This window comes from Eschscholzia californica, unplaced genomic scaffold (assembly GCF_041429995.1).
Source record: "Eschscholzia californica isolate CP2 unplaced genomic scaffold, dmEscCali1.0.p SCAF_1, whole genome shotgun sequence".
NCBI lineage: Eukaryota > Viridiplantae > Streptophyta > Magnoliopsida > Ranunculales > Papaveraceae > Eschscholzia > Eschscholzia californica.
The window spans coordinates 69,932,276-70,054,171 of record NW_028238198.1 but is presented as its reverse complement, the minus strand read 5'-3'; the positions used below and the strand labels follow the sequence as shown (position 1 = coordinate 70,054,171).

The following is a 121,896-nucleotide window of genomic DNA, read 5'->3' as shown; positions in this document are numbered from 1 at the left end:
TAAGGATAAAATCCAATGGAAGCAACACAGAAACATTAGTTGATCATATTAACAAAAAAAACATGAATTCAGATGTTAGAACTACTTATTCTATGTCTAACTTACATAAGGAGGAGTACGGTCGGCACAAAATTCTGATGTTAATCATATGTTCAAGTCATTCTGAAATAGGCCTCAAATGGTTTTGACAACACGAATTTTAATGGCTAATTGCAGTTTATGTGACATGGTAGTAAATGGATTGGGCCTTCCTAGTCTTTTTTTTTTTTATGAAGATGGCCTTCCTAGTCTTTGCTAGCCTTTTGTGAGGTTGGAAGTTGTCATTGATATGAAGCTCATCCATGGTGAATTTGAACATACTTCCAATAGCATAGTAAGTTTGGTTTCAGGTTTTCACTAGCAAGCGTGGAAATAGACCCAATAAGTGCAGTGATTGCACGAAAAGCTGGAGTGCAAGAAGATAGCTCACCCATCGACTTGAGGCAAACTCGTCTAACTTAAGACGGAGGCAAGCCTAACTTGCTTGAACTCCAATTTTTTTTTTCTGAACCAAAATCACAAAACAACACAATGTATTAGTACGGGATACTAACAAAATTTAAAGACTTCATTGCCTAAATAAATAATTACTCTTTCTGACTATAAGCCATATCTGTACTCGGAACAAGCTCAGACTCCGCCGAATATGTCGGATGAAGAAAACTTTTTCTGCTTGTTTCAATCCGACTGTCATTTGCACGATTCAATCAGGTAACCTAAATGTGATTTTCTTGTTTGTATTGTAGGAATCACTGTATAGTACTGGACCCAAATTGACAACAAAACAACGCTGAAAAGAGTTCAAGATCTAGTCGAAAAGTTCAACAATACAGTAGCAGTAAAAATGCCATTACTTCCGAATCAAAGAAGAGCACGATATTGTTAGCCAAAATCTTGATCTGTGAAAGTCGTACACCTTTATAAGAACAAGTTCGTCTTCTACAACAGGATGCTGGCAACGACCCCGTGCTGCAGCCAGAGACAGTTCTGTTATATTTTCAAAGAAGTAGGGTTAACTTCGTAATTGCAGCCGGGGGATTTTTTTGTTTAAGTCCCATTACCTTCTTCAGTTCTTGTCACATCGTGAGTCTCTGACCTAGAGGAATCCCAGGGAGAGCTTTAAATCCTTAGAGCATCTCCAATGCAAAACTCAAAAAAACTCTAATTAGCTTATGTGTTGAGTTTCAATAGAGATTCTCTTTCTTATGTGGCTAACTTGAGTGTCTTTAATTCAAGTCCTTCTCCAATGCAACACTCTAAAAAAACTCTAATAGATACACATGTCACACATACATTTAATAGGAAAAAGTGATTGAGAAAGAAAAGTTTCTATTGGTTAAAAAACTAAATTTGATGACTAGGACACGTAAAACTCTCAAAAGAGATCTCACAAATAGAGTTTTTAGTTGAGACATCTTAAAACTTAATGCTTCCACATCATCTTAAGATATCAATTGAGTTTTGCATTGGAGAGGTTTTTTCTCAAAAAAACTCTAAAGTCCTAGGTGGCACTTAAGATTTTAAGATTGAGTCTTGCATTGGAGATGCTCTTAATCGAGAGGTTTGGGTCATCATCTCTCTCTAATCTATATCATCAAATTGAAATATTTCTCTAACATTAAAGTGAAATCTTCTTATCTAGGGTTCTTCTTCAACTTCTATAGATTGATCATTGAAGATTCAAAGTTAATAGGTAAATAATGTTTCTTACCTCTTCTTCTTTGTTAGATCTCCATTTATGAGATCTTCCTGTTGAAAGATGTTAAAAGATATAACCACAAACAATATATAAGACCCAATACTATCAATCAATAAATCTCATCAAACTTAGTTTCAAAATATGAGCTCAAATCTCTTTCAATAACAAAATTAAATCTCATAAATAACTACTAACCTTTAGATTTAAGCAACACAAAACACCATTAAACTTATCTCTTCAAAACAGCATATACCCTTGTAAAGAATCACCATGAACACACCTTCCACTTTCTCCCACTATCACGTTTTTACACTTGCTCTTCTTTTTCTACTAACACCCTTCTATTTGATAGCCACACATTACTCAAGCCCACACTCATACTTAGTATTAAGCCCAAATTCAAATTTGGTTTAAAGCCCATTTTCGAACACTTTCCCACACGAGAAATCCTCTTTGAAATTCCATTAGATCTTGAAACAGTCCCACACTTATGAGTTGAATTATCAAATTTTCCAACCCCATTCCTTGATTATAATGAAATTATGGAATAAGAGAGTAGATTGTATAATGTAATAAGCCTCAAACTTCACAAATCTTCAATTGCTAGATCTCCATTTATAAACTAGTTCTTCAATTTTGGTGATTGATTTTGATTGTGTGGATACCTAATTTCGAATTTTGATTGTAACTTTAGGTCTTTAGTTGGTATATGATTCTTACCTAATACTTTACCAAATAAGATACATGGTTTTTTTGTAACTTTAGAAAAACAGAGAGTAGAAATCTGTCTAAATTTGTTGTGCTTTGATGTTGATTCAACTTTAGTCTAAAATGTCCCGAAGATCCTGAAGTTACCCATGCCAAAGAAAAAAAACTATATGTTCGAGAACCACTAACTATGACTTATCAAGAAAGTAAATGTTTTTGGAGAAATGTGAAATTTAGGGTTTCGACCGTGGTTTCAATTATTGTTGAACTCTTTCATGATTTCCAGTAATTTGATGAAAGTATTAACAATTTTTTTATTAGATTGATAACTATACTTTAGCCACCTTCGGGAGAGAGAAGAGAGAGAGAGAGAGAATGGGAACAGTGACGACTGTTGTTATCGCCATAGCAAGATTGGCTCTAGGATGGATAACGATCGAGATCGCGTGCGAGCCGTGTCTGGAGAAAGGAAGGGAAGCCATTGATCGCTCCCTGGATCCTAATTATGATCCTGGCGATGATGACGATATTTCTTCCACCATCAGGGATCCCCTCAATCCACCTGCTTCATCACAACCGACAATGCTGCTGTTTCATCCTCCACAAGAAAGAAGTCTGATCACTAACAATTTTGGGGTTCACTCCGACAACTACTTTCTTCCTTTGTTTACTTCTTCTTTTGTTGTGATCTTTTCTGATGATCGTATAGATTTGATTCTTGGCTAGATAAATAAATAATTCAAGTAGTCTTTATGTGTAACTTGTAATTGGATTTGAAAAGAGATATCTCAATTTCATTGTATTCTGAGATCTCGTCTAAAAAGCTATCTTCGGTTTCTTCCTTACAGTCAGTCATGAATCAAATTTTACCATTTAAAACAATAAAAACTGAATTAGGTCAAAATAAGTAAATTTTTCTTCAAGTAAACATTTTTTTTATTTTTTATTTCTTTTCCCCAAGCTGCTGTCAAGCACAACATAAGATAAATCTTTATTAAAATGAAGATAAGTAACTAAAATGCCTCCTTCATAGGTAGTGGCCATAAGGTTACTTCTTTGTGCTTTATTCTTCTTTTAACTTCTTATTGTAATCTATATTGGCTTTGCCTAATCAATGAAGTTATCAAATTCCAAAAAAAAAAAAAAAAAAAAAAAGCAAAGGTTGAAAATTTTCTAATGTTCACTCGGATCTGAAGCCCAATCGGCCCAATCCGCCTTTAAGTGAGCCTGATTCCGAACGGGTCACCCGGTTACCAAATGAAATTCCAATTTCAAGAAGAAATCCTAGAAAGAAAGAAAACGCCGAACGCCTGTGCGAGAAATCATGGAGGGAGAGACCTCGAGAAAAAGAAAGGCTAACTGGGAAGAAGGAGAACAAGAATAAGAAAACAAAGAAAAGCAAGAAAATATTACGCAGGAAGAAATTGACAAATTAACCACAAGTTTACTCCAGAATTTAAAGGACGACAGGTATGGATCTTATCTCTCCAGTGATTTAAGGCTTCAGTTTGATGATCTATAAGCCGTTTGCATTGGATAGATGCTTTGTGTATTTTGATTCATAAATTTGAATTTGTGATTTATGTTGTTCATAGATCTCTCTGCAATATTTTTTTTTTTTTTTTTTTTTTTTTTTTTTTTTTTAACTAATTACTGCGTACCCTAGGATAAGTCAAGGAAGTCACAAAATTTACGATTTTTTTTCATAGGGAAAAAGTCACTGATTATATGTCCCAATGGATGAAGAAGACCTATGAAGATCAGAAGAAGGAACGGATTGATACCTCTTTGGTAGATTTTCTACAGCTACATGTACAACTCAATACATATTTTGACGCCTTGGAGGATGGTTTTACACAATTGGATCAAAGTCGTGGTTCTCTGCCATTGGACCAATCTACTAAAGAAGAAATAGCAAATGAGGGTAAGCTCTGGGAGGTAATCATATCTATGTTCAATGTTTTCTCCTCTCAAGGCATATATTAATTTACGTTCAATGTTTTCTCTTCTCAAGGTATATATTACCATCTGATTTAGTTCCTGCATTATAATATTTCTTGTTTGTTCAGTACTTACGGCTTTATATTGTTAGCAAGGTGAAAGTGTCTGTATTATGTTATCTTTCTATACTAATGTATTAATGTGGTATCTTTTTTTTTTCATATACTCAGTGTTCGTCTTTGTTATTATGGCAGGGCAGTGCTTTGCTTATTTAAAGCAAATTTGAAACCTTGTTAACATCATTGTTATTATGGCTTATTTTATTATTTTTCACAGTAAATTTGATGTCGTAATATGGTGTCCTGTTTTTTAGGGATTGGGTGATCTATGCATAGCTGTAATAGAAAACTACGCGGTCACCTTGAACTCAGGTGTCACTCCTAAAACTGAAGCATATTATTGTAAATTAATTAAGGTATTGTAAAACCACAACTCGAACTTGATTCCATCTACGTCTTATTGTATTGGTCTTTTCTTCTTGTTGAATTTCTGTTTTATGAACAGATTGAAGGTGTTATTGATAAGCTATGTAATGATATCACGCTTGATCACCTGGTTCTAGTTTGTATCCTGCAAAATCTGGACATCATTAGAGAGCGGTACAACGAGGACGACGCAAGTGCTTCAACTGCAGATTGCACTGAAGAGATGTACGAGGTAATATCTATTTTTGTTTTTGAGTTTCGTTTAAGAAATAGTGACTTTTAGTGCTACTGGTGTCGGAGATCGATAGACACCACTAGTGTTCCCCGTTACCTTTCAAAGTAGGTCCATAGGTTTCCTGTGTATGAAGTTAGGTCCGAATATTTTTTTTTTTTTACAAGGAAAAACTGACATGAGTTTTTGCAACCGTTGTATAAAAGGTAGTTTGAAACGTTTAACGTTTTATTAATCTAAATTTGGAAAAAAAGAACAGAGTTTGTAAGAGACTCGAGACAAGAAGTATATCCCTTGATCAAGAGAAGGACGAATGAAGAGCCTTTTTTGCTTGTCCACTGAAATCTGATAAAAGAATAATGAGAAATGATTCGGTGTTCATGTACGATCTTCGATCAGTTACAGAGTTGTACACAAAATGTTTGGTTGTAATATATTTTTTTATATGGAGAAATTCATATGAGGTTTTTGCAACTGTAGGATCTGAAAAAAGAGTTGGTGGATTTGTTGAAGGACAATTTTTGGTTTGATATTGCTGATGACTTGAAAATTTTATCGGACTCTGCATATTCAATAGCATCACGGTTGATAAATCTCTTGGTTTGGAATTAGTCACTAGGAAGTCTCGGTGATGATGATGAAGCAGGGCAACATTAGAGATGATGGATGATATTTTGTGCAACCCAATAAGAAGGATGGAACTGTATGAGCCTAAAATTGATTATTTTATTTCAATAAATAAAATACATCTGTATGTACTCTACGAGCACGAATGTACTGGTACACAAAGTATAAAGTATAAACATATTAAACAACCAATATTACGAAAAGGCCCATTTATATAGGTAAGAAAACAACACCAACAAGATTTAGTAATTCAAAAATATAATGTAAATACAACAATCAAGACGTATATTATTGGAATCGGTAATGATATATTGTCCAACAGAGGTCCCCGAGCATGGCCGCCGAGAATTATAAACCTTTACAGGGAACGATCCAGAAGCAGATCCACTATTGGCGGCCGGGCCATGGTCGGGCACCTTCGTCGGGCCATATAGAATTTTCCTATTGGAATGCTAGAGTACCAATCCTGCCGTAAATTTGATTCCAGTATAAGGTAACCATGTGTTGCCATCAATGAATTGTGCCACAGTGAAAGTTTCAGCCTGGGTTGAGTCATTAATAGCATGAAAGCCCGGCCACTGGACTCGACTACCCAACCCAGCCCCCGGCCCATAGTTCATATACTCTCCATAGTAAAGGGTATCTAATGCAAAATTGCCCTGCCACTCCAACCAACCCTCTGGCCTGATCACGCTTCCTATGTAAGATTGCATAATCACAGTTCTCGAATACTCCTTCCACGGTCGCCCTAGGAACGTCTGTGTCGTGGATGAGTTAGGAAATGCTACTGAATCAGCTGCGAGATCCAAATCGGCTGTTATGTTGGAGAACTGAATAGAAAAACCAGTGTTCTGATTGGGATCTTTCCGGCCTTGAGCAGTGATTGTGTTCTTCTGGTCTTGAAGGGGCTTTCTGGCTAGTATATTGCAGTTTTGAAAGACGGCAGCGCCATTCCCAAATATGAAGTCGACAGTACCAGTGATTCGACACTCTCGGTAGAATTGTCGGAGGGAGTGTGCATAAAGGGTGTCTTGATATCCATTGATTCCACATCTGAAGAAGACCGACAAGTCCGAGTCAGATCTCAGAGCAACCGCTTGGTGCTTGGTTGGCCCAGCCGTGTTCTCAATGCTCAAGTCTCTCGCTATAAATCCTCTTCCAGAAACAGCTGCATATGCACACACATGTATATATATAATTTAGGAGGAAGGAAAATTTGTAAGAGTTAGGTAGCTATCTAGCGGGGATCGAAAAATACAGACCGAAAGTAGCGGACCTAAAAGTAGTCCATCCATCAATGAAGCTCCGATTGCCCGAAATAACTGTGGCGTCCATGCCATCTCCTATCATCATGAGATTCCACTTTTTCTTCTTAATCTCCACATTCTCTTTGTAGATACCTCTTTTAATGTAAATGATATACCTACTGGTACTGTTGTTAGGAGCTGCTAATACTGCATCCATTATCCTAGTGAAGTTCCCTGACCCATCAGCAGCCACCACCACATCTGCCACTATGCTACTATTATTTGTTGTACTACTTCCATTGTTGAATGGGGGAGGAGGAGGGGGAGGAGGAGAAGGAGAAGGAGGAGGAGGAGGAGTAAAAGGAAGAGAAGGAGGAGGAGGAGGAGGAGGAGGAAGAAGAGAAGGAGCAGCAGGAGGAGGAGGAGGAGGAAGAGAAGGAGGAGCTTGATCTAATAGTTTCCTATCTCTAATATGCATCCATGATGGGACACTATCACGACTAGTCCTCGAATCAAAACCAGAACCAGAACCAGAACCAGAACTAGCACCTTTTTGTTGAGGGGATTGGTGATAACGATTAGTTTGATTTTCGTGACGCACCAAGGAAAGAAGGTGACAGACGAGCGAGGTAACATGTTTGAGTGCCTCTGATATTAGTCGTCGCTCATAAACAAAACCAGTGGTATTCTCGAAACCCTGGATGCACGTGTCTTGGTTATCAAGTGCCGCACTCAACCACGACCTTAGATCATCCGATAATAATCTTCCCGCTTTTCCTCGCTTCTGAGTAGGCCGCCCTTCTGCAGTTTCTACAAGCACTCACATGATAGTACCTACTGTTAGGACTCAGGAAAGTGTCCTACATAGTCAACATTGTATTACAAAGAAAAGTGTTCAACCCTCAATCATTATTTTCTACACGTAAATACGTAATAGGTCCACGGACTATACATATTCGATATCATCCAACATAAAAGGCATGTTAGCTCACAAGATCTGATGTTTACAAACTATATATAATGAAGATCAACTCGATAACCATTCCAACCAAGGTAGTTGACAGAGTTTCAGATGATTAATTATAAACAAATGGGCGTTGGTCGGTTATACAATATGTAGGTAATCAACTTACTGTGGTTCTTGTGGTGAGATGCGGATGCTGATGATAAAGATGCGAGGGTCCAACGCAATTCTTCGGCTGAAAGATCGAGCAGATCAAGACAGTCGTTGATAGCATTTGACAAGCGAAAACTGTGAGCAAAGACATTACTGAACTTGGAAACAAGGAGTGTCACCTTGTTTACTTGTTCAATTGTCAACTCAACTGAGCTCAAGAAAATCGAAGTAGGAGTATTCAAGCATTCTGTCCCTAGAAAATCGTCGTCTTCAATACTATCTTCCAGTGGTGATGATGAATCCGCAACACCAACAGCAGTACAACCACGGAAAACAAACAATATCATTAATAGGAAAATGCGAATTCGGGAGCTAAAGCTGAAGCTAGAGTTGAAACTGTTATGCCGCCTTCGTCGGCAGAAAATAGATATTTTCATCTTCATCATCATCAACTGCACTTGTGTGATATTTCTTACTCGATCTCTCATTTATGTTTAGGTGAGTGTGTCTGAAACCTAGTTAGAGGAGTCCTAAGGAGGTCAGTGGGAAGGTAAAAGCATTAAATAGAAAGTGTCGGTGTAGAGTAACCACCTGATTCCATTCATTTCTTTTTTCTTTCTGTGCTTTAAGATTTTCTCTCTTTTTCCATCTTTTACATAGATTATGATCACTGTGACATGTTCATGTGGTCGGCCCCATAACATAGTGTTACATGTATTTATGACGAGTCGGGCCACCTCTCACAGAAATTATAAATACGTTCTCCTACTCCCATGCCCTATCTGCAAACAATCCACCGTCAATAAGCACTGTAAGAAACTTTAATGTGTTCTTTGAATCGATTCTTTACTTCTAAGCTATAATTGTTTTCTTGTTCTTTGACGCAATTGGAAAAATCGATTCTTTAGCTATCTGTCGTTTACAAAATGTTTAAATGACACCATGTTGCTTTATCATTAAGAGTTTCTGTTAGTTATATTACCCCAAAATATTCCTCGTCAATTCTTTTTTTTTCATGTTGTGCCCGCTGTGGTTTTGATGTATTTAGCATCTGTACTGCACCGATACTTTTAACTATTTGTATTAAACAGAAGGATAAACTTAGTAAGAATAAAGAAAATGAAATACCAAAAAGAAGGAAAAGGAGAAGCACGCGGTTTTGACTTAACTATGCTTTTCGTTTTTTCCTTTATTTTTGTGCCCTATGATATGGCATGCAACTTTTTTTTTTTGGTTGAAAGGCATGCAACTTCTATGATCATCTCATCTATAAGGAAACAGTTTGGGAAAATAACCGGACATATATAAAGTGGCGGATTCAGGATTAATGTTTAGGGGAGGCTGAAGTAAAAAAAAAAAATAGAGTATTTTTAACATTAACTCGGGATTTTCTATACTATATATTGCATTTTAACTTAGAAACAGGTTTTTATAATAGTTATTTTTACTTCTTTTTTTTCTGTTGAGTATTAACTATTTTCGTTTAGAAGAACATATTTTTGCCATTCGTAATTTGTAATTTATTTAAACAATGAGTTTTGCTAAATGGGACGTTTTTATAGTTTTACATCAATGTCAAATGAAACGATGAGTTTTTCAAGTGAGATAAGAATTTGGTGATAATATGAATTATTAGTTCCGTCCAAATCAATGAATCATTCAATATAATATTGACACATAAAAACAAATACTTTGAACGCAAAACTTTGAAATAAATTTCAACAACATTATGAGATCGATATTTAAAATTTTATAGCACACTTGAACTTTTAGTTTTTTTAGACCGTTTTAAATTTCAAATTTACGATACAAGCATTTTAGTATGATGTAGTTAAATTCTTGAAAGTAAAATTTGATCTTGCTTTCAAAAACACAAAAAAAAAAAGAAAAAAACCAACTTCAACACAATAGCTCTCACCAAGTAGGTTATGCCATATTTCAACAAAAAAAAAAAAGTAGGCTATGCCCAATAATGTGATTAGGTAAGGATTGTTAGAATATTATTCGTTTTCTGAGGGGCTAGCTCTGGCTTTTATACACCTTTTGTAGGAGTGAGGGGAGGCTATAACCTACCCTCGCCCCCCACATAGATCCGTCACTGCATATATATTATAGGGTCAGGTACATGTTTGAAGGATGCAGTAAGTATCTTTGGCGGTTGGATCGAACCTTTCAAAACCCAAAATTTTGCCAGAGAGCAAGAGCCTACCGCTCCTAATACTGATTTGCAAGTGATATCTTGACCGTCTAAATTATTTAGCAAATTAAAATATAGTTTAGCTGATAAACACTAGGGTCAACAAGCATGAATTCACACGTTAAATTGTCATTCTGTTTAGCTTTTTGTTTATTTTCAAATTTATTGGCCCGAAATATTAAAATTAATGACAAGTATTAGTTATGGATAATCAATTAGACTTACTTTAGTTTATACGGTTTGAGACTAGTAATTGTAAGATTAGAAGTTCAACACCTATTTGTCTCAAGGGGTTTTAACAAGATAGGTCAGAATAATATAGAAAATAAATAAAAAAGACACAAACCATTTGAAAATTATTATTCAGGTAAAAAAGTTCGCAGATACTAAAATATATTTTTTTGTCATTTTGTGTAACTAAATTCTTTTATTTTTGTTTAAACTTTAAATCGATATAACTTTTATTTAAGATGCCAGATTTCTATAAAAATTATATATTTAGAAATGATTTTTCATTAGCTTTCTAACAAAATCTACTTTTAATACTTTTTTTTCAAAAAAAAAAAATCCACAAAAAAGACGTTTTTTCTCTTACGTTTTTCTGCAAACATGTGTTTGCACCAAACTGTTCTGCAAACATGTGTTTGCATAATGTAAACTGCAAACTGTGTTTGCAAAATATAGATTGCAAACATGATTTCACTCATATGTGATCTCGGGTTGGACATCTTGCAAACAAGGGCGGAGCCAGGGGTGTCTACCTTGGCTTCAATCAGGGACAAAATACTAAGAATAAAGGGAAAACACAACATAGCAAAGGAGATAGCCTGGTTGGTTGTTTGCTTTGCCAGTCACCTAGCCCACCTAGTTCGAATCCTCCCTTCCCAATTACCCTCTTTTAATTTCGTTTTCTTAAATTAAATCCATCTGGCCCTTGTATCATATATATTTGCACTTTTAGTCCCAAGTTTTGCCCTTATTTCTGTAATTAATTCTCTTTTGACCTTTTTTTTGTGCTAAGTCAAAATTTACTTCATTTGTTAGGTTCCATCCAGATTACGTTTTGGTTATTTCTTTGTCTCCAAATTAGCAATGATCATATACGTTATAAAGTGTTGAGGTTAATTTTTCGTAAGTTCTTTGTGTTTTAACTATTAATGAAATTTTACATATTCGGCAAAAAATTACTTCTCATACTACTACTTGTTAGTACATATATTTTAGAAATGAAATTTTGGTTCTTTAAGCATTTTTAGGCTAGTCCTGGGTAACTTTAAATCCTGGCTCCGCCCTTGCTTGCAAACTCGATTTCGTGAAGAAAATTAAAACTCCAAACTATCAAATTTTTCATTTGTATGTCATCAAACACATAACAAACATCTAAAGTTAAATTCATACAGCAACAACCATACATCTCTCCCCCTCTCTAGTTGATGACACAAATCAACATCTCTCTCTCTGGAGTTTGCTGCTTCGAAATTAATAACTTTAGGATTTGCTGCTTCTTATTCTAAATTGAAATGCACCACCAAATCGACATGTAGTTGCTGCTTCTTAACAACTAGGTTTCCAGCCAAAATCAACAACAACAATCACCATCGCGTTTTATGTCGACTATGACTTCTTCGAATGGAGCTTGATGAGACAAATCGAAGAAGAAGAGATTCGAAGAAGAAGAAGAAGAAGATCGAAGAAAAAGAGATTCGAAGAAGAAGAAGATTCGAAGAAGAAGAGGATTTGAAGAAGAAGAAAGAAGAGAAACCCTAAAAAGAAATATGGGTTTCTTAAGAGAGAAAGTGATTTCTAATAGGTAAGGGTTATTTAAGAACCAAACAATTCGAAAATGACCTAAATAGTATTTATCAAAATTATTTCAAACTTAACCTATTATTACCCATAATATTTTGGCAACTTCTTTTAATAGGAAAAGATCTAGGTGTTTTTAGTTATTATAATAATTTTGTAAACCCAAATATCCATTTTCCCTTGTCTCAATTCTTGTTATTATGAAATAATAAATCTAAACGAGTTGTTTCTTTTAAAATTTTATGTCAGAGTGTGTTCGATTTTTGCACTTTTAAGTGATTTTCGTTTATTATGTGCGGACCGACAGACATACTGACATGATCTTTTGTTTTTTCACCTGATAAGTGAAAATCACTTTTAAGTGGTGAAATTTAAGTGTAAAAAAGTAAGTTCTAACTTTAAGCTAATTTTTTGCACTTGTTTTGTAAGTGTTAAAAATGATATTTTTATCCCTATCCTAATATAATAATGACCAATATCATGATAGCTAAAAATGAAACTTAAATAATTGATAAGTACAAATTTCTTATGACTTTGGCGAAGACTCTTCTTCTTCATCACTCGTCCCTCACATAAGCTTTTCTCCTAGATTCTTTTCATCACTCCTTCACCAATCACAAAACCAACAAAATCCATGATACAACGTGATGTCATTCTCTCTCATAATTCTTAATTGTTTGCAGTTTATGTTGTCAACACAAAGTATTCATAACTTTTATTTTATCTAAAATCTTTTTTTTAGAATTCAACTATGATTTACGTTAGTCGTTACAAGGCGTTGATACATAATGAAGATGTGATAAGCACGATAACTGCCTGATTTAAACCATCAACGAAAGAGGCTTAAAGCCCAACAACATGAAAGAGGCCTAAAGGTTAATAACATAAAATAGGCCTAAAGCCTGACAAATTCATTCCATTATTTACTTTATATATAGCCTAAATTACATGGGACAAATCTTAATGACAAACTGCTTCCACCGAGACTTGATCCCACGACCTCATGAGCTTAGGAGGGGGTGTCAAACCACTGCACCAGAGGCTGGTGGACATGAACTTAATGAATTAGTACGAAATGCTAACATTTAAATATTTTAAGGTCAAAATAGACAATTATTCATTTTTATAACACTTGCAAGTATTATAAAAACAAAAACTATGCACTTAGAAGTGAATAAAAAACAAACGACATAGCACTTACAATTGTATCATTTATACGTGGTAAAAAATCAAACACCGTCTAATTTAGATCATCTGTGACTTTTACTAACTACATTATGTATCAGAAAGGAAACAATTCAAAACTGATCTCAAATAAGATTTTGCACCCAACTACAAAATTCTCAACCACACAGTTGATATAGGAAAGACGCAATTATAGATTTCATTCATGTATAAATCTTCTAATGGAAATGTATAAAGTACTAAAAAAAGACCACCTAGTTTCAAGCTACAAAAAGAAAAATGGAGTTTTCATTATTTCTTTATTTCTGAGATATCAATTTCAATTTTCGAGCAATGCCTAGAAGAGGCTACAAGTTAAAGTCCGCGCTAGGCTCACACAAAATCAACGATCTCTATTTTTGAGTCAACTCTCCCTCTCTCTCTCTCTTGATGAATTTTTTCACTCTCGATGAATGGTTGATTCTTATTTTAGGTTTGTGTAGGTCCATTTTTGTTGTCATTTCATCATTTTTCTCTAACTTTATTTTTCATTTTTGGAGTCTTGTTTCATCTTATTTAGTAAGAAATGTGTTTTTAGTCCAAAAACTATACCCGAAATAAAGGTTTAGTCCAGCTATAAAAGAATACGAGGCTTTCATCTAAAGGTGTTTTTATTTATAGAAACTTTCAACCGGAAAAACACACTTCTAATATGGTTTTAGCCGAAAAATTACGTTGATACATGAATTTTTCTCGTGTTAGTCATTGTGGCCTTATGTATATAAACATAAATAATTTTATATTTCGTTTTTTTCAATGATGGCGGAGGAAGCGGTGGGGGCAGGAGTTGGGGAGAATGGAGAATGGAGAAGGAGAAGAAAAAAAAAAAAAGAATTCTTTTTAAATGATGGTCGTCGGCCGGTTAACAATTGACAATTTACAAAAAGAAAGTGACAAAAGATAGGGAGGGTAAGAGTTTTGAAGAGAGGGGTAAAGAGGGAAAACTAAGTCAGCAATTAGAGTTGACTTACGGTAAAAATAAAAAAGGGGCAAAAATAGAAGCTGGTTATCTATAGGCACCATTTTAGTGAGTTGATCATCTGTAGGGGTGAAATGGAGTTATTCCTAAAAACAGACATCAAGTATTCAACTAGTGACTATAGGGCCCTTAACATCATTCGACGTGGCTTATAAGGGTATAGTAATAAAATGGGAGCGGCTAATAACACCCCGCTAAAACTGTTGTTAGCCCCGTGCCTCTGGTCTCGGACCACCATTACAAATAGTCCCGAAAACCCTAATCACGTACTAGTCGCGGAACAGTCCGAGTGGTTTCGAAGAGGACAATCCGAATGGTTTCAGACAGGAAAGTCAGTCTGTCCTCTCCGAAACCATTAGGATTGGTCCGAGACCGAAACCATTCAAATTGGTCCGAGACCTGTCCTTGATTAGGTCTTCGGACGGACATCCAGACTGTCTTCTCTGAAACCATTCAGACTCTCTTCTCCGAAACCATTCGGATCGATCGGAGTCGGGACCTTTACTTAGGTCTTCGGACTGGTCGATCTGTGTATAGCAGTTTCAGCGGGTGCCAACAGATGTTTGTGGTCAAAATAGATCGACCTGGTCAATCTCCTCCACCAGGGGCTAACAACACTTTTAACGGGTGTTTTTTAGCAGCTTCCTAACATCAATATTTCTGTTACCCCAAAAATCACACACAAGGTTTAGACCAAAATCAATATGGAAAAAGGATGTAAGTACATTTTCATTAACTTGGGGTTTTTGAGGAGAGAGAAGAAGCCGAGTGACGTCAGCCAGGCGATTTTTTCACTCTCCTTTTTCCCCAAACCGAAACCCTATTTCACCATTACTGCAAGCCAAATCGAGAAGGATCGAGTTCATCATACCCAAATCCCAACCAGATATTATGCTAACCAATCACAGAAGCAACATTAAAGTTCTACTTAAGTGATTTAGCTTCCCAACAATCACTAGAACCACTTACTTCAACCGTCAATCTTGCTTTCATAACAAGTGTAACTAAGGAAGAAGACGAAGAGATCCACTTGGAGCAAGTCGCAGAAGGGACGAAATCTAAGAACAAAGAAGGCACGCGCATACAGGTTTGTCTTAAATTGCATTAACCCCTTTATTTAGTTTTCCAACATGTGTAACAACTAGATAGGTTGAAATTAGGCTGTTCATCTCCTTAATCCCTCTGCATGCACGAACCTGTGTCGTCTCTTACGTTTGGCTGACTCCTAGAGGCTGGTGAGTCTCGAGCCTCCAAGTGGTTACGGTTTTGGTCATTCCCGAGGTGAATCAGTAGGTTTGAAATTTGCTAGTTGGTGGTTTCCGATGAATATCCGTTCGTTGTGTTCTTGGGGTTGTCATTATTCTTTGAAGCAGAGTAGTCATTTCCAATCCCTTCTTAAAGAGCCTCAACACGCAAACCTTTTCACCTTCTTCTTCTTAACTATCATATTAATGTCGACCTCTACTTCTAGTATCAACATAGACAATCTTTCTGAGAGCATGGCTCTGCAACTAAACCTCTCGGACTATGGCAATCTGACTATTACCTACCCCAAGCCAGCCGAAAACAAGGACTTGCAAGAGATTTCTTCAGGGTTTATAGCTCGTCTTGTGTGTCACTATGAGTATGGAATAGGTTTCATCCGGAAACATCTTTCGGCACAATCGAAGTTTTTTGGGGAATGTAAGATCACTCCTCTGAACCAAGGGCATAATCACTTTATCATTAGACCTAGGAATTCCATAGTGATGAATGAAATTCATCAAGGTCGCCCGTGGATTATCAGAGGCCTTTTAATCGTTATGCAAGAGATAGAGTTCCCTATTACAGGTGAGATTCCTCCGTTGATGCAAGAGCCGATGTGGTGTAGCTTTACTGGTCTTCCATCGTCCATCCAGAATCAACATGATCTGGAAATTATCTTCTCGTGCATGGGGCATATTCTGCAGATTCAGCCCAAGAATTTCAGTATGGTTACCAATCCTTATATAAGGATTCAGTTCATGTATGATATTCGTCAACCACTTCTGGCCACTCTCAACTCTATTTTCACTGACGGAGGTAAACCAATCAATTTTAGTTATCTTCGTTTTCCCAAAGCTATCTGTCATGTCTGTAGGATTATAGAGCACCCCATTACCCCTTGTATCCGTCATCACAGTAAACCCCAATTCTCGCATATGGATGTAACTCCTTATCTGTCTATCCCTGGGAATACTCTATCTTTAGTTGCTCCTTCCTCACCTATCAACTCTTCTGCACCAATACCCCCTCACGAATTGTTTCAAATTAGGGGCAAAAGAAAAGAGTCTAATGAGCTTATAGAAGTTAAAATCGAGGAAGGAGAATGGAGGAAGGAAATTCATAAGAAACAGAGAGAGATGCAGTTTGGTGGAAGCTCGTCAAGCAGATTCAAAGGTCGTGGAGGGGCCTCTAGTAATTCTTCTGATTCGATGGGTCATTCTCCTATCATTCCAGACAAATGGTATTTCCCTCCTCCGGAGTCGATCGACAGTCAAGAGGAGACGAGGAGGCACAAGTTCGCGGACTCACTGTTGGTGTCACCTAGTCACTTATCTGCAGAGAGGGAGGATGGAAGTCATGAACAGTCTAATTTCAACTAATAAGTCTGTTGTTCTAGCTAGTGTCAGTGTGTTTTCTTTGGTTTCAGTTTATGCTTTTAGTTGTTTAGTTTGTGTTTAGTCCCATGTTCTTTCTAGTATAAGATAGTTAGAACAGTATTTTGTTTTGGCCGTATACTAATTTGGATCTTCTGTGTAAGTGGGACTGTTTGAGTAGTTTCTTGTTTGGTTAGACAATCGTCTAGTGATTATTGTTATGTCTTTATGGTTAATATAAGTCCTTTTTAGTTTCTGTTAAGTTTGCTTCTGTTTTTAGTTGCTTTTGTTTTTAGTTGCTTCTTATTCTGTTTTTAGTTGCTTCTTAAGTGGTTGTTTCTCTTTAGTCTCTTTGGTTTCTGGTTGTTTTGTGGGGTCGAACTAGATCGGTTTTCTCTTCTCCCGCTTCTTGATGCAGACCAACATTCATGTGAGAGAGTGCCCTTCCATACTCAGTTGGAATGTGAGAGGGGCCTCGGCGTTTCTCACGAAGAAACACATCATCAAACTTATTACTAAATACCAACCTGACATCATATTCTTATCTGAGACCAAAAACAAAGAACATAACATGAAGAAAATCATCCCAATTCATAAGCAGTATGCTTCTTACTTTGTTGATCCTATTCAAAAAGCAGGTGGGTTGGCAATCTATTGGAAGCATCATCTTAACTGCACGATTAGGCACTCTGATCATAATATCATCCATACGGAGCTGATTACGGATAAGTCGAGTAACAAGATTATCATCACGGGTTTTTATGGATCTCCATACAACAATAATAAGATGAAGCCATGGAACACACTTAATCTTCTTTGCCAATCGAACAATGATCCCTGGATGGTGATAGGTGATTTAAACTGTATTTTGGATCCCCAAGAGAAAAGTGGCGGTTCACAGACCACTAACTCTCAGATGCCGAAAATTATTAATGTCATCAACCGATTAGGCCTAGTGGATATTGGGTACCAAGGCACCCCTTATACATGGAGCAATAAACAACGAGGGGAAAATCTGATACAGGAGAGATTAGACAGGGGACTAGCTAACATCCAATGGCTGCAGCAATTCCAGTACTCCATAGTTAGTCACCTAGATGTTGTGGGGTCGGATCATGCACCCATTCTCCTGAATAACAGAGACCCCAGCGAGCTCAGACCTAAACCGTTCAAGTTCATCCGCACATGGATGACTCACCCGGAGTGCCACAGCTTTATTGAGACTAATTGGAACGACATCAAAGCTAATCAAAATAATACGAACATTCAAGGTAACCTCAAAAAGCTAAGCAGGAAGCTAACCCATTGGAACAAGAAGACTTTCCAGAACATAGAGAATAATATTAAGCAGACTATCACGCAGCTACAGATCAGTAATTCCCAGGAGGAATACACACACCTTAACAACAAACTCGAAGACCTGTATAGTCAACAAGAGAGCCTTTGGAAAGAAAAGTCGAGAAATAACTTTCTCACTTTAGGAGATAAGAATACTAAATTTTTTCACTCTCAAGCCATACAACGTAATAGAACCAACAAGATTACGGCGATCAAAGATAGTAACGGAGACTGGAAGGAAGACAGTAAAGATATCCAGGACATTCTCTCATCCCACCTTCTCAACATTAGTTCCACTATTAATCCGATGGAAGACCCTACTAACAACACTCTCTTCAATAAAGTCATCAGTCAAGAGCAGAACATGCAGCTTATTGCCATGCCTTGTAATGAAGAGATTGATCAGGCTATTCAGAGTATTAAAAGAGAAGCCGCCCCTGGTCCGGATGGGTACCCTCCTTTCTTCTTCCATTCCAATTGGGACACGATCAGCCCAGATATATACACTCTAGTCCATAACTTCTTCGAAACAGCCTACCTTCCGCCAGAAATCAACCATACGCACATCTGCCTCATTCCCAAAACCTCGACTCCCCAAATTCCAGCGGATTACAGACCCATCAGTCTCCTGAACACTACATACAAAATCATCACGAAGATTCTGGCTGACAGGTTTAAGCAGACTCTCATTAATATCATCAATCCGCTTCAGGCAGCATATGTCCCAGGTCGACAGATTACGGATAATATCATTATAGGCCAGGAGATAATCCACTCATATAAGAGAATGAAAGGAGCAGCAGGCTATTTCGGTCTCAAACTAGATATGTCGAAAGCTTTTGATAGAATTGAATGGAAATTCCTCATAGATATAATGAGAAACTTGGGCTACGATGAACACTGGATCAATATGATCAGTACGTGCATATCGACTTCTTCCATGGCGGTTTTGGTGAATGGTAGGCCAGGTGACATTTTTTATCCCTCTAGAGGTATTAGGCAAGGGGATCCTCTTTCTCCGTTCCTGTTCACGCTTGCTATGGAAGGTCTTAGTCGAAAGTTGATCAATAACACCAATAACAAATTTCAGGGCTTCCCCATTAGTAGAGAAGATATGGAGATTTCTCATTTGCTTTTCGCGGATGATTGTATTATCTTTGGGCGTAATTCTATCGATAACATCCACACCCTCAAGACTATTCTTCAAGATTTCTGTGCCGCGTCGGGTCAATTAATTAATTATGCGAAGTCTAATATCTTCTACTCCAAGAACTCTCATCCTAAGTTCAAGAGGCTCATCATGCGTACTCTGAAAGTTAAGTATGCATCAACCTCAGAGAAATACCTTGGTGCTCAGTTATTTATTGGAGCCCAGAAGACTAAGGTGTTCAGTGATATTCTCGACCACATCACGAGTAAGCTCAACAAATGGAATCACTCTTTCCTGTCGCAAGCTGGTCGAACAGTGGTCATCTCGGCTATCGCGTCGGTCGTACCCCGATATCAGATGCAGTGCTTTGCAATCCCGAAAGGGATTTGCAAAAGCATCAAGTCCGCTCAAAGGAACTTCTGGTGGGGTAAGACGAAGGGTATTTGCACTAAAGCATGGACTGATATTTGCAAACCCAAACACCAAGGGGGGCTGGGTATTCACCTGCCAGAAATAGATAACACTGCTCTCTTATCTAAGATGGCATGGAGACTCAAGACAGAACCAGGTAAACCATGGGCGAAACTTCTCAAGGCCAAATATTATCCGACGAAAGAAAAACCGGGACCGGCGAAGCAACATCACTCATGGATTTGGAAGACCATCAGGAAGCATTACTCCATTATTGAGGGAATGGCAACCTGGGAAGTGCAATCGGGTAGGGATGTTAACATTTGGGAAGATCACTGGATCCCAGGAATCACAGAAGTAGTCCAAAACAACAATCAATCTAATCTGACGAAGGTTTCTCAGCTCATTACGAATAATAGTTGGAATGACGAAGAGCTCCAAGCCAACTTTGACAATGTCACTCAGAATCTAATCAAGGCGATCCCAGTGAATAGTGAAGGAAATGATCAGATCAAATGGAAACTCACGGAATCGGGCCAATTCACAGTGAAATCTATGTACCAACACCTCAGCACCAATAATAGCACCCAAGATACTAATTCTCATAATTGGAAGTTCATCTGGGCTCTCCCCACTGTTCCGCGCATTAAGATGTTCATTTGGAAAATCTGCACTCAGTCGCTCCCGGTTAGAGACCGAATTGGTAAATATATCGATAATAACATTAATTGTCCTAATTGCACTACAGTTGAAACTATAGAGCACGCTCTTCTCCACTGTGCCCTAGCTAAAAACATCTGGTTCCACTTTAATATTATTTCGGAGAATATTACTTCCATCAGAGAATGGATCTTCTCCTGGGAGAAAGATTCAAATCTCGGTTTCTCGAATGAAGATATACATTTTGCGAACATTCTTTGGATTATATGGAAAATTAGATGCGATCATTGTTTCCAACATGAGATTACTGATCTGACTAAAATGATTAAAATGATCAAATCCTACCCGAGAAGCAAAAAACACATAGTGAAAACGACACAAAAACCAGTAGAAAAATGGAAACCCCCACCCCGACAATTCATAAAAATTAATGTCGATGCATCATTTGTGAACGTAATATCCAATGTGGGAATCAGTTTGATAGCTCATAATACTGAATCCAAATTCCTCGAAGCTCAAGTAAAATCTACCAGGGCTAGAAACAGTGAAGAAAGTGAAGCGAAAGCTATTCTCCATGGCCTTGAATGGGCTAAGGAACAGAACCTCAAGTCAATCATCATAGAAAGCGACAATATCAACATTATCAATCACTTAAATAATCAGAAACACTCAATTCAATGGCAATCGATGTCTCATATCCAGAAAATTCGGGCGATCAAACGAGGGTTCGAGAAAGTTCATTTCAAGTATATTAATAGAAATTGCAACGTGCTTGCAGACAAGATAGCTAAATGGGCGAGAAAGAAGAATAGAAACAAGAAGTGGTCGAATATTCCTTGTATTTTAATTGACAAATATTGTAATAACTGTTTGATTCATTAAGGGTTAATTCCGTTTTGGCCCCCGATTTGTGACCAACTGGCCGTTTTAGCCCCCATAAGTGTCCGGCAGTTCGTTTTGGCCCCAAAAAATTCCTAAATGGCCCCAAATATTTTCCAACCTCCCAATTATACCCCCATGGCATTTCTGTAATTTATTTTTTTTCTTTTTCTTTGTCCACCTCATCTAACAATTGACACATCACTCTGTCCACCTCACCCTTCTTCTCCGGCGAAAGGTTGCCGGCCGGAATAAAAAATTCCGGCCGGCCACCTTTACCAAAATAAATTTTTTTTTTTTTTATCTCTCTCTCTTCTTCATCTCCTTCTTTCTTTCTTCTTCTTTCTTTCTTCTTCTTTCTTTACCTCTCTCTCTCTCTAACCCTTCTATTTCTCTCTCTCTAACCCCTCTCTCTCTCTCCCTATAACTCCGGCGAAGGGGCGGAGCCCCTTCGCCGGAGAACCAGACCTTCAAGGTCTGGTTGGAAACCAGACCTTCAAGGTCTGGTTTGAAACCAGATTCGGTCTGGTTTCAAACCAGACCGAGATCTGGTTTCTACAACCAGATCCCGGTCTGGTTTGAAACCAGATCGGAATCTGGTTTCTTAGTTGAAACCAGATTCCGATCTGGTTTCAAACCAGACCGGGATCTGGTTGTAGAAACCAGATCTCGGTCTGGTTTGAAACCAGACCGAATCTGGTTTCAAACCAGACCTTGAAGGTCTGGTTTCCAACCAGACCTTGAAGGTCTGGTTTCCAACCAGACCTTCAAGGTCTGGTTCTCCGGCGAAGGGGCTCCGCCCCTTCGCCGGAGTTATAGGGAGAGAGAGAGAGGGGTTAGAGAGAGAGAAATAGAAGGGTTAGAGAGAGAGAGAGGTAAAGAAAGAAGAAGAAAGAAAGAAGAAGAAAGAAAGAAGGAGATGAAGAAGAGAGAGAAAGAAGGAGATGAAGAAGAGAGAGAAAGAAGGAGATGAAGAAGAGAGAGAAATAAAAAAAAAAAAAAAATTATTTTGGTAAAGGTGGCCGGCCGGAATTTTTTATTCCGGCCGGCAACCTTTCGCCGGAGAAGAAGGGTGAGGTGGACAGAGTGATGTGTCAATTGTTAGATGAGGTGGACAAAGAAAAAGAAAAAAAATAAATTACAGAAATGCCATGGGGGTATAATTGGGAGGTTGGAAAACATTTGGGGCCATTTAGGAATTTTTTGGGGCCAAAACGAACTGCCGGACACTTATGGGGGCTAAAACGGCCAGTTGGTCACAAATCGGGGGCCAAAACGGAATTAACCCATTCATTAATGAAAGTTCCTATTTCAACAAAAAAAAAAAAAAAATCAATATGGAAAAAAAACTTGTTCTTTTTTCTTCTGATTTAATGTCTTATGAAACAGAAATCAATAACAGATAATGATCAGAAAATGGAGTTTGCAACAATGGCGGAAAATGGGTTTTGAACTACCTGACATTTGGAATCCTAATTCTTCACCTTGTCTACCTCCTCCGACGAACAACACCCGTCTTCCTCGCCCTTCTTTAACATTTAATCAACAAGGTAGTGTAATTTCTCTCTCTGTGTACTTCCAATTGTCTTCTCTTAAGTGGTAATAATATCAAATTCCTAGGGTTTGATAATTCATGGATGATCCACAGTTCTAAATTCCCCATTTCATGCATGAAGATGAAAAAAGGGCAAAAAAAACATCTAATGTTATCAAGGTTGTTTTTCTTATGTAGTTGGGTTTGTCAAAATAGTTCAATATGGGTAAAGGAAGTATCATGACCAAACATATAATATAATGTCTCTCCTCTTATTGCCAATTAGTTTCGAGTTCGATCCGTGCAAACTTAATAGGGTTGAAATTACTTAGAATTGGTTTCTCATTGAGGGGTGTATTTGATCGTTTATGAAATTGTAACTTTGTATAATTGAGAGAAACAGCAATAGACATGATTGATTTGTCACTTAGATATCATTTACTAAGAATGAGGAAACCAATTCGTTAGTCCTATGAATCAACCCATGTCTCTGTAGCTACAATTGGCCATTTTACCACATATTTACCTCCAACTTCTAGCCAACTAAGTGAACCATGAACTACTTCCTGTTTTTTCAACTTAACTGCCTTTATAGTAACTTTGAAGCTTTGTTTCTCATACTTGTCCTTGAAAACTAACATGTCTGGAAGCACGGTTACCTGAAATCCTTCCATGGGTGTCAACACAACTTTAGAATTTGACATTCCTTCTCCCACATTAATCACCGTGCGATGAAATTCTCGAATACATAAGTTTGAGAAGATGACACATTTAGATTGAAGAACACGATAAAAGATGGGTAGTTCAGATCTGAAAACGGGTTTGAACCATTGCAACCATAAAAGCTCCTTGTAATGGTCTGAACTTGTTTAGAAGTATACTTTGGGGAACAAAGGAAGTTCACATAATCTTCAGTGTTTACATCGTAAATGAGCCTAGGATCGACAACTTTGTTTGGATTAACATGACCCGACCCCATAACGAGAGGGCTAGCGGGTCAATAATTATCTCCAATATCTTCAATTTGGTTGAGAGAGCTATCTAATGTGTCTGCTGTCAGCAGCTATTAGATCGGCTATAATGACGACAGCAGACACATTAGATAACTCTGTCGACCAAATCGAAGATATTGGAGATAATTATCGACCCACTAGCCCCCCCGCTATGGGGTCGGGTCATGTTAATCCAAACAAGGTTGTCGATCCTGGACTCATTTACGATGTAAATACTGAAGATTATGTGAATTTTCTTTGTTCCTCAAGTATACTTCTCAACAAGTTCAGACCATTACAAGGACCTTTTATGGTTCAAACCCGTTTCCAGATCTGACTACCCATCTTTCATCACGTTATTCAATCTAAATGCGTCATCTTCTCAAACTTATCTTGTCCAGAATTTCATCGCATGGGGACTAATGTGGGAGAAGGAATGTTAAATTATAAAGCTGTGTTGAAACCCATGGAAGGATTTCAGGTAACCGTGCTTCCAGACATGTTAGTTTTCAAGGACAAGTATGAGAAACAAAGCTTCAAAGTTACTATAAAGGCAATTTTATTGAAAAAACAGGAAGTAGTTCATGGTTCACTTAGTTGGCTAGAAGTTGGAGCTGCTAATACTGCATCCTTTATCCTAGTGACGTTTCCTGACCATCAGCAGCCACCACCACATCTGCTACTATTACTTGTTGTACTACTTCCATTGTTGAATGGGGAAGGAGGAGGAGGAGCTTGACCTAATAGTTTCCTATCTCTAATATGCATCCATGATGGGACACTACAACGATTAGTCCTCGAACCAAAACCAGAACTAGGACCTATTTTGTTGAGGGGATTGGTGATAATGATTAGTTTGATTATCGCGACGCACCATGGCAAGGTGACAGACAAGTGAGGTGACATGTTTGAGTGCCTCTGACATTAGTTGTCGCTCATAAACAAAACCAGTGGTTTTCTCGAAACCCTGGATGCATGTGTCTTGGTTATCAAGTGCCGCAGTCAACCACGACCTTAGATCATCCGATAATAATCTTCCTGCTTTGCTTTGTTTCCGAGTAGGCCGCTCCTCTGCAGTTTCTACAAGCACTCACATGATAGTATCTGCTGTTAGGACTCAGGAAAGTGTCCTACATAGTCGACATTGTATTATAAAGCATAGTGTTCAACCCTCAAGCATTATTTTTTACACGTAAATACGTAATAGGTCCACAGACTATACATATTCGATATCATCCAACATAAAGACATGTTAGCTCATAAGATCTGATGTTTACAAACTATAGATATAATGAAGATCTACAGCCCTGGCCTACTGAATATATTTGACAATATAGGTAATATAGTTTTATCTGTGTCTGAAACCCGAGACCTAGAGAATGGATACCAACTCGATAACCACTCCAACAGTCCAAGGGTAGTTGACAGAGTTTCAGATGACTAATTATAAACAAATGGGCATTGGTCAATTATACAGTATATAAGTAATTTAACAACTTACTGTGGTTCTTGTGGTGAGATGCAGATGCTGATGATAAAGATGTGAGGGTCCAGCGCAATTCTTCGGCTGAAAGACCGAGCAGATCAAGACAGTCGTTGATAGCATTTGACAAGCGAAAACTGTGAGCAAAGACATTTTTGAAGTTGGAAACAAAGATTGTCACATTCTTTACTTGTTCAATTGTCAACTCAACTGAACTAAAGCAAATCAAAGTAGGAGTATTTAAGCATTCCGTTCCTAGAATTCCCTCGTCTTCAATACTATCTTCCAGTAGTGATGGCGAACCGACGATACCAGCAGCAGTGCATGAACCACGGAAAACAAACAATATCATTAATAGGAAAATGCGATTTCGGGAGCTAAAGCTGAAGCTAGAGTTGAAAGGTGAAACTGTGTCGCCTTTGTCGGCAGAATATAGATATTTTCATCTTCACCATCAGCTCCACTGTGTGATATTTCTTACTGGATCTCTCATTTATGTTTAGGAGAGTATCTGAAACCTAGTTAGAGGAGGCCTAAGGAGGTCAGTGGGAACTGGGAAGGTAAAAGAATTTAATGGAGTGTTGGTGTACAGTGAGAATCTGATTCCTTTCATCTTTCTTTATTTTCTTTCTTCTTTAAGATTTTCTCCTTTTTTCCCATCCTTAGCAAAAATGGTAATCAATGTGACATGTTCATTCAGACCCATATCATAGTGTTGCATATATTTATGAAGAGTCGGGCCACCTTTCAGAGAAATTATAAATACCCTTTCCTACTCCCATGCCCTATCTGTAAACAATCCACCGTCAAAGGCACTGTATAAAATTTGGTGTGTACTTTGAATCGATTCTTTACTTCTAATTATAATTGTGTTCTTCTTCTTTCGGGTAGTCAAACGGATCGAGTTCACTACAGTCTAAAACAACATTTGGATTGTTATGAGATGATGTCTACGTATTACTGTCCGCTTTGACATTTCTTATGTAACTCTCTTATCTATCATCTGTTTCTTTATATCTATGAGTCACAAATGTTTAAATGACCCCATGTTTGTTTTATCATCAAAAGTTGGATCAGTTAAAATTTGAGTTATTTCTCTTTTGGCCCCCTACTTTGTGACTAGCTTCTTTTTTGACATTTTTTTTCATAAATTCAAATTTGACCTACTTTTTAATGTAAATGTCATAACTACCCTTCCTATAAATATATTTTCAAACAAAAATTAATTAGAAAACATCTCTCTCCACCTCACTTCTCTCTTCTCCGACGTAGGTCGCCGGCCGGAAAATTTTCCGGCTGGCGACCTTCAAACATAAAAAAACAGACGAAACCAGAGGCTCTGGCGAAGGGACTCCTCCCCTTCGCCGGAGCTAGAGAGAGAGAGAGAGAGAGAGAGAGAGTAGGGAGAGAAGAAAGGAAAGAGAGAAGAAAGGAAAGAGAGAAGAAAGAAGAGAGAAAGAATATATATTCTTTTTTATGTTTGAAGGTCGCCGATCCGATCGGCGACCTTCGTCAGAGAAGAGAGAGGTGAGGTGAAGAGAGAGAGATGAGGTGGAGAGAGATGTGAGGTGGAGAGAGAGGTGAGGTGGAGAGAGAGGTGGAGAGCGATATTTTCTAATTAATTTTATTTTGAAAATATATTTATAAGAAGGATAGTTATGACATTTACATTAAAAAAAGGATCAAATTTGAATTTATGAAAAATAAGGGATCGAAAAAAAGTTCGTCACAAAATAGGGGGCCAAAAAGCAAATAACTCTTAAAATTTTCACTTTTCAAAAACACCATCCATCAATTTATTTTTATTTTAGGTTGCCGTCTTTGTTTTTTTTGTTGTATTTACGTTTGGTACTGGATTGCTACTTTTATTTATTTGTATTATGTTTGAAATAAAAAGAGGAATAAACTTATAAATAAAAAATAAAACGATATATCAAGAAGAGGGAAAAAGGAGGAGCACACGGTTTTGAGTCTTTTGACCTAACTACACAATGTGTTTTTCTTTTTTGTTGAGAAACTACACAATGTGTTACTGGATGGTCCATATCAAGCATCTTTGCTTTTTCTTCTTTCTCTTTTTTCTTTTATTTTTGTGCCCTATGATTTGGCATGCCACTTCTTTGATCTAATCAGTTTGGAAAAATAACCTGACATATATATTATAGGGCCAAATGAATTTTGAAGGATGCAATCAGTGTGGTCCAACCTTTTTTTTTCCCATGTGGTCCAACCTTGCAAACCCCAAAATTTTGCCAAAGAGCCTCCAAAGGCTGATTTGAAAATAATGGCATGACAGTCTAAATTATTTAACAAACATGAAGTCACAAGTTTAATTGCGTTCTTGCTACCTTTTTGTTTATTTTTCGGATTCATTATTATCCCAAAATATTAGTATCAATGACAAAGTATTAGTTATGGATAATCGACTAGACTAGTTAATATGGTTTGAGACTAGTTGGTAATTCTTGTAACATTAGATGTTCAACACCTATTGTCTCAATTCTTGTTCTTTATGAATAATAAATAAAAGTGAATAGTTATTATTATTATTATTTTCATGAAAAAAATTTATGGTGCATTTGGTTGCAAGATTCCTAAGTAGGATTTTCATTAAAAATGAGATTTGGTAAGATTCAAAATTCTTTGGTCTGTTTGGCAACCAAAAATCTCAGGACACTTAAATCCTAAGGATTCCTAAATCCAAAACTTGCATTGGAACAAAATCTCACCCTATCCCCTAAGATTTTGTATTAAAAAAACCTAAATTTCAAATTTAAAATCGACAAAAGAAAAATTTTTTTCCAGGAAAACTGATTTTCGAAAACTTTTTTTTTTTCCGAAAAACTCTTATTTCTCGAAAATTATTTTTTTTCAAAACTAGATTTTCCGACAACCGTTTTTTTCCATGACAACCCATTTTTTTCCAAATAACTTTTTTTCCCATGAACATTTTTTTGTCCCAAACTGGGAAAATCGATTTTTTTCTCTAAGTTATTTTTTTTTTCCAGAAACCATTTTTTCCCTAAAAATTGTTTTTCCCGATTATTTTTTTCTCACAAACCTTTTTTCCCCCGAAAACCGTTTTTTGATAACCGAAATTAGTCGATTTTTTCCCCACGGAAATTGATTTTTTTCCCGAAAACTGATTTTTGCCTGAAACCTTTTTTTCCCCAAAAATATTTTTTCCTCGAAAACCATGTTTTTTACCGAAAATAATTTTTTTTCACTCCGAAAACCGTTATTTCTCGCTGACCTTTTTTCCCCGATTTTTTTTTTGTAATCGTTTTTGTTTTTCGATAACCGAATTTTCCTAAAAATATTTTGTTTCATGTAGACTGTTTTTCCGAAATCCTTTTTGTAAGGGAAAAATGGTTTCGAAAAAAAAAATCGTGAAAAAAACAGTTTGCAGGAGATTTCGGTTTTTGGGGAAAAAATGTTTTTTTTTTGGGAAAAAGGGCTTTCGAGAAAATAAATGGTTTTTGGGGAATGTTTTATTGAGAAAATGTTAACTAAAAAAAAGTTGGAAAAACGAGTTCGAATTGGTTTTTTTTATGATGAATTCAAAAAGAAAGTTTTCCAATATAATAATACTTGTAAAAAAACAATTTTGAGAAAACGAATTTCGATAAAAAGATTTCTTCAAAAAAATTAAAAAAGCATTTAAAAAACTCAAATAATAATAAATCTTGGGATTCTTATTAGTTACCAAACAAACCAAAAAAAAACTTGGACTCATAAATCCGTGGTAGTGGTGGCCAACGGGCCGTGCCGACACGGAAACGGACCGGCACGGCCCGTATATTTGAGGACACGGAACGGCACGGAACGGCACGGAACGGTCCGTTCCGTGCCGTGCCGACCCGTCACGGGTCTGACGTGCCGTGTCGGGGCTGGGATTTTAGAGTCCCAGACCCGTTAAACACGGCCCATTAGACACGCAGGAACGACACGGAACGGATCGTACACGGCACGACCCATGGGCACGGAACGGAAACGGCAACAACGACACGCTAGCAACGGCCCAATTTAGTTATTTGAATTTTTAAGCATTACCTAGGGTGTACTAACATCCTCATTCCTCAAAACACTTTTTTTTTTACTTAGATTTTTTTTTGTTGAAACAAACTAAAACTTTTTTTCAAAAAAATAAACAAATAAAGTGGTAAAGATAGTCCCACACCTAAACCACAAAATATAAAGTAAATGTGGAGAGTCTTTATACAACTCTTCTCCAATAAAATAAACAAAGATAGACATAGACTCTAAAGTTTTTGTACATCACAATTTTTTACTTGAAAAAAAATGTAATATTTCTTTTATTACTTTTTTTTGACAAGTAAAAAAATATTTATGAATGGGTCTGAGCCACGGAAGCGACTACGGGAATGCCACGGAACGGCCACGGGAACGACTACGAGAACGCCACGGAACGGCCACGGAAACGGTCAGAAACGCCACGGGAACGGCTGGGCCTTTTCTGTGCCCAGACCTTTGTGGTCTGGGCACGGCTCAAGCCGTGCCTGGCGTGGCCGTGGCTTGTCTGACACGCCACGGCTGCCAAACGGGTCGTGCCGGCACGACACGGCCCGTTGGCCACCACTAATCCGTGGAACCATAAACCCGAAAGACTCGTGAATCCACAAATTCATGATTCCGTCATCCAAACACACCATTAGTGTAATTTATATGGTTATTGCTTATAAGTAGTTGGGAGCGAAGAATACACAACTAAAATGGTCATGAAATTAAAATTGTATCACAGAAGGTGTTTGATTTTCGCACTTTTAAGTGATTTTTATTTATTACGTGCGGGACAACAATTCTAGATTGTTTGTTTTTCATCTAATAAGTGTAAATCACTTCTACTTAATAAAAAAGTAAGTGTAAAAAAATAAATTTCAACTTTATAAGTGAAAAGAAATTGTCTCTTCCCAGGGGCGGTGCGGACACAAGACAACCAAAAAGTCACTTTTCACCTAATGAAATTAAAGGCCTCAAATTTTGAATTTTATATGTCATTTTTAAAATAATTATTATAGTTTAAGCAAATTTATAAAATAATTTTTGAGCTTATAGTCCAAACAACGGGGCCTAATATGACATTTAGTCCACTCTAATCCCATTAAGGATCTTGAAAACCAAAATAATATTGTAAATGGATATCTAGTCCATTGGTATACTTCTAGAGAGAAAACACAAATCCCTAGAATATATATTAATTCATAATACCTAATATAACCTTCCTCATATATTATAACTGATTTACCAACAAAATCCTTGAATATCTTTTTCTATTTTTATCTCCCACATTCTCTCTCCAATCACGTTTCTATTCAAAGTAATGTTAGCTTCATTATCTTCAGTAACGGAAATAATTTATTTTCTCTCACTAAAACCGATTCACTTAATAAATCTCCATTAAATTCAGAAATCTTGTTTCATCTTCATTAGATTGTTGTGCAAACATTCATCCTTTATCAGGTTTGACACTGTGAAATTCATTATAATCACCATTGTTAAGATCTAATATTGTTTCTCATGTTAAATTATCAGATTATATTGCTCTATTATGGATCATATCAGATTTATGATCTAATTCTATAAGATCTGTTTACTAATTCATTAACTTCTAATGTATGATGTTTATTTTCTCTCTCTAAAATTTTCATAACTATTTTAGATCTTGATGTTTATTCCTTATTGAACGATTCCTTCAAATTTGATATTTTATGTTTGCATTCAATAATAATATCATATTTCTTTAGATTTATGTTTAATCTTCTGTGGTTTATGATATTTCTTCAGATCAGATTTATCCATCCGTACAACTTTGGAACCTTGTGATTATCCGTACGGTTTCTTATAACAGAATATACAATATAGGTAATGTACGATACATTCCTATACTTTACAGTACATTACGCAAAATTTCCAGTAAGTTGTTATTATTACTGAATGATATATATGTGTATTTATCATACAAATTATACGTACTTTATCAATGATATCAAAAACATTTTACCAAAAGTTCATACAGTATGAAAAATTTATCCAACATTTTTCTCATTTTTTTGCCAGAACAGTTACCAAAAGTGCACATAAATTATGTATTATATATTTACCATTACGCGTACTTTTCATACAAAACAATAGCCTTGTTAAGCTTACGAAACTATTCAAAACCTTCAAATATTGTCAAAATTTGACAAGCATTATACATAATTTACGGATTTTTACATGTAGTTTATAATACAATATATGATTTTTTTAATGTATGTGTATTTATGTGTGTAGATTTGATATAACAGATGGAATTTCAAATAGAATCATCAAATCAAAGTAAGTCAACGAAACTAAAACCTGATGGCTCGGATAAAATATTTACTGAAGTTGGTCAGTTGTTTCTTGGTGGTGCAAAAGCATTTGGATATGCTCTTCGACAATATAGTGTAACTGTTGTTTGTCCTGCTCAAGACTACAAATGGAGAGTACATGGATGAGCACCATTTTTGAACCAGAGAAGATTTTGTACGTTTTTTTGTAACAGAATGTAACCGATGTGTAATGTAAAAGAAATTATGTGTAATTTATTGAAAAAGACCCACATACATTTGATAAATTACGTTGTATACATCACAAATGATGGTTTCCTCGTCTTAAATAATACATAATTTATGTATTTGTTTCATAATTTGTATTCGATGTGTATTTATGTATGAGTAAAAATGAAAACAAATGCTGCTTTAATGTTCCCAGAAAAATATAATATTTCCAAATCTGAAAGTTAAGTGAGAGAAAGTGATATATATGTTTTGTATACTAACCCCCAAATCACGCTAAATTGATCCCAAAAAATATACTCTTTCCAAATCTGAAAGTTAAGTGAGAGAAAATTGATTTGAATCGAAAAAAAATTTACATAGTAAGATAGAGAAAATTGATTTGGTTTCCAGATCTGTAAAGAAGAGGGAGAAAATTGATTTGGAAATATCCGTGGTGATGACGTTTTATTTTGGTTAGGATTTTGGTTTCTGATTGATTCGGATAATAGAAAAGAGAAAATTTGATTTCTAAATTTGTTTAGAGGAGAGAGAAATTATGATTTGTTTCAATCCATTTTTTGCTAATAAATCCCCCAAATCACGCCCAAATCTATCTTTCCAAAACGCGCGAAATTTGAGCGTGGGACATTGACGGTACTGTGTTTAGAAAGTGAGGGATTTTTATGTCCATAATGTAAAAGGACTAAATATCCATATTTTAGGAAGATTGAATCATAAACCTTTTTTGAACATTATTTTGGTCTATATACCTATGGACTCTTTATAAAATCATTTAAGTTGTAGATTAGTGGTTAAGTGTTTATATCTTGTGAAGAGGTTAAGGTTCAAATTCCCCTCTAAGTGGGGGCGGAACCAGGATTTAATGTTAGAACGGGCAAGCCTAAAGTCTCTATAATGTGTATAGATTTACAAGATACAGCGCAAGACAATTTTTACGTTAATAAGATATTCTTTCGTATCATGATTTCACATTATCTTAATATTCTAACTAAACATTCAAAGTGGCGGTCTTTTGATTTAGATTTACAAATTAACGTAACATTGGATAACTCAATTGAGTACCAAAGTATCGGTAGATTTTTATCATTTATTATACATCTTAAAGAAAAAAAATTACGTTATTTTATTAATAACTAATCTTCGATCTTCATATTCAATGACACTTGAGTAGAAAAAATTAGATAGTTAAAGTGTATCCAACCAAGAGAAATATGATGTTCTCTAGTATTATATCTCTTTTTTTTTTTTTGTTGAAGGAGTGTTATTTCTCTTGGGAAAGGGAAATGAAAACTAAAAAGAATTTAGACAACATGGGCAAAGAGAGACTCGAACTATTGTCTTTGCTTTGGAATCACATAGACACTACCACTGGAACTAGGTTAATGCATGTTAAAAATTAATAGCTGGTTATAAACATGTGAAGATCAGGCTGGGCAGTTGCCAGACCTGGTCTCCACATGGGTCCGCCCCTGCCTTTAAGCACCATTAGAAATTTCATTTATTTTTTCTAGCAAACAGGACCCCAATTTTAAACTATACTCCGGGCTTCCCAAATGTTTAGTCTGACTCTGCTTTTTTGTAATACAGTATAATAATGACCAATGAAATCATAACTAAAAGTAAATCTTAAATAATTGATAAGTACAAAACTTCCTTATGACTTTAGTCAAGACTCTTCTTCTTCAACACTCATATCTCACATAAGCCTTTCTCCTAGATTCTTTTCATTTCTCCTTCACTAATTACAAAACCACCCAAAATCCATGATGTAACGCGATCTCTTTCTCCCTCGTAATTCTTAATTGTTTGCAATTTATGTTTTCGACACAAACTATTCATAATTGTTATTTTAACTAAAATCACGAGCTTAATGAATCAGTATGAAACGCTAACACTTAAATACGCTAAGGTCAAAATAGACAATTATTCATTTTTATAACACTTAAAATTAACATAAAAACAAGAACTATGCAATTAGAATGATGGAAAACAAACGACATAACACTTACAATTATCACTTTAAGTGCTAAAAGAATCGAACATCCTCTAAGTTAGACCATTTGAGACTTTTACTAACTACATTATGTATCAGAAAAGCAGTTTAGACTTTACATTATCGATAAATTATCCCAGATAAGATTTCACACCAACGCGCCGTTAATATTGGTGCGCACACACTCATAGATTTCATTCATGTATGAATCTTCTCATGGAAATGTATAAGTTACTATAACAAATCCATCTAGTTTCAAGCCATAAAAAGAAACCGGTGTTTTCATGATTTCTTTATTTCTAGGATATCTATTTCAACTTTCAATGCTAGAAGAGGCTACAAGTCAAGTCTACTCCAAACATGCACGAAATCAACGATCTCTATTTTCTAGTCATCTTTCCTTCTCTCCTGATAAACTTCACTCTCGATGAACGGTTGATTTCTATTTAGGATTGTGTAGGTCAATTTTAGTAGTATCTTCAATCATTTTCGTCAACTTTATTCTTCATTTTTGTAGTCTTTTGTTTCATCTTATATATTGAAAGAAATGTTTTTTAGTCCAAAAACTATACCAGAAATAGAAGTCCAGCTATAAAAGAATATGAGACTTTAGTCTAAATGAGTTTTTATATGTAGAAAGGTTCCGCCGAAAACGTACAATTTTAAAACGTTTAGCTCAAAAACTACGTTGCCGCATAGATTTTTCTCGTGTTACTCATTGTAAGCTTGTGTATATAAACACAAACGATTTTATGTTTCAAATGTTTATTTTCAATGATGGTCGGAGGAAGTGGTGGTGGTGGTGGGAGTTGGAGAGAAAGGATAAGAAGAAGAATTTTTTTTTAAATGATGGTAGTCGACCGGTGACCGTCCAACCTCCGTCCAACAAGAAGAGAGTGACAATAGATAGGGAGGATACGAGTTTTGAAGAGAGGGGTTAGAAGGAAAAAAAAAAGTCATCAATTAGAGTTGACTAACAGCAAAAACAAAAAAGTAGGGGTGTGCAAAAATAGACCGAACCAATCAAACCAAACCGGTCCAGTCGGTTTTCAAACCAAACCAAACAACGAGTGGTTTGGTATGGTTGTAGATTTTCAAAAACCAACTGGTTTGGTTCGGTAAGTGGATGTAATTTTTAGAAACCATTAAAACCAAACCGAACCAGTTTAGTTCAATTAATATATATAATTATATATTTACATATTTTTTTTCTAAAATATATCTATCATATCTCCATAATTTCGTACAAATACAACAACACCACTACAATATAATGTTACTAGCTAGTATTATATTAAAAAAATTCATGTATCGATAATGTTACTAGCTACTACAAAATATTTCGGTCGGTGGCATGCACATGTCTTTAATGTTTCAAATGTTTTTCGACGTATTATATTAGTTTGATTGTTTCTCCAGATTTTTAAAGTGTTGTCTTAATTTTATACGTCAATGTATGAAGAAAGTAACTCGATTCGCCAATTTTTATAGAGAACAAATTATTTTTACTGATGGTTTGGTATCCAGTAGTATCTAAACTGCTTATGATGGTTTGGTTAGTAACTGAACCAAACCATGAGCGGTTTGGTAACGGTTTGAAAACTCATTAACCAAACCATGAGCGGTTTGGTAACGGATGATACCAAATTACCCGATACCGAACCAACGAACACCCCTATAAAAAAAAGGGACCAAAACATAAGCTCGTTATCTTAAGGGGGACATTTTAACGAATCGGTCATAAGTAGGGCACTTGACAATGTTCGACGTGGCGGTATAAGGGCACAGTAATAGCATCTCTTTCTGTTACCCTAAAAAATCAAATCACACCCTCAAAGGTTCAAACCAAAATGAATATGGAAAAAAGACTTGTTTTTTTTTCTCCTTTTTCTTCTTCTGAAAATTGCCATCTTCTGATTTAATGTCCTCCAAAGCAGAAATCAATAGCTGATAATGATTATGAAGATGATCAGAAAAGGGAGTTTACAACAATGGCGGAAAATGGGTTTGAAAGTATTTTACTATTCAAATTCTTCTTCTTCTTCAGCGCATCCACCTTCTCTCCCTTCTCCTCCATCACCGCCTCTTCTTAATCCTACTTTACGAATTCTGGGTCCCGAACTACCTGAAATTTGGAATCCTAATTCATCACCTTGTCTACCTCCGACGACGAACAACACCCGCCTTCCTCCTCCTTTAACATTTAATCAACAAGGTACTGTAATTTCTATCTCTTCTACTTCAAATTGTCTTCTCTTAAGTGGTAATAATATCAAATACCTAGGGTTTTGATAATTCATGGATGACCCACAGTTCTAAATTTCCAATTTCATAAATGATTATGAAAAAGGTTTCCTTTTTTCATTTATATAAGGATTTGGTGAAGCAAACAAAAAAAAAAAAAATCTAATGTTATCAAGGTTGTTATTACTTAGAATTGGTTTCTCATTGAGGTTTTTCTTATGTAGTTGGGTTTGCCAGAATAGTTCAATATGGGTAAAGGAAGTATCATGACCAAGCATATAATATAATGTCTCTCCTCTTATTGCCAATTAGTTTTGAGTTCGATTCGTGCAAACTTAAAAGGGTTTAAATTACTTAGAATTGGTTTCTCATTGAGGGGTGTATTTGATCGTTTATGAAATTGTAACTTTGTATAATTGAGAGAAACAGCAATAGACATGATTGATTTGTCGCTTAGATATCATTTTTAAGAATTCGGAAAAAAATGTAATAAAGGTTCGATGTGATGTTGTATATGACCATTTCGAATAAGTCTTACTACACAAGATTTAACCAAACCTAAAATTTCACAGGAACTTACTTGTCTTTGTCAAGTATTAGCTGACTTTGAATCTTCCAATTTAGTTTATGTAGTTGTTCGTGGTTCCAGCATTTGCTGTGTTGTGTATGTGTTTGTGAGTACTAGTTGGGTTTCACTTGTTGAGGCCCTTGACGGAATTTTACGACTGCCTAAGCTACCTTCACTTAATTCATGGAATATATATATTAGCTCCTTGGTTCTTTTACAGTGGTCTTCTTTTTCGTAGATTATATTTCTTGTTTGAGTTTAATACATGGTCGTCATTGTTTTGACGTATTCAGCACCCAATGAACAGACTGCTGCGGTAATTGATGGGAAGTTGATGGCAGATGAAATAAGATCCGAAATAGCGGAGGAAGTAAGTAGAATGAAGAATGCTATTGGAAAAGTTCCTGGATTGGCTGTTATTTTGGTTGGAGAGAGAAAAGATTCTCAAACTTATGTGCGCAGAAAAATAACCGCTTGCCAAGAAGCTGGAATCTTGTCCCTAATAACGGAGCTATCAGAGGATTGTGCAGAAGTGGAAGTGCTTAATGCCATCTCGAGTTATAATGAGAATCCAGAAGTTCATGGTATTCTCGTGCAACTTCCCCTACCCCAAGTAATTTCAAGAACTATACTACAACTTCTTTAGATCTTGCTTGATTTTCTTCAATTTCTTACTGTCTTGAAGGATGCTGGTATAGTAATATCATGATTATTGTAAATTTTCTGGTGAACTCAATCACCATTAAGTTATCTTTATCACATCATAAATTAGAAACCGAAAAATTGGATTGGAGTACTTAGCTCTGCAGCTTGAATCCTGACCTACCTGTACGATACATGCGGCATGCTGTGTAAGAAGTCCTGCCCTTTGGAAGGTTCTTTGAATATACCTTGCATCAAAATAGACCTGGAGGCGACTCATCAGATTCACGACTACCCATTTTATTAGATTAATAACAAAGAAAGATCAAAATGACCAACTAAAGAGGGTGCTTCTGGCCTCTTGTATGAAGGTTGACTACTGACGTTTGCTTACCTCTTTTAGTTATGAGCGACTAACCAAAATGTTTATTAACAGCATGTTAACGAGGAGAAAGTTTTGAACTTCGTGAAGCTAGAAAAGGATGTGGATGGCTTTCATCCAATAAACATTGGGAATCTTGCCATGACAGGAAGAGAGCCATTATTCATCCCATGCACCCCGAAGGCTTGCATTGAGATGTTGCTTCGGTCTAAAGTAGAAATCATGGGAAAGACAGCAGTTGTGATTGGGAGGAGCAACATTGCAGGACTTCCTACTTCCTTGCTTTTGCAGGTAATGATAGTAATAATCTAGCATAAGTGGGACCTTTCTGTTAATCAAACTGAAAGAGTTTTCTCTCTGGCAGAGGCACCGAGCGACAGTCAGTGTAGTACACGCCTTCACTAAGAACCCTGAAGAAATCACACGACAAGCCGATATATTGGTCTCTGCTGCAGGTGTTGCTCACCTAGTTCGAAGCAATTGGATAAAACCAGGTGCAATAGTGGTCGATATTGGGACAAATCCAGTTGAGGTATACACTTTGCTGATCCTCTTTCTCTCTCCCTACATTTCAGCATGAAAATGTTCTGTCTTCTGGTTGTTTTTCTTTCTCTTCTAAGTTCAGGCTGTTGAGCACTTAGGTGGTCTTAAGATTGAAGTGCATTTTATTTTTGATCTTATATCTGAAAAGGATCATGATAATTTAATGGAAATGACTTATAGCTGATGCACAATTCGGGAATAGAAGCCTTTATGTTGACATGTTCATCCCATAAACTTGAATAATTCTAGTAAATAATTTAATTCTTAATGATCACCCGCCTAAGCTGAGTTCAAATTTAACTCTAGTGTAATTGCATTTGTTCCATAAAATTGCTCAAGCAACCCAAAGACATGGGATCCATCTAAACTCCTCTAAGACCATGTTTGACGTCCGGGATAGGAATGTGATTACTAGGAACAGTAACCCCGTAATGTGATTCCTCGTTATCCCAATGCTTTATTCTGTTGTTTGGTTTGGTTTGGTGAAGAATGGAATGGTAGAGATTAAGTTTGTCCATATATTATCTGATTGACGATTCCAATGGGAAGCCCATACCCTCTCTCTCATGGGTTTAGGATTTCCCCTTCAGGAGGAGTCGCATTCCCCATCCCTAATGTGATTCCTGATTCATTCTCGCACACCTAACATCATTCCGGAATGCGATTCCTAGTAATTGCACTCCATTCCCGAATGCTAAGATGACCTAAAATCAGTTGAAGCGGCTTGCAGCATGATGAACATTTTGTAGAAGAAAAACATTTGAATATGCAATATGTCTAAGTTTTAGATAAGTTAAGATTGATAACTCCAATAAGACATCCCTCTAATGTAAAACACAGGTTAAATTTAGTAAAAGGAAACGCGTGTTTCAAGATGGTGCTATCCTCTCAATATTCAAATTGAAGGACTCAAATGTACACACACACATATATCTATACCTATATATATCTATACCTATATATATATATATATATATATATCGTCTAACTTACCAATCTAAGCTTAAAATTCCACACGGTCATTAGATAATAAACCTCTACAAAGGAGTAGTATCCTAAGGAGACTAGTGTTTACTGAGTTGGTGAACAACAACAGAGGGGAGAGAGATGATTCAAGAAAAATCAGGGAGACATAGAAATGGTGTTGGAGGACATAGTCCTTGGGCGGATGCAGCTAGTGACATACACACAGGCGCCTTAAGTTACACGAGAGTGCTTCTTATGAAACTGCTTTTTTGGTTTTCTTGGTATATGGATATGTTCATTCAGTTCTTTCAAATATAGCAGTCTTAAAATGAACAGTTTAATTGCTATTCTATTTCTTCTGAACAACTGGTGAAATCATCAGTGGGTGGTAACGAAAATGATGTGTGCAGGACCCAGATAACGAATTTGGTTACTCTCTTAGAGGAGATGTTTGTTATGAAGAAGCAGTGAAGGTAGCATCAGCCATAACCCCAGTTCCAGGAGGAGTAGGACCTATGACTATCGCCATGCTTCTTTCTAACACCCTGGACTCCGCGAAACGCGCATACAGATTCACATGACCAAGTTGTACCACGAGCAACTTTAGATCGCCTCCTTTTTGAGTTCATCGGTTCCTATAGGCATTACAGGGGGTGGTACGCTGCTGCAATTTTGAGAATTTCATCGATGGTGAAAGTGAGAGAGGCTGAGTTGAGTGGTTCTCTTAGCTGATGTAGTTAATATCATAAAGCGATAAGGATTGTCCACTTGTTTTATGTTAAAGAAAAGATCTTCAAGAAAAAATACAATTTCTTGTTGTTTACTAGCGGATATTTTAGTAACTTCGTATCATTACATACCACTATATGACATTATAACAGCTTTTTTTGTCAGGAGTGCTATCGAATAGCACCCAGGGGTACAGAAAATAACAGTGAAACTTATCATCAGGAGAAACTGGAACAGTTACACAAACGCGTTTAGTTTTTTTTTTTCAAAAAACTGGTTGTGAACAAGACCAAAGTCACACACCCTGGTTTGTCCTAAATTTTTTATTGGTAATGAAAAATTAAGATGCAGAGGTTTCTGGCTTTACAATCATGAAAAATGGAACTATCTGAGAATACAAACCAAGATACAGATTTCTTCATAAACCATACTGGTTCTCAGAATTTATTGATCTATAAGTAATATAAGTAATCCTTCGTTAATGCACAGACGGCCAAGAACTTTAAGTAATACATTTGAACTTGACATGAATTGACATATAGGTTAGATGCGATGTGTCTATGACCACTTGGAAGAAAAGATTCTCAAACTTATCTGCGCAGAAAAATAACCTCTTGCCAAGAAGCTGGAGTCTTGTCCCTAATAACAGAGCTGCCAGAGGACTGTGCGGAAGTTGAAGTGCTTAATGCCATTTCGAGTTATAATGAGAATCCAAAAGTTCATGGTATTCTCGTGCAACTTCCGCTACCCCAAGTAATTTCAAGAACTATACTACAACATCTTTAGATGATATTCCTTCAATTTCTTACTGACTCGAAGGATGCTGGTATAGTAATATCATGATTAGAAAGCCAAAAGTTAGATTGGTGTACTTAGCTCTGCAGCTTGAATCCTGGCCTACCTTTACGATCATGTGGTATGCAATCAAATGTTCGGAAGTCTCGCCCTTTCAAAGGTTCTGTGAGATACCATGTGTCAAAATAGACTTGGAAACGACTAGCCAGATTCACAACTGCCCGTTTTATTAGATTAGATAAAAAGAAAGATAAAGATCAAAACAACCAACTAACGGGGCGCTTCTGGCCTCTTGTGCAAACTTCCACAAGTAAAGCACAGGTGGGTTGGTATGAAGGTTGAATACTAACGTTTACTTACCTCTTTTAGTTATGAACGACTAACTGCAATGTTAATAAACAGCATGTAAACAAGGAGAATGTTTTGAACTTCGTGAAGCTAGTAAAGGACATGGATGGATTTCATCCCATGCACCTTTGAAGGCTTGCATTGAGTTGTTGCTTGGGTCTAAACTAGAAATCATGGGAAAGACAGCAGTAGTGATTGGGAGGAGCAACATTGCTGGATTTCCTACTTCTATGTTTTTGCAGATAATGACAGTAATAATCCAGGATACGGGGAAGCTTTCTGTTAATCAAATTGTAAGAGTTTTCTCTTTGGCAGAGGCACCGAGCGACAGTGTAGTACATGCCTTCACTAAAAACCCTGAAGAAATTACACGACAAGCCGATATATTGGTCTCTGCTGCAGGCGTTGCTCACCTAGTTCGAAGCAATTGGATAACAGCAGGTGCAATAGTGGTCGATGTTGGGACAAATCCAGTTGAGGCACACACTTAAGTTCAACTTCAAGTTTTGCGTCCGGAAAAGAATGTGATTACTAGGAACAATAACCCCGGAATGTGATTCCTCGTTATCGCAATGCCTTATTCTGTTATTTGGTTTGGTTTGGTCTAGAATGGAATGGTACAAATTAAGATTGTACATAGATTATTTGATTGATGATTCCAATGGGAAGCCCAGACCCTCTCTCTTGGGTTAACATTTCCCCTTCAGGAGGAGTCACTTCCCCCTCTAAATGCATTCCTAATTCATTCTTGCGCACCTAACATCATCCCAGAATGCAATTTCTAGGTATTGCAGTCCATTCCGGAATGCTAACATGACCAAAAATCAGTTGAAGCAGCTTGCAGCATGATGAACATTTTGTAGAAGAAAAACAGATGAATTTGCAACATGTCTAACTTTTAGATACGTTAAGATTGATAACTCCAATTATAAATCCCTCTTATGTAAAATGCAGGTTAAAATTAGTAAACAGAAAGAAGTGTGTCAAGTACTCAAGTATGACGCAAAGTTTAGATATCATTTCGCGTCATCGTGGGCGATAAGTGCGTGAGCTGCTACTATATATATGAACATTTTAGTTGCTATACTTTTTCTTCTAGCACAACCGGTGGAATCATCAGTGGTTGGTATTAACAGTCGAAAATGATGCCCAGATAATGAATTTGGTTACTCTCTCCGGGGAGACGTGTGTTACGGAGAAGCAGTAAATGTAGCATCAGCCATAACCCCAGAATTCCTGGAGGAGTAGGACCTATGACTATAGCCATGCTTCTCTGAAACACCCTGGACTCCGCCAAACGCACATACAGATTCACATGACCGAGTTGTACCACGGGCAACTTGAGATCCAAGTCTTTTTTTAGTTCATCATTCCTTTAGGCATTAAAGGGAGAGTCTGGGTTGAGTGGTTCTCTCAGCTGATGTCATGTATATTACAAAACGTTAAGATTTGTCCACTTGTTTTATGTTAAAGAGAACAATTTCTTTTCAAGAATCCAAATAGCATGATTGTGCGGATCAGTCTTCTGGGTCGCAACAAGAGTTGTGCTTCCTTAGTTATAGCCAGATTTTGTTTCAGTTACATTATATGAATTACAACTGCAAGTGTAAAATGCTTTGATCTTGTGAGCAAATCTGATTGTGCATAATGCATTTTGTAAAGAAGATACACAGAGGAGCTAGAGTAGCAGCCATGAATGACACACATAGAAGTAGAAGAAAGTTTCAGTATCAGTTCATGACAATGGAATTGATAAAACTGCATTCTTTGTTATATGAATTCAGATCCTTTTACCAAGGCTACATTTTAAATTACTAATTAACCAAAAAGGAAAAAAAATGAGCTAGTTAGATTACAAACAAGTGCATGAACCAATCTACTAACCCCTAGTTTGTCCTAAAAACTCAACCAGAGGTCCCTTTGCCAAAGGCGACCCACCACTCGAGCGGAGTCTTTTACGGTTTTACCTACAATTGGAGAACTTACCACATATTTACCTCCAACATCTACCCAACTAAGTGAACCATGAACTACTTCCTGTTTCGTGGAACTTTGGTCCCTGTATAGTAAGTAATTTGGAAGCTTTGTTTCTCATACTTATCCTGGAAAACTAACGTGTCTGGAAGCACGGTTACCTGAAATCCTTCCCTGGGTGTCAATGTAGCTTTATAAGTTGACATTCCTTCTCCCACATTAGTCACCGTGAGCTGAAATTCTTGAACAACATAAGTTTGAGAAGATGACTCATTCAGATTGAAGAAGACGATGAAAGATGGGTAGTTCAGATCTAAAGAGGGGTTTGAACCATCGCAACCATAAAAATTCCTTGTAATGGTCTGGACTTGTTGAGAAGTATACATCGAGGAACAAAGAACATTCACATTATCTTCAGTATTTACATCGTAAATGAGCCCAGGATAGACAGTCTTGTTTGGATTAACATGACCCGGCCCCATAGCGAGAGGGCTAGCGGGTTGATAATTATCACCAATATCTTCAATTTGGTCGAGGGAGTTATCTAATGTGTCTGTTGTCGTCATTATAGCCGATCTAATAGCTGTTGAGCTATGCCTTTCAAAAGTGCAGCTATGCCTGCCATGTGAGGACAAGACATAGCTGAGTCCAATCCGTCTTCACTCTCCCACCTCGAGTCGCCCAATCATCGGCATTCCAAATTGAACTATAAACACCCATTGCTTGATCTTTTGGGAATGCCAATCTTTCTTTCTCCTTGGTCACAAAAACTCTTAATATGCACCATAACTCTGAAATACCCATAAAGTAAAGAGAATTAGTTAATAGTTACGAATCAGAAAAAGAATTAGAGGGAGAATGACTTACACAACTTGTTTTTGATTCCAGAGTAAGAGTGGAATTCTTTAGACGGATCGAACCAAAGACTGAGTCTTTCTTCTCTGCTACCAACTTCCATGTCTTGGCCTCACATGGCAGGCATAGTTGCACTATTGAAAGGATTACATCCAAAATGGAGCTCAGCAGCTATTAGATCTTTTATAATGACGACAACAGACACATTAGCCAAATTGAAGATATTGGAGATAATTATCGACCTGCGAGCCCTCTCGCTATGGGGTTGGGTCATGTTAATCCAAACAAGGTTGTCGATCCTGGGCTCATTTACGATGTAAATACTGAAGATAATGTTCCTCAATATATACTTCTCAACAAGTTCAGACCATTACAAGGAATTTTTATGGTTGCGATGGTTCAAACCCATTTTTAGATCTGAACTACCCATCTTTCATCGTCTTCTTAAATCTGAATGAGTCATCTTCTCAAACTTATGTTGTCCAAGAATTTCAGCGCACCGTGACTAATGTGAGAGAAGGAATGTCAACTTATAAAGCTACATTGACACCTATGGAAGGATTTCAGGTAACCGTGCTTCCAGACACGTTAGTTTTCAAGGACAAGTATGAGAAACAAAGCTTCCGAGTTACTATACAGGGACCAAAGTTCATGAAACAGGAAGTAGTTCATGGTTCACTTAGTTGGGTAGAAGTTGGAGGTAAAACAGTTGGGTTTCTCCTTCCTGGTTCATTAGTAATTGAAAATGTAGCAGTTAATATATAACATAGAATGGAGTTTTATGCTGAAACTTTCTTCTACTTCTATGAACTTCATCCATTACTTAGTACCCAAGGTATTCCATGGATGATGGATAAAGAAGAAACATAGGCAGTGGGAGAAGGAAAGAGTTGGAGTAAATGGGGTTGGTTAGAATGAGTTGAAACTCAGAATCAGAGGTATAAGTAATGGGTATTTCATTCTGTTTTTGTATATTGCTTCATTGGTGAGAAAACTTGCCTAGAGTCTATCTGTGTGAGTTTTTGGTAATCAAGAAAGAAACTCACACATGGCTATGTCACCACTAAAGTTTTCTTAAGATTGAAGTCTCTCTAATTTTGGTTTTATAACAACACTTTGTAGTTTGGAGAATGAAAAAAAGTAGCTTCAAATTGGGTTGTTTACTTGTTTAGTTGGAATCTTATAGCATACACAAATAAAAGTGTTAATTATCATATCATTTCAAAAAAATTCTGACTAATGGTTGTTGTCAAAGTGGTGGGAAAGAACAGTTACAGTTAAATTTTCACCAAAAACTGTAACAGAGAAGACCCATTACACATCCCAACGAGTGACGGAGGTATTTTCTAAACACTAATCCTGACCAAGACTAGAGGCACAAACTCTGGTTTGAACCTACAAAGTTTATAGAAGAAAATGGAAACCAAGAGGCATTTATCGAAGAAAATAGAACTTGTGTACAGCCAAAAATATTATGTTTCCGGAAATCAGAAAGACTCGGCTAAGCGGTGGACATATGTTAGCCATGTCATTCTGAATTCCTGTTTGTATAGCCATGTCGGGTTTAGTTACTGTTTTTTCTCCTCATGGGCTAATATACTCGACGCTAGAACCAATATGTAAGTTCTTATGTAGTTGGCTAATATTCTCTCCACTTTTGATTTTGAATTTGATTCTAGCAAACTTAATAGGGTTTTGAGTTTGATTCTACTAAAAGTGTAGTTGGGTGATTGAGAACAGTCCAATATGTGTAAAGGAAGTCTCGTGACCAAGCATACTATATAAAGTCTCTCCACTTTTGATTTTGAATTTGATTCTAGCAAACTTAATAGGGTTTTGAGTTTGATTCTACTAAAAGTGTCGTTGGGTGATTGAGAACAGTCCAATATGTGTAAAGGAAGTTTCATGCCCAAGCATCCTATACTACTAGTAGTTCTATTATCTTTTGGTTTTAGGTTCTACATGCTGTCTTTCCATATTAGGGAGTCCTATCCTTGGAGCTAGTCAAGAAGGAACGCTTGGATGTAATGCAGCAACGGTTGCATTGATACTCCACCCGTTTCATAAAGTATTCGATCCGATTTAACGACCGATACCCAATAGTAGGGAGATCCTTTCCCCGAAACAATACGCGTTCCCGTAGGTCTTATTGTAACAAGCTTGTCTGGAAATAGACGTACCCATAGGTTTAAAAGCTTTTTAGAATTATTTTTATTTTCTCGTTGAGGGGTGTATTTGATCATTTACGAATTTGAAACTTTGTATAATTGAGATAAACAACATCGGTATTTGTCACTTTTTTTTTTTGATGAAAGTCGGTATTTGTCACTTAGATACAATTTTTAAGAATTGGGGAAAAATGACATATAGGTTATATGCGCGATGTTGTCTATGACCACTTGGAATAATCAAAAAACCAATTAAAGGGGGTGCTTCTGGCTTCTTTTGCAAACTTCCACAAGTGAAGCACAGATGGGTTGGTATTGGGAATCTTGTCATGATACGAAAAGAGCCAATATTCATCGGATGCACCTTGAAACCTTGCACTGAGATGTTGCTTTGGTCTAAAATAGAGATAATGGGAAAGACAGAAGCAACCTACTTCTTTGCTTTTGCAGTAATGACAGTAATAATCCAGCATAAGGGGAACCTTTCTCTTAATCAAACTGTAAGAGTTTTCTCTTTGGCAGAGGCACCGAGCGACAGTCAGTGTAGTACATGCCTTCACTAAGAACCCTGAAAAAATTACACGACACGCCGATATATTGGTCTCTACTGCTTGCTCACCTAGTTTGAAGCAAAAGAAAAATTCAAATTCAAGAAAATCCAGGGAGACATAGAAATGTATTTGGAGTACCTAGTCCTTGCAGGGCTGAGGCTGACAATTTAGGAGTACGGTGCGAAACTTAATCGGTGCCCTCTATATAGATGTGAGGTAAACAAAATTTACACGCGAAGTGATAACACAAATTTACCTGTGTATTGTTTCATTAAAACTATGATGAATCTAAACTCAATGAGTAACCACTTTATATGATTCGTCTATCATTTTTTCACATTAAGTTGTCCTTCATTATATAGGTTTTTAATCGAAATTAGGAACGCAAGAGAGAGGGAGAAAGAGACAAATGAGAGAGATTGTATATAGGGTTAGAGAGAAAAAAATAAAAATAAACAAGATTGCAAGATAGAGATTTGTGTGAAAGATATGAAGAGAGCGTAAAAAGGCACAAGTGTATTTCATATTACGCAAATATTACAAAAAATTATTTGACTATTAAAATTATAGTCGAATTAAACCAATAACATTTAGTGAAATGGACATTTAAAACATTTCCCAACACGTATGGAGAGTTGGCCTTTATAAAAAAAAGAGTAAGAAATTGCTTTGTGTGGTATTCAAACACATGACCATATGAGTTAAATTCGCCAATTGAACGAATGGAGCTATGCACCTCTGTTGATTAATGATTTTGTGTTTATAAAGTAAGGGATGTTATCCTTTGTAACTCCCACCACCATAAGTTCTCCACCACTATTTGTATTCAAGCACCATTCATTATATGTAATTCTTGTATTCGCTGTGTATCTCTTCAAAGGCTTATATAAGGAGGTCTTTAGCTAATAGACCAAAGGACCAATGTACTTAATGGATCAAAGTATCAATGTACCAAAATAATTTTTTTTTCAACAAACATAAAGAATACAATCTAGTTCTTATTGTCTCTGTCTTCTTGGTCTATATCTCCATTATATTTCTTCTTCCCTCTTCTATTTTTCACAATACGTTATCAACACGAATTGCTCTATGATTAAAGGGAAGAAGAAGATCAACTCCTTGATCAAGATATCAGCAGATAAAAGATTGGTAAGTTTGGTAATTGTGATTGGTAAGTTAAAAGATATTTGGCTTTTCTTTGTTGTTTATTCAAACTTATTATTCTTATTTATCTCTAACACATTGATTTTGTGATTGTTGAGGCATAGTGAATCATATCAAAAGAATATTAGAATCACATAGATGATAATGAAAAAAGGGTCAACATCGCAAACTACTATGAATGTTAATGCAATCTATATTAGATAGTAAGGTCAAGGTAAGTTATGTCCCAAAATAAATTGGTATTACTCTCATAACTAATATGTTTAATTTTGTATGAATATATCATGAGTGCGTCCATATTTTGGATCTGTTAATGAGGATTTTTTGGAAGAGAAAATTTAACCATCAGAATTTGGTTAAGATCAAATTGAAGCAGATATTTATACCAAACCTGAAGTCTGGTGTATATATTTCTTCAAATCTTAGAAAATTCTAAACTACTAGAGTAAATAATCTTCAATGATGAAAAGATATAGCCCCCATGAGTTGGTTAATTGTCACCAAAAATGGAAAATCCTTGGAAAAATAAATTTATCTACGCATTCGTGAAGAATGACAAACACTAATTTTTCAGTATTGGAATTATTTCCATTGATTATTAAAAGATTATTGTTGAACCGTGGTAAGAAAAATCATACACCGAGTTCAGATTGGAAATAGAGTGACAAAATTGAGAATGGCATTTTACTATACCATATAGTTTGATTAAATTTGACATAGCTCTTCATCGTGGCGTGCAACCAATTTTTGTGAAACCTATCATATATAAAGTGGAAATCCAGAATATCTATTCAGGTGATGATGATATTCTCTTACGTGTCTGTAGACAGTGATGAGTTGTAAATTCCTGACAAATAAAATTTGTTGACTATCATATTTCATATTACACTTGAAGTTGTAATATCCAAAGAGAAAGTGATGATGGATTTAATAAAAAAAATCACATGAAGATTATATATCTCACCTGTGATTAATCACACCTGAAGTTGTGATATTATAACAAATTGCTCACACCTGAAGCTGTGATCAGATAGCAATTTTTGTCCAACGAAAAAAATGACATGAAAATAAAAATCAACTTTTCCTAAAGCAATTGATTTTTCTTTCGTCTTTGTCACATCCTTGAAGTATGTGCTCATAAATAAGACGAAAATCTATCGACATTAGGGGGAGGAAGTCATATATTCAATGTCGTAAAATACTTCAAAATGATCGAGTTTTTCTCATTTGGAATCAATATACGGAAAACTTGCTACCTCGAGATGTTAATATTTTTCAGAGCTTAATATGCTTATATCCAGATAAAGGTAATGTAAAATGATCAGAGTTGGTCAAAGTGACATATACTCCTTGACACTGAAGGAATAATTTTTCCTCGTGAACAGGCTATCAATTTGAAAATGATTGTGATTCACATTCCTAATAAAATTCCTTGAAGAGGATATGTGTAAAAAGAGACACCGACCTTTTACAAAGGCACATATATATGAGATCATTGAACTATGTAATGCTGTGAAAATTTAAGAAATCAATTAAATCATTTCAGACGATGTGTTTCTGAAAATAGTAGCTACTGGGAGCATACTGATTCGGAATTACCCTATGTAATTGGTTAAATTTGACGAAATACTTCATTACTTATAGATTTTTCTTACAAAATTATTAAGTCTTCAGACATGAAATTGAAGCACCATTCGATAGTTACCCTTAAGGTAATAAAGTAACTATATGTAAGAAATGAAAGTCATTTAGTCTATAAAGGGTTTGACATACATTTATAAATTCTCTATATGAATTACAAAATTCTTGAGTTGAGTTATGAAGTATTGATAAATCTTATTGTGACTCCTAAAGAGTTTATCAAAGTTTCAGAGTAGAGTATCTAAAAAGATTATTCGAATAAAGAAATCTTGAAAACAAAAACATATTCTGAAATACTAAAAGGCTTCAAACTTGAAAACAACTCATACTGTCTCGAGTTGTAATCTACCAAAGAAAATTAAGGTCTAGAAGTACCTACTGTAGTACAAACATTACATTAAGTATGTTGCAATGTAGTTTCAGAAAACAACCGTCATTTATTTATTTCTGTAAATGAAAGAATTCCTGATTAATATTTTATCAGAGAGAATATGATATAAAATGTCATTCACGTTGTACTCTTTTTCCTTCGTCAAGGTTTGTCCCATTGGGTTTTCCTTGTTCAAGGTTTTAATGAGGAACCTATGCGTATTGAAAATTGTTTAAATTTTTTTTAAAAGTTGTAGTCTTTTTTCCTTCGTTCAGGTTTTGTCCCATTGGATTTTTCTGACAAGATTTTGGTGAGACAACTAGTCATCGAATGATGAGTTTAACACTTATTACGTGTGTGAGGTGGATTGTGCATAAAATTTATAATGCACATTGAAATGTGATTCGTACATTGATTTCACAAAATATATAATTCGTATCGATGTATGTTACAAATATGAATCACTAAAAAGTGAGTTCAACTGAAATCTCAGAAGGATTTAACAAGCTTCAATCTAAAGTATGCATAAACTTTAAAACATTATATGAATGCAACTGTTTTTTTTAATGAGATAATATGAATGCAACTTGAAATGTTAAATGTTACTTATTATATTACTAGGGTATAGCCCGTGCCCGTAGGGCACGAAAATTTCTATATTATGTTATACAAAATTATCGAATATTTTGGTCTTATATACATATTACACATTTGAAGTAATAAAAAATATTAAAAATAATAGCAGATATTATATTTAGTTGTTTGAATGGAGAAAAGAGGAAAGAGAGAAAAATAGTTAGAGCGTTAATAGGGAGTGGGTAGTTATTCTCATTTTTCCACCTTTATCCTTTAAAAACCCGTTAAAAAAAAGGGTCGTGATTTACAAAAAGGAATTGGACGACCGAGATTTATAAACCACAGTTATGACATGGCACCAAACCCTATGTGATTTGTTATATAGATTTTTGTATATATACAAAAAAGAAGCTGAAGATAAAAAGTTGAACAATACCCCTAACCTTCATGAGGGGGAGTAATTAGATGAAGGCACTGTATACAATATTTTCACACTGTACTCTTTTTCCTTCGTTAAGATTTTTTTCCTACAGGGTTTTTCTTGACAAGGTTTTAGTGAGGCAGATTATGTGTTCACTAGAGATTTACAGGAAGAAAGGATTTGTACTCTTTTTCCTTTCACTATGGTTTTGTCCCATTAGATTTTCCTAGCAAGGTTTTAATGAGACAATTTCTTATGCGGTGGACATCCAGGGAGAGTGTTATAAATCTTTGATTTATGGTGGATGACCACCACACATTCACACTTTGTCACTCCCACCACCAGAAGTTCTCCACCATTATTTGTATTCAAGCACCATTCATTACATGTAACTCTTGCATTAGATGTGTATTAAAGGCCTATATAGGGAGGTCTTTAGCTAATAGACCTAGGGATGTCAATGGGGCGCGTTTGGGACGGTTCATCCCCTTCCCAATTCCGTCCTGTTAGTAAACGGGTTTTTACCATAACCGTCCTAATAATTAATCGGGGTGGATATTCAATTACCATAACCATCCCAATTAAAAATTGCTAAACCACTACCGACCCGCCCCGCCCCGCCCCGTTTAATATAAAACGAGTCGGGTCGGGTTGGGTTCAAAGTATTTTGTTTCACAAAAGTTATTTTAGTTTGAAGTAACATAACAATTGTTAACAAAATTTTGTAAGACTTTGAATTTATCAATCATAAACACTACAACTACTTAATAATATAAAACATAAAATAATTAAATTGATAATATAAGATTAAAGTTTTAGAAACATAACCTTAAATAAAACAAATATTTAATATATAACATACTAATCGGTTCGGGGCGGAGTTTACTATCTAATACCAAACCCGCCCCGAACCCGATTAGTTTTTTTAACTTCATACCAAACCCGAACCGTTTAATTAACGGGGCGGTAAAATCCGTCCCATTAGAGGCGGGTTTGGGAAAAAAACCGTCGGTTCGGGCCAAATTGCCACTCCTAAATAGACCAAAGGACCAATGTACTCAACGGATCAAAGTATCAATTTGCCAAAGTAAAAAAAATTTCAACAAACATAAAGAATACAATCTAGTTCTTATTGTCTCTATCTTATTGGTCTATATTTCCATTATATTTCTTCTTCCCTCTTTTATTTTTCACAACAAGGGATGTATTTTCTAAACACTGGTTCTGACCAAGACCAGAGGCGCAAACCCTGGTTTGCCCTAAATTTTTATTGGTAATGAAAAATTAAGATGCATAGATATCTGCCTCTACCATCATGAAAAATGAACAAACTAATTGAGAATACAAATTAAGATACAGATTTCTTCATAAAGGATACCAATTTCTCAGGAATTATTAATGTATATGTTATATAAGTAATCCTTCGAGAATAGACAGACAGCCAACAAGAACTTTAAATAATACATTTGAAGTTGACTGGTATCTTTCACTCTCAGTATGGTTTCGAAGTTTCTCAGATGGAATCTTTCACTCTTCAGCTTCAGCTACTGATGGCGGTTCTATCACTGGAGGGATTGAATCTACTTTGTATCTCAAAGTCTGTTTCAAAACACAACGGATGATGATTAGCAAAATTCTGTTCTTTCTTCATAAATCACACAAGTAGGTGGTGGTGTTTGTTTCTCAATTGTCTGAATCTGACTCGCTTGAGTCTAGCGGGTACGCATCCGAGCGGATTTAGTATAACTTGTTCAGCGTAACAATAATCATTTTAGCCTATTTCAGACAATGACCTTTTAATTCCGATGTATTTTATGTCTGACTCAAATGAAACGAAATCAACCTGGATTGTCCGTTCAGATAAGTCAGATGTCGAGTCGGATACAAAAACAAACATTCTAAGATCTTGAGCCAGATTTCATATCTGAAATTGTGAAAGAAAACAAACAACCATGCAATTTAGCTCTTGTGATACCTTCTTGAAGAAAGTTGAATAGGAGTTGTCCCATATGAGTTTGTAACATCCAGCCAACAATGTATTGAAGTTTCCCTATAAGGAAAGATATGAATGTGGGTATACCATTATACTGAGAGAAAAAGTGGCATGATCAATAATAATCAATAACAACATTCACTCACTTGATCAGAATCATATCGCCGATACGGTAAAATCATCTGAACAATCCCCACAATACAATTAGTCAGAAGAATAATAGAAACCAAGTAGGCCGTTATAGAAGAAAATAGACCTTCTATAGAGCCAAAAATATTCTGTTCCCGAAAACAGAAAGACCCAGCTAAGTGGTAGGCATATCGTTCTGATTTTCTGTTTGTTTAGCATATGGGAATGATTTGTCATTGTTGTTGGTTTTACTTACTATTTTTTCTCCTGATGGGCTAATATACTCGACGCTAAAACCAATATCCTGTTAAAACATAGATTAAGTAGAAGTCAAGTGTATAGTAACAACTGCCACGTGAAAACTATTAAACTGAAATCTTCGAATATCAGATGTCATTACCATGGTAATTTTGCTTTGTACTAATGAGAAATCCCAAGCTATATATGAATTCACAGCATCCACTGCCAATGACACCTGAAAAGACAACCAAAATGAGATTCATATCTAATATGTAACCAAGAAATAATGATTTGATAGGTTAAAATAAGGTGCTTCGCTAACTTAAATGTGGATCAGAGACGTATGAAACTGAAGTCTGGTCAATGTTGATTAATTAGGATCATTCAGGAAGAACACTGAAACACACGTGATTATCACGCCTGTCTTGAAGCTCAATCTTTTGTCATTATCTCGCAGACAAATTTTCTGCATCACATGAGAGCTAAAGCAGTAAAAGTGGAAGATTCATTGTCTACCCCCAGTTTGAGAAACATGGACATGGCTGCTTGTGCAAAGGTGAACCAACCAGTAATTCTGCTCAAATGAGAATTGAGAAGCTAACTTGCTCGTGCAAAAACATTGCTATAACGTTTCCATACTCTAAAAAGTATATATTAGTGTGTCATCAGTAACATATGAGGAAATTTGCGAACTAAACAAACCTCATGTGTTTTCCCGACAGGAATGATAGTTTCTTTGTAATCATCAGGTCTGTAGTAAAAAAAAATAATAAGAATGGTTAGTTGAAAAACAAATACCACCGTTTTCCTATTATTTGTGCATACATATTATACAATCAAGGTAAAGACTGAACATAATCCCATTAAAACAAGAACCCTATTGCTAACCCTGATTCTGTAGCGCCAGCATCCTCAGCTTTGATAAAGAAGGGGGAATTCGCAAAAACCTCACTGGAAAAAAGATAAGTATAACTTGTTAGAACACCAAGTAATGGAACAGTCCAAACAAATGCTTCGGCAAAACATGAATCTGACTTATGTCCAGCAGTAAGGAAGTTTACTATGCTAACTTGCTATTATCACCAATAACGAAAAACTAAATAGCACAACGAAGTGCCGAGGCATGAAAACCGGGCATATGAAGTACTCAAGAAATTACATCTATCTGCTGTGTTTAACAGCACATAGAAACCTAGACCAAAATAGTTCCACACCATTGAACATTTCAACATATCTTTCTATAGATCCATTAAAAGAACCAAAAAGAACATTGTAAAGTCCAAAAGATTTTTAACAGGCATGATACTATATATTCGTACTGCAAACAGCAATATACAAAATAATTAGACTCCATGATATAGGAATTCAACACCACAACAGCTGAAGTATGGTTTGCAGTAATTGTATACATATACAGAACAATGATTCTTAGAGAGTGAGCAGTTATATTTTTCAGTAAATACGTAAGAGTTTGATAGAATACCCCATAAACGTTACAAATCTATCCACCTCGGCTGTATAAACACGGACTGCTGCTTCTAAAACAGCAACTTCGTCCTTTTGTCTGGTCATTGCCAAAAAAATATATAGGAAATGAGAAGAAATAAAACAATAAGAAAAGAAAACTTAGCAAGTCAAAGAAAAATTAACGAGCAAATAATACAACTCACAATTTCCTAGTCTCATACCGCCCCCAAGCGAGAAGAAGAAATAATCGAATAGAAAGCACCATTTTGGTGAGTCTGTATAGAGATGGTCCATAACGTTGTCGTTGCTCTTCCATTGGCCTAAGCATAGAAAATTCTTAGCTCTTTTTTTGCTAAGAGGGACTTATTTGAAGAAGAGACAAGAAAAAATAATTCTAAAATGGAGAAAATGATGTACCCTTCGTCATCATTTATTTGTCTTATGAAATCCAATAAAACCTGCAAGGGAGAAGATATTGAAGGAACTCAACAGAGGTGATATAAGCAGACTAAAACGTGCCTGATTCGGAGACTCTATTGGTATGATCTAGAATACCAAAGGTGAAACCAGTTCAGTACAGATAAAAACTACAGGACTAGCTCCGTAGTAAGCAAGGTATGAGTAAAGTAGCAATCACCAAAATGGTTTGATTTTATGTAACTTGCAATTTGTTACTTAGTTGTCATAATGACCATGGCCCACAAAAACGTTAACTCTGACTTGCTCAAAAGAAAAAGTTATCTATTACTGTCATATTTTATCTTAATCAACCTATACCTCTGGTACTCCCACTAGATACTTCACAAGAGTTTTATAAACGCCTGTTGCACAACCAAGCTCGGCCAATTGTCTCCTCCTGGAAAATCGACATATAGTATGCTTACAGTAACACAATAACTATAGACAGTTGACGCCATAAAAATCAATAACTGCAAATTGGAACCCAAGAGACCTAACCTTTCCATTTGTTGCTTCCATAGTAAAGAATATCGATCATGTATACTTCCACCAGCATTAACTAAAGCATCAACTGCAGCCTGTTTATTTCTTTCCGAACGTTCTCTCTGTTGTCTAATTAGCTTACCACGAAAATCTTGAGGCATGTAAGTCATAACTGCAAAGATATTCAAAATCCTCTGATTAATTGTCAATAAAATATCTTACCAAATTGACCTGAGCGAAGCCATCACGGTCTACATAGCCAAGGGCGGATCTTTGAATGGGAAAGAAAGATGCTTAAAACTTTAAGAGCAGACAGGGATGGTTTTTAGTATATGTAAGACAGATGCTTATAACTTTCAGCTTGGATTGAATAGCTCAATTGGTTTGTAGTCTTCTCTAAGTTATGTACTCGTGAGAGGTCGAGAGTTCGAGTCTCCCAATGCTTCTGTTTTTCGAGTAATTTTATGTTCTTGCTTACATCCAATCTAAACCCTTAGATTCTAGGGCTAATATTGAAAGATTATTAGAATGTTTTAATGGGACCTAGTTCATATTTTCTACGCTAGCCAGGCCTAGGTCTGATTCCTGGCTCCGCCCTTGTACATAGCTACTAGTCAGGTTGACTAGGAGAAATGTTAAAAATGTTTTGCACGAATATTTTAAGCTGGAACTCGAAAGGGATACAAATATTTGAGACTTCACACGTGTAGTGTTGCGATATTTAACCAATCAATACTGATACAGCCCAGAACTTGTTGTGGTTTGCGAAATTGTTTGTTGAGGTCTCCAGTATAGCTGTCTGGGATCTGACATTAGGTTTTCATTTAAAAAATTATCAATTTTATGCCACTCTTTTAAAAGATTTTTCTTACAAAATGGGCACATCTAGACCCTTTTGTCTACCGCATACATAATAGCATGATTGACCAGAAAATAATAGCAAGAAACGAATGCCACTTTCAGGAGTTCATTCACACAAGTTGCAAGAATAAGCAAACCTCAGCTAGCCTTTAGAGCCAAGCTCACACTAACGAGGCTTCACCATAGAATTAGCAAATAAAGAGTCTGAAGTGATTCAGTACATACTTCACTAAAGTCACAGAAGAGCAAAAATTAATAGATAGAGTAAATTTCAATAATGAAAACTAACCTGTGTTAAATACATTCTCAGAATTCTTAGATTGGAAGAATTCCATAGTTTGCAATGTGTTTTTCATATTAACTTTGAGTTCTTCAAGAATAGCCCCAAGTGCCATATCTTCAGGTGTTGACTGTTGTTGAAGCTGCAGAAAACGTCATAGAATTAACAGCCCAGTACTTCCTACGTAGCTCGTAATTAGTGACAAAAGGAGGGTTTCTCATACCAATTTTGGCCAATGAGATCTTTCCATTAAAAAGATTATTTCGTCAATGTGTTCTCTATTCTTCCACATGTTATGGTCGATTTTATGTGGAGTAGGAGAATCTGCTTCATTTGCTATGACACTTTCAGCTGGAAGGCAAAATAACAACTATTAATGAATTTGGTGACGAAAACACTTAATTTCTCAAACTGCAACAAGAAATTGTCGAATTGCAAATGATGACATCTAAATGAAATATGGGTCGAAGTAAATGTTTTTGTCTTCTCAACAAATGTAAAATTGAACACTATGAGAATGACAAGATAGCTTTTTCTCCACATTTTGCGACTAAGGAGAAATAGCAACCTAAATTAGTGTAGATGAATTCATCACATTATAGTTCTGATAGCTGATATGCCTTCAAAACAAATTTACTTCTTGTAAGTGGTAAATTCTTATCATTTTTCACTTGGATTAAACCTAAAATAAGAAATTTGAGCTTCCCCAAAGTCTAACCAATAATAACAGATTGAGTTCCAATCAAAAATTCTAACTGACAACAAATCCCAATTCCATAAACTCCCTATACCCAAATGAACTTGATCAACAAATCCAATAAGGAAAATAAAAAACTGAATCCCCCTAATTGAGATTCTAATTACTTTTCTCTAATTCTTCTACAATTTCATAACAAAATCAGGTACAACAATTAGGAAATGAATACCAAAGTCAGTTAGAACTAATTGAAATGGTAAAGAGTAATGATGATATAAAAAAAAAAAAAAAAAAATCTGACCTTGAGTGAGGGGAAGTTGTTTGATTAACTCATCAGACATAGAACGAAGTTTGGAAGAAAGAAGAGAAACATCTTCAGAGAGAGGAGTTAAAGGATACTTATCATAGTAGTTAGCTAAGAATGCCCTAGTTATTGGCATCAATCCTTCAGTGGATGCCATTGTTGTTTGTTAATAGCCAAGTCAGTTTGAATGGATCTAAGAAGGTTTTAGAGAGAGAGAGAGAGAGGGAGAAGTCTTCGCTTTTGATGGTGGTCACGGCGCATAAACGAACCGAACCTCGGTTTAATTAACCCCTTGGGCTTTTGTTGATCCTTTTTTTTTATTCAGAAAAGATTCGGATTCCATAGACTGAAATTTGAAGCTTATTTTTTTCTCTAGTTGTTTCATGTTTGGGACACACCCAAAGGATGTTTGGATTGGTTTTTTAAAGTTCTACCGAAATGAAGACGTTTTTCATATGTGTTTGAAAGACGTTGTCTTATGGGAGTATCGTGCTTATTACATCTTCATAATGCATGTCTTGTAACGACTAACGTAAATAGTAGTCGAATTCTCAAAAACAAAAATTATATAAATCAAAATAATATAAAAAGTAAGTAAAAAAAACACAAAACATTTAAAAATTATTATTCCGGTCAAAAAGTATACAATGTAACTAAGTTTTTTTTATTTTTCCTTAAATTTGAAACCGATATAACTTTTGTTTGAGATGTCGCATTTCTATAAAAATTATATATGTATTTTCAGAAATAATTTTTATGTATTTCTATAAAAATTATATATGTATTTGTAGAAATAATTTTTCATTAGCTTTCTAACGAGATCCGCTTTCAATATTTTTTTTCAAAAAAAAAATCCAGAAAAAAATGTCGTTTTCTCCCTTACGTTTTTCTGCAAGCAAGTGTTTGCAACAGTCTGTTCTGCAAACAAGTGTTTGCAACAATCTAATTTGCAAACATGCATTTGCAAAATGTAAATTGTAAATATAAATTGCAAATTAGATTTGCAAGCTTTACAGAATGTAATCTAGGATTCAGATTTTGTAAATTCGATTTGCAAATCGAGAATAAAAAAAAACTGAAGTTTCTTCTTCTTCAATTCTGAAAAATATATTTTTCATCGTCACCAGATAAACTAAGTTTTCAGATCTAGGTGCACATAATCATCAACGTCGACATCTAATTCATCATCAACATAAGATTCATCATTATTATCAAAACTAGGGTTTTGGTTTTAAGAGAGAATAAGATGGTCAAGGTAGAGAGAGAGAATACTGGCAGCTACCATAGCCAAGAAAAGTAGAACATTCAACCCCATTCCTAAACCCATTCTATCAAATCCCCTACAACCTCACTTTCTCTGTTTCTCTCTTTAAGATCTTTGTTTCTCTCTCTGGATCTATCACTCCATGTATATAGATGTTGTTTGTTAGGTTCTGCTGGAATTGAAGTATCTCTGATTTGGTAAGTATCTACAATTTGGATCTTCCATGATTCACATTAATGCAGCTAATTACTCTTATGAGAAAAACTAGGTTCGATTTTTATCATCATTGTCATCATGGGTTTCTAGATTTGGTCCACAATCAGAATCATCTTCTTCATTAGATGGATTCTTTCATCTCAAAGCATTAGGAACACCAACGAGTAATCTTCCATCAAATTCACCTTATTCTTCTTGATTCAAAATCAACAGGTGAATCAGCAGAATAAATCAACTTTGAACTGATTAAGCATTTAAATTAATAGATAAAGATTTGAAGTTGAATAGTAAGCAAATCGAAGAAAAATATTTGAAGAAGAAAAAGTATTGAAGAAGAAGAAACCCTAATAATGTGTTTGTTTTTGAAGAGAAAGTACCCTTAAATGTGTGAAGGGTATTTTGGCAACAGAAAATGACTTTATTAATAATTTCTCTTATTATTTTAAACCTTACGTATCAATATCCAAGTTATTTTGACAACTTTTAGTTAATACTTAACACAAAATGTTACATGTTTTTTAGTTATTATTAATAATATATTGACCTAAACAACCATTATCCCTTGTCCTATTCTATACTATTTTCTTCATACAATCTTAAAGGATTGTGGGGACTATTAGCATCTCAGGCAGCTAGCGGTAGTGTGTGTTTTAGCACTTTAATGATTAATCTATGATTTCAAAACGTTTTACAACGTATTCTGCTTAAACAACATTATAACAGGAGCAATGGTATTTAGGATTGTGTGGATCAGTTTTTTGGGTTGATGTTGACAATATTTTTATGTTGGGACCTCAAGGTTTAGGCTACCTTTGGATCAAGATCCATCTTAATAATAGGTAAATACATTGACAATAATTTGTCTTGTCCCAACTGTACGGAAATTGAAACTATCGAGCACGCGCTTCTTCATTGTCCCTTAGCCAGAAATATCTGGTTTCACTTCAATATTCAGTCAATACAAATACCATCGGTAGCAGATTGGATTTTTACTTGGGAGCAGGAATCTCAAATTAGTATCACAACTGATAACACCCACTTTGCCATTATATTATGGATAATCTGGAAAATTCGGTGCGACCATTGCTTTCAACATGAGATAAATAACCTGGATAGAATTATCAACATGATTTCCACATTCCCTAAATACACAGAAGTTAATCCGACAAATACCAATATAGAATCAGGAAAATGGAACCCACCAGACAGTTCTTCGTTAAAAATCAACGTAGATGCTTCCTTCCTAAATATTCAGAATGTTGTAGGAACGAGCTTGGTTGTTCATAACAATGAATCCAAATTTATTGAAGCTAGTGCTACCACCTCTAGAAGCAGAAACGTAGAAGAGAGCGAAGCTATTGCAATTTTGAATGGTATGATTTGGGCGGAATCCCACAAATATAAAAATATTATTATTGAAAGTGACAATAAAAATATCATACAACATTTAAAGAATCAAAGGAATGAAAATCAATGGCAATCCAAAATTCATATAAAGAAAATACAGGACATCAAAAGACGACTGGATAAAGTTAAATTCTCCTACACAAACAGGAAGTTCAATCAAGTTGCAGACAAGTTGGCGAAGTGGGCGAGAAAGAGGAACAGGACTCAATCTTGGAATTATGTACCTTTTATGATTTCTAAATTGTATTGTAATAAGACTCTTTTGTGTTAGTTTCAATATATTCTACTCTTTCAACAAAAAAAAAAAAGATCCATCTTAATAAAGTCCAAGATGGATTGTCATCCTCTAAACTTATAAAATTGCTGAAAATGAGGTTTCGGATATAAATTTGTGAGAGGACAGTTCAATATGAAAATACCTCCAACAACTTTTGTATTCCGTACATTATTTAGTTGTAAATTGACCAAATATCTCGTGTCTTGATAAACAATGATCTTAAAGCCAACATTGTCGAGATCCTTAATACTATTACACGTGTTCATGAACATCATGGGAACTCGGTCAGGGATGACTTGTCGAAGGGATAAAGAGATGTACCATGAAATAAAGCTCCATTACTTGGAGCTACAATCCATATAATCCACGATCAAATCGTACCTGCAGCTACCATTAGAACCCAAGGTACTCCATAAAATAAAGTTTCGTGCGAAGGGGCAAAATTTCCAGCTAAAGCTGCGACAAAAATTCCTTTCTCCATTGCTGCAGAGGAACTTATAGCAGCTCCATCCTCTTACAGAGATGCGACAAGTGATTTATATGACATATATATTGGAGATAGATATGTGATATGTGGCATTTGATATTCGATATGCCATATTTAACATGTTATCAATATGATTTATCTAAGACTACATCTTCTCCATTAGTCTTCAAAAATGGCTAAATGGTGTCAATCAAAGTCGTTGGGTTCCAAATATATAGAAAGCCTCAATTGTAGTCAGGGGCGGACCCATGTGTAGTCCAGACTGGGCAGTGGCCCAGTCTGGAATTTCTACAATTTAATGTAAACATTGAACCGAAATGAAGGACGGCCTCGTTGGAATTTATTCATTCTGATGTAAAGATTGATCAGAACTGACGGATTAGCTAAATGGTTGCTTCCTTACCTAATGCCACGAAGGTCATGGTTTCGAATCCTTGGAAACCCAACTTTGCACTTTTTTTTTGCTCATTTTCTTCTTTCACCTAACTTTGTTTTGTCTCAATTCTCATAAATGATTCCTATACTTGTACCAATTTTGAAAATGGCCCCTAAAGATAACTTTTTTGTTATCTTCTCTTTTGTTAGAGATTAAGTATTATCTTAATACCCTTTACCTTAAATTTTTAAGATTATGGAAGATAAAGGTTGTTATAAGGGAGAACAAAAGATTTGGTACTTTTTACCACTCTCAATTTCGCCTTATATTTAAGGTCAATGTCTCTTCTTTTAGTCTTTCTCTCGGAGACGACGAATTTTTTTTGTACAGAGGGACTAGTCCTCCGTTGGTGAGCCTCGTTCTCTCTCTCCTTCTTCAAACTATTATCTACTTAGTTTCAGATAACAAAATATCAAGATTTGTACATAAATGTATAATAATTTGTGAAATCCGTACACATAAATAATATTTGCATGTTCGATTTATAGTACTTTAAGCTTGCCCAGGCTAGCTGGAAATCCTGGTTCCGCCCCTGATTGTAGTCATATAAAAAAATTAATTAATTAATTCTAAGTAAAAAAGTGATTATGCCATGAATTTATTACCGCGTCAAAAAAATTGAAAAAAAACAATACAAATATCATCTTTTAACACATAACATTAGAAAAATTTGACTACCAAAAGTCATGTATAAATAAGAATTAGAGGAAGTGGAACAAGGGAAGAGTTAGAGTGTATGAAGTTGGGATGAAACGAAACTAAGAATGAGAGGTATATGTAATCGGTGCATGATTCTTGTTTTGTATATTACTTCATGAGATGATAAAAATGCAGTTATCTGAGTTTTTAATTATAAAAAGACATAGCTATTTGAGTTTTTGGTAATCAAAGAAAATGCTTTGAATTAGCCATTTGTGGATTTCAACACTTTGTAGTCTTAAAGATTGAAGTCTATCTACATTTGATCTTATAACAGAAAGAAACTTGAGGTTTTAGTGGAAGTGGCTTTTACTTATTCAGAACTGCCATAGCTATTTGAGTTTTTGGTAATAAAAAAAAAATGCTTTGAAGTAGCCATTTGTGGATTTCAGCACTTTGTAGTCTTAAAGATTGAAGTCTATCTACATTTGGTCTTATAACAGAAAGAAACTTGATATCTTAGTTGAAGTGGCCGGCTTTTACTTATTCAGAACTGCCAATTTTATTAGAGATAGCTCTATGAGTTTTTGGTAACCAAAGAAAATGCTTTGAAGTATCCATTTGTGGATTTCAGCACTTTGTAGTCTTGAGATGATGCAAAAAGTGATTTATATGACATATATATTGGAGAGAGATATGTGACAGGCGATATGTGATATGCGATATGTGGCAATTGCTATACGATATACGACATTTGACATGCTATATGTGATCGATGTGAATATGATTTTGAATCCCACTTCTAGGAAAGAAAAACTAAAAAATTATCTAAAACGGGTCAAGTAGTCATTACCACTGTCAATATGATTTATCTAAGACTATATTTTCTCCATTAGTATTGAAAAATGACTAAATGGGGTCATTCAAAGTTATAAAGAAAGCCTCAACAGAATTGTACTCGTATAAAAAAATTAATTAATTCTAAGTAAAAAATTATGCCATGGATTTGTTACTGAGTCAAAAAATTGAAAAAACAGTACAAGTATCATCTTTTAACACATAACACATAACACATAACATTAGAAGAATTTGACTACCAAAAACCATGGATGAAGAAGAAATAGAGAAAGTGGAACAAGGGAAGAATTGGAGTGTATATGGTTGGAATGAAATGAAACTAAGAATTTAATTTATATGTAATCGATGCATGATTCATGTTTTGTATATTGCTCCATGAGATGATAAAAGTTCAGTTACATGAGTTTTTAATGATAAAAAAAATGATGAAAAGTAGCAACACTAAACAATGTAGAACCTAATCCCACTATAAGAGTATCTCTAAGCCATGCTGCTAAAACTAAGTGCCAGGAGCCATAACATCCGACTTCAAGATGCTTGGAAAGCTTAAAGAAGGTCCTTTAAAGCGATAAGAAGCTACCTTTGGTGATTGATTACCTTTTCTTCTGCAAGCATAAGTGATTTTAAATTTTAAATTCTCTTGGAGCAAGATCCATCTTAATAAAGTCCAAGATGGATTTGCGATCTTCTGGACTTGTAAAAAATTTTTAAAATGAGGTTTTGGGATGGAAATTTGTGAGAGGACAGTTCAATATAAAAATACCTCTAACAACTTTTGTCTTTTGAACGTTATTTATTTGTAAATTAACCAAATATCCAGTGTCTTGACAAACAATGATCTTAAAGCCAACATTGTCAGGATCCTTACTACTATTACATGTGTTCACGAACACCATGGGAACTTGGGCCAGGGATGACTTGTCGATGGGATAAAGAGATGTACCATGAAATGAAGCTCCATTACTTAGAGTCACAATTCCACATAATTCACGATCGATCTTACCTGCAGCTACCGTTAGAACCCAACGTATTCCATTAACTAAAATTTCGTGGGAAGGGCCAAAATTACTAGCAGAAGCAACGACAACAATTCTTTTTCCATTGCTGCAAAGGAACCTATAACAACTTCATCCTCATTGAAAAATGCGAGAGTGATTTATATGACATATATATTGGAGATAGATATGTGGCAGGCGTTATGTGATATGTGGCATTTGCTATACGATATGCGACATTTGAGATGCTATATGTGATCATGCGAATATGGTTTTTGAATCCCGCTTCTAGGAAAGAAAATCTCAAAGATTATCTAAAACTTGTTAAGTAGTCATTACCACTATCAATATGATTTATCTAAGACTAAATCTTCTCCATTAGTGTTGAAAAATGGTTAAATGGAGTCAATCATAGTAGTTTGGTTCCAAATATAACGAAAGCCTCAACAAAATTGTATTCATATAATAAATAATTAATTAATTAATTTTAAGTAAAAAAATGATTATTTCCATGGATTTATTACGGAGTCAAAAAATTGAAAAAACAGTACAAATATCATCTTTTAACAAATAGCATTGGAAGAATTTGACTACTAAAAGCCATGGATGAAAAAGAAATAGAGGAAGTGGAACAAGGGGAGAGTTGGAGTGTATGGGGTTGGAACGAAATGAAACTAAGAATGACATGTATGTCTAATCGGTAGATGAATCTTCTCTTTTCATTATTTTGTTATCAATATGAGATTTTGAGTTTTTCGCGATTTCCACATTATTCATTTTTTTGTCTTCATCAAATTAACTAAGATTTTGAATTTTCCATGATTTCAATCCATCATATTCATTCTTTTGTCTTCATCAAAATAAGATTTGAATTTTCTATATCCACCATTAAAACACCAATGTTAAGTTTCAACGATTACATGATGGTGTGATTTGAGATCAATCCTACATGAAAAATTCTCTAAGTGACGAGGTTGAAGATGAAATTAATGGAGAAAAATTCTAGATGGATTTTTCATCGCGAAGACTTACAAAAACTTTCTCAAAAAAAAAAAAGACTAATAAAAAAATGTCAGAAACAAGGGTTTGGAGAAGAGTTTTGTTAGAAGATTGTCTAATATAAAAATGCCTCCAACAACTTTTAATTCTGAACATTATTTAGTTGTGAATTAACTAAATATCATGAGTCTCGCCAAACAACGATCTTGAAGCCAACAATGTCGAGATCTTTAATACTATTACGTGTTTTCATGAACCCGGAGGGAACTTAGCTCAAGGATGTCCTTGTTGAAGGGGTGAAGAGATGTACCATAAAATTAAGCTTCATTATTTAGAGTTACAACTTCATTTAACTCACGATCGATCGTACCTGTGACTACGGTTAGTAACCAATGTATTTCATTACTTGTAGCTGCGTAGAAATGAGCAAAAAAGCAGAAGTTGCGGCAACAAATCATTTTTCCATTGCTACAAAGTAGCTACAACAATTTCATCCTCATACAGAGGAACCTCAACCCCGTCGAGCGTTCGGGAGAGGATGTCAATCCCATCATTAATTGTTTGATCTCTTGCAGCTAGAACATCATATGTATAACCATCAGAATCCCAAATGGCTTTGTAGATGGCCAAATATGCCCAGAGAGCCATGCCTTTCGTTGTTCCTTTGACGTATCCAAAGTACGACGCACCTTTGACGTAATGTCCACCAATCGTGGATGATGTACAGGTAACATGTCAATCAGTATCATGTGTAGAATACATTGTGATGGTCACATTTGGTTCATTACTAATTAGACCTTTGTTGAAGGCAAGTTTCAGTGACTTTGTTGTTGCACATTAAAGAATGAATTGTGTTCCATCTACGTACCCTCATTTCTATCTACATGGAAATTGAGTCGTTTTATCATCTTTAACTTTGACTCTCAAGTTGACCTTTTGTATCAACCACAAATGTGATACATGGATTTCTCTAAATTCGTATTTCACTTTGTTCAAATTCACACACACATAAATATATAAATGTGAGAGGCGGTTTATGTGTTGGTGAAAAGAGGCGTGTTTGTGAGAAGAGGCGGTTTGTGTGTTGGTTGAGAAGATGCGGTTTGGTGAATCCTTTTCCAAATTGGATTTCCAAATTGGGACATAGTAGTCGGCTTATATAATATATATAGGGGTTTTGAGTACTTGTAACACAACAACAACAACACAATCATCAACAATTCAACACAAAGCTAGAGAGAGAGCAAGTGAGAGAGAAATTTTATTCATTGTTTTGAGCGGTGTTTAATTTCTCCGTTGTCGAAGATCTAGTATAGACATGGTTATTTTCTATACGGTACCATTTTGGGACGAACTTACGGGTTGTGTGAGTCGTCTTCATCTATCCTTCAATAAAGGTTTCTTGTTCGCCCGAGGACGTAGTCTTTAAGCCGAACCTCGTTAATTCTATTTGCATATTTAGTTTTTTGACTTAGCTTTTCGATCAATTTTCATAGTCAGATCAATTTCAAGGATAGGTTCGATAGCTTCCGCGAACGTTTAGTACTAACAATTGGTATCAGAGCCTTGTTGAGATTGAACGAAGAGAAGATGGGATCGAGAAGTGGTACGGTCAAATCAGGGAAATATGAGATAGCGAAGTTCAATGAGACAAACGATTTTTCTTATTGGCAGATGCAGATGAAGAATCTGTTAATCTCGCAGAAATTACAGAAACATTGACGGGAAAGAAACCAGGAGATATGTCAGATGAGGATTGGGAGGAGTTAGATCTCGAAGCACGAGCAACCATTATGTTGTGTCTTGAGAGGGACGTGGCATTCCTAGTAGACGGAGAAAAAACGACGGCGAGTGTGTGGTTAAAGCTAGAAAACAATTTCATGACGAAAATTTTAACGAATCGGGTCTACTTAAAATCCAAATTATTCACATGTAGAATGGAAGAGGGTTTTTCTATTCAGGAATATGTGAACAGGTCTGACAGGATTATCTCAGATTTGAAAGATATTGATGTTAAGGTTGAGGATGAGGACCAAGCCCTCATATTGTTACTTTCATTACCTAAATCCTATGAGAACCTTGTTCAAACTTTGATGCTTGTTGGTGATAGTATAAGTATGGAAGAGACGAGAAATTCCTTATTAGCGGATGACCTTCGTAAGGTTGCTACTAGCAGTATGACGTCAGGTGAAGTAGACAAGGATCAAGCACAATGGTTGTTTGCAACAAGGGGGAGGAGTAATGAAAGAGGAAAGGGAAAGGGCGGGAAATCTATATCCAAATCTAGAGGCTCTTTCAAGAAAACGTGCTTTAGTTGTGGTGAGCTTGGCCACTTTAAAGCATCTTGTCCAAAGAGAAAGTTGAATCAAAAGAACGAAGGCTATAAGGAGAAACAAGAGATGCAAGAGGCGGGATATGTGTCAGAAGACACTGACGAATGTTTCTCGGTGACAGAGGTGTCTGAGGAGTTCTCCGGTAAGTGGATGCTTGATTCAGGGGCGTCACACCACATGTGTCCAAATAGGAAGTGGTTTACTACCTATAGGAGTATAGATAGTGGTACAGTTATAATGGGTAATGATAATATCTGTAAAACTGTGGGACTCGAAACAATACGTATCAAGATGCACGATGGAGTGGTAAGAACATTGACGGATGTAAGACACATACCCGATTTGCGGAAAAATCTAATTTCCCTCTGTGTGTTAGAACGGAACGGTAAGATAATTATAGAGAATGGCTCTATAAAAGTCGTTAAGGGTTCTTTGGTGGTGATGAGAGGTACTCGTTACGGTAATTTATACAAACTTTTGGGGACAACAATTACGGGAGATGTAGCAGAAAGAATCAGTGGAAGGGATCCAACGGCTTGTACGGGGCTTTGGCATATGCGCCTTGGGCATATGTCGGAAAAGGGTCTATCTTTGATGTACGGGAAAGGCTTGTTGAAGGACATGGAGAAGCCTTGCATGGAGTTTTGTGAGCATTGTGTGTTCGGGAAGGCACACAGGGTGACGTTCTCTTCAAGCAAGCACAGGAGCAAAGAGGTATTAGACTACGTACATACCGATGTCTGGGGACCGGCAAAGTTAGCTTCCAAGGGTGGTTCCAGTATTTTGTTACATTCGTTGATGATCATTCGAGATTTGTCTGGCTTTATTTTCTGAATAATAAGAATGAGGCATTCAACACATTCCTGGTGTGGAAAGCAATGGGTGAGAACAAAACTGGTCGAAAGCTGAAGACGTTAAGATCGGATAATGGGACCGAGTACACGGATGGGGCATTCAAGGAGTTTTGTAATCAGGAGGGCATTGTGAGGCACTGGACAGTAGTAAACACACCTCAGTAGAATGGAGTCGCAGAGAGATTGAACCGTACACAACTTGAGAAGGCTAGATGTATGCGCTCCAATTCGGGATTAGGCGTAGAATGGTGGGTCGAATCTGTTGCTACAGCTTGTTATATTGTGAACAGGTCTCCACATTCTTCTTTAGATAGCGGCATACCTTACGAGGTGTGGTCAGGTGAACATGCAGATTACGGGAGACTTAAGGTTTTCGGTTGTACGGCTTGTTACCATGTTAAAGGTAATAAACTTGATAATAGAGCAAAGAAGGCAATTTTCTTAGGATATGCTACAGGAGTCAAGGGTTATCGGCTATGGTGTACGGAAGACAAGAAGTTTGTAATCAGCAGAGATGTGGTGTTTGATGAGTCATCCATTGTAGCTATGGTGAAAGCTACGGTGCCTAGTTGTGGTGATGTTGGGTCTACTAAAGCTCAAGTAGTGGAAGTAGAGTCCGAAGACCAACAGGTTTCTAGAATCATGATCAAGTGGAGCATTAGGATAATACTCAAGATAAGGAAATTGATGAACACGATCATGAGGAAGTTCAAGGAGTAGGTACACAAGCTTTACAACAACAACAGCAGGATGTTTCGGTACACACTGGGCCGAAACGGTTATATAAGCCGGTACAAAGGTTAGGGTCAGACAAACCTCTTACGCATTACGGGCAGGCAAATGTGGTTGAATATGCACTCTCGGTGGAAGACGACGACCCGCTTACTTTCAAACAAGCTATTATCGCGGAGGAAAGAGAGTTAGTTGGTTGCTATGAAAGAAGAGATGTAGTCTCTTCACAAGAACAAGGCATGGGAGGTTGTCCCATTGCCCGAAGGTAAGTTTGTTATTGGTTGTAAATGGGTATATAAGAAGAAAGAGGATTCTTCCGAGATCAAGGGTACAAGGTATAAGGCAAGACTAGTGGCCAAGGGTTATGCACAGAAAGAAGGGGTCGACTACAATGAGATTTTCTCCCCGGTCGTGAAACATACTTTTATTCGAGTGCTATTGAGTATTGTTGCTCACAGTGATCTTGAGCTGGAACAACTCGATGTTAAAACCGCCTTCTTGCACGGAGATTTGGAAGAAGAAATTTATATGGCTCAACCTGATGGATACAAGGTTGAGGGTAAAGAAAATCAAGTATGTCGTTTGAAGAAGTCTCTTTACGGATTGAAACAATCCCCTCGCCAATGGTACAAACCAATTTGATTTTTTCATGCTAAAGCATGGTTTTCGCAGAAGTGACTATGATTGTTGTGTATACATCAAGAAGCTTCGCGAAGGTGACTTTATTTATCTCCTTTTGTATGTGGATGACATGTTTATTGCTTCTCGAAGCATGGTGGAGATAGATAAGTTGAAATCTCAACTCAGTCAAGAGTTTGAGATGAAAAAAATAGGTGCTGCAAAGAAGATACTGGGAATGGAGATTAAGAGAGAGCGGTCAAGTAAGAAATTGTACTTGAGTCAGAAAGGTTACATCGAATGAGTAGTTTCTCGGTTCGGGATGCAGAATGCGAAGACGGTGTCAACACCTTTGGCACCACACTTTAGGCTCTCGGGAAGACAATCTCCCACTACTACAGTGGAGAAGGATCATATGGATCGTGTACCGTATGCTAGTGCAAGTTGGCAGTTTGATGTACGCTATGGTGTGTACTTGTCCGGATATTTCACAAGCGGTCAGTGTGGTTAGTAGGTTTATGGCAAACCCGGGAAGACACATTGGGAAGCTGTGAAGTGGGTCTTGAGGTACTTGAAATGTAGCAATTAAAAACTGTTACTACCATTTACTTTCATTTTAATGGCATGTTTACTTGTATCCAAAACTATGAGGAATGCGATGAACTATTTAAGGCAGTTCTAAACATTAAGAAGAATAAATAGTAACAGATTCAAAGTCTATGCATCTCGGATCAATGTGAAGAGCGTCCTAATTGAGAAGAAATTTTCATCTCAGAGATGTTAAAGTGGCTACTTTGGATTGTCATCGTATTCTAGAATTTGAATCATTTCATTATTTTATTAGAGTTTTGTAAGACTTCTTCGCGGGATCCTAAAATATTTAATATGACTATATATATGTATGTACTTCGCGTATCGTGCTCGTAAAGCCATCAAAACCCTATGCGCACATTGGGAAAATGTTTTTCTTTCTCTCTATTTTTCTCCCACAAATATATTTTCTACTTATGAATAAATATTTTTGAGTTGAGTTCCAATTGTTTATAACATAATAATTGGGTTCTTTTGAGCTTACCCCCTCAAAATTAATTGGTAATTGAGTCACCCCCTTCTCAACAATTTAGAATGGAAAAGAATCTATATAACAGAAATCAAAACAAAACAAAAATCAAAGTAATGATCCGAGCGAGAGTGGAGAGAGGGAGAGAGATGATAAAACCTTATCAATTTCATGGAGTTCTTTGGTCCTAGAAATTTTTGATTATAAACTCCCTTCCTCTTCTTTTTCTTTCCTCTGATTATAACACAAAATTATTCAACAATTTAGAATGAAAAAAAATCTATATAAGAGAAATCAAAACAATTTAGAATGGAAAATAATCTATATAACATAAATCAAAACAAAACAGAAATCAAAGTAATGATCCGAGCGAGAGAGGGAGAGAGAGATGATAAAACCTTATCGATTTCATGGAGTTCTTTGGTACTTGAAAGTTTTGATGATAAACTCCCTTCCTCTTCTATTTCTTTCCTCTGATTATAACACAAAATTATTGAACAATTTATAATGAAAAAGAATTTATATAAGAAAAAAAAAAAAAAAACAAAGTAACGTATTTCTGTTACAAATTGATTGGGGACACAAAAATGTATCATTTGAACAACGTGTGTACCCGAACATTCCTGGAATCGAAACCAATACTCATGCCTAGGTTTTTTCAGAATGGGGAAGAAAACCTATTTCTAGTATGGAAATCCTGAGTTGGTACATGAAAGGAAACCATAAATAGTCAGAGTATTCAGACAAATCTGGTCCTGATTCACAAACCACACAAGGGAAACAAATGGATCATATCAACATTAGCAACAACAGACAAAAATGAATTCATTTGAACTCAAATCTGAAGGAATAGATAAATAGGGAGAGAGAGATGATAAAACCTTATCGATCTCATGGAGTTTTGGGGTGAAAGAGCAGATGAGGAGACTGGAATATGAATGTGAAAAAGAAGGATTTGGGGGAAAAATCGAAAGAAGAAAGGAGAGGCGTTACGTCTACAGAGGAAGAAAGGAAGACAGTGTCATTAATTTTGTCCTAATCAGCTTTTGTCCTAATCAACACAGTTCTGTTTTGTTATATAGATTATTAATAATATTTAACAAAAAAGTATTTTTAATAATACAAGTATATTTTAAATATTATATACTATATTAGTAATAAACTTAATAAAATATACTATATTAATAATAATATTAATAAAATATACTGTATTAGTAATAATATTAATAAAATATTATATTTTTAATTAAATATTATATTTTAAATATTATAGTATATTTTTAATAAAATACTTAAATTATACTATATTTTAAGTATTTTAATACTATATACTATATTAGTAATGATATTATAAAAGATATAAAATATATCTATTTACTAGTCATTGTAGCTCTACATTTTCGAAATCATATTCCCCGTGCAAATTTTATCATTATATACTAAGTTGTTTGATAATACATCTTCATCTCTTAATCAAATTTTGAAGTTGTACATAAAAATCTATAATGCAACATCCCTTGTTACTTAAACCTACTTTTTTTTCTAGATATGTCTCATCTATTAGTTATTGAGAGTGACATCAGGATAGATGGTGAATACTACCGAGGAAAGCTTGGGAATCAGGATGTTGTAGCTAAATTATCCAACAAACCAGTGGTAGATATAGATAAGTTTACATTTGATCATAAAAGAAAAAAAAAATCATACACTTACCAGAATTGAGATTTACTATTACGCCATCTTTTATTTTATAACTAAGCAAAATCTATAAGTTTATAAAATGATTTTTCGGTTTTATACCTAGTTCAAAACTCGCAACATCTGCTTATTATGTGTTATATATATATTAAAAAATCCATAAGTTTATAAAATGATTTTTCGATTTTATATTATATATATATATATATATATATATATATATATATATTAAAAATCCATAAGTTTATAAAATGATTTTTCGGTTTTATACCTGGTTCAAAACTCGCGACATCTGCTTATAATGTGTTATTTATATTATATATATATATATATATTAATAGTGCTTATATGTGTTTTTAAATACATTAATAATGTATACACAAAATATTATTAATACTTATTTATATTACTAATAAAATAAATATAGTTTATTTATAATATTATTATATTGAGTATTTTATTAATAATATTTATATTGAGTATTTCATTAATTATATTTATTAAGTATAAATATTTCATATATTGTTATTATTAATATATACAAAATATTTACTATACATATATTTCATAAATTAGGTTGTATGTTTTTACTATTATATTTAACTTTAATATTTCGTTTTGATCTTACATTTTATTTAAAAATATATTTTACATCGAAATAACATTGTCTCCAAGTCTATGAAAAAAAACATTATGCGCCATTCATTTCCATGTCTATGAAAAAAAAAAAACATTTTTTGATGATCACTAAATTTTTTTTTTAGTAAAATCTTCAATTAATAAATAAAGGAGTTATAAAGTTTAAACATTTGAGAATGTAATCTCGATTGAGGATCAAGAAAAGTGGACTAAACTGTAACACAATTTAACACCGTAAGGACCATTCATCGAAATGAACTGATGGGGAAGTAAAGTCGCAAGCTTGCGTGCCTCTTGATTGCAATTTCTCGGACAATATCTGTGAGATTGGGTTTGGAAACCCCATTGAAGAGGCGGTTTCAAGTTTGAATTGTGAAGCTTAGGCGGTGTGAAGTTTAGGCAGTTTCTTTGGCTTAATAGGCGGTTTTGGTTTGTGAAAGAGGCGGTTTTTGGTTTCTAAATTTTGGCTTGTTAATTGGCACCAAAATATAGAAACCAAAGTTTCTATTATTGGGCTTGTTATGACGGTGGATATCCTATATAAATAGGGGGTTTGAGTGCTTGTAATTCACATCAACAACAAACACAACAACTATTCTTTAGAGAGAGCAAGTGAAAGAGAAATTTTTGTTCATAGTTTTGAGCGGTGTTTAATTTTTCGGTCGTCGAAGATCTAGTATAGAAGGTTAAATTTCTATACGGTACCATCTTGGGACGAACTTGCGGGTTGTGTGATTCGTCTTTATCTATCCTTCAATATAGATTTCTTGTTCGCCCGAGGACGTAGGCTTTAAAGCCGAACCTCGTTAAATTCTGTTTGCATATTTAGTTCTGGCTTAACTTTTCGATTAATTTTCATAATCGGATCAATTTCTAGGATAGGTTCGATAGCTTCCGTCAGGGGCGGACCTATGTGAAGACCAGCCTAGGCAGTGGCCCAGGCTGGTATTTATAGTTTTCTATTAAAGATATAGGCAGAGTTAGGCAAGTAGCTCAGTGGGTAAGACTCTAACTTGCGCCCCAGAGGTCGTGTGTTCGACTCACATGATCTACAAAAACTTTTGGTTTTTGGCTCCTCTCTGGTAAAGGTTAAAGGCGCTCACAATACTTAAGAAAGGCGCCTCCATTAAGTCAAAGTTTGTATAGGAAAGATGTGTCCTTACGGTTTTTTGGGGGCGTTTTTAAGACTTCGTGAGACTAATTCTCGTTTTTCCCTTGCAATATGAATAAGTTACAAAAAAGACCTCCAAATTTTACCATCTTCTACAATTGACCCTAAAATAACTTTAAATTTTTTTTTCTTTAATACATCATATATAGGCTTGCCCAGGCTACCTAAAAATCCTGGTTCCGCCCCTGGCTTCCGCGACTTTTAGTACTAATATCAGAGCCTTGTTGAGATTGAACGAAGAAAAGATGGGATCGAGAAGTGGTACGGTCAAATAAGGAAAATATGAGATAGAGAAATTCAATAGGAAAAACGATTTTTCTTATTGGCGGATGCAGATGAAGAATCTGCTAATCCCTCAGAAATTACACAAGACGTTGACGGGAAAGATACCAGGAGATATGTCAGATGAGGATTGAGAAGAGTTAGATCTCGAAGCACGGGCAACCATTATGTTGTGTCTTGAGAGGGACGTGGCGTTCCTAGTAGACGGAGAAACAACGACGGCGAGTGTGTGGTAAAAGCTAGAAAGCAATTTCATGACGAAAATTTTAACGAATCGAGTGTACTTAAAATCCAAGTTATTCACATGTAGAATGGAAGAGGGTTCTTTTATTCAGGAATAAGTGAACAAGTTTGACAAGATTATCTTAGATTTGAAGGATATTGATGTTAAGGTTGAGGATGAGGACCGAGCCCTCATATTGTTACTTTCATTGCCTAAATCTTATGAGAACCTTGTTCAAACTTTGATAATTGTTGGTGACGGTCTAAGCATGGAAGAGACGAGAAATTTGTTATTAGCGGATGACCTTCGTAAGGTTGCTACTAGCGGTATGACGTCGGGTGGAGTAGACAAGGATCAAGCATAAGGGTTGTTTGCAACGAGGGGGAGGAGTAATGAAAGAAGAAAGGGAAAGGGCAGGAAATCTAGAGGCTCTTTCAAGAAAACGTGCTTTAGTTGTGGTGAGCTTGGCCACTTTAAAGCGGCTTGTCCAAAGAGAAAGTTGAAGCAAAAGAACAAAGGCTAGAAGGCGAAACAAGAGATGCAAGAGGCGGGATATGTGTCAGAAGACCCTGACGAATGTTTCTCGGCGACAGAGGTGTCTGAGAAGATCTTCGATAAGTGGATGCTTGATTCAGGGGCGTCACACTATATGTGTCCAAATAGGGAATGGTTTACTACCTATTGGAGTATAGATGGTGGTACAATTATAACGGGTAATGATAATGTATGTAAAACTGTGGGACTCGGAACAATACGTATCAAGATGCACGATGGAGTGGTGAGAACATTGACGGACGTAAGACATATACCCGATTTGCGGAAAAATCTAATTTCCCTCGGTGTGTTAGAGTGGAACGGCTGTAAGATAATTATAGAGAATGGATCCATAAAAGTTGTTAAGGGTTCTTTGGTGGTAATGAGAGATACTCGTTACGGTAATTTATACAAACTTTTGGGGACAACAATTACGGGACATGTAGCAGTAGGAATTAGTGGAAGGAATCCAACAGCTAGTACGAGGCTTTGGCATATGCGCCTTGGGCATATGTCAGAAAAGGGTCTATCTTTGATGTGCGAGATAGGCTTGTCGAAGGACATGAAGAAGCCTTGCATGGAGTTTTGTGAGCATTGTGTGTTCGGGAAGGCCCACAGGGTGACGTTTTCTACAAGCAAGCACAGGATCAAAGAGGTATTAGACTACGTTCATACCAATGTCTGGAGACCGGCAAAGTTAGCCTCCAAGGGTGGTTCCAGGTATTTTGTTACATTCGTTGATGATCATTTGAGATTTGTCTGGCTTTATTTTCTGAATAATAAGAATGAGGCATTCAACACATTCCTGGTGTGGAAAGCAATGGTTGAGAACAAAACTGGTCGAAAGCTGAAGACGTTAAGATCGGATAATGGGACCGAGTACACGGATGGGGCATTCAAGGAGTTTTGTAATCAGGAGGGCATTGTGAGGCACTGGACAGTAGTAAACACACCTCAGTAGAATGGAGTCGCAGAGAGATTGAACCGTACACAACTTGAGAAGGCTAGATGTATGCGCTCCAATTCGGGATTAGGCGTAGAATGGTGGGTCGAATCTGTTGCTACAGCTTGTTATATTGTGAACAGGTCTCCACATTCTTCTTTAGATAGCGGCATACCTTACGAGGTGTGGTCAGGTGAACATGCAGATTACGGGAGACTTAAGGTTTTCGGTTGTACGGCTTGTTACCATGTTAAAGGTAATAAACTTGATAATAGAGCAAAGAAGGCAATTTTCTTAGGATATGCTACAGGAGTCAAGGGTTATCGGCTATGGTGTACGGAAGACAAGAAGTTTGTAATCAGCAGAGATGTGGTGTTTGATGAGTCATCCATTGTAGCTATGGTGAAAGCTACGGTGCCTAGTTGTGGTGATGTTGGGTCTACTAAAGCTCAAGTAGTGGAAGTAGAGTCCGAAGACCAATGGGTTTCTAGGAATCATGATCAGGTGGAGCATTAGGATAGTACTCCGGATGAGGAAATTGATGAACCCGATCATGAGGAGGTTCAAGGGGAAGGTACACAAGTTTTACAACAACAACAACAACAAGATGTTTCGGTACACACTAGGCCGAAACGGTTATATAAGCCGGTACAGAGGTTAGGGTCAGACAAACCTCTTAAGCATTACCGGCAGGCAAATGTGGTTGAATATGCACTCTCGGTGGAAGACGACGAGCCGGTCACTTTCAAACAAGCTATTATCGCGGAGGAAAGAGAGATTTGATTGGTTGTTATGCAATAAGAGATGGAGTCTCTTCACAAGAACAAGACATGAGAGGTTGTCCCATTGTCCGAAGGGAAGTATGTTATTGGTTGTAAATGGGTGTACAAGAAGAAATAGGATTCTTCCGAGATCAAGGGTACAAGGTATAAGGCAGGACTAGTGGCCAAGGGATGCACAGAAAGAAGGGGTCAACTACAATGAGATTTTCTCCCCGGAATGGAGTTTGAGATGAAAGACATGGGCGCTGCAAAGAAGTTACTGGGAATGGAGATTAAGAGAGAGCGATCAAGTAAGAAACTGTACTTGAATCAGAAAGGTTACATCGAATGAGTAGTTTTTCGGTTCGGGATGCAGAATGCGAAGGCGGTGACAACACCTTTGGCACCACACTTCAGGCTCTCGGGAAGACAATCTCCCACTACTACGGTGGAAAAGGATCATATGGATCGTGTACCGTATGCTAGTGCAGTTGGCAGTTTGATGTACGCTATGGTATGTACTCGTCCGGATTTTTCACAGGCGGTTAGTGTGGTTAGTAGGTTTATGGCAAACCCGGGGAAGACACATTGGGAAGCTGTGAAGTGGGTCTTGAGGTACTTGAAGGGTTCCGTTGATACGGGTTTGTACTTTAATGGAGACACATGTCAGGTAAGCGGTTATGTTGACTCAGATTATGCTGGCGATCTAGATAGAAGACGATCTGTTACTGGTTATGTATTTAGGGTACATGGTGCTCCAGTTAGTTGGCGATCGATGTTACTATCTACAGTTGCATTATCTACTACGGAGGCCGAGTATATGGCTATGGCCGAGGGTGTGAAGGAAGCATTGTAGTTGTGGGGTCGTCTGGATGATCTACGGATTAAGCAGAATAGCGTAGATGTATGGTGTGATAGTCAAAGTGCGATCAACTTGGCGAAGAATCATGTTCATCATGCTCTACTAAGCATATCGATGTCAAGTATCACTTCGTACGAGATGTCGTAGAGGAAGGTGATGTTTCTCTCATGAAGGTTCACACAGATAAGAATCCCGCGAACATGTTGACTAAAGTAGTGACGTGTAGCAAGTTCCAGCATTGCCTAAAATTGCTACAAATCGGCTCGTGTTAAGTTGCCCTGAAAGGGCGTAATGGCGACAAGGTAAACTTTATGTGAAGGGTTGGTAGAACTACGGTAGGCTTGATCCTGTAAAAGGGTAGGTAGACAGCCATGGTCATATGGCGCAGTCGGATGAAGTTACAAGAAGCAAATATATCTTACGAGGAGTATCAAATTGCGTACGAGGTGGAGAATTGTGAGAGGCGGTTTATGTGTTGGTGAGAAGAGGCGGTTTGTGTGTTGGTTGAGAAGAGGCGGTTTGGTGAATCCTCTTCCAAATTAGATTTCTAATTTGGAAATTGCTCAAATTGGGACATAGTAGTCGGCTTATATAATGTATATATAGGGGGGGTTTGAGTACTTGTAACACAAAAACAACAACAACAACAACACAATCATCAACAATTCAACACAAAGCTAGTGAGAGAGAAATTTTTTTCATTGTTTGAGAGGTGTTTAATTCCTCAGTCGTCGAAGATCTAGTATAGACATGGTTATTTTCAATGCGGTACCATTTTGAGACGAACTTGCGGGTTGTGTGAGTCGTCTTCATCTATCCTACATAAAGTTTTCTTGTTCGCCCGAGGACGTAGGCTTTAAGCCGAACCTCGTTAAATTATATTTGCATATTTAGTTTTTTGGTAGCTTTTCGATTAATTTTCATAGTCGGATCCATTTCAAGGATAGGTTCGATAGCTTCCGCGAACGTTTAGTACTACCAATAAATAAATAAAATATACATACGTCGAGAGAGAAGAAAAATAAAATTTACCGACTGAGAGACAAATAGCCTATGTTAGATGTTTCAGGATCCCTTATAAAATGTTGGATTTCCGAGTGTTGATCGATGTCACTACATTTACAATTTTTTGTGTATCATAATAATTAAATTGTTTGGAACATAAAACAAGATTTTGATCGAAATACTTGCATTGAGAATGTCAAAAATAAATGTTATAATAGCTGAGCATTTTCTACTAAGATCAAATTGGATATTATATAACCAATAAAAGTATAATCTTGGATCATAAGATTTGATTAGGGCAAAACAAAATCGTGATTAAGAAATCATTAATAGACGTTATACAATCTAACCTTTTATGATTTATCAATTTAATTGCATTTTCAGTTCTCATAGTATTGAGGCCGAAGAGCTATTATTCTTCTCCTTCACATTATTTCTGTGAATAACACTGGACACTTTTGAGGATGTAGGAACTAGGAACTACCTCTAGTGTCTTTTCTTTTCTCATTGTCTAAATGTGACTCGTCTGAATCTGAATCGTCTAACTCAAATGAACTCAAAATCAACTATATTAGACACTCTGATAAGACAAACGTCACGAATTAGACAAAAATAAATATGTTGAAATCTGACTCAAATCAAATTAGATTCAAGTCGGGTTTCATATATGACTTTGAGAAAAACAATCACTACCTAAGAAAAATAACATTCATGAAATGACTCTAACCTTAATGAAACATGTAAATTACTGTTGGAATATTTCTACAAGTACGCAATAGGAAACATTGTAGCAGCACCTGTATCACTATCAACTCGACAAATCTAACTAAAGTAGTAATGCCTTTTAACCTTAACTTCTAGGGAATATAGTGTTGTTTTTCTAGTACCATGGAAAATCAAGAATCTGGTCTTCCTGCTGTTTTAATAAAACAGGGATACACTCTAAAGTGTCTTTGTAAAAATAAATTCAGAGATAACTTTGTCTAAAATTGTTACTGTATTTGAAACAGATAAAAAGAAAACTAATATATTAAACAGAGATTAATTAAAAGGTTAGAGAGAGAAAGATGAGTCGAGTTGTCTCTTTCCTTAAGACAGTGAACACCTTGGTATTAGTACTAAAACCAGTCAGACGTTTGTCTCCCAGGATACAACGGTTATACCTTTCAGGATGAAGAATCTAAAAGCCACCACCATTTCGTATAATACTTACTAAGCATGCTCCGAACATACCCTATACACCAATGATTTGGAATTCTCGCAATGAAAGTATTTTCTCATACTTGTTTATAGATAAATTTTGTGGAGAATATGAAGTAGTAAGCGGAAATCTTTGATCAAGTATATACAATAGATCCTTCATAAAAAAAAAAGTATATACAATCAGTGGCGAGGCCAGAGATTTATCCCAATGGGGGCACCTTTTAGTCATAGTTCTTCAGAAAAATCAAATATACTTATTCAAAAATATACATCTAGTGGTTCATTCAAAATCCAATACATATTTATAATCGTACAAGACGAATATACATCATTATAATAGTTCTCAAATCATTGCATCATTCTCATCTTAAGCGCAACTTGTCATTTATCTATACATTTATCATTCAATATTGTAGTTAGTTTTAACAATGCTCGTGCCTGAATATAATGGTGGATCTATGATTTATAAATATAAAATATCTAGAGCAATTTTAATACTTTAATTCATACCATATCAACGTAGTTGAAGCGCAAATTAAATTTGAAAGAAGAGCGACTGCCACATAGATATTTATACAAAAGAGCTAGTACGGTATAAAATTTGAAATATATATTAGCATAAAATATTTATGTTTTACGCCTTATTAAAATTAAGCAATATAGTTATTTATAAACAGAAAATGTTATCGACTTCTTTTTTTATATCCACATTAATTTAAAATACAAAAAGGAAGAGGAAAGAAACAAAGGAAAATAGTGAATTACAAAGGAAAAGCAAAAGAAAATTGGAGCCGGAGTTAAATTAACTTAAAAAAATTGAGGCCTGTTGGTTTCAAACCCATGACCTAGGAATTATATAACATGGGTTCTCAAGTTTTACCAACTAAGCTGCAGCGAGGAATTGGTATGTAGGGTGCGTTAATCAAATATATTTTCACTTGGAGTGTATCTGTGTAAGCAAATAATAAAAGCAACACGGGCTGTGGGGGCGCGTGCCCCCACATGCCCCTATGTGGCAACGCCCCTGTATACAATATATATACAGGGCCTTGCCTGACAATTTAAGGGCCCTGTGCCAAATTTGAAACGGGGCCCTTTTGTATGAAAAATACGAGAGCTGAAAGATTCTTTTTACTGATTTTTTTTTTTGTTTTGAAATGATTTAACTACAAAAGAAAGATTGAAACATTCGCGCACTCAAACTCAATATATGATGTTAATATATGATTGACGTAACACTTTGCATGTAAAACTGCTCTGGTTTGACGAGTTTTTTTTTGTTCATAAACATTATTCTAGAATTTAAGACATGATATATAATTGAACTATGAAAATAAGGAATTAACATTTAGGCTTATTTGTGTTTTTTCATGATGACATAACTCTATTTGAGATAATCAAATGTTAGTGTCTGGTAAGATTCTAGAAAGGTTGAGCTATCATCTTCTCAATGTGTGATTGTCCATTATATTTTGACATAGAACATATTTGAAAGAGAGGTGAGGTCCATGAGCAAGAAAAAGACATTTTTTAGGAGAAAGATATACGCTACAGAGTGATGAAGAGGAATTTGCGATTTGAAGTCTTTAATACTTATATGATGTGCAAAAAGTATACGAAGTAAAAGGGCATTAAAATCAAACTAAAATTGAATACACACAAATATTGTGATCTTAAAAAAGAAAAAGACAAAAAGCGCACAAGTGTTGTGCTCTTAAGAAAAAGAAGCCAAAAGCACTTATCCTCTCCTCTTAAAAACAGTGGGTCTCGAACTCAGGACTTCCCGTGAGTGTAGTGAGGCATCAAACCAAAGGAGCTGCCAGCATCCGATGTGTATCTTTTGACTTTTACCTTACTTAAAAAAGACTTTACTCCCCTAAAAGAGTAAAAATGGCCCCTTTGTGGTGGGGGGCCTGTGCGGGCGCACAGCCCGCACCCCCACCACACGGCCCTGTAGACATACAAAACAATCTAAAATCACGTTTGTTTAAATCCAAATAATCAAGTTCTCAAAACACAAGATTCATTCAGTGAGACTATGCAAACAAATAGGTGCAATTAGTATTAACATAGTTCTGATAGTCTGATAGGTGAATGAAAATATCAGCATAATTCGTATCTCTTCGTATTAGAACACAAGCATTTTGCACTCAAATTGACCCCGGAAACTATGCAAATGAAACATCATTATATACTAAAAAATGGTATTTTTCGATCGAAATCAATTTCTACATTGTAAAGCATTTCTAGACGGCGGTGTTCTTTTGTTTATTGTATGAATCTGACTCGTATGAATTTGACTCGTAAGAATCTGACTTGTCTAAGTCAATAGAGCAACCGTCCTTTCAAGTTATTTTAGATAACAACCATTCAGTTCAGACCTTTGTTTATATCTTACACAAATAGACCTAGAATCAGACTGAATAAGACAGAGATAAACATTCTAATATCTAACCGGAGTCAATTAAAATCTCGAGTCAGATTTTAGATCTGACTGAGAGGGACCAAAAAACAAACAAACACCAAAATACACCTAGAATTTGATTCAAACAAAACTCCTCAATTAATTCAAACACCCCATCAAATTCTTGAAATAATAATAATAATAATACTAACTTTAGAATTTGATTCATAATTTAGTCTTATATTTACATTCAGATTTCTTAACTATTCGATTATAAACATCTAAAGATATATCACAAGTTGTATAAGAAACTAAATGATGTTTAAATATTTTCAGAACAGAAACTCTTCCTGAAATCTTTGTATGAGTAGTAACTGATAAATTGCCAGAAATAACATCAGAATAAAGATTCGAATTCGATATCAATCGATCAGCTAAAACAGTTAAACTTGTAATCACCTCAATTGTTTCTCCAGGTGAAACTTCCCCACCTGGAATTCCTGCTTCTCCAACAACATTTCCTCTGTAATACAACAAAGTTGAACCATTACCATACTTGAATCCAGCTTTATTAGGGTTTTTAACAGAAAGATTTAGAATAAGAGTAATATTCAAATCAACCCCAAGTCTTGGAACATCTAATGAAACCTTTAATCCATCTAATTTAATGGAATTAACTTTTGTAATAGTATGTTTGGGTTTGAATATTGTAAACCCTAGAATGACAATCAATAGAACAATCCCAATTAAGAATAAGATCAACCCACAACATAAATTTCTTTTCTTTGGGTGATCAAATGATTTTGCAGGCTTTGGGTGATCTACATCCATTGAAACACATATAACAAAGGTAAAAATTTATGGAAGGAGTTAGAGAGAAGAAAGAGAAACCCTAGAAGAGAAGAAAGTTAGGGGAAGAAGTAGTTGAGATATTTAGAGAGAGAAAAAGAGAGGGGGAGGGAACAGGTGAGAGTTATGATCATACCAGAATCAGAGAGGGGTTACAAATTGTTTTTTTTTTTGTTGAAAAGAGGTTTGAAAATGGTTTTGTTTATTGTTTTGGTTTTTAATTGTTAATGTGGTTGAGCAGTGAAGTGATGGGGTGGGGGGGGGGGGGGGGGGGGGGGGGGAGTGTGGGTTACTTGATTTGGGAGATATTCCCCCTTTTTGATGCATAAATTATGAATTGTTTGCTTAAGTTTGGGGAAGAGTCCACTTCATGCAAATCATGTTGTGGAATGATTTTTTTTTTTTTGTTGGAATGATTATTTCAACAAAAAAAATGTTGTCCAAAGATTCTTTGGGCAGCAAAATTGAAACAAATTTTGGGTTATAACCTAATCAATCATGATTAGCAAGAAACTGTATATGTGGCGTGGACATTCGAATTTCACAAAATTTATCGAATGAAAGAAACATTGGGTGAAATCTGTCGACTAGCCACGTCAGATTATAGACAGATTTAGTCCGAGTTCATTTTCGCATTATAACATTTTTGTTACTTATATAGAACCCTAGTTTACGTTGACTTTTCCGCTTGGCTCTGTATCTTTCTCAAAATCGTCTAGTTTGTGTAAAATTATTCTTTCATGGTTATTATTTTCTTTTTTCTTATCCTCCTAATGTTCCTCCCTCCCACATTCTTTCATGGCCATTTTTACTTTTTTTTTTTTTTAAGGGGGTAGTAGTTTGAACTTAATAAAGGAAACGTCACAAAGTAAACATCTAAACTGTAGCAGTTCAGTTGGTATGATGCTTGTCTACGACACGAGAGGTCTCGAATCCAAGACAAACCGTGGACAATTTGCATTCTTTTTAAGAGCACAATACTTATGTGTTTTTTGGTTTTTCTTTAAGATCACAACACTCGTGTGCTTTCTGTCTTTTTGTTCTTTTTTAAGAGCACAATACGTGTGTGTGTGCTTGTTAGCTAATTGTGCAGTATTCAATTTTAGTTTGATTTTAATACATTTTTAGTTCGTATAGTTTTTGCACATCATATACGTATTAAAGACTGCAAATCACAAATCCCTTTCCATCACTCACTAGCTTATATCTCTCTCCAGATGTCTTTCTCTTGTTCATGGACCTCACCTCTCTTTCAATTTTGTTCTAAGTCAAAATGTAATGGACAGAGTCACAAGTTGAGAAGATGATTTGTTCAATCTTCTTAATATCTTACCAAACACTAGCATTACATTCTCTGAAAAGGAAGAAATCATCATGGAAAAAACAAACAAGCTTAAATGTTAATTCCTTATTCTCATAATTTAATTTCCATGTCTTAAATTTATAAATAATGTTTTATGAAAATAAAATACTCGTCAAAATTTAGAAGTTTTACATGAACAGTGTTACGTCGATCATATATTAACATCATACATTGATTATGGATTCGTCAATGATTCAATCTTTCTTTTATAGTTAAATCATTTCAAAACTAAAAAATTCAGGTAAAAGAAATCTTTTAACTCTCGTGTTTTTCATACAAAGGGGTCTCGTTTCAGGTTTGACACCGGACCCTTAAATTGTCAGCCACGGTCATGCCTTCTTCGTCATCTTCTCCAAACCATACTCTTCTTAACTCCTTCCGTACTCGTTTTCTTTTTTTTTTTGTTGAAAAACTCCTTCCTACTCTACATGTAAATATTTAGACTTGAGCCTCCTGGACAAGTTTGTATAAGACTATGAGAATATATGCAAACTATGAGTGAACCTTATATTATTAGCTTTGTTTTCGTAATGGGGTGGAGCGGGAAGCTAAGGAAGATGGTGTTGTAAATGTGGGTACTTAAGGGGGGTAGTGGATTGGGACTTTCGTGGACATTTGAGTGTCCGCGAAAGTCTGAGGCATTCAAATCCGGACATTTGAGAGTCTACGAAAGTCTGAGGCATTCAAATCCAGACATTTGAAAGTCTTCAAAAGTCCGAGGCATTCAAATCCCGACATTTGAGAGTCTATGAAAGTCTGAAGTATTCGACTATAGACAAAATGTCCCAGACTTTGGTAGACTTCATAGTTTGATGGATTTTGTGAAGAATTTGGGACAAATTTGGAGATCAAAATGTCTTTACAAAAACAAGAGACATTTGGAGTCCATCATGTGATTAAACAACAATAATAATATTAAAATAATAAATGACCACCAAATGTCCATCAATGTCCACAAATATTCACAAGATGTCTACGAAAGTCGAAAAATATATTTTGAAATGTTCATACAAATCCACTATTCCATGTGGTTAAACAATAATGATAATATTAAAATAATAAATATCCACCAAATGTCCATCAATGTCCACAAATATTCACAGATGTCCACGAAAGTTGAAAAAAAATATTTTTGAAACGTTCATACAAATATATTATTTAATGTGATTGAACAATAAAAATATTAAATAATAAATGTCTACCAAATGTCCATCAATGTCCACAAATATTCACAGATGTCTACGAAAGTCGAAAAATATATTTTTGAAAAGTTTATGCAAATATATTATTTAATGTGATTAAAAAATAAAAATATTAAAATAATAAATGTCCATCAATGTCCACAAATATTCACAGATGTCTACGAAAGTCGAAAAATATATTTTTGAAATGTTAGTATAAATGTATTATTTCACACGATTAAACAATAATAATAATATTATTAAAATAATAAATGTCTACCAAATGTCCATTAATGTCCACAAATATTCACAGATATCTACGAAAGTCGAAAAATATATTTTTGAAATGTTAGTATAAATATATTATTTCACACGATTAAACAATAATAATAATATTAAAATAATAAATGTCCATCAATGTTCACAAATATTTACAAATGTCTACGAAAGTCGAAAAATATATTTTTGAAATGTTATTATAAAAATATTATTTCATGTGATTAAACAATAATAATATTATTAAAATAATAAATGTCTACCAAATGTCCATCAATGTCCACAAATATTCACAAATGTCTATGAAAGTCGAAAAATATATTTTTGATTAGTACAAATGTAATATGCATTACACATTTTGTCAATGGACTCAAGATCTTAAAATGTCCCCAGGACATTTTGTCTATAGATCAAATGTCTTGAAATGTCTATAAAGACATTTTGTCAACAAACTCAATGTCTTGAAAATGTCTATGAAGACGTGTTGTCTATAATAAGTCATCTGAAATGTCTTGAAATGTTTATGGGACATTTTGTCTATGAAAGTCTGTGAAAGTCCCAATCCACTACCCCCCTCAAGTTGGGTTTGTAAGAAATATGGTTGCTTTATAATTTCTCATTCGGAAAAGTGGGTGTCCACATCACTCGGGTGCCCACAGGCCAATGTCAAAGTTTCCTGGGGTCCAAGTAAACATCACCTGAGGGCGCATATAGCCAAGTCGAGAGTTCTAAAACAAATATTAATCCATTAAGAAAAACACATTTTTATGCGTATCCTAATCAATGATGTCTGATATTCCAGTTAGAGCAAACCCAACATAAAATGCTAAGTTTGAGAGCCCTGCCCCTCAAGTTGAGATCCCAATAGGGAGGCTCTCTTCAGGGCTAGGAGTCCAAATATAGCCGTTGGGGCCCTTTTTGGAGTCTCACGACTAATTGGGGTGGATCTTCTAAAAAAAACTTACTGAAGAACCTCCCCAATCTATTATTATTTTTTGAATAAAAACTTCACAGTTTTTTTTGGGTTTGGATCCTCTTCTTAACACTTTCTCTAAGTTTTTCCTTCGTCATTTTTTAATTCTCTCTCTTGATAATTATATCAAATTTGAATTTAGAATTAATACTTTATAGATATATAATTAAAATTTCACACACTTACATCACATACGTTTAAGTTTGAGTTGGAACCCCTCATTTGTGAGCCCGAAACTAAACATTCAGGAACTCCCCAAAATTTCCAGACACTCAAATTAGAAACTCATTTCCATGAAATTGGGTTTACTCTTTGAAGAGCAATCCTATGGTGCCATGAATTATTTCTACCTATAGTTGACACCAATAATGAAAATCCAACCACTTGTTTGATTCACTAATTTAAGTCTACAAATTAAGCATATAACTCTAATCAGACTCAAATGAAGTATCTCTAAAAATTATTAGGGTTAATTCCGTTTTGGCCCCCGATTTGTGACCAACTGGCCGTATTGGCCCCCGATTGTGTCCGGCAGTTCGTTTTGGCCCCAAAAAATTCCTAAATGGCCCCAATTTTTTTTAAACATCCCAATTCTACCCCCATGGCATTTCTGTAATTATTTTTTTCTTTTTCTTTGTCCACACAATTACCACATCACTCTGTCCACCTCACCCTTCTTCTCCGGCGAAAGGTTGCCGGCTGGAATAAAAAATTCCGGCCGGCCACCTTTACTAAAAAAAAAAAAAAATTTCTTCCTTTCTCTCCCTTCTTCCTTTTCCCTCAATCTCTCTCTCTCTCTAAGCTCCCCTTCGCCGGCAGAAATTTCGGCGAAAGGGAAGGGTTTCCAGATCGGAAACCCTTCGTGAAACCGAGGGTTTTCGGTCTGGAAACCCCTCGTCTTCACGAAGGGTTTCCAGACCAGGAACCCATCGTCCATGAGGGTTTCCGGTTTGGAAACCCTTCGTCTTCACGAAGGGCTTCTGGGGAAGACGAAGGGTTTCCAGACCGGAAACCCTCATGGACGAAGGGTTTCCGGTCTGGAAACCCTTGTCCCCTTCGCCAGAATTTCCGCCGGTGAAGGGGAGCTTAGAGAGAGATAGAGATTGAGGGAAAAGAAGTGAGAGAGAAAGGAGGAAGAGGAGAGAGAAAGGAAGAAGAAGAGAGAGAAAGGAAGAAGAAGAGGAGAGAGAAAGGAAGAAATATTTTTTTTTTTTTAGTAAAGGTGGCCGGCCGGAATTTTTATTCCGGCCGGCAACCTTTCGCCGGAGAAGAAGGGTGAGGTGGAGAGGAGGTGGTGTGATGGAGGAGAGATAAGGTGAAGTGGATGATAAAGAAAGGAGTGATGTGGCTTTTTTTTTGTTTTTACCCTTTTTCAGAAATAATTCTATTTTGGCCCCCGAGGATAATTTCGTCAAAAATTTGGTCCTTGGGACCAAAACGAACTGCCGGACACTTATGGGGGCTAAAACGGCCAGTTGGTCACAAATCGGGGGCCAAAACGGAATTAACCCAAATTATTAACATACTAACAAAGTAAAATTCTAAAAAAATGGCATATCCAACTAAATTAGATTAAATAGGTTCAGGGGTTTTCAAGTTTGGAAAACAAACGACATTATTATATCCTATATTTTACTACTCCAATTATAGTATGACCATAAAGTTTCTCTTGTGTTTAGGGTTTTGTGTTAAAATGATTTGTAAATAACCTACAAATGCTTGTACTTATTAAATGTCCCAAAACATAAAAAGTTGTTCATATTTAGCTAAAACATAAAAAATAAAAACTGGTCACAGACAACAACAAAAAAGATGAAAAATATACAAACTGGTCACAGACAACAACAAAAAAGATGAAAAATATACAACATGACTTTAAACTTTCGTCTTCCTGCACAAATTAATAGGACAAACCAAAGATGAATAACAAAGGAATGAAGGCTTAATAATGTATTAATGTCAAATTTAGATAAAAATTGCGAGAATAATCCCACATGGGAGATAGAGTATCTAGCAACCAAGAATATAATCTCTAGGTCCTCTCTACTCATAGTCAATTATCTGAGTTGGATGACCACAAACTTAACATAATATCAGAGTTAGACCCACACGTTATAGGCTTAAAAGCAACATGTGGCCCATGTCACCCCGAAAACAAAACAAAAACACAGTGTTAGGCTCAAACAACGCCACACGTTGGGGCATGTGCCCCAACGACCCCGAGTCGAAAGCATCGGGAAGTCCAAATTTTCCAAACTTCTATGTATTAGAAATTGATTTAATTCCACTTATTTATCATCAGTTAGAGTCTCACAGGATGGCGAGGTGCCCAGTTGCCGCACAGTAGATCACAACTTCGAGTCCAACCATCTTCCTTTTTTTGCTTTTTCTGTATGATTTGTTTTGGACGACTTTAAAGGTGCACCATCAAAGTATTATTAGTGTATCTCAAACAAAACTTTAGAGGGCGAGTATGAAGTAATGAGGCGCCAATAACACTTCGGACAACACTTTTAAAATTACTCAATATTTGTTTGCCCCTACTTTTTTTGCAGTTATCATTTTGGCACATAAAAATGAGTGAAGATTCAATAAATCAACCTAAGATACCCAACATGTTTGTAATGAAAAACTTCACTGTTTTTTTCCTGTCAAAATAAGTAAACAATATCCAAGCCAAGTCAAAACAAGGAAAATCAATGCAAGTATAAGGTCTAAAAAATTTCAATAATCGTAGATAGTATTATATCGTTATAAGCGTGGGAAATTAAGCCATTACAAGAACAGATCACATCAATAGGCTCATCAGATAATAAACTTTTGGCATAAACTTTTGTGGGTATTATAGTAAGCTAAGTGTAAGAGAACCTAACTAATTTAGAGTTAGCTATAACATCACAATCTGATTTCTTATATGACGTGTACATCATAATTGGAATGGTCTTCTTAGTAAACTCGAAAATACATATCTGGCCATCTACCACAGCAAGTTCGTTTATCGAATTGCTCCACTTGCATAGTTGAACTACAATAGACCTTTCATGCAAACTAATTATCCATGTTTTATCTTGAGCTGTAATTTGATGATCAGCTCGAGCTCATACCCCGAGGTATGAGCTGAAGCCATCAACCGTTGATTTTAAAACATCTTTTTCTCACGTACAAAAGAAGACAAAGTCATATCCTTTATTTTCTCCTAATTTTATGGTAATTAAAAACAAATCTTTAAAACTAAACAATTTACAACTAATGTAGACAAAATGTCCCGTAGATATTTCAAGACATTTCGGATGACTTATTATAGATAACATGTCTTCATAGACATTTTCACATACTTTCACATACTTTCATAGACAAAATGTCCCGTATCGTAGACAAAATGTCCCGTAGACATTTCAAGACAAAATGTCCTGTAGACATTTAAAGACAGAATGTCCCGTAGACATTTCAAGACATTGAGTTTGTAAACAAAACGTCTTTATAGACATTTCAAGACAACATGTCTTCATAGACATTTTCAAGACATTGAGTTTGTAGACAAAACGTCTTTATAGACATTTCAAGACATTTGATCCATAGATAAAATGTTCTGGGGACATTTTAAGATCTTGAGTCCATTGAATATTTTTGGACATCGATGGACATTTGGTAGACATTTATTATTTTAATATTATCATTATTGTTTAATCACATGAAATAATATATTTATACTAACATTTCAAATATATATTTTTCGACTTTCATAGACATCTGTGAATATTTGTGAACATTTGGTAGACATTTATTATTTTAATATTGTTATTATTGTTTAATCACATAAAATAATATATTTATACTAACATTTCAAAAATATTTTTTCGACTTTCGTAGACATCTTTGAATATTTGTGGACATTGATGGACATTTGGTAGATATTTATTATTTTAATATTATTATTGTTGTTTAATCACATGAAATAATATATTTATACTAACATTTCAAAAATATATTTGTCGACTTTCGTAGACATCTGTGAATATTTGTGGACATTGATGGACATTTGGTAGACATTTATTATTTTAATATTATTATTATTGTTTAATCACATAAAATAATATATTTATACTACCATTTCAAAAAAATATTTTTCGACTTTCGTAGACATCTGTGAATATTTGTGGACATTGATGGACATTTGGTAGATATTTATTGTTTTAATATTATTATTATTGTTTAATCACATGAAATAATATATTTATACACATGAAATAATATATTTATACTAACATTTCAAATATATATTTTTCGACTTTCGTAGACATCTGTGAATATTTGTGGACATTGATGGGCATTTGGTAAACAATTATTATTTTAATATTATTATTGTTGTTTGATCACATGAAATAATATATTTATACTAACATTTCAAATATATATTTTTCGACTTTCGTAGACATCTGTGAATATTTGTGGACATTGATGGACAATTGGTAGATATTTATTGTTTTAATATTATTATTATTGTTTAATCACATGATGGACTTCATTTGTCTCTTGTTTTTTAAAAGACATTTTGGCTTCCAAATTTGTCCCAAATCCTTCACAAAATCCATTAAACTATGAAGTCCACCATAGTCTGGGACATTTTGTCTATAATCAAATGCCTCGGACTTTAATAGACTCTCAAATGTCTGGATTTGAATGCCTCAGACTTTCGTGAACTCTTAAATGTCTGGATTTGAATGCCTCAGACTTTCGTGGACTCTCAAATGTCTGGATTTGAATGTCTCGGACTTTCGCGGACTCTCAAATGTCCACGAAAGTCCTGCTCCACTACCTCCCCCCCCCCCCCCCCCCTCCCCCCGAATCTTCCCTTCTATATAACTTTCCAACGATGGATTCTTTTATCGACAAGGCTCTATTTGTTCTTGAAGATAAAGTTGAGCGCCTAAACACTAGACTGAAAGTGATAGTTGGTTGGTCAAGAAACAACTGTATTAATCTGTTATAGGACTAACCAATGCTCTGTTTCTTTTTTTTTGTGAGGCTTTGATTGTTTTCATGTATAGGGCTTTGAGCTACACCGTGTTATGCATTCATGCTATATAATGTAATGAGTCCTTCAATAAAAAAAACGTTAAGGGCAGAGGCGGAGCTGTTAGTGGGCTGAGCCGGGCTGCAGCCCGGGTCAACCCACTAACATCCAAAAGAAAACCTACTTTTATGTCATGTGTTTGGTTGGGCTGAAGTGGTCAAATAGGTGTCACTGCTAATAGCATTCAGGAGTTGGGGTCCCACCCTTCTGTTTTTGAACAAAAATTTAGTATTTTATTGAATATAAGGGTGCGTTTGGCTTGAGATGCTTTATATATATGTACATATATTTTTTTTCTTAGAAATTAGATTAAATCTTATTTGAAGATAACACGAATCTTTTCTAAAGTAATTCTTCTTTTTACACGTATGAAACGTAATTATATAAACTTTTTTGTTTACACGAAAATGAGGTTTTCGACAATTTTTCTTATTCTAAATTTTTTTATACCAAATTTAAAAAGTTCTCTTACTACAAATGTAATTCCAGCGACAAGGAGTATCTAGTTTTTCCATTTAGTTTGAATGATGTTGTAATCTTGTCGGAACTATGACAATATGTGTCACCATTTTCATATTTTGTTTTATTCTTAATATAAAGAAATTTTTTCTTGAACACTAATTTTCAGCCCGTGTCTACTCTAAATCCTGGCTACGCCTCTGGTTAAGGGGGAGAACACATCAAGTTCACGTGATATTTTAATGAATAAACATGTCAATTTGAAGCAAAACGAACGACAAATTAGTGTAAAAGAAAAACTTGTTAGTATTTTTTAATACTAATGACTAATATGGACTAATATGTGTATTAATTACATAATACTGTTATTTCACTTAAGGGTCCCAAAAGGTGATCTAATCGATTTATACATTATGGACCATAAAATATAAGTTTGAAGTGTGGGGAGCGTATTAGCAATATGTCATGTGGAGCCGTCAAAAGTAATTATCAAAGAATAATGGGCTCTTTAATAATTACTTTGGTAACTACTAGTAACCACTTAGGCAGTTCCCATTTTATTCAGAACAAATCCCTAAACCAGAGAAGAGAGACGTGATTTTCCGAACTCCCATTTTTAAGAAATCAGAAACAACGTCCATTCTCAAGGTTTAGAAGATTTTGTCCAAATCTTAGGGGTAACACTGAAATCTACAGTATCTTCCAGCTATAGATTCGGGTAAGTACCTACAACCTTTTACATCTCTTTAATTCAACAAATAGAGATCGTGGGTTACCTTCATTATTTGTGTTTTTTTTTTTGTTATTTATATGCATGAGTAATGAATTCCATCAAAACTACCACAAGAGTAAATTTGTATGATAATTTATTTTATTTTGCTTGTTGAAAACATAATTTATTATATCCAATAAGTTTCAATCATCCAGTGCGAGGAACTTGAATAACAGTTCCTCCAAGTCTATTAACATATAGAGAAACACGGTTACATTCGCACGGGCCACCCGAATAAAATCCTGGTGTAATTATGTCCAGTTGTGTATTCGGATATTCCTCAGAATTTCACTAATTGCATAATGTTGACTTTTCCCCCAACAACTTTGGCCAATTGGTTCATGTAAAAACATATTTCACCTTGTTCAAATTCACAAACACATAAAAATAACGAGAATGATACTCTGCCCGTGGAAATCCGACTCAATCCGACACATAATGTGGACAAAGCACATGAAGGAAAGAAGCGGATTGAAGTAAAGAGTTTAAAATATAATTTTAGCCTCTCAACTTTGAAACTCTTCTACCCAAGGGCCAAGGGCTCATAACTTTTTCTTCTTCCAGAGTTGAGTATATGTCGAGACTTAATTATGCGAAAATTTTCAGTATAGGGAAAAGAAATTGATATGAAAATGAAATCAGACAATTTTTAACAGAAGATTTGAAATAGTTAAATTAAGAAGAGTGGTAAAACTAATTGCATTGAAGAATGAAGAGTCAGAACAATCGCAAACACAAGTAGTTGAAGAAGATAGAGAGCCATGACAGAGCATCCTTGTTCTAAATATATAGTACACAGAGAAAGAGGAATGAAGGAGAGAAATAAAATTTACCTACTGGGGACAGACAACCATTTGCACGCTTGATGGGTTTTTAAGGTTTTTTGAAAGTTGACGAAGGTGGACGCCATAATTTATACTACAAATTATATGAGAGAAGGGTAGAGGGAAGAAACAGAAACCCTAGAAGAGAAGAGAATAAGTGCAACAAGTTACCAGAATGAGAGGGGTTTTGTGTATGTGCGGGCAGTGCGGTTGAGAAGTGAACTGAGGGGAGTGGTGGTTTTACATTTTGAATAATGTTGTTTAGCGCGACATTTCAATAGCGACTCAAAAGCGAACCAGTAAGAAATTGACACGTCTCCAAATAAAGAGAACCACATGAAACTAAAAGCGTTCATTCCTAAAACGGTGATGCTAGTTTCCCAAAGAGGTTGACAAGGAGTTTGACATAATGATGAGGTGGATGCCTTTCATAAGTAAAAAAATGGATGAAAAATTTGTTTTAATCTGAGTCGTTCAATTTGAACGGTTCAGATTTGAGTCATCTGCTTTTTCACTTATGAAAGGCATCCACCTCATCATTATGTCAAACCCCTTGTCAACCAATATGGGAAAATAGCATTTCACTCTAATCTGATCGATTTCAGCCCTAAAAACCCTGAAACAAATTATCTTAACAATGCCAACAAGCAAACTTCCATGAGAGTTGAATACCAAATCCGACTAAAAAACGATAGGGTAAACCAGAACAACAACGAATTTCAAGATTTCTTGATCTAGAATACCACGAGGACATCTCAAACTCTCTTCTCTCTCTCTCTAATCTCTGTTTTTGGCTATTAGAAGAAAGGGTATGGGAAGAAATAATGCATAATGAAATGTTTTGAGATGGACTTCTTCTTAATGAAGAAAGAGAACATCATTCAACACCAAACTCTCTTTTTTCTAACATATATAGATTATGTTTGAAATGTAGAAGAGAAAGAAGAAGAAGATGGACTAAAACAAAATAAATGAGTTTTAGTGAGAGCAATTAAGAATGGTGTTTAATGGTTCAGTAATGTTGTTTAGCACGACGCTCAGTTGATGGAGTCAAGTTTATTAGAGAGAGAGAGGAGAGACCGATCTATCTAGAATGAGGGAGAGGGCGAGGACACATTTTTTAAGGTCGCGGCTTTGGGGAATAAAAGAGAGTCTCGGGGGAATAAAGACCAAGATTGATTTAAGGTCATCTTTGTTTTTAACCCAAAATTTTATTAAGTTGTACTTTGCCCCCCTAATCTTCATCTTCTCCATCTCCCCTCACTACAACTTCCCACTACCACCACTATTCCGACCACATACCGATCACCGCTGCCACCTCCTAACCCTCTCTCTTGTTCAGTTTGTGATTGGATTAGCAAAACAATCATCCTCTCTTGTTGATGTTGTGGGAAATCTTGTTGAATTTTGGATATCCTGGGACCCTAACCAAACCTGAAATGGGAGTCAAGTCAGACACTTACCTTCGCTAAGGAGATTTCTAGGGTTTCACATAAACCATCTGGTCTGATTAATTATCAAGGAGAAGAAAAGAAGCAGTAATGTTGGTTAAAAAGAAAATAAAGTTATGCTCTTTTGGATGATGATGATGACCGCTAGAACTATGAGAATGATGGATTTTGTTGTAATCATCATCACAGTACCAAAGTGACTTCCTATAAAAAACATTTAAGAAAGAAGATTTAGAATCATGAATATGATGACGAGAAATTGCTGAACCAGAAAAGGAAGACGATTTTGCCGACGTACTTTTCAACCCTTAAAGAGAAGTTTCTAGGCAAGAATAAAGAAAAGGAAGAACAAGAAATCAGAGATGATAAAGAAGGTGAGCAATATTTGTTTGAGGTCTTAATCTGACAGAAAAAGAGTAATATTAGTTGTTGAAGTTATTTGATTATCTGATTATTTAGAGATCAATTTGAAGAAAAACTGCAGTTTGTTCTAGTAATGGTCTCACATCAAACTAGAATCTACCGTCAATATGAAATTTGATTGTTGGTGTACTACTTAATTTACATTGCCAATCTATTTGTTTCTTGAAAAATTATTTGTTTGTCTCTGTAAATCTTCACCATTAACAAGAAAGAGAGATATAGAGAGAGAACAAGCAAGAGAGAGAAGGAGCAGAAGAGAGGAGATGGAGAATGGGGTACAAAAAGCAAAAAGATAATTTTTTGGACTCAAAATGAAACTCTCTTTATTCCCCGGAGATTTTTCTTTATTCCCCAAAGCCGCGGCCTTTTTTAAATGGCTTGTTGTTATAATCTGGACCGTTGAAACGATCAACGGTCCAGATCAGTTTTCCAGAAGGACGAAACTTGAAACACGGGATACTTAAAGACTAAAGTGTGAAGATTTCAGAATCACATGATTTTGCCACGAGTCAATTTCTTACTTGTTCACTTTTCAGTCGCTATTATGTTTCGCTCTAAACAGCGCTTCTCTTACAATTTTTTGGAATCTTTGGGTGGCGGAAAACCCAAATTCTTTTTAAGTTAGAACCGTGATGCTATGTCCGCACGACTTCCCGACCAAGCCCGACACGGCTAACTATCGGTCTGTAGGGATGCGGTCGAGATTCATGTCGGGCACAGTGTCATTATTGTTTAAGTTTAACAAACATGATCGGTATTCGATACTCGGATAAAATCAAATTGAAATCTGACGTGGACGCTTTTATATAATATGCCGTGGACATCTCAATCCTGCTGGAATTCCATTCATTTTCCAGTATCCTCACATTTTTTTACCTAAATTGAACCCTAGGCTTCTTGTTCTTGCAGATAACGTTGAGGACCTAAACACTAGATTCAAAGTGAGAGTTGGTTAAGAAACAACTACAGTATATTAATATGGTATAGGACTAACCAATGCTCTGTGTTTTTTTTTGAGTGAGGCCTTGTTTGTTTTCATGTATAGGGTTTTGAGCTTATTCCACGGTTTTAAGCATTCATGCTATATCATGTAACCAGTCCTTCAATAAAATAATCCTTGAGGGGAACCCATCAAGTTCACGTGATATTTTAATGAATAAACATGTCAATCTCAAATAGAAGGCACGATATAAAAGAAAAACTATCAAAAGAGTAAATTTGTGCCACAAAATATTTTATTTTGCTCCTTAAGAACATAATTTATTGTATAGGATAAGTTTCACTCATCCTCTGCGAGGAATTTGAAGAACAGTTCCACCAGGTTTATCAACAAAGAGAAGAACCCGGTTGTAGTTGTATGAGTCATCCCAAGCACACCCTCTTGGAACTACGAGCACATGTATATCTGGATAGACCCCAAGAATTGCAGAAATTGCAAAACTTTGACGTTTCCTCAACAACTTCGGCCATGTGCTTACTGTAAAAATCATATTTTACCTTGTTAAAATTTACAAACACATAAATATATCAAGGATGATACTCTGTAGGCGGACATCCGAGCCCAGCCTCTGGCACGCCTACATGGTGCGCCAGCGCCACGCCTAGGCGGGACAGAGCGCATGAAGGAAAGAAGTGGATTGAAGTAAAGAGTTTAAAATCTAATTTAAGTCCCTCAACTTTGAAACTCTTCTACCCAAGGGCTCATAACTCTTTTCCTTTCAGAGTTGAGAATGTCGAGGGCTAAAAAAAACAAGAAGTAAGAAAGAAAATGAATTAATGAATCCTCACCAGTACCCATCGATGAAATAGAATTAAAGAAGTACACGAGGGGACCGGACATACCAGTAGAGCAACCATGAATACTTAGAGAGAAAATGAGGAAAAAAATATTGTGCATAATAGTTTATTTGTTCGCATAAAATCATTTTTCACCCATAAGACTACATAACTCGTCTCCTTTGACTCCCACTTAACAGCATGTGAGAGAAACAAGGACTTCTCTCTCCATGTGACTGAACATGTGAGAGGAGAGAAACCTTTGTTTCTCTTACATGCGGTTCAAGTGGGAGTCCCCGTTAAGAATTTCTCGTGAAATAACTGAGATTGACTAAAATCCAATCAGTTATGACAAAAGAAGACAATTACAGAAGTTGTAAAAGCTCTAATTCTAGACGTCAGATCTGTGAAAAACAGTTAATTAATTTCTGATTTGAGTATATGTCAAGACTTAATTATGAAAAATTTACACTATAGGAAAAAGAAATTGACATGAACATGAAATCAAACAATTTTTAAAGGAAGATTTGAAATACTATAGTTAAAATTAAGAAGAGGGGTAAAACTAATTGCCTTGAGGAATGAAGAGAATGGGGCATAATAGAACAATCACAAACTAAAGTAGAGAGTCATGGCAGAGCATCATTGTTCTAAATATATAAAAATAGAGAGAGAGAGAGAGAGGAGTGAATGAGAGAAATAAATTTTACCTACTGGGCGAGCGATAGTCACTGGCATGTTTGATGTTGGGTTCTTGAATGTTGATGGAAGCCATTATTTATACTACAAATTACTCCATATGAGAGGAGGTTAGAGGAAAGAAAGATAAACCTTAGAAGAGAAGAGAAGAAGTGCAAGTGGTTTTATTTTTTTTACTTTTTTTTGGAAGACTCCGGCTTTTTGATGCATAAATTATGAATCGTGAGGTGGAAGGAATGTTTGGGTGGAGGAATCTATGAGAGTTTAAGAAAACTATGGGCAAACCTTAAGTTATTAGCTTATTTTTAAATAATTTATTCCACTTAAAAGAGCAATCCAATGTTGCCATGGGCTCTTTGTACCTATTAGTTGGCACCAATAATTGAAACCTAACCACTTGGTTGACCCACTAATTTACGTCTACAAACTAAGCTTATAACTCCAACCAGATTGGGGATGAAATATCTCTAAAAATTATTTACAGACCAACAAATTAAAATTCTTCGATTAGGGCCTGGCCAATTAAATTGGATCAAAACTATTCGCCTGACCCCACATTGTGTGGAAATGGGCAGCAATGTGCATCCGCTTCTTGGGTAACCTCGACTCAACGTGATGTGAACTCACAAAATAGATTTCACGTTACACGCATACTCGGGGATTGCTAGAGAGCACTTTAGTCGTAAAATCGGGACGTAATAAACCACAACGGCGTTAGCCAAGAGGGATCTACCGCACCTAGTTTTCATTTTTTTCACGGTGAAAATTTAGTTCTCAGGTATTCATCATAAAACAAATATAATAATTAAACTTACAATGAAATTGGAAGGGAGAACTAAAGTAGTACCTACCAACCATAACAAAATAGATAATCTTTTTTTAATTCCAAGTAAAATAAAAAAAATCTTAAACAATGTTGAATCATTATAACATTACTTTTGGATAGACGACGTTTGTTGATGTACCTCTATTTTTATCTTCTGGCAACAATATATTCAATCTAATAGTAGTCGTAAAATGTGCACACGGTGCATGCACGTCTGGGTGAATGCACGACGCGCGTTACGTCAGACGGTTGGTGTATAGAAAATGGGGTACCTCAACACTGCGGCACATGCACACCCGACGTATGTTGTAGAAAATCGGTCTAAAAATATCACTTTGACATCATCAACCTACGCTAAATTCACAATTATAACTAAATTCACAATTATAAGTTGAATTCAAAAAGTCGGGATTCAGTTGTCAAATTTGTGCAAACATCAAACAAATTTCATCAACTAAACAATTAAAAGAACATACAAAATCAGAAGTAATTAGATTAATATGAAAAATTGTAAACTCTCAAGGGAATTATAACAAACATGTAATCTATAATTATACCTATAAGAGCAACTTCAAGAGCTCTTGCACCTCAACTCGATTCTTGTTTGACAAACTTTCTCAGTTATCAAAATAAATGAAGATTCCTTTATTCTTATAGTTTTTATAGCCCCTGATCTATGTAAATTAAGGAGAAGATTGTGGAGTTTCAAGAAATAGAAGATTGGGGAGAATCTATTGAAGTTGTAATCCAATTTGGATTTGGATAACTTCATTGAGGTTATTCATTGAAGTCGTTAGGAAGGCTAACTTTATCAGATAGTTTAGCAATATTAAGTTGCTTTGAACATCAATTAAGAGGATTGTTAAAGAAGTCAAGAGGTTGGCCCATGCAGTTTTTTTTTTGCCAGCTCACACAGAAAGACTTGAAAGTCCTATGTACTACTAATTATTGATCTTTGAAGTCTTCACTCAATTTGTTGTTCTTTTTTTATTAATTCACTCAATTTGTTAAAATCATTTTCTTGGGTCACTTAGAGGGGGTTAACTTACACACATCCCCGTGAATTAGTTAGAATTGGGAGTTCTTTAAACAATGGGCATGCAAATTTCTAATCGAAATTAAAATTTCCTTTTCTCATCTAAACTAATTGTGACTTCTGTTTATCAACATGGATTTCACATTAAAACCTCATCTCTCTTGGAAGTATTGGTTATAGTAACTTGAAACATAAAAGAGAAACTAAACGAAATAAAAGATATAAGAACTACAGTTATATAGTTTTCTACGATTATACCTATCAAAGTTACTTGAAACAACAATTATATATATCAAAGTTACTTGAAACATAAGAACTACAATTACATAGTTTTCTACAATTATACCTATAAGAACTACAATTACATAGTTTTCTTTAGTTATAAGTTACAACTGATAAGCTTACACTCACTTACAGGAAATCAAAGTTTTCTACAATGATAAGCTTCCACTCACTTGAGAGACCTTAGCATTATAAGAAATCTTCTTCATGTGAGAAGATGATGAGCATAAAGATCAAAGAAAGAAGAGAGACTTAAAACTTGAGAACCTAAACCTTCGAACTCTTTACACACAAAAAAAACCATGTAAGTTCGAACATTCGTAACAGGAAATCAAAGATGAAACTCGAACGCTATAGATGAGGTTAGTAGGTAAGCTTTCTCCACTCACAACAAACATACATCATCAAACTCTTTACAAATCCCTACAGCTGAAAAGAAAAAAGTGAATAACAAAAGATCACACACCACCAAGACATTAACATTCTCAACTAAAATTTAGAAGATAGAGAGGTAAAAGAGTTAGAAATAAATTGAACCTAAACCATCAAACTCTTTACAAATCCCTACAACTCAAAAAAATGTGAGAAAAGTGAACAACAAACAATCAAATCTCTTAAGCATTTTCTTAAACAGTTTGAGTTCAGAAATTCAAACACCTGCAAGACATATTTCAAACCATCAAACCTCTGAAGCATTTTCTTAAACAGTTTGAGAACAAAAATTCGAACACCTGCAAGACAGCGAGAGAACAGAATTAATAAATTGAAACAGAGAACATGGAACTCATTAATAAATTGAAACAGAGAAGAACTCATTAAAGTAAAATGATATTTCCTGATGAGTTAAATCGAAACAGAGAAGAACTCATTAAAGTAAAAGTAAAATAACAGGAATTTCATGAGAGCAATAAACTGATTTTTCCTAATTTTATTTCAAGACGAAGAGGATTAAAAGGGGTGAAAATGGAGGTTATGAATCAGCTTTTTTAGACGGAAACAGAATATGGACGTGAATTATGATATGGTTTGATGGTTTGTTGGTGGGGTTACATAAACGTGGGAGATAAAACTGAATTCGTGGGATATTAGGAAGATTATAACCGAATATTCAAAAATATTATTTGTTGACACTAATACCCTTCTTTTTTTTAGTGTATTTACATAATAAGATTTTGTATTATCCATCGGATGTGATCCCAACCAAATCTCTAAAATAAAATGGACGGCCAGATTTATCCCTTGGATAACCGACTGAGCTGTTTTAATATAATAGATAAGGGGCTTTTCTAAACTTTCCAATTTATTTTTACCCCTACTTTCTCTGTAGTTATCTAATTCATACATCAAATTTTCTTTTTAACTCTTATTTTTTTTATCAAGTTTTTTTGTTCTTATTTCTTTGTAAACTCATCCAACTTTTGATAGAGTTATTTGCACTCCCGTATTACCTTATGTCCTATTAATTCTTCGTTTTTATGTATATTTCCTAACATTATTTAATTTAATTGCAGTTATATATTTATATTTAGATTTTAATCAAAATAAGTCACGGTTAGTTGTAGCCTAATTAGTTGATAGACTAATAGTGTTGCTATGATATATAGAAGTCGTTGGTTTGAACAACATATGATGTTTTTTGTAATGTAGACTTATAACTAATTTTGATAGAGGTTAGTAATGAAGCTCGCAATTCGTCATTAATGACCGTGTTCGTTTTTTTACTGTTTAAATGTGCCCCCACAAAGAAAAGTTTCTGACTTCGCCACTGGTTTCACACCCTAAATATGACTAGCTATTGTATATTTGACCCCATCTTCAGAGTTTTGTTAAGAAGAACGTAAGAGTATCCAATTAGAAAGTGATAAAGAGAAAGACTTGTGAAAGAAAGAAGATGAAGATTGATGGGGAAATAAGAAGAAAAACAGAAACAAAAGTATAATTAGAAAACAAAAGTATAAAGAAGATAAAGAGAAAGACTACGATATATCATATATGTCAGTCATTATGACATTAATATATCATCAAGATGTAATAAACACGATAACCTCCTAAGTTAAACTATTAATAGAAGTTCTAAAGCAAAATAAACTTATTATTTATACTTTTAATAGTAATAACCTAAATTCAATAATCATAAATTTCACTACTTCTAAGAATCTAAAATGAGATCCCAAGAGTTTTGGAGTTTATCAACCACTGAAGTAAACTAATGTTGAAAGAAAAAGAATTTATATCCAATTGAAACGTCTCCTTACAAAACTCTTAAAGATGGTCAAAATAATAGATACTGGCCAAATATAGAGGTCAAACGGGTGTAGTTATATTTGATAGGGCTAAACTGAAATTTGTCACGAAGATAAACACTCATTTAGTGATGATGCATTTCCTTAACAAAAAAAAAAAGTGATGATGCATTTTTACTGCAACCGACTATATAAATCTATATATTCTTTGTTGCGGGCCCACCACTACGCTTCATGTGTGACCATGCTGTATCTCATCTCTTTTACCTTTTACACAGAGTAACATGCTTCTTCTCTGTAATTTAGGTTAAAATATCATTTGGGTTTTTTTGGTGCCGTGATGAAATTTTTTTTTTTTTCAGAATTCGACTACGATCTACGTTAGTCGTTACAAAGCGCAGATACATCATGAAGATGTGATAAGTACGATAACGGCCTGATTCAGAACATGAATGAAAGAGGTCTAAAGCCCAATAACATGAAAGAGGCTTAAAGTCTGACAAATTATTACATTATTTATTTAATATAAGCCCAAATTACATGGGATAAACTTTGATGGCAAACTGTTTCTATCGAGACTCGAACCCACGACCTCATGTGTTTAAGAGGGGTGTCCAGCCGCTGCACCAAAGACTGGTGGACGGTGATGAAACATATTAGACCAACTCTCTTTTCTATTAATATCTCTGGAACTGCATCTGAATTGGATTTAAACAGTCCAAACTAGAGGCAGTCAGTGTCCTCAAACTGTTCAATATGAGGCTCGTGGAGAGTGCTAAGAGAGAAACAGGCCATGACAAAATTTTGGGGTGCCTATAGACACTCTCTTACCGAACTTTATTATCATTCGTTCAAAAATATATGTGTTTGTGATCTCAAGATTTTTTGAAAATCTCAAATCCAACTCATGGTGTTACGTAGAAGAATTAAGAGGGGATGGTCTAGGATTATTGTTGGATCAATGACATGAGTTATATTTATTCGTGTTCCTTTTGTTGATTCAAATTAGACTATTATAGGATGACACTAGGACATTCATATGTAGTTGTTTCACTCAAGGGACTTGGGCTAGGCGCCACCCAGAAGACTCTACTAGTGGCTTGGGCTATAGTTTTTTTGATAAAAAATCGACGCCTAGGAAGCCAACTAGCTGGCTCGAGTGCAATTTAAAAAAACTAGCTGGCTCGAGTGACACTGCCCGCTACACATCGAGAGTATAGGTTGGCTCCAATGAATTATATTTTTCAACTTTTCTTTTGCACTCAAAAGCTTTTTTATCTGTCTTTGTTAGAATAGTTAGTCCCACATTGCCCAATTGCTTAAACTTCTCTTTCGTACTACTCCCACATCGCCCAATTGCTTAAACATCTCTCTTGTACTTCTCCTTATAAAGATCTTATGTAATAGTTATGAAAATCAATACGATCAATACAATTTCTCTTTTCTTACATGGTATAAGAGCTTCTAGGTTTCTTTCTTGGGTTAGTCAATAGAGTCTTACGCTTGCCGACCCATTAATGGCTACCGTCCGCCAGACTTTTATCGGTTTTTAGTTCAAGTTTAGTGTTTTTTTTTTCTTTCCTTTCCAATAAGAGTAGTTCTTTTCTATTGTTAGATCTAATCATTCTTCAATACTTTTCTCAATAATATTTGAAGATGATGAAGATTAACAAGAAGATGAAAGATCCAAACAAGAGTGATTTGTTGAAGAAATCACATGATATACTCTTCAATGATCTCATTTCAAATGTCAAGTCCTCCACAACATCCAATCTATGTGTATCCATGGTCCATAAAGTTATATTTGAGAGAAATTGGAAAGCTATTAGAGAGGGGGAAAAGAATTCATGGATTTCTTGTTAGAATAGTTATATACCCCATGTTTATCTTGAAACTATACTTATAGTTGTCCAAAATCTTGATTTCCAATATGATGCACATGAAGTGTTTGATAGAATGTATCAAAGAAATCATGCTTATTTTCAAAGATGGTTTTCTTTTGATGATTGAAAACATGTTTGTGGGTTCCTTTATGGCAAAAGAGTTAATTCTCTTACTTGATTTGCTCATACTTCTTATATCCAAGACGAGAACTCTCAAATGTTTGTTTCTTTAGTATTCTACTTGATTCCATTAGTTTTTCATAAGATCATATGAAGAGGTAATAAGAGGAAAAAAAATAGAAAAGAATTGAAGTGGAAAAATTCAAGAATGGTGATTGCTAGTGGTTGAAAAAGGTAAAAATCATAAGATCAACGGTTTAGATTCTATATGGAGTAATAATCATGTGAGAGCTATTAAAAAGCAAGGAGTATATCTCCGCCCACAACCGGACAATGGGTTATAATTGTCCGCATTCTCTTTAAATAGAGAAAATACCTGACAATTGCGGCAACTTTTCTTCAAATGGTCTTCCAATGGAGAAAAGAACAACAACAACAAAGAACAGCAACAACAACAAAGAACAACAACAAAGAACAACAACAAACAACAACAACAAACAACAAACAACAACAAAGAACAACAACAAAGAACAACAACAAAGAACAACAAAGAACAACAACAACAACAAAGAACAACAACTTAGCAACCTCACAATGATGTCTCCATATCAATACCAAGTCAACATCTACAATTTTAGCAAACTCATGAATTTTTCCCTAACAAAAGTCATTCGTTTGAGGGGGAATGTTAGAATAGTTAGTCCCACATTGCCCAATTGCTTAAACTTCTCTTTTGTACTACTCCCACATTGCCCAATTGCTTAAACTTCTCTCTTGTACTACTCCTTATAAAGATCTTACGTAATAGCTATGAAAATCAATATAATCTATACAATTTCTTTTTTCTTACAGTCTTCACTTATTCGACTTGTAAACAATACTATAATTAGTTTCTCTTTTGTAATTTACTAATCTTCTTTTTCTACTGGAAAATGTTAAGTTCGCAAAAAAATTTGACAATTTTTTTGCGAAATGATTTGGTAAGTCTTTTTTTAAAGTTTGACTGAATCCTGACTGTTAAAACATAATTCACTTATAAAGAGAACGGTCTATATTCAGTCAAACTTTGAAAAGACTCTTGCAACGTCATTTTGACAAAAAAAATTCAAACGCTCTTGTGATCATAACATATCCCATTTCTATTTTCCTTCTTCATTGACTATTACTCTCAGCTGCAATATAACCGCTAGTCTCTAGTCGACGAATCACTAGTCTCAGTTTGTGATTTTTCGAGCTTTTGCATTTATCTTTTAAATTAGATATAGGAAATGGAGTGAAGGGGAATAAGAGATGGTGGGTTGTTTTTGCGAATATTAGTTGATGGCGTGGAGAATGGCATGGGATGAGTTGGGTCATGAGTGGCCTGAATGGTGGGAGATGAATAGGTTAAATTAACAGTTTAACTGCTCTTAGTTAAAAGTTATAATCGAATTCTTTTTGTTTGAATTGAAACCATATGATCTCAAATTTAAGTATGAAAATTGGTCAAAATAATGCCTTGTGCTTTAAGGATTAGGTAGTCTGTAATTAGTTTGTAACTTTCAAATGTTTGTAATTTTCAAATGGTAAATTGTGTAATAGATTATAAGTGCAAAATCTACTAGCTTTGCTTGAAGCAAAGAAATGTAGGGTGTGGGGAAGATATAGAGAGCTATTGTGGATTATGTGTTAAAACAAAAGTTTAGAGTTTTCCGTTGCAGAAACAAACAAATTGAAGGTTTCTATTTTCGTCACCTATGAGTGAGAATCTCAATTAGAACTTGACATATAGGACGAATAGAGATCTTTTTTTAAGTTTTGCGTTGGAGATGCTCTTTCCTAAGTTGCACTATTGAGATACTCAATTCAAAAATTCATCTCCAATACAACACTCAAAAAAACTCAACATTTACTTTAGATTTACTTTTGGTTATTATTTTAATATATAAAATGTTGATGTGGACCAATTAAGATACAACAATAAATGTTAAGATACTCAAAGAAAACTCAACAATTGAGTTTTCTTTTGAGTATCTCAATATTTTTTGTTGCCACGTCATATTGAGACTCTAATTGAGTGTTGCATTGGAGAGTGTTTTTTGTCAAAAACTCAAGTAGTCTTATGTGTCAAATTGAGTTTTGTAAGTTGAGTGTTGCATTGGAGATGCTTTAAAGGCTTAAACTCAATGAGAAAACTCAATTAGGGTGATCTTCTCCTAATATGAACAACAACTAAAATCTTTCATCTCACACTCTCTAACATTTTTGTCTATTCACTTGTAGTTTCACGTAACTTTAAATTGTTGTTGTTGAATCTCAGAAGGGGATCTCCAGAAGCTATTCAGATTCTAGCTTTAATGGTGATCGTGGTGACGCATTCAGTTTCCCCTGCAGTCCTCTCACTCTCTAAAGTGGGGACAAAGGAAAGTGGGAACGAAAAAAAACGTGGGAACGAAAAAAATGAGAATGATGTGGCAAAATTTGTATCATTCATATCCTAACGGTCCAGATTTGGCTAAATTTTCAAACTAACATCATCATGTCATTCTGGAAGAGAATTTCGTCAAACTATTGTATGATTCTAGAAGAAAAAGGTTGACGCTTCGGGAAAATAATAAAATTTTCCCTGGTATAAATTTTTTAACGGAAACTAGCTAGTTGAATCAAAACACAATCAAGACCAGGGGCGGATCCATGGGGGTGCGAGGGGGTGCGGCCGCACCCCATGGATGGATCCTCGCGAAAAATAATATAGTAGTAGTAGTTTTTCTTTTTTAATATTATCTGATATATAGGAGCTCATGTAATAAACAAACATAACGTAGGATTTGGCTTAGTGGTGAAGGTGTTGTGTTAGGAACGTGAGGTCGTGAGTTCGAATCCGTCTACAAGCATTTTGAAGTACTTGGCTCAATGGTTAAGGCGTTGTATTTTGGGTCGTGGGAGCGCAAGGTGCTGGGTTCGAATCCCACTAGTTGAAATATTTTTAACTTTTAATATTTCAACTATCCTAACTTATAAAATTCTTCAACTACCTTAAACTCTATAAACTTCAATTCATCTACCATAAACTCCTACAAACTTCAACTCTTCACCATAAACTTTATAATATTCAACTCAACTATCCTAAATTTTTATAGTATTCAATTCAACTATCCTAAATTTCTATAGTATTCAATTCAACTACTTTAGACCCAACAAACTTCAGTTCTCAACTTGATAATTACATTTACGATGTTAGGCAGAATGATGATTTCTCAAATTTAGATGGGATTGGAGCTCTTGCTAAAACATTGGTGGAAACTATGAGAGATAAAGCATATCATTTATGGTGTGTTTGGTTGCAGGATTCCTAAGTAGAATTCCTATCAAAAGTGGAATTTGGTAGGAATCATAAATCCTTGGTCTGTTTGGCTACCAAGAATCCTAGGACTCTTGAATCCTAAGGATTCCTAATTCCAAAATTTGTATTGGACCAAAATCCCACCCTACCTCCTAGGATTTGCTAGGATTTTGGATTAATGAACCTAAATTTCAACCTTAAAATCAACAAAAAAATATTTTCTTCTACAAAATCATTATTTTTTTTCAAAATCATTATTTTTTTCAAAAATCATATTTTTTTGTAAAGACGTTCAAAAATACTCAAATAATAATAATTATAGGATTCTTAGTTGCCAAACAAGCCAAAAAATATTACTTGGATTCATGAATCCGTGGAATCATGAATCCCAAAGACTCATGAATCCGCGGATTCATGATTCCGCCATCCAAACACACCATTAGTTTATTTGATTATCACTTTAGCACTCACTTTGCCTGTTGCAACTACATCCGTTGAAAAAACTTTTTCAGCTATGAAGCTAGTTAAAACACGTTTTAGAAACAAGATGAGTCATCCGTGACTGAATGATAGTTTAGTGGTTTTTATTGAAAAAAAGTTTTTTTGTGAAATTGACAATGAGTCGATTATGCGAACATTTCAAAATATGAACTCTTTTAGAGGTCAATTGCGTTTGTAGTCGTTAATGTATTAATATATTTAATGAATATAAATATTTTGTTAATTACTTTGTTTTAAAAAAAATTAAGTATATAAATTCGCACCCCCTAAATGAAAATCCTGGATCCGTCCCTGATCAAGACCATGGTCATTATCTAAATCTAGAGAGAGAAATGGTGGAGCACCGTGGAGGTGGTCAGAGTTAGTGATTAGAAGAGGGGAGATGTGAGAGAGATTTTTTTAAAAAATTAGAAAATAAATTGGTCAGCAAAAATTGACCAACTTTTGACAAGTCTTTGCGCTCCGAAAAATATTGTTGTGTTTGATCGTTTTCAAACATATACTGTCAAACACAGACAACTCTAGGCGCCTCCTCCAGACTAGCCAGTCCGAAGCTTCTGAAGCTTGAAATACAAAAACACAAAATCCTCCAAGCAATTCATCTCCTCCCATAGCTGATTCTAGGGTTGCATCTGAAACATCAGCAATGAATATTTCATCTCCTCCACCAAATTTTGTTTACTTGCTTCTGATCTATAACCAGACCCCAAACCCTTTCAATTTCTCGACCGCAACTTTACCTAAAAAAAGAAAAACACAAATCAAATCAAGCATACACATGTCAATTACCATCCAAATCAAAAGGATAAAAAAAGAAAGATTCTAATACAAACGAGTTAACGCAGAAGCTCCCGAAACAAGAACAGTAATCTTTTTAGATGAGTCTACAATTTTTTTTTCAAGTTGATTGCTTCATCATTTCTGAATAAATTCATTCCCTTTCAATCTCATTAATTCATCATCAACCTAGATTTAATATTCATATGGAATGGTATCAAAATTTATGAATCAACCCCCAGGCTCTTATCTTTGAACAGAGAGAAAGAAGAAGATGAGCGGGGCGCGGGAGGTGCCTTCTGGGCCCGTAGGGGTACTGACTTGATACCCTTGTGGCAATTCTAGTAGGCGCCTATAGACACACCCAGTAATAATTCCTTCAAAAGTTTGTAGGTTCTTAGAGCATGTCCAACCCCAGCCGGCTGAGGCCATAAATTCAAATTTATGGCCTCGGCCACCCGCTCCAAGCCCAGCCGCTTGGAGCGGAGGCTGGGGCTCGATCTTCAGTCGCCCCTAACATTAGGGGCGACTGAAGAGGGTCCCCATGTGACCGTTGGGGACCCAACGGTCACATTGGGGACAGATCTGGTCGTTGGTTTATCCAACGGCCAGATCTGTTTGTTTTTTTATTTTAAAAAAAAATATTAAATAATTAAAAATAATTAAAAAATTATAAATAACTTAAAAATCAAAATACATTTTTTTGTAATTCTAATTAGTTTTAATTTTTTTTTTTAAATTCTAGAAAAACATAAATATTAGTAATTAAAATACATCCCACCAAATGTCGGCCCCCGAATATATTTTTTTTCGAAAAATAGTTCAAACACGTATTTTATATATACATAAAATCACACACGATTTTCGCACACCAACTAAAAGTGCACACACGCGTTTCCCACATGAACAAATTTTCGGCCTCAAGAGAGGCTGGGGCTGGAGCTGAATTTTAGAGGCTAAGCTGAGGCCAATAATTTTAGGTGAAAAAGTGGTTTTTTCGGCCTAAGACAGGCTGGGATTGGACTTGCTCTTAGTGAGTATAATGAAAAATATGGTTGATTCCCATTTAGCCTTGTTAATTTTGGTAATTATGGCAAACAAGTAACAGACTTTCTGTTTTGACATTACTGCAACATCTCTCTCTATCTACCTTAACAAGGAACTAACTACTCCCCTTCTTGGATAACTCCAATGAGGACATCACCATGATTGAGAACCAGGAAGTAAGGAGGTTATTGCATGAGTCGTTGCTTCTTGATCAAAGCCTGAATATCATTACCAATGCAGGGAGTAGGGATGATGCTGCACTCTCAATCTCGTCTTCTCAGTGAATTCTTCAGTTGGTGTCAAGGTTGGGGCAGGTGGTCCGCGTATTTTGGTGGTGGTGTTAGTTTATTTCTTTGCTTGTTTGTTCTCTGTTTTAGGGTTTAGTCTGATGTCTTTCTTTTAGACTACTTGTCATTCGTGACCTTTTTGGTTTTCTCTGTTCTCTGTTCCTATATCTTTTGATGTCTGATGAGAAAGACAACAGACTGTTAAGCTTTAGTTTTTTGATGAAGGACTGTTAAGCTTTAGTTGTAAGCCTTTATTTTCTAGTTTATGTTATATATTATCTTAGTTTATATCTTGTCTGTCTCCTTTTCTTGTTTGTGAGTTAGTGGTTATATTTGGTTCTTTCTTTCTTTCTAATTTTGTGATTGTCTCCTTGTGGTTCTTTCTTTTGTGTTCTTGCTAGTTCGTCTGTGAGTTTAGTTCTCCTGTCTCTGAGCGAGAGATTTTGATTGTTAGTTAGTGGGTGCCTTTAGTTACCCTCTGGGGCAGGTTTTGCCTCCTTTTGCTAGTCGAGTGGGAGAGGCCTCTTATAGAGGAGAGTTGTCTTTTGGGGTACCACGTAGGGCTTTCTGGCTAGTGGAGCAGTAGTAGTTGGAAGTGCCTGTAGACTTGCAGCCTTGAGGAGAGAGTTTGTGGTGTACGCTGAGGTCTGTCTTCTAGGGGTTTATTGGGGTGCCTTTTTGGATTGGGTCATAGGTTGGATAGTCAGGCTTAGGGGCACCTTTATAGGGCAGAGTTTGAGAGACGTTTCTTAGGGGCGCTTTCAGGGCCCATTTCCTTTCTCGGCAAGTTTGGTGGTGTGAGTGCTCTTAGATAGGTGATCTAAGGTCAGGGGGGTGCCGCCAGGATTTTGACTGCTAGAGATAGGTTGAGAGTTCTAGTCTAGGTCTTTGATCTCAGTTCTAGAAGTATGCCTCCAGAGTCTTGTCTTTGAGGGCTAGCCCGGGGTCGGTTTAGGCTCTAGTTGTAGCGGCAGATTTCTTAGAGCTCCGAGTTCCGAGTTCTAGATTTTTGGAGTACCGTTCTATCTTAGGAGTAGGGTTAAGTCTCTCGGCATTGTCTGTCGGATCGGGTGTTGGAATGATGGATTTAAAGGTGCTGGCCTGGAATGTTCGAGGTTGCAACAACTTTGCCAACCGTAAACACCTTCTTAATATTATCAACACTCATAACCCTGGTATTATCTTTCTTTCTGAAACGAAATGTATGAATGCTAATATTGACAAAATGGTGAATAGCAAAAATATATTCAATAAACATGTAATTGACCCGGTTAATAAAGCCGGGGGTTTAGCTCTTTTTTGGAATAACAACTATGACACGGAGATTATTCATGCTGACACTAATATGATCCACGTCAATATTACTGAGGTCACTACGGGTAATCAAATTGTGCTGACTGGTTTCTATGGTAGCCCTTATAAGAATAATAAAATGAAACCATGGGATACGCTCAGTAATTTGGCCCCTTGTGACAATACCCCGTGGTTAGTTATAGGCGACCTCAATTGCATCCTTGATCCGTCGGAAAAGTCGGGTGGTCAGCCGGCTCATCTTCCGACGATTCAGTTGCACAAAAATTTCATTAATCAGCTGGGCCTCCATGATTTAGGTTACATTGGTTATCCTTATACTTGGACTAATAGACAATTTGCAGGGAATCTGATTGAAGAACGCTTGGATAGAGCGATTGCTAATTATAACTGGCTTACCAGTTACCCTCAATCCAGAGTTAATCATCTTGATACTCTAGGTTCTGATCATAACCCTATTCTTCTTTCGACCAAAAACCAGTCCACTCTTGGTCGTAAACCCTTTAAATTCATTCGCACATGGATGTCTCACCCTGATTGTGCCGGGTTCATTAACACCAATTGGATCAACATCCCTAACCCAATCCAATCCAAACTTAATTCCCTTGCGATTAAACTCTCCAAATGGAATAAAGAGGTCTTTGGTCATCTGGATACTAATATCAAGCATCTCACTCAGAATCTTCAGAGAATTAATAACTCTGAAGAATTCAAGAACACTTACGCCCAGATCGAGACCCTGCTTCTTCAGCAAGAGAGTCTATGGAAGGAGAAGTCTAGAATTGCTAATATCAATTTGGGAGACAGAAATACTCAATATTTCCATGCCAAAGCTACCACCAGATTCCGCAAGAATAAGATACTTGCCATTAAGAGGGAGGATAACTCTTGGACGAATGATGAAGTGGAGATAGCGATGATCTTTTCCAAGCATATTCAGCAGATCTCCACCACAGCGGGTTCGGCGATCTCTACTAACTTTATAGAGTGCTTTTACCCCCAGATTTCGGAAGTTCAAAATGAAGCTCTCACGGCGCTTCCGCAGTATGAGGAACTTCGGAAGGCCACTTTCTCTCTCAAGCCGGGAGCGGCGCCAGGACCAGATGGTTTTCCTCCGTATTTTTACCAGTCTAACTGGGATACTGTTAAGGATGATATTCAACTTATGACTAACACTTTCTTTCGGAGCTATACTCTTCCTGAGAAGTCAAACCATACTCACATTTGCCTTCTACCCAAAACTAAAACTCCTCAATCTCCTGCTGATTATCGTCCTATTAGCTTGCTGAACACTACGTATAAAATCATTACCAAAATTCTAGCTAATAGACTTAAACCCATTCTGGCTGATATTATCTCCCCTTTCCAGGGAGCTTATGTTCCTGGCAGACAAATCACTGACAATATCATTATTAGCCAAAAAATCATCCATTCCTTCAAAAAAGTCAAAGGAGCCAAAAGCTACTTCGGTTTAAAATTAGACATGTCGAAAGCTTTTGATAGAATTGAATGGAGCTACCTGGAGAACGTTATGCAGAGGATGGGTTTTTCTAACACTTGGATCAATCTTATTAGGACCTGCCTTTCTACCAGCTCCATGGCGGTTCTTATCAATGGGAGACCGGGCTGTACTTTTAATGTTAGTAGGGGTATTAGGCAGGGAGATCCACTCTCCCCTTTCCTATTTGCCATTGCCATGGAAGGTCTTAGTCGGCTTCTTGAGAAAAATCACAGTGCTTCCTCCTTCATCGGCTTTCCTATCCCTAACGCGAACTTCTCGATCAAACATCTCCTCTTCGCAGATGACTGCATCATTTTTGGGCAAAACTCACTGGAGAATATCTACAACCTTAAACAAATTCTTAAGGAATTCAATGAAGCTTCTGGCCAGATGATCAACTATGCGAAGTCGAATATATTCTTTTCGAAAAACTCGCATCCTAAGTTTAAACGGATGATTATCAGAGAACTTAAAGTCCATATTTCGTCATCCGGGGACAAATACCTTGGCACTAATCTGTTTATCGACCGTAACAAGAAACAAGCGTTCAACTCTCTTGTCACTCAAATAAAAAATAAGCTTGCCAAATGGCAATCTCATCTCCTCTCGCAAGCTGGCCGCTCGGTAGTCATCTCTACTATTGTAGCGGTCGTTCCCCGATACCAGATGCAGTGCTTTGCCCTTCCTAAAGGCATTAGCAATAGCATTGAGTCTATTCAAAGGACTTTTTGGTGGGGAAAATCCAAAACTTTTCACACGATCAATTGGAACTCTATTTGCAAACCTCGCAAATTTGGAGGTCTTGGGCTTCGTCTTCCTATTCTTGATAATCAAGCCTTCTTGCACAAACTAAACTGGCGGATAATCAACAATCCGAAGGCTATTTGGGTCCAAGTGCTTAAAGGGAAGTATTTTCACAACTCAAATAAACCTAAACCGCCCAAGAACCATCACTCGTGGCAGTGGAAATCTATATCTAAACTCTATCATCAAAGTGAGAGTCTGATATTTTGGAACATCAACAAAGGAGAGCAAATCAATATATGGACGGACTACTGGATACCTAACCATCCACCTCCTATTACGAATGATAGAGGACAAGGGCGGAACTATGTGGAGACCAGGCTGGGCAGCTGCCCGGCCTGATCTCCACATATTCAGGCCAAGCTGCAAGTTTTTATCATAGATTACCTTAGCTCTTGTGGGTAGTCCATATGTGTTCCAAGGGAGAGACTGGGGTTCAAATCCCATTACCAACCATATTCTTCTCCCTTTTAATTTTATTTTGGTTGCAAGTGACATTTTACTTGAGACCAATTGCTTGCTATCTTTAACAAAAAAAAGAGACCAATTGTTAAACAAAGATCACGCTTTTACTTGGGTCTCTTTTAATTTTCATTTTGGTTTCAAGTGACTTTTCTTAGAGACCAATTGCTACACAAGATCATATTGTTATTTGGGTACATTTTCGGCTACTTAGTCTGTTTCTACTTCAAGTGTTATTGCTTAATTATAATATGAAGACTTTGGATTAATGAGTAATAAAATTGGGTGACTTTTTTTCTGTAAAATGTAGAATAATTGATAAAAAAAATCTGTCGAAATTTTGGTACTCAATTGAGTTATCCCGAGTTATCCAATCTTACGCTAATTTGTAAGTCATTTTAGTTAGATCATTAAGATAAATGTAAAATGTCATGATACGATGGGATGTTCGTAAAAATTGTTTTGTGTTGTATCTTATAAGGTCATACACATTATATAGGGAGTTTAGGCTTGCCCTCTCTAGGATGAAATTCTGGTTCCGCCCCTGATAGAGGATGCTCTTTGAATCGGGTTTCACAACTTATTACGAACGGAAATTGGGATTTAAATGTTATTAATATGTTTTTTAATGATGACATTTGCAGGGCAATACTTAGCATCAATCTCAATCCCAATGAAGAGGATAAAGCCATTTGGACACTGACAAAATCAAGTAATTTTACGCTTAAATCCATGTACAATTTTTTACGCAATAATTCAATGTTTAACACTAATGACCAAATGGACTGGTTCTTTATTTGGAATATGAACACTATCCCAAGGATTAAACTATTTCTATGGAAATGTTGTACGAATAGCTTACCAGTCAGAGCTAGAATTGGCAAGTTCATTGGAAATAATTACTCCTGTACTAACTGCAATGAGGAAGAGACTATTGATCATGTCATGCTTCATTGCCCTTTCGCGAAGGCAGTCTGGTTTCATTATAATGTTAGAACTGATCATATTGAGACCATTATGCAATGGATTCAACAATGGAAGTCCCTTGACGAAGAAACTATTAATCTGTATGCTAAAATTCTTTGGTTACTGTGGAAGTCCAGATGTGAGAACTGTTTCACGGCGAATAAACAGAATCCAGTCCAAACGATAGAAAGGATTAACAGCACCTCTACAACCCCACTCAGAAAAGTAAATGGCATCACCACTAAGAGTAAGGAAAAAACGGATATACAAACATGGAAACCTCCTACAGCACCTTATATTAAAATCAATGTAGATGCCTCTTTTATGAACTTTTCAGAACAAGCAGGAATTGGTTACATTATGCGTGATGCAGATGCCAAAATTCTAATGGCAGCAGCAGATACTGTACGAGGACAGAATGCGGAAGAATGTGAAAGCTTAGCAATATTATATGGGCTTCTAGGAGCGAGGCAACTACAAATTGAGTATGTGCATCTAGAAAGTGATAACAAGTCAATAATCCAAGCTATCAACGGTGATGAAGGAAAAACTCAATGGCAATCTCAAGATACCATCCAACAGATCAAGAACATCAAAGACAAATTTTCGGGAATCATGTTCACTTATGTGTCTAGAAATGGTAATGGCTATGCCGATGCTTTAGCTAAATGGGGACGTACTCATGGGTATAAGAAAATATGGAATGATGTAGCATCTTTCTTTTCTGAATTTTAAGTTGGCTTGTAATAGACGCTTTAGTTTAATGATATTTCCCTTCATCAAAAAAAAAAAAAAATACTCCCCTTCTAAATAACTTTCCAATGATGGGTTCTTTTATCGACAAGGCTTTTGTTGTTTGTTCTTGAAGATAAAGTTGAGCCCCTGAGCACTAGACTGAAAGTGAAAGTTGGAAAAGAAACAACTGTATTAATGTGATATACGACTAACCAATGCTCTATTTCTTTTTTTTAGCGAGGCTTTATGTTTGTTTTCATGTATAGGGTTTTGAGCTTATTACACCATGCAAGGCATTCATGCTAATATAAGGTAATGAGTTCTTCAACAAAAAATGTTGAGGGGAACGCATTAAGTTCACGTGATATTTTAATGAATAAACACGTCAATTTGAAGCAGAACGAACGACAAATTACTGTAAAAAAAAACTATCACAAGAGTAAATTTGTACGATAATTTATTTTATTTTGCTCATTAAAAACATAATTTATTGTACACGATAAGTTTCACTCATCCTGTGCAAGGAACTCGAATAACAGTTCCACCAGATCTATTAACATATAGACTAACACGGTTGCACTCGTATGGGCCACCAGGATAAAATCCTGGTGTAATTACGTCCACTAGTATATTTGGATATTCTCTTAGAATTTCACGAATTGCAAAATGTTGACTTTTCCCCAACAAATTCGGCCAATGGGTTCCTGTAAAAACATATTTCACCCAGGGCCGTGTGGTGGGGGGTGCGGGCCGTGCGCCCGCACAGGGCCTCCCACCACACGGGGCCCACTTGTGCTCTTTTAAGGGTATAGGAGGTTATTAGAGAAAGAAACTTCAGAAAGTTAACATCTAACTGTACCAGCTCGGTTGGTATGATGTCTGCGTGTATACGCGGAGGTCTTGAGTTCGAGAACAACTTGTTACAATTTGCATTTCTTTTAATAATAACACAATACTTATGCTCTTTTTCTCTAAGAGCACAACACTTGGTGCTTTCTGTTTTTTTCTTTTTTCTTTTTTGAGATCACAATGCTTGTGTGGTTGTTAGTTGATTATGTCATATTCAATTTTAGTTTGATTTTAATATTTTTTTAGTTCGTAAGTTCTTGCACATCAAATAAGTATTAATGGTTGCAAACAAATCACGCTTCACCACTCTCTGACGTAAGCCGGTCAATGGATATCCGAATATTCGACATCCGTATTCGAATTTTAAAAAAATATCCGAAATTTCGGATTCGGATACGGATTCGGATATTTCTTATCGGATATCTGCTTATCGGATATCAGATACGGATACACTCATATTCGATCCGATAAATATCCGTATCCAATAAAAATATAAAAAATTAATAAAAATTTAAATTTATTCATAATAATATATAAAATGTATGGTTGAGATTTATTATTTAGATCTAATGGTTAAAAATTTAAAGAAAAAATTTGACATTTTGTTAAAGTTTCGGATATCATTATCCGATACCCGTTAATATTATCGGATTCAGATTCGGATATTGATTTCTAATATCCGCCGGATAATTATCGGATTCAGATATTCAGATACCTTATTGGATTCGTCAATGGTTCAATATTTTTTTTTTCATAGTTAAATCCTTTCAAAACAAAAATTTGAAGTAAAAGAAAATTTTCAACTCTCGTGTTTTTCATATAAAGGGGTCTCGTTTCAAGTTTGGCACCGGGTCCCTAAATTGTCAGGCACGGCCCTGATTTCACCTTATTCAAAATTCACAAACGCATAAATACATGGCGAATGATACTCTGTCGGTGTCCTTAAAAAAATACTCTGTCGGTGGAAATCCGACCCAATCCCGGGCGTGCCTACGTGGTGCGCTATGTGGAAAGAGGGCCACGTGGACAGAGCCCACGAAGGAAAGAATCGGATAATCGGATTGAAGTAAAGTGTATAAAGAATTTCATCAAAAAAAAAAGTAAAGAGTATAAAGTCTAATTTTAGTCCCTCAACTTTAGAAGTATTCTACCCAAGGGCCCAAAAAAACAAGAAGTAAGAAAGTGTAGAGAGAGAAAGAGATATGGTTGATGCACTAGCACATCATTTAAGTTAAACAACCACTTGGGCAACAAGTTCTTCCTAGGGCAATTTAGAGTAATTGGGGGGGGGGGGGGGGGGGGGGTGAGATCTTTCTCGTGAAATATAATTGATGATTTGAGTATATGTCAAGACTTAATTATGCAAAATTTTCACTATAGGTAAAAGAAATTGACCTGATTTAGCTGAAAATCAAACAATTTTTAAAGGAAGATTTGAAATACTAGTTAAAATTAAGAAGAGGGGTAAAATTAATTGCCTTGAGGAATGAAGAGAATGGGGCTTAGAAGAACAATCGCAAACACAAGTAGTGGAAGAAGAATAAGAAGAAAGAGAGGAATGAAGGAGAGAAAGAAAATTTACCTACTGGGGGACAGACAGCCATTTGAATGTTTGATTTTGAGTTTTTGTTTTGAATATTGATGAACGGTGAACGCCATTATTTATAGTATGAGAGGTTCAGAGGGGAGAAAGAAAAAAACCTAGAAGAGAAGAAGTTATGATCTTACCAGAAGTGAGGGGAGTGTGGTTTGGTTTTTCTTTCGCAAGATTCCGCTTTTTAATGCATGTTATTAAATTGAGAGGTGAAGAGTTAAATCGTAGTGGGGAAGGAATCTTTGGGCAAATAAATTTTAAGATGGGTACCGGATACTCAGACAAAATCAACTTCAGTAGAGAGGGGAGAGAAAAAAATCGTCTTATCCTGACGTCATACTGGAGACTCTCTCTCCTCCCCATTGAACACCCAAATTGCAAAACCTAGTTTTATCTTTGTTTTACTTCATCGTTGATTGACTATAGCTTGTTCTATCTAGATACAAGGCTTGGATTTATTCTACTGGTTTTGTTCTTATTATACATATGAGTTTTTCCAGATCCAATCGCTATATTAGCTATACTAAGCAAGTTTACTTAAACTTGATCAACCAACAACCCTTTATTCTCATGATCTAATGCCTTTTGGTATTCTCTCCCTTATTAGTTGATTTAACTTCAGCACATCTGAGCAAAAAATTAGATAGAGTAATGAACAAGAATGAATATTCAGTGTTATTTTACCGTCGGCCTACTTCATTTCACTTTGATCGGCTACCTCTCAAGTCCCATACCTCTCTGATAGGAACCAACCTAAGAACATTTGTTGGTGAATCGCCAGCTACCTCACCCTCATGTATTAAAACAGTCTTACAAAGCATTTATCTCAACTTTCCCTTCGATCCTGGAGAACACTATCTTTCTAATATTAATCTCAATCATCGCCCACCTTTTGTTTCACATTTCTCAGCTCTATCTTTGTCAACTACATTTGTGTCTGATTTTCGAATAGTTTTAACTATTTATCCAAGTTCCATAACATTTTCACTTCCACCCCTTTTCGCAATACATTTGCGATCATTTGTCGGATTAGTTGGGTATTTATACTCAGACTATGACGGCGATCCCATTTACCAGGTGTCTGATCTGATTCTACTTTGTAGAACTCGAGCGGATATGGTCTCTTTATATGGAGAATACTGGCGGGATAACTCGGAATCTTCATTTGATTCCATTTTACAGACATCCTCGTTTCGTTCTGAAATGGTGGGTGTCTGTTTAATCCATCTTCAATGTTACAGGAATTTAGGTTCAAGTTTCATCTATCGATCAATCGGAAGGACTCTCGAGGCTAAACGTTATTTCATCCTCATGATGAGCTGCCAGACTTGCACGCTACAGAATGAAGAATGCTTTACAAAGCGAAGATTTATTATGCATTTTCTCAGTTCTGTAATTTTGTTGTTCTATTTTGTTTACTGTAATGTTGTTTTCTACTTTGGATATTGTAATAGACTCTAAAGTTTAATGTATTTTCTTTCAACAAAAAAAAAAAGACAAAATCAACTTCAAATCTGACGTGGACGTTTTTATGTAAATTGCCTTGGATTTTCCTGTATCCTGCCATTAGTTTTAACCAAAATTTAACCCTAGTCTAGGACATTTTGGCCGCATAACTGACTCCGCTGGCGGGCACCGGCGATCGGCAGTTACCGCAGGTACCCAATGACCGAGCTGAGCGTTATCAGTCCAGGACCCCGAAGAACAATCACAAATTAAAGTCGAAGAAGATAGAGAGTCATGGCAGAGCATCATTGTTCTAAATATATAAAAATAGAGAAAAGAGTTAAGGAGAGAAATAAAATTTACTTACTGGGTCACAGACAGCCATTTGCACCTTTGATGTTGGGTTTTTTAATTGTTTTGAAAGTTGATGAACTCCATTATTTATACTACAAATTATATGAGAGGAGGTTGGAGGGAATAAAGAGAAACCCTAGAACAGAATAAGTGCAAGAAGTTACCAGAATGAGAGGGGTTTTCTGTATATGCCGTTGAGAAGTGAACTGAGGGGAGTGTGGGGTATTCAGTTGTGAGATGGAAATTGGGTGAAGAGTCCACTTCATCTAAATCATAGTGGGGAAAGTTCAACAGAAAAAAAAAATCATAGTGGGGAAGGAATCTTTGGGTGGGGGAAAACCCAAATTTTTTTTTAAGTTAGAACCGTCTGTTATATGCTATGCCCGCACAACTTCTCACACGAATCCCGACGAGCTGACGTGTCTAGCCAAATTCTAGAGAGAGAAATTTTTTCTCTTTATCTTTAGATCTTGGCCAGACATGTCAGTCCGTCGGGATCCTGCCGGGACTCGTCTCGGGTATAATGTCATTATTCTTTTAAGTTATTACCTTAACAAACATGATAGGTATCCGATACCCGGACAAAATCAAGCTCAAAACTGACGTGGACGTTTTCATATAATATGACGTGAACGTCTGATTCCAGCTGGAATTTGCTTCGGTCTTCCGGCATGGTAGCATTTTTTGTTACCTCAATTGAACCCTAGTCTATGGTGAGTTTTCCACTTGGCTCTTTTTTGTTTGTTTTGCAAATCTTT

General features: G+C 35.7%; 5 protein-coding genes, 3 long non-coding RNA genes and 2 pseudogenes across 13 annotated transcripts; 3 read left to right on the top strand and 7 right to left on the bottom strand.

Annotated features, from left to right (window-relative positions):
* Positions 1–592: 592 nt before the first annotated feature.
* Positions 593–1,783, bottom strand: LOC147568712 (uncharacterized). Its single transcript, XR_015231084.1, has 2 exons — positions 1,101–1,783; positions 593–1,008 (listed from the first exon to the last, which is right to left on the bottom strand). It is a non-coding gene; the product is annotated as an uncharacterized LOC147568712 (long non-coding RNA).
* Positions 1,784–3,490: 1,707 nt separating this feature from the next.
* Positions 3,491–5,923, top strand: LOC147568711 (uncharacterized). 2 transcript variants are annotated; one of them, XM_086655118.1, is made up of 5 exons: positions 3,491–3,916; positions 4,156–4,384; positions 4,761–4,862; positions 4,952–5,104; positions 5,585–5,923. In XM_086655118.1, exons 2-5 carry the CDS (start codon positions 4,175–4,177, stop codon positions 5,714–5,716), a joined length of 597 nt encoding a protein of 198 aa, XP_086511244.1. In that variant the 5' UTR covers positions 3,491–3,916; positions 4,156–4,174; the 3' UTR covers positions 5,717–5,923. The 2 variants fall into 2 exon arrangements, with proteins under 2 accessions (XP_086511244.1, XP_086511245.1); XM_086655119.1 differs by having other exon boundaries at positions 3,695–3,916; positions 4,156–4,370.
* Positions 5,811–8,772, bottom strand: LOC147568710 (pectinesterase/pectinesterase inhibitor PPE8B-like). Its single transcript, XM_086655117.1, has 3 exons — positions 8,112–8,772; positions 6,994–7,788; positions 5,811–6,899 (listed from the first exon to the last, which is right to left on the bottom strand). Exons 1-3 carry the CDS (start codon positions 8,581–8,583, stop codon positions 6,184–6,186), a joined length of 1,983 nt encoding a protein of 660 aa, XP_086511243.1. The 5' UTR covers positions 8,584–8,772; the 3' UTR covers positions 5,811–6,183.
* A 6,220-nt stretch (positions 8,773–14,992) lies between these two features.
* LOC147568709 (bifunctional protein FolD 1, mitochondrial-like) lies at positions 14,993–40,090 on the top strand. Of its 4 annotated transcripts, XM_086655113.1 has the most exons (6): positions 14,993–15,018; positions 35,790–36,137; positions 37,028–37,347; positions 37,813–38,049; positions 38,123–38,290; positions 39,678–40,090. In XM_086655113.1, exons 2-6 carry the CDS (start codon positions 35,876–35,878, stop codon positions 39,846–39,848), a joined length of 1,158 nt encoding a protein of 385 aa, XP_086511239.1. In that variant the 5' UTR covers positions 14,993–15,018; positions 35,790–35,875; the 3' UTR covers positions 39,849–40,090. The 4 variants fall into 4 exon arrangements, with proteins under 4 accessions (XP_086511239.1, XP_086511241.1, XP_086511240.1 ...); XM_086655115.1 differs by lacking the exons at positions 14,993–15,018; positions 35,790–36,137 and adding an exon at positions 22,692–22,907; XM_086655114.1 differs by lacking the exon at positions 14,993–15,018 and having other exon boundaries at positions 35,632–36,137.
* A 309-nt stretch (positions 40,091–40,399) lies between these two features.
* Positions 40,400–58,166, bottom strand: LOC147568706 (uncharacterized). 2 transcript variants are annotated; one of them, XR_015231083.1, is made up of 16 exons: positions 57,770–58,141; positions 56,995–57,122; positions 56,781–56,913; positions 55,646–55,802; positions 55,466–55,544; positions 55,106–55,146; positions 54,892–55,008; positions 54,705–54,785; positions 54,110–54,172; positions 53,924–53,972; positions 53,382–53,456; positions 53,238–53,285; positions 52,999–53,034; positions 52,835–52,909; positions 52,238–52,458; positions 40,400–40,426 (listed from the first exon to the last, which is right to left on the bottom strand). XR_015231083.1 is itself a non-coding variant. In XM_086655112.1 (15 exons), the coding sequence occupies exons 1-15, from the start codon at positions 57,927–57,929 to the stop codon at positions 52,387–52,389; spliced, it is 1,314 nt and encodes a 437-aa protein (XP_086511238.1). In that variant the 5' UTR covers positions 57,930–58,166; the 3' UTR covers positions 52,195–52,386. The 2 variants fall into 2 exon arrangements, 1 of the variants encoding a protein (XP_086511238.1); XM_086655112.1 differs by lacking the exon at positions 40,400–40,426 and having other exon boundaries at positions 52,195–52,458; positions 57,770–58,166.
* On the top strand, positions 40,564–42,458 carry LOC147568708 (bifunctional protein FolD 1, mitochondrial-like; annotated as a pseudogene).
* On the bottom strand, positions 43,170–43,679 carry LOC147568707 (subtilisin-like protease SBT3 pseudogene; annotated as a pseudogene).
* A 24,699-nt stretch (positions 58,167–82,865) lies between the features above and the next one.
* LOC147568705 (uncharacterized) lies at positions 82,866–83,737 on the bottom strand. The gene has a single exon (XM_086671350.1). The coding sequence runs from the start codon at positions 83,501–83,503 to the stop codon at positions 82,898–82,900; it is 606 nt and encodes a 201-aa protein (XP_086527476.1). The 5' UTR covers positions 83,504–83,737; the 3' UTR covers positions 82,866–82,897.
* Positions 83,738–97,521: 13,784 nt separating this feature from the next.
* On the bottom strand, positions 97,522–99,114 carry LOC147568704 (uncharacterized). Its single transcript, XR_015231082.1, has 2 exons — positions 98,804–99,114; positions 97,522–97,794 (listed from the first exon to the last, which is right to left on the bottom strand). It is a non-coding gene; the product is annotated as an uncharacterized LOC147568704 (long non-coding RNA).
* Positions 99,115–117,339: 18,225 nt separating this feature from the next.
* LOC147568703 (uncharacterized) lies at positions 117,340–119,628 on the bottom strand. The gene is made up of 2 exons (XR_015238408.1): positions 119,327–119,628; positions 117,340–117,599 (listed from the first exon to the last, which is right to left on the bottom strand). It is a non-coding gene; the product is annotated as an uncharacterized LOC147568703 (long non-coding RNA).
* Positions 119,629–121,896: the final 2,268 nt, after the last annotated feature.

Bases quoted from the DNA above. Each gene is read 5' to 3' on its own strand.
- LOC147568711 (XM_086655118.1), top strand. From the start codon at position 4,175: ATGTCCCAATGGATGAAGAAGACCTATGAAGATCAGAAGAAGGAACGG. The intron at 4,385-4,760 runs GTAATCATATCT...CCTGTTTTTTAG, and splicing joins ATGAGGGTAAGCTCTGGGAG to GGATTGGGTGATCTATGCAT. The intron at 5,105-5,584 runs GTAATATCTATT...TTGCAACTGTAG, and splicing joins GCACTGAAGAGATGTACGAG to GATCTGAAAAAAGAGTTGGT.
- LOC147568710 (XM_086655117.1), bottom strand. From the start codon at position 8,583: ATGAGAGATCGAGTAAGAAATATCACACAAGTGCAGTTGATGATGATG. The intron at 7,789-8,111 runs GTAAGTTGATTA...GAGTGCTTGTAG, and splicing joins ATCTCACCACAAGAACCACA to AAACTGCAGAAGGGCGGCCT. The intron at 6,900-6,993 runs GTCTGTATTTTT...GTGCATATGCAG, and splicing joins TTTTAGGTCCGCTACTTTCG to CTGTTTCTGGAAGAGGATTT.
- LOC147568709 (XM_086655113.1), top strand. From the start codon at position 35,876: ATGATTATGAAGATGATCAGAAAAGGGAGTTTACAACAATGGCGGAAA. The intron at 37,348-37,812 runs GTAATTTCAAGA...GTTTATTAACAG, and splicing joins TGCAACTTCCCCTACCCCAA to CATGTTAACGAGGAGAAAGT. The intron at 38,291-39,677 runs GTATACACTTTG...TGATGTGTGCAG, and splicing joins TTGGGACAAATCCAGTTGAG to GACCCAGATAACGAATTTGG.
- LOC147568706 (XM_086655112.1), bottom strand. From the start codon at position 57,929: ATGGCATCCACTGAAGGATTGATGCCAATAACTAGGGCATTCTTAGCT. The intron at 55,803-56,780 runs GTTAGTTTTCAT...ATATCTTTGCAG, and splicing joins TGAGAATGTATTTAACACAG to TTATGACTTACATGCCTCAA. The intron at 53,457-53,923 runs GTTTGTTTAGTT...TTGTCTTTTCAG, and splicing joins CTGTCGGGAAAACACATGAG to GTGTCATTGGCAGTGGATGC.
- LOC147568705 (XM_086671350.1), bottom strand. From the start codon at position 83,503: ATGGATGTAGATCACCCAAAGCCTGCAAAATCATTTGATCACCCAAAG.